The following is a 134,407-nucleotide window of genomic DNA, read 5'->3' as shown; positions in this document are numbered from 1 at the left end:
GTCACCTCTGTACACAAAGGCAGGAAACGTTACACAGTGAGCCACATTTTTCTGGTGCCTAAGCTTACTCACTTTTATCAATGCATAATTAACCTTTGAAGATATATTGTTCGTTTTATTTAAATTGTTCTTCTGGAAAACATTCTTTTATATATTCTCCTAGAATAGCTAGAAGGGGTATTCTTTCTGCTTCGTTCACTGCTCTGCTCCCAGGTTTGGAACAGTGCTTTGACAGAGGTGCTTAATAAATACTTGCTGAATCCATTCACCTCACAATGATCTTCTTCAGGAAGTCTTCCCTCTGTGCTGCTCGTCTGCATCTGGAAGCATCTGGGCTACTTCTATTATATACTTCACGATGTAACATCTCAGTCTACCCACTAGACTCAAAATTCTATGGGCAGAAATGAAACCTCCCTATATTTGTATCTCCAGCACTAGGTTTGGGGCTGGTCTCAGCCTATATCAATAACCAATGTGGCTGGACCATCCTGTGTGGTTATTTTGAGTACAAGATGCCCTTTAGCAATAGCCATCAGGAAATTTTGAAAAGATAAGGGGTTATTACTTATAAGACCTGGAAATCATAGAGCAACCTGTGAAGTCAGAGAGAGAAGTCAGAACACCTGTGAAGTCAGCACACCTGTGAAGTCAGAAGCATACCTGTGACAGAGAGAGAGGGCACAAATGAACCTGGGTTCTGCTTTTATTGGGGTGGGACAGATTCCTGCAATTTTAATAAATATTTTGGAATAATTTTTGATTATGGAAAAGTTGCAAAGATAGCATGGAGCAGGAATTTAAATCAAGGGAAGAGAAAAAAAAACCAAACAAATAGTCCACATGGTCAGTTATTGAAGTCAATCAAGATTTCTAAAACAAAGAAACGTGGCTCTTTATCTAGTGTGTGGCTGGTAATATGTTTATCTGAGATGGTGATCCTTGGATGATGCCTTGGTGACCAAATCTTAAGTAAGGGGACTTCCCTGGCAATCCAGTGGTTAAGACTCTGCACTTCCACTGTAGGGGCATGGGTTCAACTCCTGATTGGGGAATGAAGATCCTGCATGCTGAGTGGCAACAGGCAAAAAAAAAAAAAAAAAAAAGAGTCAAGCTCTTGCATCACAAAATAGAAAAAAAAAAAAAAAAGATCAGGGCTTACAATACATACCAGTACAAAATAAATGGTTGATAAATGTTTTTGAAAAAATGTGTACCAGTGAATGCTTGGTACTAGTTTAATACTGTTACCGAGAACCTGGTCTTTATACAGTCGTACATACCATCAGGACATTAACAACTCCTAACAGACACTGCTTCTATAAGCCTCTTATCCTCATCCATCAGAAGGCAGACAGAATGAAAACCACAATCACAGAAAACTAGTCAAACTGATCACATGGACCACAGCCTTGTTGAACTCAATGAAACTATAAACCATGCCATGTAGGGCCACCCAAGATGGTCGGGTCATGGTGGAGGGTTCTAACAAAACGTGGTCCACTGGAGAAGGGAATGGTAAACCACTTCAGTATTCTTGCCCTGAGAACACCATGAACAGTATGAAAAGGCAAAAAGATATGACACTGAAAGATGAACTCCCAAGGTTGGTAGGTGTCCAATATGCTCCTAGAAAAGAGTGGAGAAATAACTCCAGAAAGAATGAAGAGATGGAGCCAAAGTGAAAACAATGCCCAGTTGTGGATGTGATTGGTGATGGAAGAAAAGTTTGATGCTGTAAAGAACACTATTGCATAGGAACCTGGAATGTTAGGTCCATGAATCAAGGTAAATCAGAAGTGATCAAACAGGAGATGGTAAGAATGAACATTAACATTTTAGGAATCAGTGAACTAAAATAGACTGGACTGGGTGAATTTAATTCAGATGACCATTTTATCTACTGCTGTGGGCAAAAATACCTTAGAAGAAAAGGAGTAGTCCTCATAGCCAACAAAAGAGTCTGAAATGCAGTACTTGGGTGCAGTCTCAAAAATGACAGAATGATCTCTGTTCGTTTCCAAGGCAAGCCATTCAATATCACAGTAACCCAAATCTATGCCCCCAACCAGTAATGCTGGAGAAGCTGAAGCTGAACAGCTCTATGAAGACCTACAAGACCTTCTAGAACTAACACCCCCAAAATATGTCCTTTTCATCATAGGGGACTGGAGTAGAAAAGTAGGAAGTCAAGAGATACCTGGAGTAACAGGCAAATTTGGCCTTGGAGTACAAAATAAAGCAGGGAAAAGGCTAACGGAGTTTTGCCAAGAGAACACACTAGTCATAGCAAACACCCTTTCAACAACACAAGAGAAGACAGACTCAGCAGACTCACACATGGACATCACCAGATGGTCAATTCCGAAATCAGATTGATTATATTCTTTGCAGCCAAAGATGGAGAAGCTCAGGAAAAAACAAAACCAGCTCAGATCATGAACTCCTTGTTGCCAAATTCAGACTTAAATCGAAGAAAGTAGGGAAAACCATGAGACCATTCAGGTATGACCTAATTCAAATCCCTTACGATTATACAGTGAAAGTGACAAATAGATTCAAGGGATTAGGTCTGATATACAGAGTGCCTGAAGAACTACGGACAGAGGTTTGTGAGGCTGTACTCAAGGCCATTCCCAAGAAAAAGAGATGCAAAAAGGCAAAATGGTTGTCTGAGAAGGCCTTACAAATAGCTGAAAACAGAAGAGAAGCGAAAGCAAAGGAGAAAAGGAAAGATACACCCATTTGAATGCAGAGTTCCAAAGAATCACAGGGAAAGATAAGAAAGCTTTCCTCAGTGATCAAGGCAAAGAAACAGAGAAAAACAATAGAATAGGAAAGACTAGAGATCTCTTCAAGAAAATTAGAGATACCAAGGGACTATTTCATGCAAACATGGGCACAATAAAGGACAGAAATTGTATGGACCTAACAGAAGCAGAAGATATTAAGAAGAGGTGGCAAGAATACACAGAAGAACTATACAAAAAAGATCTTCATGACCCAGATAATCATGATGCTCTGACCACTCACCCAGAGCCAGACATCCTGGAATGTGAAGTCAAAGGGCCATGGGAAGCAGGACTATGAACAAAGCTAGAGGAGGTGATGGATTTCCAGTTGAGCTGTTTCAAATCCTAAAAGATAATGCTGTGAAAGTGCTGCACTCAATATGCCAGCAAATTTGGAAAACTCAGCAGTGGCCACAGGACTGGAAAAGGTCAGTTTTCATTCCAATCCCTAAGAAAGGCAATGCCAAAGAATGCTCAAACTACCGCACAATTGCACTCATCTCACATGCTAGTAAAGTAATGCTCAAAATTCTCCAAGCCAGGCTTCAACAGTACATGAGCCATGAACTTCCAGATGTTCAAGCTGATTTTAGAAAAGGCAGAGGAACTAGAGATCAAATTGCCAACATCTGCTGGATCATCAAAAAAGGAAGAGAGTTCCAGAAAAACATCTATTTCTGCTTTATTGATTATGCCAAAGCCTTTGACTGTGTGGATCACAAAAAACTGTAGAAAATTCTTCAGGAGATGGGACTACCAGAGCACCTGACCTTCCTCCTGAGAAATCTGTATACAGGTCAGGAAGCAACAGTTAGAACCGGACATGGAACAACAGACTGGTTCCAAATTGGGAAAGGAGTACGTCAAGGCTGTATATTGTCACCCTGCTTATTTAACTTATATACAGAGTACATCATGTGAAATGCCAGGTTGGATGAAGCACATTCTGGAATCAAGACTGCCAGGAGAAATATCAATAACCTCAGATATGCAGATGATACCACCCTTATGGCAGAAAGTGAAGAGGAGCTAAAAAGCCTCTTGATGAAAGTGAAAGAGGAAAGTGAAAAAGTTGGCTTAAACTCAACATTCAAAAAAGGAAGATCATGGTATCCAGTCCCATCACTTCATGGCAAACAGATGGGGAATCAGTGCAAACAGTGACAGACTTTATTTTCTTGGGCTCTAAAATCACTGCAGATGATGACTGCAGCCTTGAAATTCAAAGACACTTGCTCCTTGAAAGAAAGCATATGACTAACCTAGACAGCATATTAAAAAGCACAGACATTACTTTGCCAACAAAGGTCTGTCTAGTCAAAGCTATGGTATTTCCAGTGGTCATGTATGGATGTGAGAGTTGGACTGTAAAGAAAGCTGAGCATTGAAGAATTGATGCTTTTGAACTGCGGTGTTGGAGAAGACTGTTGAGAGTCCCTTGGACAGCAAGGAGATCCAACCAGTCCATCCTAAAGGAAATCAGTCCTGGGTGTTCATTGAAAGGACTGATGCTGAAGCTAAAACTCCAATACTCTGGCCACCTGATGCGAAGAACTGACTCCTTGGAAAAGACCCTGATGCTGGGAAAGATTAAAGGCAGGAGGAGAAGGGGATGACAGAGGATGAGATGGTTGGATAGCATCAGTGATTCAATGGACATGAGTCTGAGTAAGTGCCGGTAGTTGGTGATGGACAAGGAAGCCTGGTGTGCTGCAGTCCATGGGTCGCAAAGAGTTGGACGTGACTGAGTGACTGAACTGAACTGAAGAGGTACGACTATCCCCATATCACTAAATGCAGAGATGGGAAAGTCTCAGTAAAGGTTTAGAAATTCTGGTTACTCAAAGAGAGAGAAGCCAGAGCCCTTTGTGGGAGTGATATTTGCTCATTACAAGTTACGACAGGTTTGGGCAGTGGAACCAGAAACTTCTTCAGTTTCATCATACTTGCTAACAGGTATTTTTAGGCTCCCAGAGACACAGAAGAAAGAAATCATTTGAGAAATTTGGGGATTTCCGTTACAACAAAGAGAGTGAGAATTTCTTAAAAATTTTAAGAGTCTTGCTTTTTTTTTTTTCTCCTTCCCCTTATGAATAGTTTCTAAATTAACTTACAAATATAGGAACTCATATCATCTGACTTTCTCAAGTTAGCTAGTCTTAAATATATACTTCAATAGTCCTATATAGATTTTTTTAGGAGGTGTAGTTTATGCTTTAGTTGTCATAATCTATGAAAAACTAAGGTATATGCTCATGTTTACTATGATCTCATGAATTTATTCTTGTACATAGTAAAAATATTACAGGAAAGGGGGGAAAAGATTTTGTCAAAGCTGTTCTGCTTTTGATAGTCTCATATGAATTGGATAAGATTTGAAAATGGCTAGGATAATAGAAGAATACTAGGACAGCAGACAGTTGCATGCCTCCCACTCATCTGGAAAAATATATATAATTTCTCTTTTTTTGGCTATACCATGTGGCTTTTGGGATCTTAGTTCCCTGACCTGGGATTGAACCTTGGCCCACAGCAGTGAAAAGTACCAAGTCCAAACAACTGGACTTTCAGGAAATTCCCCAAAAGTAATTTTTTGAAGAAGACAGTCCTTTAACAATCATTTTACCTACTAAGCTGGTAAAGAGTCCACCTGCAATATGGAAGACCTGAGTTTGATCCCTGGGTTGGGAAGATCCCATGGAGAAGGGAAAGGCTACCCACTCCAGTATTCTGGCCTGGAGAATTCCATGGACCATATAGTCCATGGGGTAGCAAATAGTCAGACATGTCTAAGCGACTTTCGCTCACTCACTCAGTGTCTTATTAAAGAACCAGTCACTCAAGATTTGTGGTTAATTCATTCAATAAATATTGATTGAAGATGTGCAAGTTGTCAGACATGCTTTGAGATTAACGATACATACAGTGAACTCTCAGTGCCTGAAATTAATGATTTGGTTTTCAAATAAACTGGTTTTGCTTAAGGGGAAGAAAAGTGGTCCTGTGTGACTGGAACACATGAAGATAAGGCTGGGAGATCCTGGGATGACACTGTGAAGGGATTTGCCTCAACATGGTAAAGTGATTGAATATGACATGGAAAAAAACTTTAAGAAAAAGGAGAAAGTTCATGAGTAGCATGCTTTATTCTTTGTGGTGAAACTCCTGCAGGCCTTAGGTGAATGGACTCCAGATAGTAGTGGGGATTAAGGACAGGTTGTTTCTTTTAAGAAATGCTAGCCAGAAGAACTATACTAGAAAGAACTTAATGACCCAGATAACCATCCTGGTGTGGTCTCTCATCTAGAGCCAGAAATCCTGGAGTGTGATGTCAAGTGGGCCTTAGTAAGCATTACTTCAAACAAAGCTAGAAGAGGTGGCAAAATTCTACCTGAGCTATTTAAAATCCTAAAAGATGGTGCTGTTAAAGTGCAGCACTCAGTATGTCAGCAAATTTGGAAAACTCAGCAGTGGCCACAGGACTGGAAGGTCAGTTTTCATTCCAATCCCTAAGAAAGGCAATGCCAAAAAATGTCCGAACTACTACACGATTGCACTCATTTCACATACTAGCCAAGTGAAAGTGAAGTCGCGTCCGACTCTTTGCGACCCCATGGACTGTAGCCTACCAGGCTCCTCCCTCCATGGGATTCTCCAGGCAAGAGTACTGGAGTGGGTTGCCATTTCCTTCTCCAGGGGATCTTCCTGACCCAGGGATCAAACCCAGGTCTCCCGAATTCCAGGCAGACGCTTAAACCTCTGAGCTACCAGGGAAGCCCACACACTAGCAAGGTTATGCTCAAAATCCTTCAAGCTAGGCTTCAGCAGCATGTGAACTGAGAACTTCCAGATATACAAGCTAGGTTTCAAAATGACAGAGAAACTAGAGATCAAATTGCCAACATTCATTGGATCAGGGATAAAGTAAGAAAGCTCCAGAAAAACATTTACTTCTGCTTCACTGACTACGCTAAAGCCATTGACTGTGTGGATCACAACAAACTTGTGGAAAATTCTTAGAGATGGGAGTACCAGACCATCTTACCTATCTTCTGAGAAACCCGTATACAGGTCAAGAAGCAATTGTTAGAAACAGACATGGAATAATGGACTAGTTCCAAATTGGGAAAGGGTATGTCAAGGCTTATCTGATAGCTCAGTTAGTAAAGAATCTGCCTGCAAAGCAGGAGACCCTGGTTCGATTCCTGGGTCAGGAATATCCACTGGAGAAGGGATAGGCTACCCACTCCAGTGTTCTTGGGCTTCCTTTGTGGCTCAGCTGGTAAGGAATCTGCCTGCAATGTGGGAGACCTGCATTTGATCCCTGGGTTGGGAAGATCCCCTGAAGAAGGGAAAGGCTACCACTCCAGTATTCTGGCCTAGAGAATTCCATGGACTGTATAGTCCACGGGGTCGCAAATAGTCAGACAGGACTGAGCAACCTTCACTGTATAATAAATCCTGCTTATTTAACCTCTTTGGAGAATGGTGCACTATAATGCCAGCAAATTTGGAAAACTTAGAAGTGGCCACAGGACTGGAAAAGGTCAGTTTTCATTCCAATCCCTAAGAAAGGCATTGAAAAAGAATGCTCAAACTATGCATAGTTGCACTCAGCTCACACATTAGTAAAGTAATGCTCAAAATTCTCCAAGCCAGGCTTCAACAGTACATGAGCCATGAACTTCCAGATGTTCAAGCTGGTTTTAGAAAAGGCAGAGGAACCAGAGATCAAATTGCCAACATCTGTTAGATCATCAAAACAGAAAGAGAATCAGAAAAACTTCTACTCTGCCTTATTGATTATGCCAAAGGCTTTGACTGTGTGGATCACAACAAACTGTGGAAAATTCTTCAGGAAATGGGACTACCAGGCCACCTAACCTGCCTCAGGAAGCAACAGTTAGAACTGGACATGGAACAACAGACTGGTTCCAAATTGGGAAAGGAGTACGTCAAGGCTGTATATTGTCACACTGCTTATTTAACTTATATACAGAGTACATCATGCGAAATGCCAGGTTGGATGAAGCACATTCTGGAATCAAGACTGCCAGGAGAAATATCAATAACCTCAGATATGCAGATGATACCACCCTTATGGCAGAAAGCAAAGAATTTAAAAGCCTCTCGAGGAAAGTGAAAGAAGAGTATGAAAAAGTTGGCTTAAAACTCAACATTCAAAAAAGGAAGATCATGGTATCCAGTCCCATCACTTCATGGCAAACAGATGGGGAATCAGTGCAAACAGTGACAGACTTTATTTTCTTGGGCTCTAAAATCACTGCAGATGATGACTGCAGCCTTGAAATTGAAAGATGCTTCCTCCTTGAAAGAAAGCATATGACTAACCTAGACAGCATTTTAAAAAGCAGAGACATTACTTTGCCAACAAAGGTCTGTCTAGTCAAAGCTATGGTATTTCCAGTAGACATGTATGGATGTGAGATTTGGACTATAAAGAAAGCTGAGCATTGAAGAATTGATGCTTTTGAACTGTGGTGTTGGAGAAGACTGTTGAGAGTCCCTTGGACAGCAAGGAGATCCAACCAGCCCATCCTAAAGGAAATCAGTCTTGAATATTCATTGGAAGAACTGATGCTGAAGCTGAAACTCCAATACTTTGGCCACCTGATGTGAACAGCTGACTCATCGGAAAAGACCCTGATGCTGGGAATGATTGAGGGCAGGAGGAGAAGGGGATGACAGAGGATGAGATGGTTGGATGGCATCAGTGACTCAATGGACACGAGTCTGAGTAAGCGCCGGTAGTTGGTGATGGACAGGGAGGCCTGGTGTGCTGCAGTCCATGGGGTCACAAAGAGTCAGGCACAACTGGGCGACTGAACTAAACTGAACTGGTGCAGAGTACAGCATGCAAAATGCCAGGCTGGATGAAGCACAAGCAGAAATCCAGGTTGCTAGGAGAAATATCAACAATTTCAGACTTGCTGATACCACTTTAATGGCAAAAAGTGAAGAGGAACTAAAGAGCCTCTTGATGAAGGTGGAAGAGGAGAGTGAAAAAGCTGGCTTGAAACTTAGAACTTGAAAAACTAAGATCATGGCATCCAGTCCCATCACTTCATGGCAAATAGATGGGGAAAAAGCAGAAGCAGTGATATATGTCATTTTCTTGGGCTCCAAAATCACTGCAGATGGTAACTGCAGCCATGAAATTAAGAGAAGCTTGCTCATTGAAAGGAAAACTATGACAAACCTAGACAGCATATTGAAAAACAGAGACATTACTTTGCCATCAAAGGTCCATATAGTCAAAGCTATAGTTTTCTAGTAGTCATGTATGGATGCGAGAGTTGGACCATAAAGAAGGCTGAGCACTGAAGAATTGATGCTTTTGAATTGTGGTGCTGAAGTAGACTCTTGAGAGTCTTTTGGACTACAAGGCTATCAAACCAGTCAATCCTAAAAGAAATCAACCCTTAAAGTTCATTGGAAGGACTCTTGCTAAAGCTGAAGCTCCAATACTTTGGCCAGCTGATGTGAAGAGCTGATTCATTGGAAAATACCCTGATGCTGGGAAAGATTGAAGGCAAAAGGAGAAGAGGGCAGTAGAAGATAAGATGGTTTGATAGCATCATTGACAAAGGACATGAATTTGAGCAAACTCCAGGAGATAGTGCAGAACAGAGGGGCCTGGTATGCTACAGTCCATGGGGTGACAGAATTGGACACGACCTAGTGACTGAACAACAACCTAAGGTAGTGGATTTTAGATGGAGAAAAAGATTTGGTGGCCAATTGAATGAATGAAATAAGAGGAAATAACTGAAGATGAAAAGGAGTTCATTTCCTGCTTAAGAGGCTCAGTGCCTATGAATCATGAATTGAGCCAGGAAATAGCAGTATAATTTTGAGTTTGGTTTTAGATACAACAGTTTAATGATTAGTTTAAGATGCTCTAGGAGGATTTCCCTGGTGGTTCCGTGGTTAAGAATCCACCTGCCAATGCAGGGAACATGGGTTCCATCCCTGATTCAGGAACTAAGATCCCACATGCCTTGGGGCAACTAAGCCCACGTGCTACAACTACTGAAGCCCTCCTGCCCTAGAGCCTGTGCCCCACATCAAGAGAAGCCACCGCAATCAGAAGCCCATGCGTTGCAATGAAGAGCAGCTGTAGCTAGAGAAAGCCTACGTGCAGTGATGAAGACGCTGCACAGCCAAAATTAAATTTAAGAAAAAAAAATTTTAAGATGCTTCTAGGAAACCTAGGCCTTCTAGGTAGGTAGTTGGAAACTGACTTAGGTGACATCAGTGCACTGAGGGGGGCGAGGGGGGGTGCGAGAGCTCATTATTGAAATAGGTGAGGTCACCAAGGGAGTAAATGACCCTGTGACACCAAGCACAAAAAGAAAAAAGATTGATTTGGGCAGATAAACTGTCAATGAACATTCATCTCTATGAGAGAAATTTCAGAAGTGTGGTACAAATGGAAGTTTGAACTGAAAGTAGTAGGTTTATATTTCAGATTCCCGGATGACAGAGAGAGAGAAGGACATGAATACAGAATGGGAAGATGTTCACATTGATGGGTTAGGACAGAATTCAGTCTTAGGGAGAATTTGAAGACTAATTAGCAGAGGAAGTAAGTGATGAAACAAGGTCTTGGTGGAGGAGGAGGAAATGAATAGGAGCAAAAATGTATTTCATTTCCAGAAATTTTTTGAGTTTCTCGGTTTCAGTCATGTAATTTCTGAACCTGTGCTTAGATTGGGCCTACTGAAACCACATACCTCATCTCAGATGGGACTGGATCTCAGCCAAACCTCAGACTGGGACTTGAACCCAAGACTTGGAGTCCTCACCACTGGACTGCCAGGGAATTCCCATGAACCCATCGTCTTTTAATTAAAATCTCACATATAGTCTCATTAGTTAATGAAGCTTAGGTTCTTCATGTCTCAAAGAGCAGAGTGATAAGTAAGAAGTAGATTTATTGAGAGCAATACACATTCCATAGACAATGTGGGTCATTTCAGAAGCTGAGAGGCCCTCAAGTATGGGTGGTTAGGTTTTGTGGGCTGAGTAATTTAATAGGCTAGCGAATGGGAGGATTATTCCAACTATTTGGGGGAATAGGTGGGGATTTCCAGGAAATTAGAAATTCACTGCTCATTTTTTGGCCTTTTATGGTTAAGAATTGGACACAACTGAGCAACTGAACTAAACTAAACTGATGTTTGGACTGTCTTGGGATCTGTGGGCACGGCATTTAGTATACACTAATGCATTACCCACTCCAATGTTCTTGCCTGGAGAATCCCAGGGATGGGGGAGCCTGGTGGGCTGCTGTCTATGGGGTCGCACAGAGTCGGACACAACTGAAGCGACTTCGCAGCAGCAGCAACGCGTTACAGTGAGCATATAATGGGGTTCCTAGGTGGGAAGACTCTTGAGAGTCCCTTGGACTGCAAGGAGATCCAACCAGTCCATTCTGAAGGAGATCAGCCCTGGGTGTTCTTTGGAAGGAATGATGCTAAAGCTGAAATTCCAGTACTTTGGCCGCCTCATGCGAAGAGTTGACTCATTGGAAAAGACTCTGATGCTGGGAGGGATTGGGGGCAGGAGGAGAAGGGGATGACAGAGGATGAGATGGCTGGATGGCATCGCGGACTCGATGGGTGTGAGTTTGAGTGAACTCCGGGAGTTGGTGATGGACAGGGAGGCCTGGCGTGCTGCGATTCATGGGGTCGCAAAGAGTCGGACATGACTGAGTGACTGAACTGAACTGAACTGAGATGGCGCTGGTGGTAAAGAAAGAAAGAGAGAAAGTGAAGTCGCTCAGTCGTGTCCGACTCTTTGCAACCCCATGGACTGTAGCCTACCAGGTTCCTCCATCCATGGGATTTTCCAGGCAAGAGTACTGGAGTGGGTTGCCATTAGAATCTGCCTGCCAGTTCAGGAGATGGAAAAGATACGCAGGTTCGATCCCTGGGTCAGGAAGGTTGGAGAGAGCATGGCAGCCCACTCCAGTATTGTTGCCTGAAGAATCTTATAGACAGAAGAGCCTGTTGGGCTACAATCCATCCGGTTGCAAAGAGTTGGACAGTGACTGAAGTGACTTAGCATGCACAGGCATATAAGGAGGCTCAAAGTCTGCTGGAATTAGAATCTGCCACCATCTTGGGCTATAGTGGTTCTAACCAGTTTTCGTGTGTCCTTGAAGGAGGAAACAGACAGCTGGACTCCATCTTAGGCCAGGCTGCGAACATTAGGCTGCACACATGGTCACCCTCCCAATGGACTTTGAACTTTTTGCCCAGTGTCTATAGAAATGGCATACCAATGGAAAACCAGACCCCCTTGATAAAAGAGCCTCAGGACTTGTACTTGGACTCTCTGTTGCCTAAAAGAATATGCTAATTATCTCTGTAACAGAACAAAGTGGTAAATTCCATTATGTTTATCTGGATATGACCATAGACCTATTGATAAATATCCACTGTTTATCTAGGCTTATGACACATGAATCAAGGGTTAATTTTGATTGTATCTCTCTTTTACCTTGTCCAGACTAGTTTCAAGGAATTTGGGGAGGTGGGTTTGAGCAAGTACACTTAGGGTATATAAGGTTTTCACAAAATCTGGTCAGGGTCCTTGGCTAAGAGGAGACTCTGCCTTGGGCCTGCCGGTGTAATAAACTGCACTCCACTATCTGCATTGTCCTGAGTGAGTTTGTCTCCCGGAATGCATGGCTACAACATTTGGTGCACTGGCTGGGAAACTCCTCACTTTGAGGAGACAAGTCCCACTTGGGACTACTCTGAGGCCTTGTGGCTTGAATCTTCCAGACAGGGGGCAGTGCCTCGCCCTTCTGGAAGAATTCTGCTTCTCAATGCCCAGACCTTTCACGTTAGCAGGTAGTGGAGAGCAACAGGGGAACTGAGCACTCAGGTGAGGAGGAACCCACCTGGCAGGGTGGAAGAGGGGGCCTGATCAACCCCCTGGGAAGGACTAGAAGGGGCACGGCCCCACAGGACCCTGGAATAGGCAGGCAGCAGCGATTGCTTGGTACACAGGTTGACGAATATATTAGGGTTTAGGAAGGAAATTTGTGAAGGTCATTTAGGAGGTGTGTCCACGCCATTTTGGGAAAATTATTACCAAGCAATCGCCAGGGGATTTTTAGGATTAGAAACTTGGTCCTTGTGTGCTTGTATTCCACCCTCCCCCAGGAGGTGCCCTATCTGCCGTGAAACCCCCAATCCCTCAAACTAATTAGGGTAGAAAGGAAAAAAAAAAAAGTATATCAGTGAGTACGAATTGGCCTTTCCGGGAGAAGCCTGGGATGTGGGGTATCTAATTCATCTGCGTTTTTATCCTCATCCAATTAAGCCTGCCAGGACAAGAAAGACATCTAAAACATCAACAAAAAGGAAATCTTACAGGATCCAAAGGGGGAAGAACTTCCCCTGCCACCGTACTGAATGGTGATCCCACCAACCAATGCTCCTGTGGTGCTATGAGCTTCCCCACAGGGAACTGACCAGAGGCCAGTAAGCCTCCCAGAGCCTCCACTTTCACCAGTCCTACCAACAGCCCCGCAGGTTGTAGAGCTGCCACTCTGGAAAGCTCTGACCTTAGTTGAAGGGGCAACAGGCTACAACCCACCGGATTCAACCACTGCTGACATCATACGCCCCAAGATCTAGCCTCCACTCCCAGTAAGTACTACCGTACAAGGGGAGGGAGACATTGGAATCAAGCAGAGACTGCACTCTGCCAGAGAGCTGGAGGGAAAGGCACCACTATAGATGCCTCTTAGAGAAGTCCAACAACCTCCGGTGCAAGGGGAGGACGGTGATTACCATCAGGCTCCTACAGCTTATTACTACCAGCCTTTCTCATCAACTGACATACCAAATTGGCAAAAGCATATCCCCCTTCCTCAGAAGAGCCACGAGGTATGACTAGACTGATAGAAACCATCTCTCACACCCATCGACCAACATGGGATGATGTCATGCAATTATTGACATCGCTCTTTAGTACTGAGGACAGGCCCACCTTCTGGGAGGGCACTACGATTTATTTGCTCTCTCTCAATATCCGACATCCCCTCTCTCCACCCCATCCCCCGCTCCCTCTGCAAGATGAGTGGAGGTTGCTTGAGCCTCCGAAGGAAAAACCAGGTGGGCCGGAAGAACTTGAAAGGGAGCTAACTCAATTATTCCCCAAGGTCTGGGCAGAAGACAACCTCCCCCCCGCCGCCCCCACCCCAGGCTGGCTAAACATCAAGCCCCAGTGATAACAGAACTCAAGCCAGGCACCATTCTGATAAGAAAATGCCAATAACCACTACCGATAGAGGCCTGGGTTGGCATACTACCCCACATCAATAGATTGAAACAAGCAGGCATTCTAGTAGAGTGCCAGTCAGCTTGGAATATGCTGATCCTGCCAGTCAAAAAGGAAGAAGGACAGGACTATAGACCTGTTCAAGATCTCAGGCTAGTCAACCAGGCTACTGTGACTTTACACCCCACTGTTCCAAATCCCTACACCTTACTTAGTCTCCTCCCGCCGAGGACTAAAGTTTATACTCGCCTAGATCTCAAGGATGCCTTCTTCTGTACACGCCTCACCCCAGTGTCACAATCTTTGCCATTGAATGGGAAGACCCGCTTGAGGGCACCAAACAACAGCTCACCTGGACTCGTCTCCCACAAGGGTTTAAGAATTCCCCAGCCATCTTTGGGGAAGCCTTGGCTTCTGACTTGGACTCATTCCATTCAGAAAAGTATGGATGTTGACTCCTACAATCCATAGATGACCTGCTGCTGGCTGCCGAGACCAAGGAAAAATGCTGGAAGGGATGAAAGCACTGCTCCAGCTGCTGATGGAAGCAGGTTACCGGGTGTCAAAGAAGAAGGCACAGATCTGCAAGAGGAGGCAAGGTATCTGGGGTTTATTTTGAAGAAGGGCACAAGGTCATTAGACCAGTCCAGAAAAGAGGTGATCCTGAGAATCCCAACACCTAAGACTTGTCAGCAGGTCCAGGAGTTTTGGGGAGCTACTGCGTTTGGCAGAATTTGGATTCCAGGATATTCCCAAATGTCCCAGCCTTTATATGAACGCCTGACAGGGCCTGAGGAAAATCCACTAAATTGGACTGAAAAACAACAAAAAGCTTGTGATGAACTAAGGTTGGCAATTATATCAGCCCCCATTTTAGGGCTGCCAGACCTTGCCAAGCCATGTACTCTATATGTAATTGAAAAGGACAAAAGAGCAATGGGAGTGTTAATTCAGACTGTGGGTACGGGGGACAGACCTGTAGCCTATCTCTCAAGGCGGCTTGGCAATTTCGCCACCAGGTGGCCCGGATGCATGCAAGCAATTGCTGCAGTTGCCCTACTAGTATGAGAAGCTACCAAATTGACTTTAGGCCAAGATCAGGTGGTAAGAGTCTCACATGAGGTCAACACATTCTTATGAGGAGATCCCCACAAATGGCTATCAAACTCCCAGATTATTCAGTATCAAGGGCTGTTACGTGAAAACCCTAACCTCCAGTATTGAGCCTTGCCAGACTTTAAACCCAGCCACACTCCTTCCCCACATCCAAGGAGTGGTGGCTGTGTGGGCGCAGGAGGGCCGAGAGGAGCTACTCCACGTTCAAGGTCAGGAGGGACAGCGTTGAGGAGATACCCCTCGTCCAAGGTAAGGAGCATCTGCTGTGCTTTGCTGGAGCAGCCATGAAGAGATATCCCACACCCAAGGTAAGAGAAACCCAGGTAAGATGGTAGGTGTTGCCAGAGGCATGAGAGCACAGACACACAAGCCATAATCACAGAAAACTAGTCAATCTAATCACACTAGGACCACAGCCTTGTCTAACTCAATGAAACTAAGGCATGCTCGTGGGGCCACCCAAGATGGGCGGGACATGGTGGAGAGGTCTGACAGAATGTGGTCCACTGGAGATGGGAATGGCAAACTACTTCAGTATTCTTGCCTTGAGAACCCCATGAACAGTATGAAAGCTAAAATGATAGGATACTGAAAGAGAAACTCCCCAGGTTGGTAGGTGCCCAATATGCTACTGGAGGTGGGTGGAGAAATAACTTCAGAAAGAATGAAGGGATGGAGCCAAAGCAAAAACAATGCCCAGCTGTGGATGTGACTGGTGATAGAAGCAAGGTCCGATGCTATAAAGAGCAATATTGCATAGGAACCTGGAATGTCAGGTCCATGAATCAGGCAAATTGGAAGTGGTCAAACAGGAGATGGCAAGAGTGAACAATGACACTCTAGGAATCAGCGAACTAAAATGGACTGGAATGGGTAAATTTAAATCAGATGACCATTATATCTACTACTGCGGGCAGCAATCCCTTAGAAGAAATGGAGTAGCCATCATGGTCAACAAAAGAGTCTGAAATGCAGTACTTGGATGCAATCTCAAAAACGACAGAATGATCTCTGTTCGTCTCCAAGGCAAACCATTCAATATCACAGTAATCCAGGTCTATGCCCCAACCAGTAAAACTGAAGAAACTGAAGTTGAACAGTTCTATGAAGACCTACAAGACCTTTTGAAACTAACACCCCAAAAAGATGTCCTTTTCATTATAAGGGACTGGAATGCAAAAGTAGGAAGTCAAGAAACACCTAGTTCAGTTCAGTTCAGTCGCTCAGTCGTATCCGACTCTGCGACCCCATGAATCGCAGCACTCCAGGCCTCTCTGTCCATCACCATCTCCCGGAGTTCACTCAGACTCACGTCCATCGAGTCCGTGATGCCATCCAGACATCTCATCCTCTGTCGTCCCCTTCTCATTCTGCCCCCAATCCTCCCAGCATCAGAGTCTTTTCCAATGAGTCAACTCTTCGCATGAAGTGGCCAAAATACTGGAGCTTCAGCTTTAGCATCATTCCTTCCGAAGAAATCCCAGGGCTGATCTCCTTCAGAATGGACTGGTTGGATCTCCTTGCAGTCCAAGGGACTCTCAACAGTCTTCTCCAACACCACATTTCAAAAGCATCAATTCTTCGGTGCTCAGCTTTCTTCACAGTCCAACTCTCACAACCATACATGACTACTGGAAAAACCATAGCATTGACTAGACAGACCTTAGTTGGAAAAGTAATGTCTCTGCTTTTGAATATGCTATCTAGGTTGGTCATAACTTTCCTTCCAAAGAGCAAGCATCTTTTAATTTCATGGCTGCAGTCACCATCTGCAGTGATTTTGGAGCCCCCAAAAATAAAGTGTGACACTGTTTCCACTGTTTACCCATCTATTTCTCATGAAGTGATAGGAGCAGATGCCATGATCTTCGTTTTCTGAATGTTGAGCTTTAAGCCAACTTTAACGCTCTCCTCTTTCGCTTTCATCAAGAGGCTTTTTAGCTCCTCTTCACTTTCTGCCATAAGGGTGGTGTCATCTGCATATCTGAGGTTATTGATATTTCTCCCGGCAATCTTGATTCCAGCTTGTGTTTCTTCCATCCAGCGTTTCTCATGATGTACTCTGCGTATAAGTTAAATAAGCAAGGTGACAATATACAGCCTTGACGTACTCCTTTTCCGATTTGGAACCAGTCTGTTGTTCCATGTCAAGTTCTAACTGTTCCTTCCTGACCTGCATACTGGCCTCTCAAGAGGCAGGTCAGGTAGTCTGATAGTCCCATCTCTTTCAGAATTTTCCACAGTTTATTGTGATCCACACAGTCAAAGGCTTTGGCATAGTCAATAAAGCAGAAATAGATGTTTTTCTGGAACTCTCTTGCTTTTTCCATGATCCAGCAGATGTTGGCAATTTGATCTCTGGTTCCTCTGCCTTTTCTCAAACCAGCTTGAACATCAGGAAGTTCACGGTTCACATATTGCTGAAGCCTGGCTTGGAGAATTTTGAGCATTACTTTACTAGCATGTGAGATGAGTGCAACTGTGCAGTAGTTTGAGCATTCTTTGGCATTGACTTTTTGGGGGATTGGAATGAAAACTGACCTTTTCCAGTCCTGTGGCCACTGCTGAGTTTTCCAAACTTGCTGGCATATGGAGTGCAGCACTTTCACAGCATCATTTTTCAGGATTTGAAACAGCTCAACTGGAATTCCATCCCCTCCACTAGCTTTGTTCATAGTGATGCTTTCTGAGGCACACTTGACTTCACATTCCAAGATGTCTGACTCTAGATTAGTGATCACATCATCATGATTATCTTGGTCGTGAAGATCTTTTTTGTACAGTTCTTCCATGTATTCTTGACATCTCTTCTTAATATCTTCTGCTTCTGTTAGGTCCTTACCATTTCTGTCCTTTATTGAGCCCATCTTTGCATGAAATGTTCCCTTGGTATCTCTAATTTTCTTGAAGAGATCTCTAGTCTTTCCCATTCTGTTCTTTTTCTCTATTTCTTTGCATTGATCGCTGAAGAAAGCTTTCTTATCTCTTCTTGCTAGTCTTTGAAATTCTGCATTCAGATGCTTATATCTTTTCTTTTCTCCTTTGCTTTTCACTTCTCTTCTTTTCACAGCTATTCGTAAGTCCTCCACAGACAGCCATTTTGCTTTTGTGCATTTCTTTTCCATGGGGATGGTCTTGATCCCTGTCTCCTGTACAATGTCACGAACCTCATTCCATAGTTCATCAGGCACTCTATCTATCAGATCTAGTCCCTTAAATCTATTTCTCACTTCCACTGTATAATCATAAGGGATTTGATTTAGGCCATACTTGAATGGTCTAGCAGTTTTCTCTACTTTCTTCAATTTGAGTCTGAATTTGGTAATAAGGAGTTCATGATCTGAGCCACAGTCAGCTCCTGGTCTTGTTTTTGTTGACTGTATAGAGCTTCTTCATCTTTGTCTGCAAAGAATATAATCAATCAGATTTCGGTGTTGACCATCTGGTGATGTCCATGAGTAGTCTTCTCTTGTGTTGTTGGAAGAGGGTGTTTGCTATGACCAGTGCATACTCTTGGCAAAACTCTATTAGCCTCTGCCTTGCTTCATTCCGTATTCCAAGGCCAAATTTGCCTGTTACTCCAGGTGTTTCTTGACTTCCTACTTTTGCATTCCAGTCCCCTATGATGACAAGGACATCTTTTTTGGGTGTTAGTTCTAAAAGGTCTTGTAGGTCTTCATAAAACCGTTCAACTTCAGTTTCTTCAGTTTTACTGGTTGGGGCATAGACTTGAATAACTGTGATATTGAATGGTTTGCCTTGGAGACGAACAGAGATCATTCTGTCATTTTTGAGATTGCATCCAAGTACTGCATTTCAGACTCTTTTGTTGACCATGATGGCTACTCCATTTCTTCTAAGGGATCGCTGCCCGCAGTAGTAGATATAATGGTCATCTGATTTAAATTTACCCATTCCAGTCCATTTTAGTTTGCTGATTCCTAGAATGTCGACGTTCACCCTTTCCATCTCTTCTTTGACCACTGCCGATTTGCCTTGATTCATGGACCTGACATTCCGGGTTCCTATGCAATATTGCTCTTTACAGCATCGGACCTTGCTTCTATCACCAGTCACATCCACAGCTGGGCATTGTTTTTGCTTTGGCTCCATCCCTTCATTCTTTCTGGAGTTATTTCTCCACTGAGCTCCAGTAGATTATCGGGCACCTAATGACCTGGGAAGTTCCTCTTTTGGTATCCTATCATTTTGTCTTTTCATACTGTTCATGGGGTTCTCAAGGCAAGAATACTGAAGCGGCTTGCCATTCCCTTCTCCAGTGGACCACATTCTGTCAGACCTCTCCACCATGACCTGCCCATCTTGGGTTGCCCTGCAGGCATGGCTTGGTTTCATTGTTAGACAAGGTTGCGGTCCTAGTGTGATTAGACTGACTAGTTTTCTGTGAGTATGGTTTCAGTGTGTCTGTGCTCTCATGCCTCTGGCAACACCTACCATCTTACCTGGGTTTCTCTTACCTTGGGCGTGGGATATCTCTTCACGGCTGCTCCAGCAAAGCACAGCCACTGCTCATTACCTTGGACCAGGGGTATCTCCTTACCACCGCTGTTCCTGACCTTCAACGTGAGATAGCTCCTCTAGGCCCTCCTGTGCCAGCGCAGCCACCGCTCCTCGGTAGCTTCTCCCGGCTGCTGGCCCTGGCCTTGGGCGTGGGTGGCTCCTCCCAGCTGCCCCTGACCTCAGACGCAGGGTGTCTCCTCCCGGCCACCGCCCCTGACCTCGGACGCAGGGTAGCTCCTCGGCCGTTCCTGCATCACCGCAGCGTGGCACTCTAGGCCGCTGCCCCGATCTCGGACGTGGGGTAGCTCCTCTCCGCCGTGCTTAGTGAGCCGGCTCGCAGCCGCCTGCGCTTAGTGCACAACAGGCAAATTTGGCCTTGGAATATGGAATGAAGCAGGGCAGAGGCTAATAGAGTTTTGCCAGAGAATGCACTGGTCATAGCAAACACCCTCTTCCAGCAACACAAGAGAAGACTCTACTCATGGACATCACCAGATGGTCAACACCGAAATCTGATTGATTATATTCTTTGCAGACAAAGATGGAGAAGCTCTATACAGTCAACAAAAACAAGACTGGGAGCTGATTGTGGCTCAGATCATGAACTCCTTATTGTCAAATTCAGACTCAAATTGAAAAAAGTAGAGAAAACTGCTAGACCATTCAAGTATGACCTAAATCAAATCCTTTATGATTATACAGTGGAAGTGAGAAATAGATTTAAGGGACTAGATCTGATAGATAGAGTGCCTGATGAACTATGGAATGAGGTTCATGACATTGTACAGGAGACAGGGATCAAGACCATCCCCATGGAAAAGAAATGCACAAAAGTAAAATGGCTGTCTGTGGAGGACTTACGAATAGCTGTGAAAAGAAGAGAAGTGAAAAGCAAAGGAGAAAAGAAAAGATATAAGCATCTGAATGCAGAGTTCCAAAGAATAGCAAGAAGAGAAAAGAAAGCCTTCCTCAGTAATCAATGCAAAGAAATAGAGGAAAAGAACAGAATGGGAAAGACTAGAGATCTCTTCAAGAAAATTAGAGATACCAAGGGAACATTTCATGCAAAGATGGGCTCAATAAAGGACAGAAATGGTAAGGACCTAACAGAAGCAGAAGATATTAAGGAGAGATGGCAAGAATACACAGAAGAACTGTACAGAAAAGAGTTCACGACCAAGAAAATCTTGATGGTGTGATCACACACCTAGAGCCAGACATCCTGGAATGTGAAGTTAAGTGGGCCTTAGAAAGCATCACTATGAACAAAGCTAGTGGAGGGGATGGATTTTCAGTTGAGCTGTTTCAAATCCTGGAAGATGATGCTGTGAAAGTGCTGCACTCCATATGCCAGCAAATTTGGAAAACTCAGCAGTGGCCACAGGACTGGAAAAGGTCAGTTTTCATTCCAATCCCCCAAAAAGTCAATGCCAAAGAATGCTCAAACTACTGCACAGTTGCACTCATCTCACATGCTAGTAAAATAATGCTCAAAATTCTCCAAGCCAGGCTTCAGCAATATGTGAACCATGAACTTCCAGATGTTCAAGCTGGTTTTAGAAAGGTCATAGGAACCAGAGATCACATTGCCAACATCCCCTGGATCATCAAAAAAGCAAGAGAGTTCCAGGAAAACATCTATTTCTGCTTTATCAACTATGCCAAAGCCTTTGACTGTGTGGATCACAATAAACTGTGGAGAATTCTGAAAGAGATGGGAATACCAGACCATCTGACCTGCCTCTCGAGAGGCCAGTATGCAGGTCAGGAAGGAACAGTTAGAACTTGACATGGAACAACAGACTGGTTCGGAAAAGGAGTACCTCAAGGCTGTATATTGTCACCCTGCTTATTTAACTTATACGCAGAGTACATCATGAGAAACGCTGGGCTTGAAGAACCACAACCTGGAATCAAGATTGCCAGGAGAAATATCAATAACCTCAGATATGCAGATGACACCACCCTTATGGCAGAAAGTGAAGAGGAGCTAAAAAGCCTCTTGATGAAAGTGAAAGAGGAAAGTGAAAAAGTTGGCTTAAACTCAACATTCAGAAAACGAAGATCATGGCATCCAGTCCCATCACTTCATGAGAAATAGATGGGGAAACAGTGGAAACAGTGTCACACTTTATTTTGGGGGGCTCCAAAATCACTGCAGATGGTGACTGCAGCCATGAAATTAAAAGACGCTTGCTCTTTGGAAGGAAAGTTATGACCAACCTAGATAGCATATTCAAAAGCAGAGATATTACTTTGCCAACAAAGGTCCGTCTAGTCAAGGCTATGGTTTTTCCAGTGGTTATGTATGGATGTGAGAGTTGGACTGTGAAGAAAGCTGAGCACCGAAGAATTAATGCTTTTGAACTGTGGTGTTGGAGAAGACTGTTGAGAGTCCCTTGGACTGCAAGGAGATCCAACCAGTCCATTCTGAAGGAGATCAGCCCTGGGATTTCTTTGGAAGGAATGATGCTAAAGCTGAAGCTCCAGTATTTTGGCCACTTCATGCGAAGAGTTGACTCATTGGAAAAGACTCTATTGCTGGAAGGGATTGGGGGCAGGAGGAGAAGGGGACGACAGAGGATGAGATGGCTGGATGGCATCACCGACTCGATGCATATGAGTTTGAGTGAACTCTGGGAGTTGGTGATGGACAGGGAGGCCTGGCGTGCTGCGATTCATGGGGTTGCAAAGAGTCGGACGGGCCTGAGCGACTGAACTGAACTGAACTGACACTCCTTCCTGTTGGAGAGGGTGGATCTTCTCGTGACTGTGGGGAAGTCTTGGAAGACATCCACACTAGCAGACCCAGCCTCCGAGAGCAACTGATTCCAGACCCTGATTCGGTCCTATATACTGATGGCACTAACCTGATATAACAAGGACAGTGGCTGTCGGGTTATGATATAGTCACAGAAAAGACTGTCATTGAAGCTGGCTCCTTGCCACAACACTGGTCTGCTCAACCAGCTGAGTTATGGGCCTTGATTCAAACACTCCAGCTGTCAAAAGACAAGAGAGTAAACATCTTCACCTACTCCAGGTATGCTTTCGCCACACTACATGTACACAGGCTCTGTATCAGGAAAGAGGCCTCTTGACAGCTGGTGGAAAAGATATCAAAAATAAGGAAGAAATTCTGACCCTATTAGATGCTGTCTGGGAACCAGAAAAGGTTGTAGTCGTACACTGCTGAGGACATTAAAAAGAGGATACCCCCCAGGTTTGGGGAAACAGACTGGCAGAAAAGACTGCTAAACAAGAAGCTGAGGGCATGGGGATAACATGTGAGGCCCCTATTAAAGCGCTGGTATTGGCAGAACTGCCTGAGCTAGCATTGGACTCTCCAAAATACACTGAAGCCCCAAACCAACTAGCCAAAGAGGAAGGGGCTATTAAGACTGAAAAGGGATGGTGGGAATTGCCAAGTGACAAATTATTGGTACCAGAGGAGCTGGCACCCACTCTGGTAAGCCAAACATACCAAGCAACCCACTTACACCATGATAAACTGGAAGAGCTAATTTGAAAATATTTTTTGGTTCCCTGCCTCTCTTCACTATGCAGAACAGAATCTCAGAACTGCACTGCCTGCTTACAAGTCAATGCTGCCTCTTGGCACAGACAGAAACCTCCAAGGATTCAACTAAAAGGCACGCTGCCCTTTGAACACCTGGAAGTGGACTTCACTGAAATGAAACCTTACCAACACTACCGTTGCCTGCTGATCGTGGTATGTACGTTCTTGGGATGGGTAGAAACATTTCCTACCTGGACTGAAAGGGCATCAGAAGTAGCCCGGTGCTTGCTTAGGGAGATAGTCTCCAGGTTTGGATTTCCTACCAGCATTGGATCGGACAATGGCCCGGCTTTCAGAGCTGATTTAGTACAACAAGTAAGTAAAACTTTAAACATCAAATGGAAACTACACACTGCATAGAGACCCCAGAGTTCTGGGATGGTAGAATGGACCAACCGGACACTTAAAGAGACACTCTCCAAGTGGATCATAGAGACTGACTGCTCCTGGGTGGACTTGCTTCTGATGGCTCTGCTCAGACTCAGGATGACCCCACGGTCCCATGGCTACTCTCCATATGAAATTGTATGTGGGAGACACCCTCCCATAATAAAACAGATGTCAACAAATTTGCCTCAGGTAAGGGGGGATGGGATTTCACGGCAGATGGAGCAGTTAGGTAATTAGTCAGGTAACTAAGTTTGTACAAGAAAGAGTGCCATTCCCCTTGGGGGAACAGATTCATGAGTTTACACCTGGTGACCAAGTATGGGTCAAAGATTGGAAACATGATTCACTAGCCCCTTGGTGATAGGGTCCTTATACAGTTATTCTAACTATCCCTGCTGCAGTTAAAGTTGCAAGTATTGCCTCTTGGATCCATCATACGAGGGTGAAGAGAGCATACCACGCAGACCCAGAAAACGCTGAGTGGACTATGCAGAGGGACCCCACTGACCCTTGAGAGACTAAGACCATCCTTAAGAAGAAGAAAGAAAAGAAGATCCCAGACGAGCCCCTTCAGGATGAAGTCGCACAATCAACTCCTGCTGCTTGGCCTCATCAACATGAGTTTGAATTTAATTTCCGTTTCAACTCAGGACAATGTTTTCATCTCATGGGCACATTCCTACGCAGACTTCCACAACACTTCCAACTGCTGGGTATGTAGGGCTGTGCCTCTGTCGGTGATGGATGGACTCCCTTTGTGGGTGTCACCGCTCTGCCAAGGAGATTTTAAACCACTTTGCTCTTTTCTGGGATGACAAAAAGAGACTTTCCTCTCTCTTGTCAATCATAACCTCTCCTTGCTCTCTTGGTGTAAGCTACAGCTACAGTCAATAGACTCGGGTCGTAGGGTTACATTTGATATAAATGCCAGTGTAACAAAAGCCTAACCTACAACAAGCCCCAGTAAATCTACCTTATTTACATGCTAGGTGGACAAGATCCGTGTTTCAATGGTAGGAGTATATTGCTGCCTTATTTGTACCCTCTATAGGGACAACAGATATCATGATTAAAGTAGAGGCCTTGACAAATTTCACAAAACGGGCCCTCCTAGATAGAACAAAAGCCATCCAAGCCTTAAATGAAGAGCAAATCCAAATGAGAAAAGCAGTAATTCACAATAGAATGGCTTTGGACATACTCACAGCTCCTCAAGGGGGGACCTGTGCTGTAATTGAGGTGGAATGCTGTGCATACATTCCTGACATTGGCAATGTATCGACTGCTTTAGATGACGTGAAAACCAGGGAAAAGCAATGTCAAATGGAAACATTCCCTTCTGGACTTCAGCCCTATCTTGGGTGAAAGGCGATTGGTGGAAAACTATATTTACCACTGTTATAGTTGCCTTGATAGTTCTGCTTTGTGGACCCTGAATTTTACAATGTATTATGAACTTTGTAACCCGAAGGTTGATGTCATTCTCCCAAACTGGTGGTCAGAGAGCCAGGGTGCAATATATCCCTATGAATGATGCTCATAATATGAGTTAAGAGCATCAAGAGGGGGGAATGAAGGAGGAAACAGACAGCGCTGGACTCCATCTTAGGCCAGGCTGCGAACATTAGGCTGCACACATGGTCACCTTCCCAATGGACTTTGAACTTTGTGCCCAGTGTCTATAGAAATGCCGTACCAATGGAAAACCAGACCCCCCGGATAAAAGAGCCTCAGGACTTTTACTTGGACTCTCTGTTGCCTAAAAGAATAGGCTAATTATTTCTGTAACAGAACAAAGTCGTAAATTCCATTATGTTTATCTGGATGTTATATGACCATGCTGCTGCTAAGTTGCTTCAGTGGTGTCTGACTCTGTGCGACCCCATAGACGGCAGCCCACCAGGCTCCCCCATCCCTGGGATTCTCCAGGCAAGAACACTGGAGTGGGTTGCCATTTCCTTCTCCAATGCATGAAAGTGAAAAGTGATAGTGAAGTCGCTCGGTCATGCCCAACTCTTAGTGACCCCATGGACTGCAGCCTACCAGGCTCCTCCATCCATGGGATTTTCCAGACTAGTTTCAAGGAATTTGGGGAGGTGGGTTTGAGCAAGTACACTTAGGGTATATGAGGTTTTCACAAAAACTGGCCGGGGTCCTTGGCTAAGAGGAGACTCTGCTTTGGGCCCACTGGTGTAGTAAACTGCACTCCACTATTGGAAACAGTGTCAAACTTTATTTTGGGGGGCTCCAAAATCACTGCAGATGGTGACTGCAGCCATGAAATTAAAAGACGCTTACTCCTTGAAAGGAAAGTTATGACCAACCTAGACAGCATATTCAAAAGCAGAGACATTACTTTGCCAACAAAGGTCTGTCTAGTCAAGGTTATGGTTTTTCCAGTGGTCATATATGGATGCGAGAGTTGGACTGTGAAGAAAGCTGAGCGCCAAAGAATTGATGCTTTTGAACTGTGGTGCTGGAGAAGACTCTTGAGAGTCCTTTGGACTGCAAGGAGATCCAACCAGTCCATTCTAAAGGAGATCAGCCCTGGGTGTTCTTTAGAAGGACTGATGCTAAAGCTGAAACTGCAATACTCTGGCCACCTCATGCGAAGAGTTGACTCATTGGAAAAGACTCTGATGCTGGGAGGGATTGGGGGCAGGAGGAGAAGGGGACGACAGAGGATGAAACGGCTGGATGGCATCACTGACTCGATGGACGTGAGTTTGAGTGAACTCTGGGAGTTGGTGATGGACAGGGAGGCCTGGCGTGCTGTGATTCATGGGGTTATAAAGAGTTGGACATGACTGAGCGACTGAACTGAACTGAACTGATCTGCATTGATTGTCCTTCTGAGTGAGTTTGTTTCCTGGAATGCATGGCTACAACATCCTCAACAGCTATGTCATTCTTTTAAAGATTGTATCTTCTCATACACACACACACACACACACACACACACACACACACACACACACACACATAGACCTCATTTCAATATTATCCAGGGGTTCTTTCTGTTGCCCAAGGCAAGCCCCATACCCAGTGAGGCCAAAGGAACTGAAACATCGGGAGTTTGGAGTAAAGAAAGGTTTGCTGCAGAGTCATGCAACAAAAACCTCAAACTCTTGGTTTTGGGGGAGAAGTGTTCATAGGTACAATTTGAGGTTAGGGCTCCTGGGTGATTTATTTCTGATTGGATGGTGGCTCCAGGGATCTTGTGCTCAGCCTAAAGTTACCATCCTCCACCTGAGTGGAGATTTTAGTTCTTCAGAAGAGCTCAAAGATATTATTATATATATCCCTTCAGGGGGAAACCAGACCTGCCCCAAGGCTTCACCGTTCTTTCTGGACTGCTCCTCCTTTGCTCCTGCATTCCCTCACTTTGCTGCTTAGTAACTGCTGTTTGAATCTGCCCTTTAGTACTCAGAGAAGGTCTGCTGCTGCTACTGCTGCTGCTGCTGCTGCTAAGTCACCTCAGTCGTGTCTGACTCTGTGCGACCCCATAGACAGCAGCCCACCAGGGTCCCCCGTCCCTGGGATTCTCCAGGCAAGAACACTGGAGAGGGTTGCCATTTCCTTCTCCAATGCATGAAAGTGAAAAGTGAGAGTGAAGTCGCTCAGTTGTGTCTGACTCTTAGCGACCCCATGGACTGAGGCCCACCAGGCTCCTCCATCCATGGGATTTTCCAGGCAAGAGTACTGGAGTGGGCTGCCATTACCTTCTCCCAGAGAAGGTCTAGGAGGCCTAAACCTTTTTTCCTAAGAACTACAACAAAGAAAAGAAACAAGGGACATAGAAAGGATTTGTATCCTGCTTGGTTTCATCATCATTTCCAAATTGAAGGTTTCAATTGTTCTTAGTCTATAAGGTTAAACTGGTTAATATTTTTAAAGTACTTGAAACAGTGTCAGGGTTATAGTCAGATGCATAAGAAATACTACTTTATTGTTATAATAATAATTATCAGTATTTTGTTATAATTTTATTATACTGGGGCTTCCCTGGTAACTCATGGGTAAAGAATCTGCCTCCTAATGCAGGAGACATGGGTTTAATCCCTGGATTGGGAAGATCCCTTGGAAAAGGAAATGGCAGCCACTCCAGTATTCTTGCCTGGGGAATCTCATGGACAGAGGAGCCTGGTAGGCTACATGGTCCATGGAGTTGCAAAAGAGTCGGACACAACTTAACAGCTAAACAACAATAAGTTATTATTACTAGCTTTGTTATTATAGCAGATAGCAGATAGGTTAGGGAGTCCCCAGAGAAAGAGAACCAAGTGTTGACTAAAAAAGATGCACAGCATGAGAGTTATGAGTCAAGCTTTGGTGGGGGGGGCGGGGGGCAAAATGAGGACTACAGCCCAGGAGACAGCACCTCAGACAGCTCAGAGAAACTGTTCCAAAGAGCTAGTGGGGGAAGGTCAATATGTATGATTTTGGTGAAGAGGGAGTTCAAGGTAATCAAGCCCTTATTTTATAAAAGGTTTTCTGCAATCACAAGGAGTGGATGTCACCATGAAAGGATTTAGTGCTTTTCTAGATAAGGTGAGATGAAAGACTTGGATATGAAATCAGCTCCTGAAAATATCTAACTATGGATCACAGAAAAAGCAAGAGAGTTCTAGAAAAACATCTATTTCTGCTTTATTGACTATGCCAAAGCCTTTGACTGTGTGGATCACTATCAACTGTGGGAAATTCAGAAAGAGATGGGAATACCAGACCACCTAACCTGCCTCTTGAGAAATCTATATGCAGGTCAGGAAGCAACAGTTAGAACTGGACATGGAACAACAGACTGGTTCCAAATAGGAAAAGGAGTACGTCAAGGCTGTATATTGTCACCCTGCTTATTTAACTTATATGCAGAGAACATCATGAGAAACTCTGGACTGGAAGAAACACAAGCTGGAATCAAGATTGCTGGGAGAAACATCAATAATCTCAGATATGCAGATGACACCACCCTTATGGCAGAAAGTGAAGAGGAACTAAAAAGCCTCTTGATGAAAGTGAAAGAGGAGAGTGAAAAAGTTGGCTTAAACTCAACATTCAGAAAACGAAGATCATGGCATCCAGTCCCATCACTTCATGAGAAATAGATGGGGAAACAGTGGAAACAGTGTCAGACTTTCTATTTGGGGGCTCCAAAATCACTGCAGATGGTGACTGCAGCCATGAAATTAAAAGACACTTACTCCTTGGAAGAAAAGTTATGACCAACCTAGACAGCATATTCAAAAGCAGAGACATTACTTTGCCGACTAAGGTCCGTCTAGTCAAGGCTATGGTTTTTCCTGTGGTCATGTATGGATGTGAGAGTTGGGCTATGAAGAAGGCTGAGCACCGAAGAATTGATGCATTTGAACTGTGGTGTTGGAGAAGACTCTTGAGAGTCCTTTGGACTGCAAGGAGATCCAACCAGTCCATTCTAAAGGAGATCAGCCCTGGGATTTCTTTGGAAGGAGTGATGCTAAAGCTGAAGCTCCAGTACTTTGGCCACCCCATGCTAAGAGTTGACTCATTGGAAAAGACTCTGATGCTGGGAGGGATTGGGGGCAGGAGGAGAAGGGGATGACAGAGGATGAGATGGCTGGATGGCATCATGGACTCGATGGACATGAGTCTGAGTGAAGTCCGGGAGATGGTGATGGACAGGGAGGCCTGGCGTGCTGTGATTCATGGGGTCGCAAAGAGTCAGACACGACTGAGCAACTGAACTGATTACTGATCACTGATCTAAAAACCTATCCCACCAGTTTGCCTGGAGGACAGAATGCCTCACTCTCCACTCTGAACTCCCTTCAGAGCATGTCAAAGGTCAAGAGCTGCAACAGCACAGGGTTCAGTCTCTGCAGAGGCAGACAGCAAATGCTATTAGAAAGTGCCGATTTGCGATTGAGACAGGAATGGCTTTCTTGACAGAAGAGAAGCCATTTCAGCCTAAGCCATATTTTTAAAAACTTAGTTTAGGCTCTGCTGAGGCTTCATCAGGACTTCCCAGGTGGTGGATCTTCATTGCTGAATGCAGGTTTTCTCTGGTTGCAGTGCATGGGCTTCTAACAGCAGTGGTTTCTCTTGTGGAGTATTGGCTCTAGGGCTCAGGCTTCAGTAGTTGAGGTGCCTGGGCTTAGTTGTCCTGGGGTGTATGGAATCTTCCCAGACCAGGGATGGATCCTATGTCCCCTGAATTGGCAGGCGGAGTCTTAACCACTGGACCACCAGGGAAGTCCTAAATGTAATTTAATGGTGAAGTGTTTAGGGATGATGTACACTGATCTCTGCAACTTATTTTAAAATCCAAAAAAATGGATTAATGAATGGAAATTGGCATAACTGTTTGAATAGATATTTGAAAAAAGCAAGTAAGGCAATATGTTAATAGTACTGTAGAATTTTAGGAACTAGATAAGAAGGTGGAGGATATATATTGTACTTTCAACAAGAAAAGCTTCAACTTTAAAAAAAATAATAATTAAAATCTGAAAAAACAATCGTCTGGAAAAATATGCATCCTGTTGTTAACAACGGTTACCCCTTGAAATTGGAAACAGGGCTTTGGAGGGAAGGAAGTCTTTAACTTCTTACCTTATTCAGTTATTGTTTTTATTTTTATGAGCATGAGTTGTTTTGGAACAATAAATTTAAAGGTCAATTTGTGGGAATTTGCTGATAGAATAATAAACATCTAAAAAATAGATAAGTCAAAAATGAAGGTCAGTATGCAAAGCATACAAACAAAAAAGTAAGATGAAACATTCACAGAGAAAAGAAACTGTACCAGAGCTATAGGAGATTTTGTCTTCTTTGACCTACTAAAAACATAATACTTTTATAATAAGAAAACCAAACTGAGATTTACCTAAAAACAAAAAGATATTAAAATTCATAGAAATAGGGACTTCCCCGGTGGTCTGGTCTAGTGGTTAAGAATCTTTAGAATTCATCTTTCAAGATAACGATGACCATATATGCAAGACAGCAAAAGAGACACAGATGTAAACAAGAGACTGTTGGACTCTGTGGGAGAAGGCGAGGGTGGGATGATTTGAGAGAATAGCATTGAAACACGCATATTACCATATGTGAAATAGATCGCCAGTCCGGGTTCAATGCATGAGACAGGGCCAGTGCACTGGGATGACTCTGAGGGATGGCATGGGGAGGGAGGTGGGAGAGGGGTTCAGGATGGGGAACACATGTACACCCATGGCTGAGTCATGTGAATGTATGGCAAAAAACACTACAATACTGTAAAGTAAGTAGCCTCCAATTAAAATAAATTAATTCATTAAAAAAAAGAAAGAGTTCCTCTTTCAGTGAAGGGGATATGGGTTCAATCCCTGCTCGGAAGCCAAGATCCTGCATGCTACTGTCAACTACAAATCGGCACTTACCAAGAACATTGCCAATGACTGAACAATGGTGTTTGCCATCTGCCTCTATGGAGATAGAACCCCATGCAGCTATAACTGTTGACCTTCAACAACCCCCATGGGAGCTCAGGGAGGAGTGAGGCACTCTGTGCTCCAGGGAATCTTGTGAGACAGGTCTTTAGGTAGTTGGATGTTTTTAGGAACAGATTTTATGATCTCAATCCTTGCATCTCCTCATATCTAGTTCAGTTCAGTTCAGTTCACTCGCTCAGTCCGAATCTTTGCAACCCCATGGACTGCAGCACACACCCCTGCAGCATACCAGGCTTCCCTGTCCATCACCAACCCTGGGAGTTTGCTCAAACTCTTGTCCCTCAAGTTCATGATGCCATCCAACCATCTCATCCTCTATATCCCCTTTTCTTCCTGCCTTTAACCTTTACCAGCATCAGAGTCTTTTCTAATGAGTCAGTTCTTTGCATCAGGTAGTCAGATTTTGGAGCTTCAGCTTCAGCATCAGTCTTTCCAGTGAATACCCAGGATTGAGTTCCTTAGGATTGATTGGTTGGATCTCCTTGCAGTGCAAGGGACTCTCAAGAGTCTTTTCCAACACCACAACTCAAAAGCATCAATTCTTCAGTGCTCAGCCTTCTTTATGGTCCAACTCTCACATCCACACATGACTACTAGAAAAACTATAGCTTTGACTATATGCACCTTTGTTGGCAAGGTAATGTCTCTGCTTTTTAATATGCTATCTAGGTTTGTCATAACTTTTCTTCCAAGAAGCAAGCATCTTTTAATTTCATGGCTGCAGTCACCATCTGCAGTGATTTTATAATCAGATTGATTATATTCTTTGCAGCCAAAGATGGAGAAGCTCTATACAGTCAGCAAAAACAAGACCAGGAGCTGACTATGGCTCATATCATGAACTCCTTATTGCCAAATTCAGGCTTAAATTGAAGAAAGTAGGGAAAACCACAAGACCATTCAGGTATGACCTAAATCAAATCCCTTACGATTACACAGTGGAAGTGACAAGTAGATTCAAGGGATTAGGTCTGATAGACAGAGTGCCTAAAGAACTATGAAGGGAGGTTCGTGACATTGTACAGGAGGTGGTGATCAAACCAACCCCCTTAAAAAAAAGTAATGCAAAAAGGCAAAATGGATTGTATGAGAAGGCCATACAAATAGCTGAGAAAAGAAGTGAAGTGAAAGGCAAAGGAGAAAAGGAAAGATATATCCATCTAAATGCAGAATTCCAAAGAACTGACTTGATTAATGATTAAGAAAATGCAGAAACAAAGGAAAAGCAGTTGAGCAAGAAAAGCAAGAATACTGGAGTGCAGACTTCCCTGGTGGTCAAGTGGCTATGACTCTGCACTCCCAATGCAGGAGGCCTGGGTTCGATCCCTGGTCAGGGAACTAAATCCCATAAGCCACAAGATCCCACATTTCGAGACAAACACCTGGTGCATCCAAAAAAAAAAAAAAAAGGGAATACTAGAGTGGGTTGCCATTTCCTCCTCCAGGGCATCTTCCCAACCCAGGAATTGAACCCACATCTCCTGGGGCCCATTCGGGAAGCCTGAGCCTCAGTATACTCTCACTGTAACACATCAACAAGCTAAAGTGACACACCCACCAGGGCCCTGACAGTTCTGAGGCCGAGTGAAAAGGAAAGCATTAGTCGCTCAGTCGTGTCTGACTTTGTTGTTGTTGTTGTGTTAGTCGCTCAGTCTTGTCCAACCCTTGGCAACCCCACGAGCTGTAGCCCTTCAGGCTCCTTTGTCCATGGAATTCTCCAGGCAACAAAGAAACCATTTACCACGGATTGGGACTTGAACCCACGTGCTGGGACTCAAACCCAGCCAAGACCCTGCTTGGAACTTGAACCCACATGGCTGATACTCAGACCCAGCCTGAACTCACAGTACCTGGTTTCAGGACCTAATGAAGCTCAGGTTCTTAATGTCTCATCGCAGAAAGAATTCTGTGAGAGACAAACTGATAGGTAAGAAGTGGATTTATTCAGATACAGAGAGAAGTACACTCCACAGAGAAAGTGTGGGCTATCACAGAGGATGAATGTGGCCCTGAAGTTCGGCGTGGTTGGTTTTTATAGGCTGAGTAATTCCATATGCTAACAAGTGGGAGGATTATTCCAACTATTTTGGGGACTTGAACCCATGTGGCTGGGACAGAGGATGAGATGTTTGGATGGCATTACCAACTCGATGGACATGAGTTTGGGCAAGCTTTGGGAATTGGTGATAGACAGGGAAGCCTGGCATGCTGCAGTCTATGGGGTCGCAAAGAGTTGGACATGACTGAGCAACTGAATTGAACTGATTTTTGGGAAGGGGTAGATATTTCCAGGATTTATAGCATCACTTACTCTATGGATGTGAGTCTGAGTGAACTCCGGGAGTTGGTGATGGACAGGGAGGGCTGCTGCGATTCATGGGGTCGCAAAGAGTTGGACACGACTGAGCAACTGAAATGAACCCACTCCCTGTTCTTAACAATCCCTTGGAAGTCTCCTGGCACCTCTGGGTGTGTCATTCCACTTGCTGATCAAGGATCAAGGTCTACTCTCCCATCTTGGTCCCATTCTTGGTTTATTTTGTGTCCTTGGGCTATGTCATTCTTTCAAAAGTTGTGCCCTACCCTTCCCTCCTGTTACAAGAATATTGGAGTGGGTAGCCATTTCCTTCTCCAGGGGATCATCCTGAACCAGGGATAGAACCCAGGTCTCTTGCATTGTAGGCTGATTCTTTTCTGTCTGAGCCACAAGGCTTTCCCTGAGGGCAACTATCACAGATCAAAAAGTGGGTGGTGGCCCAATTCCTGGAAATCTCTGCCTCTTCCCTGAAATAGTTGGAATAATCCTCCATTTATTAGGCTTCCCTAGTGGCTCAGACAGTAAAGCGTCTGCCTACAATGTAGGAGACCCGGGTTCGATCCCTGGATTGGGAAGATCCTCTGGAGAAGGAAATGGCAACCCACTCCAGTACTCTTGCCTGGAAAATCCCATGGACGGAGGAGCCTGGTAGGCTACATTCTATGGGGTCACAAAGAGTCGGACGTGACTGAGCGACTTCACCTCGCTTCCATTTATTAGCCTATGAAATTATCCAGCCCATAAAAACTAACCATGGGACTTCCCTGGTGGTCCAGTGGTTAAGACTCTGAGCTCCCAGAGTCAGAGAGGGCATGGGTTCGATCCTTGGTTAGGGAACTAAGATCCCACATGATGCATGTCCAATAAATAAATAAAACATTAAAAAAAAAAAAAAAAAAACCCTAACCATACCGGGGCTTCCCTAAAGGCTCTGTGCCAGTGCAGGAGACACGGGTTCAAACCCTCACCTGGGAAGCTCCCATATGCCAAGAGGTCACTAAGCCCACATATTACAGCTGAAGCCCACACTATAGAGCTGTTCTCTACAGAGAAGCCACTGCAGTGAGAAGCCCGAGCACTGCAACGAGGGAGAAACCCCATTCGCCACCACTAGAGAAAGCCTGCGTGCAGCAAGGACGACCCAGTGCAGACAAAAATAAAATGAAATAATAAAATTATTGGAAAAAAAAACTAACCACACCATATTTGGCACCACTCTCGATGTCTAAGATGGCTCACACTCTATGAGTGTGTTTCTCTAAATAAATACACTTCTTACTTGTCACTTTGTGATGAAATGTCAAGACCTTGAGCTTGGATTTCCCTAGTGGTTCAGTGGATAAGAATCTGCCCGCCAGCGAGGGGACTCAGGTTCAATCCCTGGTCTGGGAAGATTCCACAAGCCTTGGAACAACTAAGCCCATGTGCCGCAACTACTGAGCCCACTTGCTGCAACTACTGAAGCCCTGGAAATTAGAGCCTGTGCTCCACAAGGGAGGCCACCACGATGAAAAGCCACAACCAACAGTCCCAACTTTCCGCAGCTATAGAAAAGTCAGCACAGCCAATACATAAATAAATATTTTAAAAAGGAAAAAAAAAAAGAGAGAGAGAACCTAAACTTCAGTAAGTACTGAAGCCTGGTGTGTGATCTCAGTTAAAAGACCATGGGTTTTGCCCTGGTTTGTGTCCCAATCTGAGATGCATGGTTTCGGGTCCTCCTGAAAGGCTATAGATAAATAGATATACAGATATATAGAACAAGCTGATGCATATCCTGGAGTTGTTTTATCAACACCAGGACCCTCCTTGAATAGAAACTGCTAACCAGACTTGCTGGAACCAGAAAGTTGAGGAATGAGGTTCCAGAAATATTATCTTGTTACCTCACTATCACAGCTTCCCAGGTGGCGCTAGTGGTAAAGAATCCACCTGCCAGTGCAGGACATGGAAGAGATGCAAGTTTGATCCCTGGGTTGGGAAAATCCCCAGGAATAGGAAATGGCAACCCACTCCAGTATTCTTGCCTGGAAAATTCTATGGACAGAGGAGCCTGGCAAGCTACAGCCTATGGGGTTGCAAAGTGTCAGACATGACTGAGTACATGGAATAAGTATGTAACATGTGGTCTCTACCTCATTGCCACCAACAATTAGAAGAATGTCCACAAGCTGATCACACATCCTGCAACCTTCATCCTAGTGTTGCCTTTAAAAACCATTGCCAACAGGGAGTACCTGGTCTCCTTGCCTGATGTCCTGCAAAATAATAGTCTATAGTTTCCTTCACTATAACCCAGAGTCAGTAGATTGGCTTTGGGCATATTGGGTGAGTGAAACTGAGTTCTGTTCAGTAACAAAATGGGTTAAGTGTTTGTTCTCAAAATCTGTAATTTGGACAAAAGATTTAGGCAAGTTTTAGGCCCATGTCTGAATCATTCATCTATGTTTTTTATGCTGCTGCTTCTGCTAAGTCACTTCAGTCGTGTCCAACTCTGTGTGACCCCATAGACGGCAGCCCACCAGGCTCCCCCGTCCCTAGGATTCTCCATGCAAGAACACTGGAGTGGGTTGCCATTTCCTTCTCCAGTGCAGGAAAGTGAAAAGTGAGAGTGAAGTCGCTCAGTCATGTCCGACTCCTAGCGACCCCATGGACTGCAGCCTACCATGGACTAAATCCGTCCATGGGATTTTCCAGGCAAGAGGACTGGAGTGGGGTGCCATTGCCTTCTCTTTTTATAAACATTTTCTGAATGCCTACTCTAACAGAAACCTGATGGGCATGAAGAAGGTTTGAAGGCATATAGAGAGTAGAAGTGAAATTGAAAGTGTTAGTCACTCAGTTGTGTTTGACTCTTTGAGACCCCATGGACTGCAGCCTGCCAGGCTCCTTTGTCCATGGAATTTTCCAAGCCAGAATACTTGAGTGGGTAGCCATGCCCTTGTTGAGGGGATCTTCCAGACCCATGGATAGAACCCGGGACTCCTGTGTTGCAGGCAGTAGACCCTGCCCCCCAACCCCCAAAAAAGGTACTGTCTTGTTCAAAAGACAAACACACATGTGAGAATTACAATAAAATCATGATACACTATTGAGTAACATAAAACCATGGAATCTCACATTTATGCAAGATCTTAACCATTGTTTGATTCAACCTCATGAGGTGGCTAATGTCAAATCAGGAACAGAGAATTTGCAAGCAGAAGAGATCGCTGACTGAGGGTCAGAGTGATTTCTGAGGTTCCAGCCCAGGAGATGATGAGAACAGCGTTACCACTGATACAGGCACAGAAGGTAAAACAGGGAGGTGATGCGGGCGCTACGATGACATCTGTTCTAGACATTGCATGTGAAGGAACAACAGGATGTTACGTTGACTATTCTCCGTTTGCTCCCAGATTCATTTCCATATCTTTTGCCGACCCCATAAATGTCTTTCTTCCCCCGGACTCTTGTAGCTTCTGCCTGACTGGCTGCGTCTGTTCCGATAGTATCTGCATCTCTAGCCCATGACTGCAGCTCCTTTGGGCAGGTCCCCCTTCGCAGCTTCCCTTCTCACCAGATTCTGAGAACACCATTTCCTTGAAGATGTTGTTAAACACCTCCTTTCTTCTTAGATATTTCCTTAGAGATATTATAATATTATAATATGCTATGGAAAAAAACGGAAAAGGAGAAGAGCAGAGGGCAGAGATCTAGACTATGTGATCTGGACCACCTAGAGAGGACAGGAGAATACCACCCAAAAAAGGAAGTTATCAAAGACATTTGAAGGGAATTCCTTGGTGGTCCAGTGGTTAGGACTCTGGTTCAATCCCTGGGTGGGGAACTAGGATCTCACAAATCTGTGGCACTTGGCAAAGGAAAAAAAAATACTTCAGAATTATCAAGGAAGTATTCTGTTACGAACATCAAAGTAAGACAACATTTCAAGAAGGAGGTTATTTGGGAATTCCCTGGCGGTTCAGTCGTTAGGACTCGTTGCTTACACTGTCATGGGCCCATGTTAGATCCCTGGCTAGGAAACTAAGATCTCACATGGTACAGCCGAAGAAGGGGGTTATTGACGATATTACCAAATGGTGCAGAAAGGTTAAGGTGAAGACGAATAAGAAAACACTCCTGGATGTGTCAAGATTCATTATTTCAGTGATGTTTTATTGTTTCAGAGGGCAGTTTTAGTAGCAGCAAGGATAGAAAGCAGATTGTCAAAGGTTAAAAAGAGAATCCAATGTAAGAATTGGTAAGGGGGACTTCCCTGGTGGTCCAGTGGATATGAATCTGCCTGCCTATGCAGGAGACATAGGTTTGATCCCTGGTCCAGGAAGATCCCACATGCCTCAGGGCATTTAGGCCCGTGTGCCACAAGCACTGAGCCCACACTTCCGGGACTGACAAGGGAAGCCACTGCAATGAGAAGTCTGCACACCACAGCTAGAGAGTAGCTCCCACTCGCCACAACTAAAGAAAGTCCAAGCGTAGCAACGAAGACGCAGCACAGCCAAATATAAATAAATAAATGAAAGTGAAATTTTAAAAAGAATTGGCAAGGGATTTGAATTGACATTTCATCAAAGAAGACATACAAATAACTAACAAAGATCTGAGACAATGCTAACATCGTTAGTCATTAGGGAAATGCAAAGTACAAATCAAAAGTGTACCAAGTGACCATAATTAAAACAAGAGACCATGCGGAGTGTTGGAGAGAATGAAAGAAAACTGGAACCCTCTTGCATAGCTCCCGGGAAAGGAAAACTTGTATGCCCATTTTGGAAAATGGTTTGGGACTTTTTTCAAATGTCAAAGTAAACTTACCACGTAAGTCAGCAAGCCCATGCCTTTATATTTACCCAAGAGAAATGAAAACATAAGTCCACCTGAAGACATGTATATGCATTGTTCATAGCAGCATTACAAATAATTAGATGCAATCCTAAAAACAAAGCAAAACAACTACTTAGACCCAATCCAGAAATGATTCAAATGTCCATGCATGCATATGTGCTGTCATTTCAGTCGTGTCTCACTCTTTGGAACCCTGGAGACTCTAACCCACCAGGCTCCTCTGTCTATGGGATTCTCCAGGCAAGAATACTGGAGTCAATTGCCATTGCCTCCAGCAGGTGAGCTTTCCAACCCAGGGATCAAACCTGAATCTCTTTTGTCTCCTGCATTTTCAGGGGGTTTCTTTACCACAAGCACCACCTGGGAAGCCCTTCAAATGTTCAGTGAATGGATGAACAAAACATGGTCCTGGAATACAATTGAATACTATTCAGAATGGCAAACAAGTCCAGGATAACTTTTTTTTTTTTGCTGCTCTGCGTGGCTTGCAGAATCTTAGTTCCCCGATCAGGCAGTTTCCTGCACCCTCTCATTGAAAGTTCAGGAGTCCTACCTGCTGGATCACCAGGGAATCCCCAAGAGAATTTTAGAGTAATGAAACTATTACAAATGCTAATTCTGGATTACCATAATGGTTGAACAACTCATAAATTTACTTAAATAATTGTTGGCCTAAAATGGCTCAATTTTATGGTATGTAAATTATCCTTCTATAAAGCTCCTGTGGTCATGTATGGATGTGAGCGTTGGACTGTGAAGAAGGCTGAGCACCGAAGAACTGATTGTTTTGAACTGTGGTGTTGGAGAAGACTTTTGAGAGTCCCTTGGACTGTAAGGAGATCCAACCAATCCATTCTGAAGATTAGCCCTGGAATTTCTTTGGAAGGAATGATGCTAAAGCTGAAACTCCAGTACTTTGGCCACCTCATGAGAAGAGTTGACTCACTGGAAAAGACTCTGATGCTGGGAGGGATTGGGGGCAGGAGGAGAAGGGGACGACAGAGGATGAGATGGCTGGATGGCATCACTGACTCGATGGACGTGAGTCTGAATGAACTCCGGGAGTTGGTGATGGACAGGGAGGCCTGGCGTGCTGCAATTGATGGGGTTGCAAAGAGTCGGACATGACTGAGCGACTGAATTGAACTAAAAGCTGTTTTTTTAAAAAATAATGTTAACTAGATAATATTCTAGGAAATCGAGGCAAAAGAATTAGGGCAATAAATGGATACAGAAACCAAAACATTGTTCCATGATTGCTCAACAGACATTGGCTTTGACTCATAACTTTTTTTAAAAATGTGTTCATTCTTATCTTTTTAAATTAAACATTTTATTTATTTATTTATTTTGGGGGCACACCACATGGCTTGTGGGGTCTGAATTCCCCCATCAGGGATTGAACCCAAACCTCAGCAATGAAAGAGTGGAGTCTTAACCACTGGGCCCCCAAGGAATTCCCAAGACCTATAACTGTTTATTTAATATTATTAGAGAGAAATTTGTCTTAATATAAAATAATGTTTCATTTTTTAAAAAAGGAATATTCATAGCTTATCCAGAAGAACTTCTCAGAATTAATTAGCAGCAAATCTGCACATAGTGAAGTGAAAATAAAGCCAAGAAGAATAACTTACCTATCCAATTTAGATCAGTATGAGGTGGGATGGGAGACATGAAAAAAACTAGCCCTATCTCATCTCAGTTGAGGACCCAAAGAGGATATCAGCTTAGGGAGGAATAGAACTGTCTACATCGCAGGGGAGGGAACTCAGAATATAGCTTTTAGATTTTTTTTTTTTTTGGGTCACAGGAGGCATGTGGAATTTTAGTTCCCCAACCAGGGATCAAACCCATGCCCTTTGTATTGGAAGAACATAGTTTTAACCACTGGAGCACCAAGGAAGTCCTAGAAATTTGTTTTGTTTTGTTATACATACAGTTTACAGTGAAGCAATAGAGCAAAACCTGCAGCTAGTTTGTACTTGATGATAGAAAAGAAAGACAAAAGAAAATGGATTTTCTTTTTCATGAGTTTCCCTCTATTCACACATAATGCTAATCATTATTAACTCGTTCCCTTTGTACCCTCTTGGGAGTCTTACCATAGTTATCTCCTAACCCTCTTGGCCTGAAATGTCAGAGGCAACAGTTATATTGCCTTCTACTGTGACATTTACATTTTTTACTTATTTTTTATTTTTAAATATTTATTTATTTGGCTATTTTTTTATTTTTTAAATATTTATTTATTTATCAGGTCATAGTTGTGGCGTGTAGGCTTAGTTGCCCTGCGGCATGTGGGATCTTAACTCCCTGATCAGGGATCAAAACTTCATCCCCTGCATTGGAAGGTGGATTCTTTTTTTTTTTTTTTTGGTGGATAATTACTTTTTAGTAATAAGTGGATTTATTTAGAGAGGAACACACTCCACAGAGGGCTTCGATGGTAGCTCAGCTAGTTAAGAATCTTCCTGCAATGCAGGAGACCCTGATTTGCTTCCTGGGTCAGGAAGATTCCCTGGAGGAGGACATGGCAACCCATTCCAGTATTCTTGCCTAGAGAATCTCCATGGAAAGAGGAGCCTGGCTGGCTACAGTCCATGGGGTTGCAAAGAGTTGGGCATGACTGAGTAACTAAGCACACACACACACACTCCACAGGAAGAGTATGGCCATCGCAGGCGAGAGTGGCTGGAAGGTGAATTCTTAACCACTGGACCACCAGGGAAGTCCAACATTTGCACTTTAGATAAACTGTCAGTAACTCTGAAATTTGGTGCCCATAATTTGGCATCACTGGGATTTATACTGTTCCTTAACATTGGTTATAGTGGCTATAATGAATTTAGAACCTTGCCAAAGCTTTGTAGCAAACTATCAGAGTACTCCTGACAGTATTCTTAAAGACAGGCTGTGCATGATAGAAAATTCTTCCTATTTAATTATGCATGTAACATGCAGTAAGTTAGATAATCAGGGCTTACAGATTGTCAAATACATACATTGAGTGCCCATTACTTTGGCTGTATGGAGGAGAAAACCAGAAAACAATCCAAAAAAAAAAAAATTGTGGAGATCAGAAAGTTCCAAAGACGTGGGAATCAGGAAATGGACACAACTTTCAAACAGAAGGGTAGGATTAAATTTTGCAAATAGATTCTGCAAAGTATATCATGGTGGGCTTGATAATGATCTTGGGAAATTGTTGGAACCTCTAGTTAAATGGATGGCTCATGAGAACTTAAATGGGGGAGTGTAGGAGCCAGGATACAGAGAGAAAGAGAAAGAAGAAGGGTAATACATACTATTTTGGAACAAATCTGAAACTCACAAAAATTGACCATGTACCAGGCAACAAAGGAAGTCTACGAATTCCAGGCTGTCAACATCATATAGAATATGTTCTTTTGCTTTGGTCAAATTATTATTTGTAGACTAAAGAATCTATTCATTGATTTAAACAGAAAAGGATTCAGCTGGTTCATCCATGAACAATCAGGAGGACTGAACAAAAAGAGACTTTAAGTTAAATTTGCAAGGAAGTGCTCCCCAACTCTGAGCTGAACTGAGCTCCAAGGGAGTTGTGGATTCTGATTCTGCCACGGTGGGCCAGGGAAGAGCAGATCAGGACGTCTCCTACAGTCAAGAAACCACTTCCAGCAATGCTGGCTTCAGAACCACATCACATCTCCACATGTCTCATTAGCAAAAAAGCGGGGTGCCCTTTCCCCAGCTTCTTATTCCATGTCACTGCCAGATTAAAATGTTCTGTGAATTCACCTGACTAAGAGAATCTAAACTACACCCGGAACCCTAGTTTCAGGGATGTGCTGGTTATCCGTGGGTGCCTCTCAGCTCCAAATTCATCCGCTCAGAACCAACTCTGTATTAATGGACTTTCTCTTTCGTAGTGAGTGTGATCCTAAACCTTGCCAGTAGAGGGCGGTGGAGGTCTATTGCAGGGAGGAAGGGGGCGCTTCCTGAGTCCAGCGTGTGATTTTCGCTGTTTTCTTCCACGTCCTGCGTGGTGGGTTAGTGTACCAGTGTGTGGAGATACAGTGCTACTCTGCCCCAGCCATGCACGCCCAGAGAACCCAGGTTACCACCTTAGCTTCGGTCTGGAACCGAGCCCCAAGTCTCAGTGAACGTGGGATGCAGTAAAATTAGTACTTGAAGCTTATAGTTTTGGGATATTAATGAAAAACAATAAACACTAAAAATAAAACTTGATCTAAGTATTACATTTGAGAAACTAGCTGAAGAAGCAACGAAGAAGGGAATTCCTTGGTGGTCCAGGAGTTAGCACTCTGTGCTTCCACTGCCGAGGTCCCTGGGCAGAGAACTAAAATGCCCCACTGGTGTGTCCTGAAGGAAAAAAAAAAAGAGCAAGGTAGTAAATTAAGAGAATAAGAGGAAAGGAAATTGCAAAGATAAAGGCACAAATCAATGAAATATAAGACCACACAAAAATAGAGAGAATGAGCCAAAGCATAAGGGAAAAAAATATTTAGCAAAAAGTTGAGACAGTACAAAGTAACATACAAAATGACACAAACAAAGAGTAAATAACAATAAACATGACAGAGATTTAGAGACCTAGCTGCTGCTGCTGCTAAGTCGCTTCAGTCATGTCCGGCTCTGTGCAACCCCATAGATGGCAGCCCACCAGGCTCCCCTGTCCCTGGGATTCTCCAGGCAAGAACGCTGGAGTGGGTTGCCATTTCCTCCTCCAATGCATGAAAGTGAAAAGTGAAAGTGAAGTCGCTCAGTCGTGTCCAACTCTTTGTGACCCTTCTGCATTGCAGACAGATTCTTTACCGTCTGAGCCACACAGGGAATGCTAAGGGTAGGGATATAGTTATGAATAAGATAGGCCAGTCTCCTGCCTTTATGATGTCTATATTGCAGAGATGTGTGTGTGTGCTAGGCACTGTCATGTCCGACCCTTTGCGACCCTGTAGCCCACCAGGCTCCTTTGTCCATGGGATTTTCCAGGCAAGAATACTAGAGTGGGTTGCCATTCTTTTCTCCAGGGGATCTTCCCAATGCAGGGATTGAATCCACGTCTCCTGCATTGCAGGCAGATTCTTTACCACCCGAGCCACCAGGGAAGCCCCACTTATGTGATAACTATGTGTATTTGTTTATATATACATGATATATTTGCATTCACAAAAAAATAAGCAGTGGGCCATGTTATGTTTTGGCTCTTGGAATTCTATCAGAAGCAATGAAATTTCTTAATAATTTGCTTTAGTTATTATTTTGCAAAAATAAATAAAAGCTGTCTTGGCTTTCTTTTTTAGAAAAAAAAAAAAAACGGAAGGCATGAGGTCACTTACAATAGACTTGTGTTTTATGAGCGCACAATGTTTATCTTGAAAGGAAGAAGCAGGGGACAAAATTAAAGTATGTTTTCTGACAACAAGCAAGCTTTTCAAGCCTAAAGCTGAAAAGTACAAGTATTTCATAATGTTAACATTTTTATCTTTTTACCTTGAGTAAAGCAAGGACTAAGCTAAATATAGACATATCAGGAGTTATTTCAACTTTGCTTAAATCAACTAAAGCTCTCTGTTTAGGGTCATTTTCTTATCAAGCTCAAAGTATGCCTTCCAAGTACACCATATCCATATTCGAGGTTTATAGTTTGCAAGCCCAGGGCAAGAGGCTCTTCATTGTGTAGGACTGTTTACTTTGGTTGTTCATTTTTCATCAAGACTGAGCAAAAGGTGACTCAGAGATAGATGGTGTTTAGGTGCCCAACACTTAAAGCATTCTTGTCTCCTGAGTTTCAAACTCATTGAGAATATAGTGTAAGATACAGACAGATGGAGATGGATCATTGGCTTTAGCGCTGATACAGTTAATTGAAGAATGTTGTTCACCTCTTCGAACCAGAGAGCAGCTAATAATTTCTCTCTGAATGAAACACACTTTCTAGGCCCAGGCCCAGGCTGGGCCCTAGGTGCTCCTATGGTTGGCAGATAGTGGATGAGAACTGTCTCGGCAGACAAGCTCAATTCCTTGCAACCTCACCAGTCAGGTATTTCCCTCCTCTCCTGGGATGAGGGGTGGAAAGAGACACCAGGGGTGTTAATAAAATGTTGAAAGAGAAAACTGTGTGTCCTGATAGGAAATATTGTTGTTGCAAACCCCTTGAGACTTAAGTCCTCTGGTTTTATCCAGTCAACCCTAAAGGAAATCAACCCTGAATATTTATTGGAAGGACTGATGCTGAAGTTGAAGCTCCAATACTTTGGCCACCTGATGCAAAGAGCTGACTCATTGGAAGAGACCCTGATGCTGGGAAAGATTGAAGGCAGGAGGAGAAGGGGACAACAGAGGATGAGATGGTTGCACAGCATCAGTGGACATGAGTGAGCAAACTGCGTAAGGTGGTGAAGGACAGGGAAACCTGGCGTGCTGCATTCCATGGGGGTGAAAAGAACTGGACACGACTGAGGGACTGAACAGCAGCAACACTGTCCACAGGCTTCCCAGGTGGCTCAGTGGTGAAGAATCCGCCTGGCAACGCATGAGCCACAGGAGACTCGGGTTCAATTTCTGGGTCGGGAAGATCCCCTGGAGTAGGAAATGGCAACCTACTCCAGTATTCTTGCCTGGGAAATACCAGGGACAGAGGAATGTGGTGGGTTACAGTCTGTGGGGTTGCAAGGAGTCAGACACGACTGAGCATGCACGCATGGATAATCTCCACACCCCCTCTTCTACCTGAAGGCCCTCTTAAAAATCATCTGGGGCCAAAGTAGAAATAACTGACCTCCTTTGTATGGGTTCCCATCCAATACATGGCACAACGTCTGCTGTAACAACGTTTTTTTTGTTTTTTTTTTAAATAGTATTTAGTGGTTTCTGTGTTTATCTTCCCAACTAGACTCTCTCTGGGAACAGTGGCCAGATCTAGTTCATTTCCAACTGTTTTTTTGGCCCTGCCTGAACAACAACAACAAGGGGGCCTGGGAGATCTTAGTTTTCTGACCAGGGACGTAGACCTAGGCTACTGCAGTGGAAGGAAGGAGTCCTAATCACCGGACAGCCAGGGAATTCCCTCTAGTTCATTTTGGAATACCTGACATCAAGCACCCTGCCAGACACTGGACACTAAATACATATTTAATAAATAGGTGAATGAATGGATTTCATTTTTAGCACATTTAGTGGTGTTGGAGAAGGCTCTTGAGAGTCCCTTGGACTGCAAGGAGATCCAACCAGTCCATCCTAAAGGAGATCTGTCCTAGGTGTTCATTGGAAGGACTGATGTTGAAGCTGACACTTCAATACTTCGGCCACCTAATGTGAAGAGCTGACTCATTGGAAAAGACCCTGATGCTGGGAAAGATTGAGGGCAGGAGGAGAAGGGGACGCGACAGAGAATGAGATGGTTGGATGGCATCACCAACTCGATGGACATGGGTTTGGGTGGACTCCGGGAGTTGGTGATGGACAGGGAGGCCTGGCCTGCAGTTCATGGGGTCACAGAGTCGGACACAACTGAGCGACTGAACTGAACTAAGTCCTCCAAATTCCTCTTTCAACAATATGGTTAGATAGCGGGAGGGGAAAAGAGATCTATAACAGCGTCTCCTCCTAGCGTTGTGAAAAACCATGATTTGCCAATCATTGTAAATGCAGGAAGGGTTTTGTGCATAAAAACACTGGTGCCAGTGCAGCACTGTCTGGGACACGGCCTCCTTACAGCACTGTCCAGTCGCCGGCACAACTCAGTTTCAAGGATCCCTGCCAGGCCAGAAGAGCGCACCGCGCACGCGCAGTCACGGGGGCTCGCGCTTGTCCTCCGCCCCTCCGCCCTCCAGGTGGCGCTGCCGGCCCGTTCGCCGCCGCCGCCGCCGCCGCCGCCGCCGTCGCCGCCGTCACTAGCCCTGCTAGACTGGGGCGGCGCCGGCTGCCTTGGGGGCCGCGCGACCGCCTTCGCCGCTAGGAGGGCGTGGGTTCCTGGCTCCCGGAAGCGGCGGCCGCGGCGTGGAGCCGAGCGGGCGTCGGTCCCCGGAGCGGCAATGCGCGGCGGCCGGAGGCTGTGACCTGAGCGCGGCGGCCCTGCGGGGGCCGCGGAATGGCGGCTCTTTGAGGCGGCAGCGGCGGCGTCTCCGACTCCCCGGGCGCGGCGCGGCGTGGCGGCGGCCGGGGTGATGCTGCTCAAGCTCTTGCAGAGACAGACCTATACCTGCCTGTCCCACAGGTATGGGCTCTACGTCTGTTTCGTGGGCGTCGTTGTCACCATCGTCTCCGCCTTCCAGTTCGGAGAGGTGAGTAGCGGTGCGGGAGCCCTTGCCAGGGCTCCCTGGACTGGCAAGACCGCGCGGTGTCCCGGCCCCGGCGCGCTGCACTCTTGCCTCCCCATCCTCCCTGCAGACACAGAGATGAGCCCAGCGCCTGCCCTTCCCTCGGGGGCGCCGCCAACTCAGACAGCTCCTGTCCGGGCTGCGGCTTCAGCATCTGGGGTCCAGATCTCGCCTCCCGACGGTTTGGGAGATCCGCGCTCCTTCTGCGGAATCCTTTTCCCTCCAGGTGCCTTCAGCAGGGTCCCCGAGTCATTTGACTTTCTCCCTAAGGCCTTGTTGTGCACGCAGCCCCCCTCCCGGGACCCAGAGTTCCTAAATTTCACCGAATTCTCAGTCCTTGCCCCTCCTGCGGCTTCCTCCTCTAGTGTCTCCCTTGTAACCTTTTCCCTTTACAGAGGCGCTTTATATTCTTAATCCCGTTTCTTCCCGGATGTCAAAACTTTGTCCAAGAGGGGTGTTTTCTTGGCCCGAGAATTTGCTATGGGCAGAGTGTACTGGCCCCATATTTAAAGGACTTACATGTGAAAGGTTTTGTTGTTTTTGTTTTTTTTCCTTACATTTTTGCTCTCTTATTAGAGGCTGTACTGGTAGGTGTACATACACTGGTGTGGGAGCGCCCCTGACAGCTCCTGCTCTTCTCTATAATGAGATAGCTGAGGCCAGGGCCCCTTCATGTGACCGTGACGCCCTTAACCATCTTGGACTCCAGCGCCCGATCTCTTGGGAACCAGCACAAGCCTTCAGGTCATGGGATATGCTAATAACTTAGATTCCGGATCACACTAGCCCAACCTTTCCTAATCTGCTCATAGTTGATAATGCTTAGAGTAACTCGGGATGACTGTAAACCCCAGAGGGTCCAAGCAACAGGTTTGGCAGATGGAAACACCCAGGTTTAATAGCTTTTGTGCCCCTCTGGATATGGACTTTAAACATTTTCTTGAGTGAAACAGCCCTTTGGTTGAGGTTGCATAGTTATTTCACAATTGACCATCCAATATGGTATTCTTCGTAGTAAACAAATGTGTAGGAGACTAGGAGTAGGTGAGAACTGAAAGTGTACCTGGATGTGATTTTAGAGAACACCTCATTTTAAAATGTGGCCGTAGCAACTGGAAGACAGTTGTGTTTTCAGGTTGTTATAAATCCATCTCTTTGTTTTAATATATATATGTATTTTGGGGGGTGAGTGGGTGGGTAAGAGGTTGCAAAACGTTATAAAATGAACAGAGTGCTGTTCAGAAATCCCACATTATACATTTGCTATGTACACAGAATATATATACATTTCCAGCATGAAGTCGACTCATGATGGATTCTGGGCTCCATAAGAGAGGGCGCTGTCTTTAACCACTGTGACCAGGTGCTGTGTCAGGTAATGCCAGAGTATACAGTCTAAATATTTGTCTGATGAATGAATAAATTATATGGGACAATTTTCAAGTTTCCAGTTTTAGTAGTTCTTGGTCTAGGGGCTGATGAAAATAAGTCTTATTAAGTAAGGATTGAGAAAGCGACCCAGACCTCTAAGGGTGAAATATGTACTTAATATTATACCACCTGCTGTTCCTATTTTGTTCATGTATTACACTTTAATACAGTGATGATATGTGTACCTGGTTATGTCCTATTGCTGATAGAAGATTTGTAAGGCAAGTGCAGAGAAAAAGAGAGCGAGTTGGGCAGTCAGGCAAGAAAAGGAAATTTATTAGCAGGAAAAGAGAGGGTGACTGGCACTTAAGGAAAACCAGCATTCTCCCTTTCTGACAGAGTCCTTATACCCCACCAATGAAAAAGTCTGAGGGATGGTCACGTAGCCGGAGGTCTGGAATCTGGTGGTCTTGCAGCTTTGAGAAGATAAGCGCCAGTGAGATAACGGGATGCCATTTGGGCAGTTTGGTTAGTCCCACAGATCACTGTGATTTTATCCTTTGTTTGCAAGGTCGACATAAAGAGCCATCTTATCAATGAGACCCCATGTAGGCCCTATCATTCCAGCCTTTTGATTTAGGATAAGGGCTGAAGGTCAGTCATCTGTAACTGCTTCCTGCGGGACAGGGGCTTCCTGGGGGTAAGGTAAGAAAAGGCTGGAATGCGGGTCAAGGGGATTTCTGTGGGGTCGTAGTTCGTGGATAGTTGGTGAAGGCTTGTAAGTGGTCCTGAAGAAATTTTGAAAAAAGATGCATTAAACATGGGCTGAAAGTTAGAATAAGGGTAAGTAGGAGAGGGCCTAGAAAAGGTAGGACCCAGGGCATCCAATTCCGATTGCTTACCCAGTTTTCCCATGAATTACTGAAGTGTTGGCATATTCTCGAGGCCCTGTTTGTCAGATTTCTTGCTGCTTCTTTTACAACGCCTGATTTATTGGTGGAGAAACAGCAGGCTTCCTCCAAAAATAGGCATAGTGAGTGAAGTCACTCAGTCATGTCTGACTCTTTGTGACCCCATGGACTATAGCCTACTAGGCTCCTCTGTCCATGGGATTTTCCAGGCATTAGTACTGGAGTGGATTGCCATTTTCTTCTCCAAAGGATCTTCCCGACTCAGGGATCGAACCCAGGTCTCCCACTTTGTAGACAGACGCTTTACCGTCTGAGCCTCCAGGGAAGTCCAAAAATAGGCATAGGCCTCGTTTTTCTGCTGTGAGGAGGTCTAATCCTCTTCTGTTTTGGAGGACCATGGCTACCAGGGAATCTAGCTGGTTTTGGATAGTGATAAGGCTGTTAACTATTTCTTCTAGGCTGTCAGTGAGGTCTTTAGAAAGGCTTTGATAGTAATTAAAAGAGGTTGTGTGTCCTGCAGTCCCTGTCCCAATCCCAGCGGCTATTCCTAAACCAATTAATAGAGGAATGAATTGAATTGCCCGTCTGGGTCAGTTATGAGTTAGTGGGATAGGAAGGGTCTTATTGTTAGGAGCAATAGAAATATCTGGGGCCAGATATACCAGGGTGCATGTTCCTGTCCAGTTAGTGGGAAGACGTAAGTAGTGGTTCGACATAAGAAAAATATCCCAGGAGTAAGAAGACAACAGCTGAAATCAATAGCAAAAGGGAGTCTTTCTGGGCAATTGTTAGTAGTCTCCGAAACTGACAGTGAATTCACCAGTGTAGCCCCTACAAGAGGAGTATTTACACCGGATGCAGAAGGGAGAGAAAGTAAGCGAATGTCTGCAGTTCCTGAGACTTGATAGACAGATCAGTCTGAAGGGAAGGAGAGATGTGAAGTGTGATTACAGAGGTGTGGCAGTATAGTTCCTAGTTGGGGGGTAAGAATTGTTCATAGAGTTTTGTCTGGAAAAATAGAAAGGAGCCTGTTACAGACGAATGTCAGAAGTGGTGGGTGTTAAGGAGCAGTAACCAGGCTAGATCAGAGCAGTAACCAGGCTAGATCAAAATCAGAATTTTGAGAGAGGGTCTCTCCCAAGAATAGGAGTGGGGCATTTTGGGAGTATGAGAAAAGAATGGGAAAATGGATTATCTTGAAGTGTGCAAGGTAGAGGCTCGGTTATTTGTGGTGTAGATATTAAACTGTCAACCCCCGTAACAGAGACCTGAGAGACCTTGGTTTTTCCGGAATAGGCAGGCATAGGAGACTAAGTGGACCCCATGTCAATGAGAAAGGAGATTGGCTTACCTGCCACTGTTTACGAGTTACCCTGGGCTCTGTAGAGGTGATGAGAGTCGGGGCCTGGGGCCCTTCAGTCTAAAGTGGAGAGTCCGAGAAGGCTGGGCAGAGCTGGGTCAGAGGACTCCTGCTCAGAACCAGGAGGGGATGTCTGGATCCCTGGAGGGGGATTTGGGCAGTCGACCTTCCAGTGTCCCTTTATGCCACAGCTGGGACATGGACCTGGAGGGGGCCTTGGCTTTAGGAATGAGTGGGCCCAGTGGCCTTCTTTGCCACATTTGAAGCAGGGCCCAGGTGGCTTCCTTTCTTTGTTGGTTGATGGAGGCTTGGAGCCATGTAGGGCAGTGGCTAAAAGGTGGTATTTGGCCTGATCTTGTTGGGGCTTCTCTAGCTTTGCCTGTTCTTCCGATTATTGAAAATCTTAAAGGCTAAATTTAAAAGGTCTTGTTGAGGGGTTTGAGGGCCTTCTGCCTTTTTTAGTTTCTTTCAGATATCTGGGGATGACTGAGAGATAAAATGGGTGTTAAGGACAATGGTGCCCCTTGCTGAAGTGGGATCTAATTTTGTATATTTTTGTAGCGCTTCCATTAACCTGGCTAGAAATTGTGCTGGGTTTTCATCTAGCCCTTGAGTTACTTCCTGGAGCTGATCAAAGGTGATGGCTTTATGCCCTGCCTTTTGAAGGCACACAATGAGGCAAGCAACCGTGTGATTACGGGCTGCTTGTCCAGGTCTCCCTGCCTGACAGTCCCAGTTGGGATCTTCTGGGGGAACAGATGTCGCCCCTACAGGCCTAGGGGCCTCCACCTGTCCTGTGTATCTCATCAGCATGACCCTGAGAGGCTTGCCATACTCTTCTGGGAGAGGGGTGGAGGGAAGTATGATGCAAATATCATGCCAGGTTAAGTCATAAGACTGGGTAGGAAGCTTGAATTCTTTTAGATAATTATCCGGGCCTGAGGAGAAAGAGCCAAGACGCTTTTCAATCTGAGATAGGTTGGTGATCTGAGATAGGTTGGTGAGGGAAAATGGGACGTGAACCCGAACAAAGCTTTCTGCTCCAGCTACTTCCCTTAAAGGGAAGAGTGGGGAGGCAAGGGAAGGAGTGGGGTCCTGCGGTAAAGTTTCCTATTTTAAAGTTGTTCAGACTGGGTAGTGGGAGGGGATCTAGGGAGGTCGGGGTAAAGCCTTGGGACCCTCAGGGTAGAGGATGGGGCTGAGGTCTCAGAGCTTATCTCAGGCCCAGGCTAGGGAGTGAGGTTGGCAGCTATGGCTTGAGAAAGAGGGAAGGAGGAGGGGAAGTAAGGTGGAGGTTGTGGAACTGGATCTGGAGCGGCTGCAAGGGGATTGGGAGTGATAGGGGGTGGGCTGTGGTCGGAAGGGTTGAAGGAAGAAAAAGAAAAGTCTGAACAGGGATCGGGAGACATTGTATTAGGACACCAGAGTGGGCTAGGTGTATTTGAGAAGCAGGACAGAATTCACAGAGGGTCGAGAGCGAAGAGCAAAGCAAGACTGAACATAAGGGATTTCTAACCACTTGCCATTGCGGCAGCAGAAGTTACCGAGGTCCCATAGAGTATTATAATCAAGAGTTCCGTTTCTGGCCATTGGGACCTGTTATCAAATCTGTATTCTGGCCAGTGTTAGAATAGTAAATAAGTCTTTTTGGTCTTGTCTCCCCTTGGAAGCCCGAAGCTTTTAGGTTTCGGAGTAGGCATCCTAGAGGAGTAGATTTTGAGGGGGGGATTGAGAATTTCCCATTGCGGCCGAATAGGGAGGTTAGACAAGGCCAAGAGAAAGCAAGGAGAAAGGTCGGAGAGAAAAGGCGTCCCCCTTCTCAGGACTTTTCTGAGAGTAATAATAGTCTGCTTTGAAGTGGGCGTCCCCTATTTCAAAGTCAGATGGGGTGCAAGGCCGAGGGCACGAGGGCTGTGGGGATCCTCCAGCCTAGCGCTGGGGCTTGGAAAAGAGGCGAGAGAGAGGATCCAAGGGAATGGGATTTCACTCACCCTTGTAACCGATGGATGAAATGTGGGCCGGTGCGTGTATAGTCCGTCCAGCAAGGCAAGTGGAGAGTCCCGTCCAGGAGCTCCTCTCAGTTTCTCGGCAAGGTCCAAGGGAGGGGACCACCCAGTTGCAGTGGATCTTCCCTCCTGGGTTCCGGCACCAGAATGTAAGGTGAGTGCAGAGAAACAGAGAGCAAGCCGAGCAGTCAGGTAAGAAAAGGAAATTTATTAGCGGGAAAAGAGAGGGTGACCTGCTCTTAAGGAGAACCAGCGTGCTCCCTTTCTGACAGAGTCTTTCTTATACCCCACCAATGAAAAAGTCTCTGAAGGGATGGTCACATATCCAGAGGTCTGGGATCTGGTGGTCTTGCAGCTTTGAGAAGATAAGCGCCAGTGAGATAATAGGATGCCATTTGGGCAATTTGGTCAGTCTCACAGATCATCGTTTTTTGGCTGTTAGTTCTAAAAGGTCTTGTAAGTCTTCATAGAACCGTTCAACTTCAGCTTCTTCAGCGTTACTGGTCGGGGCATAGACTTGGATTACCATGATATTGAATGGTTTGCCTTGGAAATGAACAGAGATCATTCTGTCGTTTTTGAGATTGCATCCAAGTACTGCATTTTGGACTCTTGTTGACTATGATGGCTACTCCTGAACTGAACTGAACTGAACACAGATCATTGTGATTTTATTCTTTGTTTGCAAGGTCGACATAACTAGCCATCTTATCAATGAGACCCCATGTGGGCCCTATCAAGATTATTTTGGCCTGAGTACTTTCAAGTTTTAAATTTTGTGTGTTCCACACCTGGTTATTTATTTACCAAAAGAAAGTCTAGAAATGGCCACAGATCTTAAAGTTTGGAACTCTTAAGCTTGTGTCTATAGTTTCTCAAATAGCCTGTGCTATCGCTTGTATGATCTTCAAAAGGATACTTAACCTTTCCAATCTTCAGCTTCCTCATCTTTAAAAAGGAGGCAGAATTACTTTCTTCATAGAGTTCATGCATGCGTGCTAGGTTGCTTCAGTCATGTCTGACTCTTTGTGACCCCATGGACTGTAGCCTGCCAGGCTCCTCTGTCCACGGGATTCTCCAAGCATGAATACTGCCTGGAGTGGGTTCCCATGCCCTCTTCCAGGGATCTCCCTGACCGAGGATCGAACCCCTGTCTCTTCCTTGTCCTGCATTGGCAGGCAGGTCAGGTTCTTTACCACTAGCGCCACCTGGGAATAGTGAGGATCAAATAAGTCATGTCTGCAAAAGACCTTTCAGTTCCTGGCACATGTCAGGCTCTCATTAAGTGGTAGAACTACAGCTGCTGTTTTTATTGTCACCAACTATCTTAGGCCCTTAGTACTTAATTTGAAACAGATCTTTGAAGTAGAATACACTCGTAATACAGTTAATGGTGGTGGTGGTTTAGTCTCTGAGTCATGACTCTGTGACCCCTTGGACTGTAGCCCACCAGGCTCCTCTGTCCATAGGATTTCCCAAGCAAGGAGAGTGGTGTTGGTTACCATTTCCTTCTGCAGGAGATAGTCCCAACCTAGGGATCAAAACCACCTCTCCTGCTTGGCAGATTCTTTACCACTGAGCCACCTAGAAAGCCAGTACAGTTAATATTACCAACTTAATAATGAAACTCCAGTACTCTGGCCACCTCATGCGAAGAGCTGACTCATTGGAAACGACTCTGATGCTGGGAGGGATTGGGGGCAGGAGGAGAAGGGGACGACAGAGGATGAGATGGCTGGATGGCATCACTGACTCGATGGACATGAGTCCAGTGTTCTTGCCTGGAGAATCCTAGGGACAGGGGACCCTGGTGGGCTGCCATCTCTGGGGTCGCACGGAGTCGGGCATGACTGAAGCGACTTAGCAGCAGCAGGGGGCATGTGGGATCTTAGTTCCCCGGCCAGGGATCAAACCTGTGCCTCCTGCAGCGGAAGTGCAGAGTCTTAACCACCGGACCACCGGGGAAGTCCCTGTGTAGACTTTAACACTTGCTTTTGAAGTAAAAGATGTTATTTCAGGGTCATCATTATTATTTAGTACATTTTATATGCAAATCCACAATCCCATACCTGAAAATTCTGCTGAATTACCTCAGTATCTTTTAGAATGAAACGTGTGAGTATTCACAGTCAGTGAGGAAAATAAAGACTATAAATAACTTCAAGTCAGTTTAGGTCAGGTTTTGCCACCAAATGAGGTCAGGTCAGGTTTTGCTGCCAAATAAAGATCTACAGTGTTGAGAGCTCTTTGGATTTTCAGATTGTGAATAAAGGGTTGTAGATCACCTCTGGGTATGTGAGTATCAGTGTGCATGCATGTGTATAGAATATATCACTTCCTTTACGTGTCTGAGGGAGTGATGTATTCCTAAGTGTGGAAACAAAGAAGTATCTGAAAATGAACTTCAGTGAGCAAGTCAGACAAGTTCAGATAGAATCTGCCCGTGTGGGGCAATAACTTTTCCCTGGCCTCTCTCCTCTTTTGCTCACCTGCCTTCTTATCATTTTGAATTAGTGAGATACTGTTGAGTGAAAAAGAAGACTGAAAACTGGGTCCAACTCCAGTTTCTTATACTGGCTTAGTTTCAAGAAAGAAATTAGTTATGTTTGTATTTGATTAGCTCCCTCATTAAACAGATACATTTTGATTGTGTTCTTTGCCAAAGGCAAGAAGTAGGGGAAGTTACAGGAACCTGGCCTGAGAACTGGGAGGCAGCCTCTGGCCTGCTTCTAGCTCCACCATAAACTGACCCTCAGTGATATTGCTTTGTGTAGATTCCTTTTGGGGGTGGAGAAGACTTTCGTTATTAAAAACGGTTTAAAATTTCTAGACTGGATTTCTGACACCCGCATTTTTTCTTTAGTGTTCTGTGAATTTACACTTACTGGATGTTTCACATGGGGAAGCATGAATTATAATGTAATGGAGTTTGAGCTACAGAAAAAATGCCAGTGGCTGCATTGAGCCTTTTTTTTGGCCATGCCACAAGGGTTGCAGGATCTTAGTTCCCTGACCAGGGATTGAATCTGTGCTTGGCAGCGAAACAGAATCCTAACACTGGATGGCCAAGGAATTCCCATACTGAGCCTCTTTAAATGGTATCTTTTGGAGTGGGGGTGTGGTTTGGAAGAGATACATACTCTTGCTGTCAGAGCAGAGACCTTGTCATTTTTCCCTGCTGTATTCTTAGCACCTCAAATGTGCTCGGTTCCCAGTAGGTGCCAAATAAATGCTTGATGGGTGAATGAATGAATTGAGGTGACCTTAACCAACATCTCTTGAAGCTCATTTCCAGTAAAGGTAAGTTTTCTATTCTGATGCAGCTAGTCTGTACTTGCCTGATTCTCAGACATGATTGATCAAGTTGTACCCTACATGGTGGAAGATACTGTCAGATATGAAGAATTTTGTACAGCTCATCCTTGGCCATCTTTGTCAGGTTGAGATGAGGCCATGATACACCTATGAGTAACAATACAAGAGAGCAGGTAATTGAAAGCCTGAGTAGGTACACAACAATGGCTTAGAAAATCAGAGAAGGGGAAGAGAATTATGGGTCGAAACATTCTAGGGGAAGTTGAGACTGTTACAAGGAGGTGGGAGCCTTTTCTTCTTGAATTGTTAGGGGTTTAAAATTGTCACTGTTATTAGGCAGCAGCACTTGGTTGCAAGTGAGAGAATCCCACCTCAGACCTGGGTTAGGAAAAAATTATAAAAAAAAAATTTTTGTGATTGAAAAATAGAGGGTGAAACTTCTGGCAGGATCAGATCGAGGTGCTCGAATGTTATCATCAGCACTCTTTGTTCCTGCTCTGCAGGGTTTAGTGAGTCTAGTTCTGACAGGCCTTCCCCGTATGGGAGCCAAGGTTGCTGGCAGCAACTCCAGCAGCTAGTCTTCCAATTTAGTAACCTTCCTCATCAGTGCCAGCTAGACCCAGGACGGCCTGCCTAGCCGGGGAATGTGTCCCCTTGTGCCCTTGTTAACCACCTGGATCGTCTCTGGAGCTCCGGTTATAGGTGGGACTGTCAGTTTCAACTAAACCAGGTGAAGTGAGAGGGGCTCCCCAGAGGGAAATTAGGAGGCTGCTATCAAAAAAGGGCCAGAGCAGCTGATGTCCTAGACTGGCTGAGACAAAGCCCATGCCCTTTCCCTGGCCTTGACATGGACACATTGACCCTGTGAATGTGAGGGCCTTTAGCCCTTTGCCTTGTTCTGGAAGATGTGAAAGTGGGTGTTTCCGTTTTTCATTCTTAATGTCATGTTGTTAAATTACCATGTTTTTCGTTTTTAATATCATGTTGTTATTATCTGTGAAACTTGTATTCTTGGGTGGGCATATTAATGTGGAGCTCTGTTAAACACAGTGCAAGTGTGCCCTCATCATCTTGTAGTAACGATTCAATATATATTTTTAATGGGCAATAGTTGTATTCAGCTTGACTTACTCTTGAGGTCTAAATAGTGTTGACCTTATTAATGAAATTAAGTAGGAAATTAAGAGAGAAAAACTTAACCCAACCTTTTTGCAGCATCCGTCACCCCCTGCATATAGAAATGCTCACTCCCTCGTTCTTCAAGAAGACCACCCCCCTCCACCCCGCCTCCCGGCCCCCCCTCCCCCCACCTCCCATTCTCCTCCACTCACTGTTCTTTCTCAGGCTTTAATGCTGGGTCTCCCCAGGCTTTGCTCCTTGGCTGTCTTCTCTTGGGCGGGGTTGTCATGTTTCAGACCCCCACCTGATGCTTGAGACTCTGTTACCAAGTTCAGGCTTGCTCTGCTCACCACACGATAGGCCAGTGAATCTGAGAGACAAGCTGTTGAGGCACGGAATACGACTTAATTTGGAAAGCCGGCCGACTGAGAAGATGGCAGATGCAAAATAACTATCTTGTTGGGGTCTGGTTGCGGGTTCTTTCACGGAGCCAGAGAGAGAGAAGCAATGGGGAACTGAAGTCAAAAGGCAGAATAGAGAGGGAGATGCAGCGAGGAAGTGAAGTGGAAAGGGTCTTCAGTCTTGCAAAACATCTCAAGGAAGGGCCAGGCTATGGAAAGGGATGTGTTAATCTCTTCTTTTTTTGTGGCCATTCACAGGTGGGTGGGGTCAGATTTATCTCTTTATGAGTTGAACAAAGGCACTTTAACAGCCAGGCCTAGGGGCAGGGTCCTTTGAGACAGGCCTTTATGATTATAATAACAGCAGCAACCAAAAGCAAGTCAAAGAAACACTTTCCAACATGGAGTCAGAGTTGGCTTCTTCCGCAGCAGCTCCACATCTCCAGTGCCTTGCTACCAGGCCTGGTTGCATGCTTCCAGGAAGAACTTGCTCCAAGACCTCAACAAACCTTTCCAGGAATTGACCTCAGTTGGATCATAGAGCCACCCCTAACAGATACCTTGGGAGAAGGAAGAGATTGCTTTTTGACCCATCTGATTCCTCCTGTGAAGTGGGGGCCCATCTCCTGAAGATCTGTGATGAGAAGGTGGAATTCCACTGGGAAAGAATAGTTCTGTGTCGCTGGGGGCTCCTGACTGTGACTGTCGTGTTGGTGAGCACAGCCAGTGGGTATCTTTATCGCCCACTTGCCCTTTGCTGTAGGGTTAGCTCTGCCCCTGCCCCTGGATGAGACCTCTGGTGGGCCTAACTCAGCCTGCTCTTCTCTCACTCTTAAGTAAGAAAAAGTCCTGTGGTTGCTTCAGGTGACAAAACATAGTGTTAGGTCAGCATTAAAAGCCTGCAGTCACATGTCCAGACAGACCTTTGAGCCTGTTGAAGCTTCTTGCCTCCCTGGCCCAGGCCTGCTCCAGGTAGAAAGCCAATGACTGAAGAAGGCAGTTTGGCCATGGTGGGTTGTTTCTCTCTTTCTGTCCAGGAACCTGTTTCTGGGTTAGAGGACTGGGATGAAGGACAGGAAATGAGGGCCGGAAAGCCTTTCCTAAACAGGTGGTGTTGCTTTGGGATTTGCTGATGTCAAAGCTCATTCTCTTCCAAGTGCTTTCAAAGGCGTACTTTAGAGACCCCACCCTGAGCACGGTCACTTGCTTTTATTCTGCTGAGAGCTAATGTCCTTTTCTTTGGGCTCGTTGCTTGCTCCTTCCTCAGCCCCAGGAGTCTGGCAACACTGTGGCCTTATCTCAGAGCCTGCTGCTCTAGTGGACCGCAGATCTGGTCTAAAGTGACCCTCCGCAGTACTCTCTTGTACACGGCTCATGTCTCTTGCACAAGAGACCTTCATCCTTTGTAAGAGAGGAAAGATACCTTTTTCCTCTCCTTTCCTCAGTTCTCAGTCCTGTAACAAAAGGCAGATCAGCAAGAGAAAGCATACACATTTATTTTAGGTAAGGTTTACATGACACTGCAGCCTTCATAAGGAAATGAAGACTGAAGAAGCAGTTAAACCCGACTGATGTAATGCTAGGTTTGATGAAGAGTAGAGAGTAGCGGTGGCGAAGGCAATGGCACCCCACTCCTTGCCTGGAAAATCCCATGGATGGAGGAGCCTGATAGGCTGCAGTCCATGGGGTCGCTAAGAGTCGGATACGACTGAGCGACCTCACTTTCACTTTTCACTTTCATGCATTGGAGAAGGAAATGGCAACCCACTCCAGTGTTCTTGCCTGGAGAATCCCAGGGACGGGGGAGCCTGGTGGGCTGCCGTCTATGGGGTCGCACAGAGTCGGACATGACTGACGTGACTTAGCAGCAGCAGCAGCAGAGAGTAGTGGGAAAATGCGATAGGACAAAAAAGGGTATGAGCTCTGAGATACGTGGACTGTTACTCAGATTCCTTGCAGCATCCATCTGTCTTTGGAGATAAGAGTTTCTCCTTCCTGTGTAGAGAGGGTCCCTCTCAAGGAAAGTTTTATGATCTGCTTCAGGGGAAGGTCATAAAATCCTTTTTATCTGCTGTTTCTCAGCTTCCTTCAGCTTGAAGTACTCAGTTAGCCAAGGTGCCATACTTTGAGGTAGCCCTTTCTGATCTCTGAGGGGGCTTCCCTGATAGCTCAGTTGGTAAAGAATCTGCCTGCAATGCGGGAAACCTGGGTTCGATCCCTGGGTTGGGAAGATGCCCTGGAGAAGGGAAAGGCTACCCACTCTGGTATTCTGGCCTGGAGAATTCCATGGACTGTATGGTTTGTGGGGTCGCACTGAGTCGGACACGACTGAGCAGCTTTCACTTTCTGATCTCAGTCAGATGTGAGGCAAATGTTGCAGCCACACAGCTGCATGAACTGGAGGTGGCCACCTTTGGTGACCCTAATTGAGCCTATGGGAAAGAGGTTTCTATGCCTGTTCGTTAGATGAGGTGGAGCAGGATTAACAGAATGCCAGCAGCTTCTGAAAGCTGTCCTCTGAATCTTGCTGCCGTGATTCGGATGACTTTTCAACCACCTCCTTAGGGAACTTTGAATCTTGGTCCTGCACATCACTTGGGAATATGGTATCTGGTATTCTGGTGCCTTAGAAGAAACATGTTTAGATGTACAACTTCTCAGTGTGAGTATCAATTGACTGAACTTGCCCAGGAGATGAAACTTATTTGCCGTCTCTGCACTCAGCGTTCTGGACTCAAAGATGTTATCTTTTCTTATTTTGGAATCCCTGTGCCCCAGCAAAGCACTTAAATCATTTAGTTAGGAAGATTTCTGTTGTAGCACAGTGCCAGGCCCCTGGGCATAGAGCAATGAACAAAGCCCCCAGGTTCCTGCAGACAAGGAGTTTATATCCTGGTTGTGCAGTAAGACATTAAATGTGATTTATTTACAATTGTGAAAAATGCTAGAAGGGGAGAGTGTTGTGAGAGAGACCCTCAGGAGAACCTACCCTGTAGTGGCTGGGTCAGGAGAGGCTTTCTTGATGTCATTGGAACTCAGAAGGGTCAGAATTACGGAGGCAGAGGACCGAGGCGAGCAAGTATGCTCTAGGCCATTGGTTCTCAGCTGGGAGTGATGTTGCTGCCTCACCCTGACCCTCTGAGGCATTTGGCAAAGTCTGGAGGTATTTTGGGTTGTCCTGACCAGGACATTTAGCAAGTAGAGGCTAGAGATGTTGCTAACGCTCTACAATGCACAGGGCAGCCTCCCCCAACCCTCCCCTCACCCCAAGCAAAGATGGTCCAGCCCCAAACATTGGTTGTGCCCCGCCTTGGAAACAGCGCAAAGGTCTTGAAGTTAGCGAAGGCCCATGAAGCTGGAGAGCAAGAGGAAGTGTGATCTAGGTTGGTGCAGTGGGTGGTGCCCTATTGCCAGCCCTTGGTAGATACCATTCAAGGTTACTTACTGTGCGCTGGCATCTAAGGAGTGGAGGCCAGGGATGCTGCCTGGGATCCTGCCCAGCATCCTGTAATGGACAGGACAACCCCCACAGCAAAGAGTTGTCAGGCCCTAAATGTCGTAGTGCTGAAGCTGGGAGAGCCTGAGTTAGAGGGAACAAGAATGGCTGCAGGGCAGTCAGTCAGGGGCCTTGGACTAGGCTGGTGGAGGGCAGACAGAGAGGAATGGACGGATTTGAGAGATTTGGGAGGCAGAATCATCTGGCCTTTATGTTTCATTATGTGCCAGACACTCCACTGGTATCTTGGGATATAACTAAGCAAGACAGACAAGTTCATTTGTCCTCCCACACCCTAACTATAGGTACTCGGTGAATATTGATTGGATGAATATTTACAAGTATTTATTTTTGCTCGCTGATTGTGATGGAGCCTGTGAGGAAAGGTGGTTTAAAAGTGATGCCTCAAGTATACGAGGCATCTTGCATAGGGCCTGGTGCAGGGTGCTCAGTCAATGCTAATTAAATGCCAAGTGCCACATCCTAGCGCAGTTGTTCCCTTGACTGCAATGCTCTCAGTAAGACAGCAGGGGACCTACCTTCTGAGCTGACGTCCAAGGTCACACTGAAGAGTATATTAATCTCTTCTTAGAGACAGAGTAGAGAAGTTCAAGTGATCTCTTTACCCGAGTATGCTTTATGGTGGGTGATATGGAACCATAGGGGGCAAGTGTCATATTAGTCTAATACAGTCTGTACTTTACAGTAACAGATGGTATTCTAGTTCCTTATGAAATGTAACAAACAAGTGTAGCTGTGATCGGTTAGGTATATTCATAATATATCTTTTTAAGTCCTTGCCATCTTTAGATGGCTTCAGTCTCGTGATCCACATGCAGTATCTTTAGCAGGTGATTAGTCAGCCTGTGTGTGATTCATACATACACTAAATGAAGCAAGGGAAAAAATGATCTTTCAGAAATGTTACATCTAAGTCACCCCTGGGCTGGGGGAGGGTGTGATTCTGTGATCAGACAAAACGAATTCTGTGATCGGACTAAAAACTGTGTTGCGCCCTTTAAAATTGCTTCCTAAAATTGTTTCTTCTTTTAGGTTTTAGTTTCTCCCCCCTTCATTACCTCTTTCCATTAACTTCATTTCTGTTTCTTGACTAATTCTAAACTGGATAAAGTTTCATTACCAAATTTTCCTGAGTCCATTCACTCAGCAGAGATCAGTGGAGGTACTCACCCTGGGCTCGGTACTGTACTGCCTAAAGGCACAAAGATGGTTACTTTTATTTTTTGCTGTTGAGGAACTAACTGTCCAGTCAGGCCAAACAAACAAACTTAAGATGCATTGTGATAAATTTAAGTCGAAGAGCTAGGCCTGGATGTCAGGGGAAGTTTTTCATCTGAGCTTGATTGTGAAGGAGATGGCTGAGGGAAGAAAGGGGAGCCCCCTTGTTACTCCCCAGCCCCCTTGTAAGTGAAGGAAGCCCTGGGTGTGAAGGTGTGGGGTGAGATGTAACTCTCACCTTCTAGAACAGAAGTGGTTCTTGTGGTGACCCAAGGACGAAAGAGCAGATAAAACCAAGGAGGGTCTTGGAATGCAGGAATGGAAAAACCAGACCCTTATCATCCTTCCCTCCCCCATGTGGTAATTACTAATGGATTTCAGGTTCTCCTGAGCAGTGTAACCTGTCTCCCCTCCTACCCCATAGGGAGAAGATATTTGCCTTACTCTTCCACCCCCCACCTAGTATATGTGCCTCATCCAATCAGCAAATGACCCGCAAGATCCCTATCCTACTCCTTGTACCTGGGTATAAAAGTGGACTAAGGACCCCTGTTCAACGTCAGTTCTTGCTTGAGCTGGCCCACTGTTCTAACAGCATCTCCCACTCTAATAAACTTTATTTCCCTCCTCTTCTGTCTCATGTCTGGAAATTCTTTTCCAACCTGCTCCTGGACCACGACAGTTCTGAAGGGCCAGAGTGTACCCAGGAGTGATGTTGGAGAGGCAGGCGGTGGCTGGTTTAGGACTTGCCTGTAGAGTGACTCCAAAGAATTTGGATTCCTCCCGAAGAAAATGGAGACCATTCAAACGGTTTTAAGCAAGAGAGCCATGAGTCAGATCTGTGTTTAGAACGGTTGTTCTGGGGTAACACAGATGGTGAATTGCAGGCAGGCCGAGAGCTGGGAGCTGGAAACTGTGGGGTGTAATAGGGATCCCAGAGATCCTGCCACACTGGGTGTGCTGGGTGTGGTGTGCAGAGTCAGCAGGCTTTGCATGTTGACTTTTAAAATTATTTATTTATTTTTGGCCGTACTGGGTCTTTGTAGCTGCGCACAAACTCTTCTCTAGTTGAGGTGAGCAGGGGCTACTCCATTGCGGTGCATGGGCTTCTTGTTGTGGTGGCGTCTCTTATTGAGGAGCACAGGCTCTAGGGCCAGCGGGCTCTGGTGTTTGTGGCACACAGGCTCAGTTGCCCCAAGGCATGTGGGATTGAACCTCTGTCCCCTGTGTTGGCAGGTGGATTATTTACCACCGGACCAAGAGGGAGATCCCAGTCCCTGGCTTAAAATGAAAATTATTCCTTCTCTGGGATGTGCAGATCGGAGGGGAGTTGGCTCCTCTGGGTTGGACTTGGTTGGCTCTGCTCGACGTATCTTGCATCCTCCTGGGACCAGCGGGCCAGCCTGGGCATGTTCTTCTCAGGGCAGTGGGAAAGCACAAAAACCAGGCAGATACTCCCAAACCTACCTGAGATTGAGACGCAGAATGGGGCATTCACCGTCTTTTGTTCCTTAAACACATCAGATTTGTGTCCCTCTTAGGAGCTTGGCACTGTTGTCAGCCTGTGGAGCTCTGTCCACAGACCCCCCTGTTCCACATGTCTCAGCTCAGCAACTCCTTCCTGGATGGGTCTTCCCCACCACCCAGCCTAGAGCAGCCTCTTTTCCTAGGTCACTGCTGTTTATAGTCCCATATTCTTCTTTTTTAAAATAGTACTTAGTTCCAGCCTGAAAATGTTTATGTGTGTATTTAATATCTCATCTCTCTCTCACCCCTCTTTAGTATGTAAGCTCTGTGGGAGTGGGGTTTCTGTCTTATTCACCATTGTATCCTCAGTCCCTGGAATAGAGCCTGGCACTAAGAGGTGGAATGCAGAGAGATTCTTTTTTCCTAGTATCTAAACATGGAAAGGTGCCCTGAGTGATCAGTGTCAAAAGTGAACCTTAGCGGAAAATATATAGGTTTAGTTGATATTAGTTGATATGTAATATATTAGGGTTCCTCAGAGAAATGAACCCAGTAGGATGTATGTATATATGTATGTGCATGCTTGTGGGCATGTGTGTGTGTGTATGGAAATAGACTTATTATATGGAATTGACTCACAGGATTGTGGAGGCTGATAGCTCTCCAGGATCTGCATTAGCAAAACTGGAGACCCAGGAGAGCCAGGGATGTAGCTCCAGTCCAAGTCCAAAAGACCCAGGAACCAGAGAAGCCAGTGGTGTAGTTCCTACCTGAAAGCTGGCTGCACAGATACCCAGGGAGAGCTGATGTTTCAGTTTAAGTTCGAAGGCAGGAAGACTGTGTTATGGCTCAGTGCACTCAGATCAGAGGATAGTCTCTCATACTCAGCTTTTTCGTTCTATTTAGGCCATCAACTGATTAGATGAGGTTCATCTACATTAGGAAGGAGGGCAAGCTGCTTTACTAGTCTAATTTCACCTGGAAATACCCTAGTTGAAGAAGTTTCCTTCTATTCCTAATTTGCTGAGGTTTTTATTTATTTTAAATAAAAAATGGGTTTTGAATTTTGTCAAATACTCTTCCTATATCTATTGATAGGATCATAAGATTTTTCTTCTTTTGCCTGTGAATATGATGGATTACGTTAATTGATTTTCAAATGTTGAACCAGCATTCAAAAACGTGTATCCAGAATAAATCCCACTTGGTTATATGATTCTTTTCCTGCATTGTTAGATTTTATTTCATAACAGATTTTCAAATCTATATTCTTGAAAGTTATCAGTTTGTTGTTTTCCTTATAGAATGGGTTAGAAGGTATTCACTCTGGTTCTGTTTTTCTGGAAGAAATTGTAGAGAATTGGTGTCATTTCTTCCTTAAATGTTTGGTAGAATTCACCAGTGAACCCATCTGGGCCTGTTGCCTTCTGATTTGGAATGTTATTATTTATTGATTCAAATTATGTAATAAATAGAGGCTATTCAGATTATATATTTCTCCTTGTTTGAGCTTTGGTAGATTGTATCTTTTAAGTATTTGGTCCATTTCATCTAAGTTATCAAATCTGTGATCATAGAATTGTTCATAATGTTGCTTTATTACTCCTTTGGGAGGAGTATTGTAGTGATTTCCAAAATCGTGTGGTAAAATACAAACAACAAAATTTGTGTTTTAATGATTTTTAAAATTATTTATTTGGCTGCACGGGGTCTTAGTTATAGTAGATCTAGTTCCCTGAGCAGGGATCACACAAGCTACCTGTATTGGGAGTCTGGAGTCTTAGCCACTGAACCACCAGGGAAGTCCCATTTTAATAATTTTTAAGTGTATCAACAGCTCCAGGGCATTAATTACATTTACTTTGTTGAGTAATTGTTACCACTGTCTGTTTGCAAAAGGTATCCCTCACCCCAAGTAGTAACTCTGTATTCTCCCCTTGGGCCCTGGTAACCTTTAGTCACCTCCTGTCTTTATGGATTTGCCTATTCTGGACATTTCATATAATGGGTATTTCATGCAGTATCTGTCTTTTTTTGTTCTGGAGTTTCTGCTTGTTTTTCAGTGTTTCTGAGGGGAGGAGAGATTGGAGTTGCCACTCTCCTATTTTGCTGAGGTTCTGTTCCAGGATGATAGTTTTGGTTGTTGTTTTCCACATAATATTTTATCAAACATTTTACCATTTAACTGGTCTGTATGTTTCTTAATGGAAGACCTTTTGTTTTGGTTGTTGCTGTGTGTCAGAATTTGGAATGATGCCACATAATATCCGCTCATTGACTGAATTAAGTTACTAATTTTTAGCAGTTTAAAACCTGCATAATTTTTAATAGCTTTGTAATATTTGTGTGACTGTACCTTAATTTACTTACCCAATTACCTATTTAATTTAATTTTTAAAACTATCTTCAGGTTTTATTTATACAAGTAATAGTGATTGTCATATTTATACAGCAGTCTTTGGGTACACCTGTGTTTTTTTTCCTGGCATGTATTTCTAGAAGTGGAATTAGCCAGAACAAAAGATACGAGCGTTTCTTGGTCCTTTGAATCATATTGCTAATTTCCCCTCAGGAAAGGGTTTTTTAAAATGACTTTACAGCTATTTAAAAATATATAACATTCTTCTTGACTAATTTATGACTTCTCTGCAAAGCAAACTCATAAAAAGAGAACTCTGCTTGGTTAATTTTAAAAAATGTTTTTATCCAAGTAGCAGTATGAGATTAAAATTCAGTTGTCGGTGGAGGTAAGTTGCAATAAGCACCACAAGCAGATATTTTGTAAAACTTGTCTCATTTTACTAAACTTTTTTAGGACAATTAAATTTTACCAGAATAAAGAGGTAAAACTTAGTTTGACTAATTTTGACTTCTTGTTATAATGGAAATATTTACCAGGTTCAGCTACACTTTTATGTTTACTTTGGGTATATTTTTCACATGATATATTGTAATTGTTTAATATTTGTCTCCCTAATAGGCTGTGAGACCCTTGAAGGACTAAATATGTTCAGTGTTCTTTCATTGTCTTAATACCTTATATTTCCTTTAGTACTTTGTAGTTATTAGAATAGATGAATTTATATCAGCTCACTTGATTTTTTTATAACAACACCTTTTGGGATAAGGGATTATTGTTTTAATTTTACATTTGAAACTTACAGGGCTGTAAGTGTCTTGTCTAAAATCACAAAACTGGAGGCTGAGGTCCAGGCCTCCTTTTGTGACCAGAACTTAATCTTTAAGGAATGAATAGCTGCAATGCTGTCCAAGAGAACTTTGTGCCCTGTGGAAATAGTCAGTAATTGTGAGCTGTCCAGTACAGTAGCCATTGACTACCTGTGGCTGGTGGGCACCTGAAGTATGTCTAGTGTGACTAATGTGCTGAGTTTTAAATTCAACTTAGTCTTAACTTAAATAACTGTGCGTGGCCAGCGGGGATACCAGTTTTTGGACAGTGCAGGTCTAAACTCCTAGGTAGAGTAACTGTTTGCCAGGACATGCTAGCAGGGCACTGGGTTTAAAGTCCCCCCTGAACAATTCTGTGATCCTGTAACCTCTGAACTATAAGACAAGTGAACCTGCATATATGTCCCCAGGAAGTTGGTTTGAATACTCCTGAAACCATCTTTGGTATTTTTCCCCCCCTTTTACTTTTATTCAAGTGCAGTTGAAGAGATTATTTTTTGCTATTTAGATAAAACTTTTTATAATAAAGTGTACTGTCAAAGGTTTAACATTCTTAATTCTGTGTTTTATTTACTTTTTAAATAGTGGATCTTCTTATTTATTTGACTGTGTCCGGGCTTTGTTGTGGCATGCAGGATCTTCCTGCAGCACCTGGACTCTATTTGAGGTGCACGGGCCAAGTCCCATGGTATATGGGATCTTAGTTCTCCAACCAGAGATCAAAGCCACGTCCCCTGCATTCCAGGAAGGATTCTTAACCATTGGACCACCTGGGACACGCAAAGACTTAATTCTGTGTTTTAATACAAGTTCCTTTATTATTTTGTCTCCTTTCCCCTCAGTGGCAGCCCTTTCTCTTTGCTTCTTTTTTTTTTTTTTCTGTTCTTAGTTCCCTGACCAGGGAGTTGAACCCAGCCCCTTGGCAGTGAAAGCTAAGTCCTGACCATTGGACTACCAGGGAGTTCCCTCTCTTTGCTCCTTTAGTCCCTTAAAAATCTCAGCCTTCTCTCCCAGGAAAAGGAGAGAGATTTTGTTAAGCTATTATGTTGAACCCTGTCCTTGATTATTCCTTTTCTCCAACAGTAATCTGTTTTCACCTGTGTTCATTTAAAAGCTGAACAGTAAATATTCATAAATCATTTCATGCAAGTCAATGATTAATCCTTAACAGGATGTCTGCTCCCTGAGAACAGAGCCCTGGTTCCCATTTTGTGCCTTTTAAAATGATCAACAAATGTGTGTTGTGTGTCTAATTATGTGAAGAATTCACAAAAGGTAGAAGTGGTTTAGGAAAGTATCTTTGAATTTAATTAATGTTTGAGTAAATAGTGGTCATGCATCTTGGGTTTGGATCATTTCCAGTATGTGAAAAAGGGAAACTACTCCAGTTATTAAAACCACTCCAGTTATTTTAATAACCATTCAGTGCCTAATATTAAATGGGTTAATCTCTTGTTTTAGCCACTTTGTGTTGAGAAATGAGATGAATTGACTGTATCCTCCCAAAATCTGCAAGCTGAAACTTTATTCCCAGTGTGATGGTATTAGGAGGTGAGGACTTTGGTGATTAAGTCATGAGGGTGGAGCCCCTATGTGTGGGATTAGTGCCCTTTTAAAACAAGCCCTAGAGAGCTCCCTTGCCCCTTCCAACATGTGAGGTGACAGAGCATGAAGACGGCCATCCATGGACCAGGAAGCAGGCCCTCACCAAACAACAATCTGCCAGCACCTTAACCTTGGTCTTCCCAGTCTCCAGAACCGTGAGAAATTGTTGTTGCTTATGAGCCACCCAGTCTGTAGTATTCTGTCAGAGAAGCTCTAATGGACTGAGGCAGGAAAATGAGCATGTTTCATCAAATGTGATTAGAAAACGCTGCTGGGTGATGAGCAGATTTGACTTTCTGATTGGTATCACAGGAGAAGGTGGATTAGTGGAAAAAAAAAAATAGAACTTAGAATATCTCTTAGGTTATCTTGGCCTCTCATTTAGCGCCTCTTAATGCAAAGTATATTTGGTTCTCAGAAACTGTGAAGAGCTTGTAATTTAGGAATATTATAAACTTCTGATGTGATTATCAGTGTATGAAGATCTCTGTCAGAGTTGCTTAGAGTTCTTGCTGCTTGAGATTGGAAAGTCTCAGCATCTTGAGTTTTATAAGATCGGATGTCACATTTCTACACTTCAGACGCTGAGGAGGGGACACGTGTTTTAATGGAGAGAGTTTTGCAGCCTTGTGTGCTGTCCTGTCTGCACTTCCAGCCTTTAGCTTTTACCTTGACTCTCTGACACTGGATCTGAAAGCAGGAGGTTCTGATGGGAAACCATGGAGCGGTAAGCTGTTCTAAGGTGTTTTGCCTTATAAAACTAGTAGCTATAATCACTCATTCTAGAAAGGTTTATTGATTTTGTGCCAGGCACTGTGCAGGGTTGTGGGACTAAAAACAAGAGAGAGATCCAGTTCCAGGATTTGAGTTGCTCACAGAGGTGTAGACAGACATTTAAACAAGTGAACAGCTTATACTGTATGTGGCATGTAAACGCTGTCTCTAAGAGACCTGCGAGCAGTTGGCAGGGGTATTGTACAGCTCTGTTGGATTTGCATGTTTCATCAAAACAGTCTTGTGGACTAGGTGCTGTTGATATCCTCATTCTACAGAAGAAACAGTTGAAAGTGGAGAAGTGCCCTGGATTTTATTATTAAATGCCAGATTTAAACTCATGTCTTCTGATTGTAAATCTTAGGATCCTTGCACTGAATACCAGTTCCCTTCTTAATAATTACTTTCCTCCTCCCCTTTAAAAAAAAAAGGTTTATTTTTATGTATTTATTTGGGTGCACTGAGCCTTAGTTGCTGCATTTGGGATCTTTAATCATGGCATGTGGGATCTAGTTCCCTTGACCAGGGATCGAACCAGTTCCTCTGTATTGGGAGCTCAGAGTCTCAGCCACTGGACCACCGGGGAGGTCCCCCTTCTTCCTTTCCTTAACTGGGAACCCCCCAAAGGATTACAGAGCTCTCACTTCATTCTCTGTGATCCTACCGCACACGTGCATTCAGTCCTCTTCCGGGACCATCAAAGTCATCAGCCAAAGTGTGCACCAGTTTTAAAACTGAAGGAAGTTTTACCAACTGAAAATTCTAGCATTTGTGGGCAAAAACCAGCTAAAGGACTATTAGACATTCTACAAATGTTAAGGAGAAACACAACTTTTATTATGTGACTTGTGGTGGTTTATAAACATGCTAGGGAAACAGTTTTGGGCCATTGGGTTAGGGATGGTAAACATACCAGTTTCAACTGGTAAAATGACCACATTCATGGTGTATTTGACAAAGCTGGCTCTGTGTAAATAAGCATCGGTGGGGCAGCCGGGTGACAGCTCGCAACGCTGAGAGAGCCTGGGCCAAGCTAAATGGGAACATGGGCTACAGACTTGGGTTGATTAAATCTCAGCACCACCGCACACACTGCTGCTTGGCCTGGAGCGTCTCTTTGGGTCATCGTAGTCCCTGCCTCACAGTTGGTACCTTGTTCCAGGGATTCGAGAGGGAGGGCGTGCTGGCACGACAGAGCTTGTGAGTGTGTGTGTGTGTGTGTGCCCTTTCTCCTCTGTGGTCAGCACACAGACTCACCTTGGCTGCCATTTTGTAAAACTAACCAGCAATTGATCTTGAATACCTTGGATGCCATGATTATTAAAATGGAGTCTTAAAAGTGAAAACACTTTGAATTAGTAGAATAAACTACCTTTAGATGATTTTTAGATAAATTATTAATAATACATTGTTTATGTGTTATCTCAGAGCTCATGTAGTATTTCAGAGCTCATGCAGTATTTTAATAAGTAGCATTTTAGTTTATTGTGTCTTAAATTTTTACCAATGAACTACCGCTAGTGACAGAGAAACATACTCTGAGAAGAATAAGGTAGGGGTGTGTGTGTGTCTGTGTGGACTAGCTCAAAATGGCAAGTAGAACCTTTTTTGAAGGTCAGTGTTATATCTTATATTTTTATCACATGAGTTTCCCATAAAATTTTTGCATTACTACCAATATAATGTTTCAAATGTCTTGCCATTATAAAAATGTTGTTCAGGAAGTTACGCTTGCTTACCCTTGTTTTCTAGCAAAATAGATGGCCTTTCATATCTATGTGCCTGTCATTGGTTTGGTGCTGTTTGATATCAAAGGTGGAACCCATATCTCCTCCTCTGGGAATTGCAAGTCCAGGTGGACAGGCCAGTTGTCCACTGGGCATAGCACACTCCCTATACCTTTTATTTGCCCACATCATGGGAGAATCCCCATCCTGCTCTAGCAGCACAGTGGATTGATGAAATAGATTGAGTATTTAGTTCCCAGTTAAGGAAGTTGAGGCCCACACATTTGTAGTTTACCCAGCATTTCACAGCTCCCAAGCCAGAGAGCAGGGAGGTTCTCTTAGGAGTTTCCCAAGTTCTCAGATCCAGCCTTCTCTTACGTCACTTCTGCAGTAGCTAGGTAATATTTACTAAGAAGAAAATGGTATATAATGTGCTGGAAATGAGTTTATAGTTAACAGAATTGTAAGTCATTTTCTACCCTCAAGCAGTTTGGCCTGTCAAGATGCTAACATGGGATGAAAGGCAAATAGCAATAAAAAAGCTAAATGACGCAAGGCCAGAGGTTTTACAAGGCAATGGGCAACCGATTTCCAAATAAGTGATAGAGCTAGAAGTTATTCAGAGTTCTGAGAAGGAAGCATTCAGATTGGGCTAAGAATATGGAAAGGCTTTGTGCCAGAACAGAGGATTGATTTTACAGTAGTCAGTGCTTCTCTTACCTATTTGTCTTTTGGTTACTGCTAATAATTGCTGAAAACTATCTAATTCCACATGTAAGCCTTTTTTTTTTTTTTGGCTTCCTTGTTGTTTGGAAGGTGTTCATATTTTTACAGTTTACCCTAGAGCAAACAATTTTATAATTGCACAAATTTCTACTCTTGATAGTATTAAGAAAATAATTTGACACTAACCCTTAGATGAATTTTATTTGATTTACAAGTTTCCTTTTTTCATTCCTCATAGAGCATAATACTCATTGATCTAAAAAAGTTTGGAAAGATTTTCATAATAACATTTAGTTGACAGGAATAGCAGAAAGGGAAATGGTTATGATGGAAGAGAATCAAGGACATGATGGACTTAGGACCAAGGACAGAAGACCCAGAGAGGAGGTGAGGACAGGAAGAGCCAGTGTCCTTATGAAGCTGACATGTGGGCATACGAGGACACTGTGATAGCCACACAGTTGGGTGCCTCCTTAAGTCTAGACTTTTAGGAACGGCAGGGATTTCGAAGACAGTTTGGTCAAGCCTCCTTCATTATATAGATGAAGGAATAGCCAAAAAGGCTAAATAACTTGCTCAAAGTCACTCATGTGCTTCCCAGGGCATGCTAGTGGTAAAAAACCCTGCCTGCCAATGCAGGAGATGAAAGAGTCACAGGCTTGATCCCTGGGTTGGGAAGATCCCCTGGAGGAGGGCATGGCAACCCATTCCAGTCTTCTTTGCCTAGAGAGCCCCATGGACAGAGGAGCCTGGGGTGCTGTGGTTCCTAGGGTTGCAAAGAGTTGGACGCGACTGAAGCAACTTCGCACACATGCATGCAAAGGTCACTCAAAGTGACAGAGCTGGGATGAAAACCCGCATCCCAAATAAGAAGCCAGCATTCCTTCCATCTCCCCCAAGGTCCAAGAGTGGAGAACTCTGCACTAGAAGAGAGTTCCTAAATGTGTTAGAGAAGGACCCTTCGCTGTTGCTGTTCTTTCCAACACACTAGAGTGGTTTGGAGATGGTGAGATTAGTTTATCTGATGAAGGATGGCACGTTGTGTTCACATCAGCACATCGGCATCGCCCAGACATTGGTGAAGCTCGTGCTCTCCGCTGTTTTCTCCCCACCTTCGGTGGCCCTACTAACTGAGGACAATTATATTGAGTTTTATTTTTTCGTGGCTTAATTTACAAGAAAAATAGATATACTGGTTGTCCTTTTGCAAGCTACGTAGGAATATTGATGGAGAATTGCTTCCTTTTGAGCTCATAAGCTGATACAGATACATACAATTGTGTTACTGAGTATAGATACATAGTCTGTTATATATTTAGCAAAGCAGATGGCATTTCCCAGCTATGTGCCCGTCATTGGTTCGGTGCTGTTCAGTATCAAAGGCAGAGCCCATTTCTCCTCCTCTGGGAGTCAGCAAGTCCATGTGGACAGGCCGGTTGTGTGCACTTACAGCCTCAAGTGTACCACGCCTGAAGTGGGGCTCCCGAATCCCGCCAGCTCTCATGCCCTCGGTACTTCATACCTCTGTACTTGCTCCTCCCATGTCATAAGTGGCCCTAGTCTGTGTTCAATTACTCATTCTAGAAACGCTGAAAACCTAGCGATCGCCTTCTCCTTCACTCCCCTCTCCCTCTACCGTTCCTTGTTTCCCAGATGAACAGTGACAGACTTCCGTTTATCCTTTAAGACTCTGCTAACGTTGCTTCTTCAGGGCCGTCTTTCCCGGTGTCTTCCTGGAAAGAGTCAGGTGCTCCTTCAGTGCAGCTCTAGCCTGCAATAGAATTCTTTATTAAAAATAATCAGCTGTAGTTCCTTGAACTCAGGTAACTTAGCTTAATTCTCTTTATAAATATGGTACCAGGCACATTGACCGAACACCCTTTAAAATTAGTTGTTTTATTTATTTTTTGATTTTTTATTCTTCTAAAAAATTTTTTTTGGCTGTGCTGTGCAGCATTCAGAATGCTAGTTCCCACATCTGGGGTTGAACCTATGCTCCCTGCGGTGGCAGTGCGGAGCCTTGACTGCTAGACTGCCAGGGAAGTCTCTAAAATCAGTTGTTTTTTTAAATCAGTGCTTTGAGTGGGAGAGTTATTAATTTGTGGTGTTTATGAAACATCCCAGTGAAGTGAGGTTGTAAAGGTAGGCAGAGGCCAGGTCTTGAAAAGTCTGAATGCCACGAAAAGAAGCTAGTAGCAGTTGCAGCTCATTTAGGTCCACAGGGCCTTCAGTGTAGCCAGCTGTTGTCATGTGACTGCATTCTGGCCAATTAAAAGGGAAGGGGTAGGGGCAGCTTCTGAAAGTCTCCTTAAAAGAGGGGCTTGTCTTCCCTCGCTCTCGTCTTCTGTTGGCTGCAGTGAAGTGACTGGGGCTCTCACAGTCATCTTAGTGTATCAGGGCCACATCCTAGGGTTGGTAGAGCAGGACCCCAGAAGAAGCCTTGGCAAGAACGAAGGCCTTCCCGGAAGAGAAGCAGAATGAAAGGGCACGTTAAAAGGTCAGATAGATGGGATTGAGCTGGCACAGGAGACTGAGAAGGAGCCACCAGAATGATGAGTGGAAAACCAAGAAAGTGGTTCAAGAAGGAGGCACGGGGTGACACTGCCAGTGGAGTAAAATCGCAAGCAGGAGATTGTCACTGGGTTTGAGAGTGTGGAAGCCTTGGTAGGGCCAGTGAAGAGGCGAGAGCGGAAGTGGGGTTGGGGTGGCTGGAGGGTGGGTAGGATATGTCTTTCTGAAGATCAGTTCAGTTCAATTCAGTTCAGTTCAGTCGCTCAGTCATGTCCGACTCTTTGCGACCCCATGAATTGCAGCACGCCAAGCCTCCCTGTCCATCACCAACTCCCGGAGTTCACTCAGACTCACGTCCATCAAGTCAGTGATGCCATCCAGCCATCTCATCCTCGGTCGTCCCCTTCTCCTGCCCCCAATACCTCCCAGCATCAAAGTCTTTTCCAATGAGTCAACTCTTCACATGAGGTGGCCAAAGTACTGGAGTTTCAGCTTTAGCATCATTCCTTCCAAAGAAATCCCAGGGCTGAGCTCCTTCAGAATGGACTGGTTGGATCTCCTTGCAGTCCAAGGGACTCTCAAGAGTCTTCTCCAACACCACAGTTCAAAAGCATCAATTCTCTGGCGCTCAGCCTTCTTCACAGTCCAACTCTCACATCCATACATGACTACTGGAAAAACCACAGCCTTGACTAGATGGACCTTAGTTGGCAAAGTAATGTCTCTGCTTTTGAATATGCTATCTAGGTTGGTCATAACTTTTCTTCCAAGGAGTAAGCATCTTTTAATTTCATGGCTGCAGTCACCATCTGGAGTGATTTTGGGGAGCCCCCCAAAATAAAGTCTGACACTGTTCCACTGTTTCCCCATCTATTTGCCATGAAGTGATGGGACCAGATGCCATGATCTTCGTTTTCTGAATGTTGAGCTTTAAGCCAACTTTTTCACTCTCCTCTTTTACTTTCATCAAGAGGCTTTTTAGTTCCTCTTCACTTTCTGCCATAAGGGTGGTGTCATCTGCATATCTGAGGTTATTGATATTTCTCCTGGCAATCTTGATTCCAGCTTGTGTTTCTTCCAGTCCAGCGCTTCTCATGATGCACTCTGCATAGAAGTTAAATAAGCAGGGTGACAATATAGAGCTTTGATGTACTCCTTTTCCTATTTGGAACCAGTCTGTTGTTCCATGTCCAGTTCTAACTGTTGCTTCCTGGCCTGCATACAGATTTCTCAAGAGGCAGGTCAGGTAGTCTGATAGTCCCATCTCTTTCAGAATTTTCCACAGATTATTGTGATCCACACAGTCAAAGGCTTTGGCATAGTCAATAAAGCAGAAATAGATGTTTTTCTGGAACTCTTTTGCTTTTTTCCATGATCCAGCGGATGTTGGCAATTTGATCCCTGGTTCCTCTGCCTTTTCTAAAACCAGCTTGAACATCAGGAAGTTCATGGTTTACTTATTGCTGAAGCGTGGCTTGGAGAATTTTGAGCATTACTTTGCTAGCGTGTGAGATGAGTGCACTTGTGCGGTAGTTTGAGCATTCTTTGGCATTGCCTTTCTTAGGGATTGGAATGAAAACTGACCTTTTCCAGACCTGTGGCCACTGCTGTTTTCCAAATTTGCTGGCATATTGAGTGCAGCACTTTCACAGCATCATCTTCCAGGATTTGAAATAGCTCAACTGGAATTCCATCACCTCCACTAGCTTTGTTCGTAGTGATGCTTTCTAAGGCCCACTTGACTTCACATTCCAGGATGTCTGGCTCTAGATGAGTGATCACACCGTCGTGATTATCTGGGTCGTGAAGATCTTTTTTGTACAGTTCTTCTGTGTATTCTTGCCATCTCTTCTTAATATCTTCTGCTTCTGTTAGGTCCATACCATTTCTGTCCTTTATCGAGCCCATCTTTGCATGAAATGTTCCCTTGGTATCTCTAATTTTCTTGAAGAGATCTGAAGATAGCTGCCCTTAAAGAGACGGAAAGTTCAGAGTAGCATGTCTAAGATGGAGGGGGTGGGAGGGGAGGGAACATTTCCCTGAGATGCTGGAATATGCTGATATGCTAATGGGAATAGTCCTATTGAAAGGGAAAGAGAAAGGAGGCAAGGTCTTGAGCAGATGAGTTGATGAGATCCAGACAGAGATTGGGTGTTTGCAAGGAAGGGGGACACTTTCTCTGTGGTAAAGGGAGTGAAGAAGAAACTGGGGCATCTGTGTAGGTAGGTTTATAGATTTGGGGTGCACACATGAGGGAGCTCTTATCTAAAGCTTTCCATCTTCTCCTGAAATGTTGAGCAAGGTCAGCCGAATCCTCCACAGGTTGTGAGGTCACCACCCCCCGTATCTTGTTCATCTCTTCTGTTGTAACTCCTGTTCTGTGCTTCGTAAAGTTCCCCGTGTTTTGGATGGATCATGTAGCTGCCTTGAAGTCCTCCAGTGCCCCCGTTTCCCACGGCAGTTCCCCTTCAGGGCCCGGCTCCCTTCCCAGCCCCGTCTCTCTTTAGGTACTGCCTGTGCTCCAGCCAAAGCCACCGGAACAGTTGCCCTCAGACAACCCCCATTGCTGCCTCTCAACCTTTGAACATGCCCTCCTGGCACTGACCTTTTCTCCCTACCTGGTGAACTTGTTCTCCAAGACCCAGTCCTCATATCACAATGCACTAAATCCCTTTGACTCTCCTCCCCCTTCCACAGGCCAGAAGCTGTAGCTTTTATTTACATAATTATATAACTATCCTTTTGAATATTTTTTTTAGTTTTATTTTTTGGCCTTTCCACACGGTATGTGGGCTCTTAGTCCCCCATCCAGGAATCGAACCCATGGACCCCCTGCATTGGAAGCACAGTCTTAGCCACTGGACCACCAGGGCAGTCCCTAACTATCCTTGTATCATTCATTTGGATGGAGCACAGTGTAGGGCAGGCACTGAGTGAATGGATGAATTTTGATTGCTTTACCTGTTTCTTTCACAATGCTTTATTTAAAAAATTTTATTGAAATATAGTTGATTTACAATGTTAATTTCTTTGTACAGCAAAGTAATTCAGTTATACATATGTATACATATACATTTTTCTTCTAAACATTCTTTTCCGTTTTGGTTTATCATAGATATTGACTATAGTTCCCTGTACTATACAGTAAAACTTTGCTGTTTACCTGTTCTATTTATATCCTCTAACCCTAATTCCCACTCCATCTCTCTCCCACCCTCTCCCTGGTATATATATATATAACTGCATTTTTCTTATGCATCTGTTAATGGATATTAGGTTATTTCCAGTCTTGGCTATCGTAAATAGTGCTGTTGTGAACATAACTGTGCATGTATATTTTTGAATTATATTTTTGTCTGGATATGTGCCCAGGAGTGGGATTGCTGGATCATATGGCAGTTCTATTTTTAGTTTTTTGAGGAACTTCCTTGTTTTTTGAGGAATCTACTCTTTTCCATAGTGGCTGCACCAACTTACATTCCCACCAGCAGTGTAGGAGGGTTCACCTTTCTCCACACTCTCCCAAGCATTTATTTGTAGACTTCTTAATGATGGCCATTCTGACTGTGTGAGCTGGTATCTCATTGTAGTTTTAATTTGCATTTTTCTAATAATTAGCAGCGTTGAACATCTTTTCATTTGCCTGTCGGCCATCTGTATGTCTTCTTTGGAGGAATGTCTATTTAGTTCTGCCTATTTTTCAATTGGATTGTTTGTTTTTTGTTGTTGAGTTGCATGAACTGTTTATATATTTTGGCAATTAAACCCTTGTTGGTCACATCATTGTAGATACTTACTCCCTGTCCATAGGTTATCTTTTTGTTTATGGTTTTCTTTGCTATGCAGAAACTTGTAAGTTTGATTAGGTCCCAATTGTTTATTTTTACTTTTATTTCTATTGCCTTGGGAGTCCTTTAGCAATCCTTAATGAAATTAAGATGAAATGAAAGTTATATACTCTCAATATTTGATGCAGAGTAAACATTGTTTCTTTTTCTTTCTTTCCCTAGGTGGTTCTGGAATGGAGCCGGGATCAATACCATGTTTTGTTTGATTCCTACAGAGACAACATTGCTGGGAAGTCCTTTCAGAATCGGTGAGAAGAGACCACTTTTGGAGAGTAGCTTATTTGGGCTCAAATGATAAGTTGTGAAATCACCCATGCTTTATATGGAACAGTTGAAGGGGTCTTTCCAAGTTGTAGATAGGATTTAGCTTGTCACACGTGAAGGAACCTTGTAATCCATCCTTACGTTTCTAGGGATGACAAATTTGATTCTCAAAGAGCAATCCTGCCTTGCTGAGTATTGGGTACTTTAAGTTACATGAGCTCACTCTGTCCTTGACCCAGTTCTGTGAGATAAAGATAATTCCATCCCTCTAGGATGAGAAAGCCAGATGGCTACTCTGTAGCCAGTTCCAAGCCCCAGCCAGTGTTTTGCTGGTCACTGTGTTAATAACCAGGGCCTCTGTTGTGGCATCCACCAGGACCCTCACACGCCCCTGTGGTCACCACACCTTGCTGCCTCGCTATGGGGAGGAGCAAAGAACCTCACACGTGGGGTCTTTTTCTCATTAAGGCCAAGCTTGGTGCAGCCACTCCTGAATGCTGCCTTCACCCTTCCTCTTCCTTGGAGATTTTTTCCTGCCTCAGGAGGCAGACCTCAGGGTGCAAGCAATCTTTTCCAACATCCTCCTTCCTTCTTGCAGCTAAAATGAATCACACAGGCTCTTTTCCTGTTTTGCCTGTAAAACTGTTACATTGTTTTATATCATTAAAGCAATATATGTCTGTGGTTGAAAACAGTTCAAGCAGTACAGAAAAGTTAAAAAGTAAAGCCTATTTCTGTCTCATTCTGACCCAGAGCAACCATGGCAAATGAATTTTTGTTTTGGATTCTTCTAGTGTCTGTCCTTTTAACCTAAAAAAAAAGAACAGAAAACAGATTGTGTCCTTTTTGACTTACTTTATGCAGTATCTGTTGACTCCTTTCCATTGTAATGGTACAAGGATAGTCACTGTAGGGCATGGAGCAGGCGGTGACCAAAAACAAACATGGGGTAGCCAGTAAAGCTAGTTAACCTCTTAGAAGACAATTATCTAACTATCAAAGACTGTAATCAGAAATTTCCCTGGATCCTGACTGTTTATTTTCCTTGGAGAATAGACTCTATGAGTCCTCCTCTTTACCTTCACTGAACCAGAAAACCTAGTAAAAGTATAACTAGTAATTGCTGTTGATTGGTGTACCTCGAACATTTTCTGGGAGTGCCTCTAGACTACATCAGCAATTTACATGAAGCTCTTGTTTCTGTTTAGAATTACTGCTTGGCGCCTCCATCCACTTGTTATGAGCACCTATGTGGTTCCTATCAAATTAGTTTTTTTAAAAAGCTATGCCAGTTAATCTTAGATGTATGCACTATTATAGTCCTGAACATCCAGCGAGGAAGGGCTGTGGGATTCCTTGAGTTCACTTAAAGCTTTACCCTTTAGTCCTTAAAGCATCCCGTGTATGAATGGCATCCCTGAATTTGCTTCTTCAATTAAGGTTGAATCTTTGAGCCCTACTCTGTTTTAGATGCTGAGATCTGACTCTCTACTGTAAAGCATTTTGCAGTTACATAGGGGAGATAGCTTATAAACAAGTACCTGAGGAAGTAGGGAAACTCTAGATCTTTCTCTTAGGAGCTCTTAAAACAGCAGTTTCCAAAGACCCAGGGGATGGGGGGCAGTGGGGGAGGAGGACAGTGGAACCAAAGCTACTTTTATGACAACACTGAGGTGTTATTTGCCTTTTTTATTGCGTTGACATTTGCACTCATCCTGTGAAAGCCATGGTGGGTAAAATTGCAACACCATTACAGCATATCTGCAGGAGTCAGAAAAATGCTGAGTTTGCTTAAGAGTGTTCCTGAAATGTCAATCTGATTATATCTTGACCCTGTGAGTACACATTTTCTTAATGTTGTGTGTGATGCAACGGAAAGCACACTTCAAGCACCACATGGTTACTGTCTTGAGGAAAAGCCCTCATGCAGTTGTTTTGAGTTGCAACCTGAACTTGGTTTATTTCATGGATCACCATTGTTATTACTTGAAAGGACAGATGACAGTGTCAGTACTCAGGCTTGGTTATATTTGGCAGGTATTTTCTTTGCCGTGAACAAAGCAATCCTGTGTTTGAAGGGAAAGAAACAAAGTCATTATTGCCAATGATAAAATTTGAGCTTTCAAGTGAAAATTAGAATTTAAGAAAACTTGTTTCCACCCCTGTGAGCCTAACATTTCACAATATTATATAAAGACTTCTTTGATTAGATTTGCAGCATTATCCAAGAAAATCACATTTGTTAATATAATGTAAGAAAATATGTCACCATCTGGCTGAGTTGCGTAACTCAGTAAGCTTTTGTTTTCCAGATATCAATGTATTGATGTTGTAGAATTTTACACAGATAAAAAAGCCATTCAGTGTGCAAGAAAGACCAATGGATATTAATGTAAAAGCACAAAAAGTTCATTAATATGGTTTCAGATTATACACTGCAGCCGATTTTTAAGAAACTACCTCATACTTTGGTGTGGTATCAAATAATATCAACCACTATTTGAAAAGGCTATTAAAATACCCCTTCCCTTTCCAACTGCATATCTGTAAGCCTGAGTTTTCTTCAACCCAAACAACATCTGGGAACAGATTGAATACTGAAGATGGAGACACTTCCTTGCTTCTCCTAAGTCATTAAAGAGATGTGGAGAAATGTAAAGCAATGCCTCTCACTGAATTTTTGCCTTGTTTTTTGAAAATACTACTGTTTTCATTTAAAACAGCATGTGAAGGGATTTACTGTTGTTTTAAAATGAATTAATATTTTTTGAATGTCTGCCTAAGTTTTGAAAGTGGCAAGTGTGGATATTTACAACCTATAAACAACCTTTGGGGCTCCTTAAGAATTTTTAGGAGTGTGAAGTGTCTGGACCCTAAAAAGTTTGAAAATCACTCATTAACATAGCAGTTCTCAAGCTTCAGTGTGCAGCAGATTTCTACAGAGGGCTTGACAAAATGGACTTTCTCCCCACCTCCAGAGTTTATGCATCTGTGTGTCTCAGGGGTATAGAGAATTTTCACGTCTTAAAAAGTTCACTGGTGATACTGAAACTGCTGGTTTGGTGACCACACTACGAGAGCTGTTGCAGTAACGGATTCGTAATGAGCCATCATTTTCCTGCTTCTCCAGTTTTTATTTTAAGACAACGCTGATTGTCCTAAGCAAAGCTGAAAATGGCTCGTTTTTTACCCCAGCATTTGTGAGTACTCAGCCTACTCTGTCTGATGCTGCGCTGCATGCTGGTTGTGCCTCTCAGCCTTGACAGAGTCTCAAAACTTTTAGAAGGAAAATTAGCTCACGCAATCTAGGCACTGAGGTCAGCTCTCTTAATCATGTTTTCTTTCTAAAGAGTATGTGTGTGTTCTCTATTTATTCTTATAATTTCGTTGTTGTTTAGTTGCTAACTCTCTGTGACCCCCAAGAACTGTAGCCCACAATGCTCCTCTGTCCGTGGGATTTCCCAGGCAAGAATACTGGAGTAGGTTGCCATTTCCTTCTCCAGGGGATCTTCCTGACCCAGAGCTCAAACCTGAGTCTCCTGTATTGCAGGCGGATTCTCTACTGCTGAGGAACTAGGGAAGCCCCTCCTAATTTTAGGGCATTAAAATGTAGTTTGATTTTTATGCAGGGATATTTCAAAATTACCTAATTTTGATGATGACAAGAAAAGGTAATATTACATGGATGTTGATGGTTGGATAGCTCACCAATTCAGGGAACATGAGCTTGGGAAACTCTGGCAGATAGTGAGGGACAGGGAGGCCTAGTGTGCTGCAGTCCATGGAATTGCAAAGAGTCAGACATGATTTAGCGACTGAAGAAAAACACCCTAACATCATATGTTCTAGTACGTTTTAAAATAGCCATAATTTTTATAGGAAGTTTTCAGTGTTTTGCTAGTGTTTCTGCATGTCTTCTTAATGTTGTCCCTGAATGAAAAAAAAAAATCCCATTCTGTATCCCAGTATCAAGTGAATATATAAATTATGTACTGCTACTAATTGTGAGGTATTAAATTAGGGGCTCAGTTTTGTCATCTCTAAAATGCAGATATTAGATTAAGTGTAAAATCTCTTCCAGCTTTGGTTCTCAGATGCTATTTATGTTCTAAGTTTTCTTCTCTGCTTTATTGAATGTAGAACCAAGGGACTATTAAGTGCCTTCATATTCCTTTAAACTAAAGTGATTAAAATAAGAGTGGTATCACTGTCACCACGGGTTTGGTTTGAATCATAGATCACTTACTTAGTCTTCAGCTCTAAGATGAAGGCTTCCTTCTCATCTGGAGACTAAGATAGTGGTCTGCGGTTAGAATGAAAGCCTCAGACTCACTGTGACCATGTCTAAGAAGTAGAAAAACAACTGACTCACTGGCCAGGGGGCAGATCACAGGATCTTCTTAGGGTTGTCAGTTTAACACCAGAGAGTTAGGTTGATCATGTAATACAGTCTTACTAGAAGAGCCAGGACATAAATGCATTATATCTTTAATGTTGCTTTCCTTGGTTGAGCTTATAGAGATAATCTCTTGACTATTAAAACAACCTGTAATAGCAGATAGTTACTTGTACAGGAAAACTTTGGAATGTGCATATTTCTCCTTCCTTTTTAAAAGCCTTTCTAAAATATGTCACTTAAGTGGGATTTTTGTTGTTGTTAATTTTTTGTCTCTACGTAGACCACCTGTGACCTAACTTACATGTGGGTAATGTGAAGCATTTTTTTTTTAATAGAAGAGACAACTGTTTATGTTGAGGGAATGAACTGATAGTTATTTAGACAATAAATACATATTAAACCCCACTGTGTCTCAGGCACTATTCCTAGGCACATAGTGTTGAACAGGAGGAACTCATTGACCTCACACAGAAGTGATTTTTAGTGGGGGAGGCTTTTATTTATTTATTTATTTTAATTAAAAAAAATGTGAACTGTAATCTACATATAAGTCAGTAGTTATCAAAGTGAGTTTCTGGACCAGCAGCATTGGCATTACCTGGGAACTTGTTAGGAATGCAGTTTCTGGGGCCCCCAATCCAGACCTAGTCAATGAGAGACTCTGTAGATGGAGCCTGGCCACCTGTCCAGCAAGTCCTGTAGGTGCTTCTGATGTCTGCTGACATTTGGAACCAACCATATAGAAACATGCAGAAGAAAATCAAGAGAAGGTAGTGTTTGCATATCATGACGGTAGGGAGAGAGAGCCTGAGAGTGAATGGGAGAGAGAGGAAGGAATTAATGAAGATGGGCACAGAGCACATGACACCATTTCTGCCTTAGAGCTGCTCAGTGAGAAAAATAGCACAACCGGTGTGCTAAGGACTCCTTAGAGAATGGAGTACAGTGGAAGTTGCCTGTTAAACGTACGTTTTCTTTGTGAGAGGAGAGGGGAGAGGGCATTTGGGGAATGAGGAAGTAGTTAAAAGAAGCAGGAAAGAAAGGATATTCTAAGCAGAGGAAGTGTGTTCAAAGGCACAGAGGCCTGCAAGCTCTCACCCTGTTGGGTAAGGGCATATAGCTGGCATGTCCAGAGCACGAGGTATGGATTATGAAGTTTAGATTTCATTCTGCAGGCAGAGGCACCTTGACAGGAGGACTCGTAGATGTTCAGCTGTCACTTGTGCCTGAGTCTGAGGTGATTGATTCCACATTTTTTCCCCACGAAACTCTGGGTCCCCTGGTACCTTTCTGACTCTAGTCTCTTCTTAGATTCTTCCCTTTGCTCCTGTTTGTCTCTGTCACACTGGCCTCTCATTCTTTAACCATGCCAGATAAGCAGCTGCCTCAGGGCATTTGCGCAGGGCATTTCCCTTCTCTGGGCTCTACCTGCCCAGTTGCCCACATGGCAGCTTCCTCACTTCCTTTATCTCTTTGCTGAAATGCCAACCTTTCCAGTAAGGCCATCTCTGATCTCCCTATTTAAAACTGACTCCCTCCCACCACACACAAGACCTAGACACACTGTATATCCCCCTTTTCGGCTCCATAGCATTGAACATCATCTGACTTCATTTATTTGGTTTATTACCTGTCTTCACCTTTCTAGAATGTAGGCTTCGTGAAGGCATGCATTTCAGTCTGTGCTGAGTCCCCAGCACTTAGAACAGTGCCTGGCACGGCATATAGTCGCACTCGGGAAATAGTTATTCAATCAGTGGATAAATGCTTCTTTCATCCAGTCATCTCATCTTCTTTTAAGCTAGAAGTGATTATCACTGTATTTTCTTCCTTCCATAATTTGAATGATTTATTCCCCAAACTGCATTATTTCCCCCTGAGATTATTAACCTGTGGCCAAAACAAAGATTGTTAAGCGTTTTAGTGTTTGGAGCCCTTTGTGCGCTGGGGGCCCGATCCTGTGCCTGACCTGTGAGGAAGACAAAAAGGAGGGTAAGCTTGGGTCCTTGGCCTAAAAATAAAACAACTTCCCTCACACCCCCTAAAAAAATAACCCTGAAAGTGTAGTGTTCCTTGGAAAAGATCAAACCTGAGACAGAATCATCCAAAATATGTCTTATGTTACTATGAGCTCTGTAGTGTAGTTCCAGAGCAGGCTCTGAAAGATGGGTAGGATCTTGGTAAGCTGATGAAGGAAAGGAGGAAAAAACTTTTAGCAGGGATTAAATCTGAGATGGAGCTTAGACAGGACAGTCAGGAATTAAAAGCCTGCCTGACATCTGGGCTTCCCTGGTGGCTCAGATGGTAAAGAATCCGCCTGCAATGTGGGAGACCTGGGTTCGATCCCTGGGTTGGGAAGATCCCCTGGAGAAGGGAACAGCTACCCATTCCAGTATTCTTGCCTGGAGAATTCCATGGACAGAGGAGCCTGGCAGGCTACAGTCCCTGGGGTCGCAAAGAGTCGGACATGACTGAGTGACTTTCACTTCACTGACTCCTTAGGTCAGGGGTATGATACATAGTAAGGGGGAAATCGAGCAGGTTTGGGAAGGTCTTCTATGCTAGTGTCTCAAGTAAGTCGTCAAGCTCTTATCTGCCAGGCACAAATCCTAGTCCACAGGGTACTTTAGGGAACAAAGCAGGTGTGATTCCTGCTGCCCTGGAGCTTACTTTCTAGGGGAGGCACACATGAATTACCAGTATATGTAATGTGTCAATTATTTGATCTGTTAGGAGACTACTGCTATAAAAAAGAAAAATAAGAGTCCAGCAAACAAGATTGGGAGGGGCCCGGCTTGGTGGCAACAAAGAATGGGAAGTCTGTAGCATTAAATAGGTAGGTCTTCGTTGTGGAAAGTGAAAGTTGCTCAGTTGTGTCCGACTCTTTTCGACCCCATGGCTTGTACAGTCCATGGAATTCTCCAGGCCAGAATATGGGAGTGGGTAGCCTTTCCCTTCTCCAGGGGATCTTCCCAACCCAGGAATCGAACCCAGGTCTCCTGCATTGCAGGCAGATTCTTTACCAGCTGAACCACAAGAGAAGCCCCGACATTGTGGACTGCTGGCTGACTTCTGGGGGGTCATTTTGTTTACGCTTCTAATTTCTTTTCTGTGTTTGGTTGCATTTGTATCCCAGCTTCCTCATTTGCTAAACTGAGAATATAGCACTTTGACCATCCAAGACCTCCTCTACAGTCTTGAAATGGAAAGGACAGCAGCCTCTATACAGGGTGGTTGTGATGATCAGATGATGCAGAACTACATCAAGCGTCTAGCAGAACGCAGCTCACAGAGAAGGTCCTCAGTAGATATCACTGCCCCAGCCCCAGTTTCAGAACATGCAAGTCTGTGATATGCACCGTGGCTGGATTTCCTTTTGTTGATGTTCTTCCCTAACCTCTGAGCTTAATCCCTGTATGCTCTTCTTATTCCCAACTCTATTGGAAAAATGCATATAAGCCAGAGGACTTATGGGTTTCCCTAGGCTCTGTCTGCCCATGCCGATCGACGTGGTTTACACCTGGGTGAATGGCACAGATCTTGAACTGCTGAAAGAGCTGCAGCAAGTCAGAGAACAGATGGAGGAGGAGCAGAAAGCAATGAGGTAAAACTGATTGGATTGTTAGAGAACAAAACACAGCACCGCACGTTCTGTAGTTATAAGTAACAGTACATTTCAGAAGGTAAGATGATGCTCACATTGCTGTTCAAACAAGAATCTGCATCTCAAGTTCATACCGTTAGAGGATTCTGGCAGTCATGCATCCGACCCTTGTTTCTTGGTGCCCAAGAGGACTTGGCCACTTTGGCGAGATCCTGGCCTCACCCTGCCAGGTGGCCACTGTCTCATGAACGTGGTGCTCTAGGTCTCTGAGGGCCTAAAGGTGGAGGAGCCACCACCCAAAGGAGCCCTGGTCTTCCCCCTCATTTAGCCTGAGTCCCAGGCGTGATAGTTTCATGAAGTAAGGTTTTGTTATGCAAGACAGCTAGATTAGTCCCTTGAAAATAAAACAGACCTTTGATAAAGGTAGTAAAAAGTATATTTTTTACCCTTTTTAATATCAAACAGTACACTATGGAATTAGAAACCTGGGTAGTTGTTTTAATGGAATTTTGATTATTTTATTGACTTTATCTGGGAAAAGTACAGTGGGTTTCTGGAGAACCTTCTGAACCAGAGGTGTGGCTGATGTAATTTCCCCTTTGATTCCTCAGGAGTATTTACTGGGAGTTCTCCTATTCATTTCTTTGTAAATGCTATGGGTGCACCCCAGTTGCAGGTCTTTGGCCCTGTTATACTGCAACCCATTTGTCTGTCTCTCTCTCTGTTCTCTCTGTGCATGAAAATTACTTTGATAGCCTCATACCAGTTTTACTAGTAAAATGCAAAAGCTTATAGTTTAAGTAAATTTTCCTGGTTACTATGGATGGGACATGATAATATTTGTTGATCGTATCTTATTAAAATGTAGAATTTATTATGCATAAATATACACAGTACAGTACTTCTTAACCTACTGGTTGGTCCTTGTGGAGTAACCAGGAAAATCAATGTTGTTAAGTTCCCTCATATTCTCATGTAAGGCTAACGCTTGTCCATGCGTGTGTGATGAAATCTGTTTCCTTTCACTAGAGAAATCCTTGGGAAGAACACAACAGAACCAACCAAGAAGAGGTAAGCATTTTGATGTTCCTCTCAGGAGTGAAAATCAAAGGAGTGAAGTGAAATGTCCAGGTTTTTCTCCCTTGCTTTTGTTGGCCGCACAGTATTTTTTGCTTGCTCTGTTGCTCCTGTTCAGTCACTCTTCTGCAGTCACTCTTCCCTAAATTAAGTGCATACGTCAGATGAGAACACAAAGGCAGAGCTGACTGAGAGCTCTGATTATTCTTGTTGTAGGTAACCAAAGCATTATCGTTTCTAGATGCATTAGGTAACATTTCTCTTGTTTGCCCTTTCTATTCATCTGTCTTGATGTGCTATTCTCTTGGTCCATTCAAATCTAACTTAAACCTAGTGTTTTCATTTATAGAATCTATGCTCATTGTTTAATTATGTGTTCAATGTATATTTCCTTATCTTTAAAAGCCAACATAATCATATGTCTTATATCTAAGGATTTGGGAAGGAGATTTAACCCAATGACAAGAATTAGATTATTTCTCTTCATTGGAATTGTACCTGAGACTAAATAGGCCCTTAACACAAGACTGTCTCATGAACAAGCGGAAATCTGGTAACTGCCATTTGCCCACTGAACCATCAGACTTAAAATAGAAGAGTTATTCATAGAAGTGATCCAGAAGTGCCTTCTGAATCATCTCTTAATGTTAATTATGCATATTTATTTATAAATATCTATTGCTAATACTGTTATTTTTAAATGACTTTTAAATTAAAGCTGTGATGCAACATTACAGAAAGGTCAAGAGGAAAGAAAAGAACAAGTTCACATAATTCTGTGGCCCTCCACAATTATGATCATTTTCTTATTTCGTTTTCATGCACATTTTTATAGTAAACAATTTCTAATCTATATGGTTTTCTATTTTTTGTTTAATGTAATCATACATATTTCTGTTTCCTTACTACTTCTTACTTATCCATTTTAATAGTTATATAATATTCCATCAGTTCAGTTCAGTTCAGTCGCTCAGTCGTGTCTGACTCTTTGCTATCCCATGAATTGCAGCACGCCAGGCCTCCCTGTCTATCACCAACTCCTGGAGTTCACTCAAACTCACGTCCATCTAGTCGGTGATGCCATCCAGCCATCTCATCCTCTGTCGTCCCCTTTTCCTTCTGCCCACAATCCCTCCCAGCATCAGAGTCTTTTCCAATGAGTCAACTCTTCACATGAGGTGGCCAAAGTATTGGAGTTTTAGCTTTAGCATCAGTCCTTCCAAAGAAATCCCAGGACTGATGTCCTTTAGAATGGACTGGTTGGATCTCCTTGCAGTTCAAGGGACTCTCAAGAGTCTTCTCCAACACCACAGTTCAAAAGCATCAGTTCTTCAGCGCTCAGCTTTCTTCACAGTCCAACTCTCACATCCATACATGACTACTGGAAAAACCATAGCCTTGACTAGATGGACCTTGGTTGGCAAAGTAATGTCTCTGCTTTTGAATATGCTATCTAGTAAGTAAGCAAGTAAGTAAGTGAAGTCGCTCAGTCGTGTCTGACTCTTTGCGACCCTGTGGACTGTAGCCTGCCATGCTTCTCCGTCCATGGGATTCTCCAGGCAAGAATACTGGAGTGGGTTACCATTTCCTTCTCCAGGGGATCTTTCCGACCCAGGGATTGAACCCGGGTCTCCCGCATTGGAGGCAGATGCTTTAACCTCTGAGCCACCAGGGAAGACGAATATGCTATCTAGGTTGGTCATAACTTTCCTTCCAAGGAGTAAGCGTCTTTTAATTTCATGGCTGCAGTCACCATCTTCAGTGATGTTGGAGCCCAGAAAAATAAAGTCTGACACTGTTTCCACTGTTTCCCCATCTATTTCCCATGAAGTGATGGGACCAGATGCCATGATCTTCGTTTTCTGAATGTTGAGCTTTAAGCCAACTTTTTCACTCTCCTCTTTCACTTTCATCAAGAGGCTTTTTAGGTCTTCTTCACTTTCTGCCATAAGGGTGGTGTCATCTGCATATCTGAAGTTATTGATATTTCTCCCGGCAATCTTGATTCCAGCTTGTGCTTCTTCCAGCCCAGCATTTCTCGTGATGTATTCTGCATAGAAGTTAAATAAGCAGGGTGACAGTATACAGCCTTGACGTACTCCTTTTCGTATTTCGAACCAGTCCATTGTTCCATGTCTAGTTCTAACTATTGCTTCCTGACCTGCATATAGGTTTCTCAAGAGGCAGGCCAGGTGGTCTGGTATTCCCATCTCTTTCAGAATTCTGCACAGTTTATTGTGATCCACACAGTCAAAGGCTTTGGCATAGTCAATAAAGCAGAAATAGATGTTTTTCTGGAACTCTCTTGCTTTTTCCATGATCCAGCGGATGTTGGCAATTTGATCTCTGGTTCCTCTGCCTTTTCTAAAACCAGCTTGAACATCTGGAAGTTCATGGTTCACGTATTGCTGAAGCCTGGCTTTGAGAATTTTGAGTATTACTTTACTAGCATGTGAGATAAAGTATACTATAATTTGCTAAATGTTAGGAATTACTGTATTTTTGTTATTGATGCTATATGTGGGTCTGTGGCATTTTCTGTGTGGGGGTTTGTTTGCTTTTCCTATTTTTGTTTCTCTTCTACTTGAACTACATTCTTGAACGTAAACTACTTAGGAAGAAGCATGTGTGTGTTTTCATGGGTCTCATGGAAGTGTTGGGGGTGTGTGTGTGTGTGTTAGTCACTCAGTCTTGTCTGACTCTTTGTGACCCTGTGGACTGTAGCCCGCTAGGCTGCTCTGTCCATGGAGTTCTCCAGGCAAGAACACTGGAGTGGGTTGCCGTTCCCTTCTCCAGGGTATCTTTCTGACTCAGGGATCAAAGCTAGGTCTCCTGCATTGCAGGCAGATTCTTTACTATCTGAGCCACCAGGGAAGCCCACAGGTGTACATAATATATGTGTGTGTATTAGCAAATTGCTTTTGCAAAGAGGAAATGAGGAATTCATCTCGAGGGACACTGCAGAGTTTGACAAGGGTAGGCATGCTACACTTGGATGAACGCTGCCTCGGGTGCTAATTTAATAAGCTAAAGGCCATCGTTTTCTTTGCATTTCTTTGACACTGATGAAGTTGCACAATTTCATGTATTGTTTATTAACTGGCCATAGCTCCTACCTTCTGAATTCTCTGTGTCCATTGACTGTTATTCTAGGTATTTCTTATGTTTAGGCAGGAATATTCCATGTAAATTCATCACACCTTGTCACATTTGCTTTTGTTTGCATTGTGTCCTGTTATATTCAGTGTACTCAATTGTATTCCAGTTGGAATTGGTAAACTGTATCAGATAAGATGACATTGTTAACCAGAATTTATCTACTTCTTATGTAATAATGGGTTTTACTGGAGTTACAGATAATGTTGAAAACAATAATAATGAAATGCTTAACTTCTTGTACACCTTTGAGTTAGTAAATTTGGGGGCAGTCTTATTTTATTAATAGGAGTTTGAAAGCTCTATCTTTTGAGTTGTACTTGTTTAATAATTTTCTACCATACTTGCTAACTTACTAAATTTTTATATTCTTGAAATAGAATTCCTTGTTTATTGAGCATTTATGATTTTTAAATAAAACACAGAAGAAACATCTGTAAAATTTAGTAGGAACCAGTGGGCTTCTCAGCGTTGTTTACCTTTTTCAAGTACGTAGTTGTGAGTACCTTCCTGTCTTTCCAGTGAGAAGCCTCTGGAGTGTTTGCTGACGCACTGCATTAAGGTGCCAATGCTTGTCCTGGACCCAGCCCTGCCCACCAACATCACACTGAAGGACCTGCCGTCTCTTTATCCTTCTTTTCATTCTGCCAGTGACGTATTCAACGTTGCAAAACCAAAAAACCCTTCCACTAACGTCTCAGTTGTTGTTTTCGACACTACCAAGAACGGTAAGATCTTCTTGTGGGTATTTTAAAGTCTTGATATCATTGGATGCTGGGATAACAAAAGTTTGAATGGAACAGAATTGATTAAGTTTTTTTTAAATGCCTGATAAACTAAAAATATAACAAGGGAAGCAGGAGAGCTGCCACTGTATTTCAGAAAGGGGTTATATATATTTCAGCCTATGTAACACACATGCCAGCCTGAATGCTGAGGTCAGGTCCTGAAACCTGAAACTCACGTTTACTGTATTCTCTTGGCTCTGAGTTATTCTGGAGGCTTTTTTTTTTTTTTTAAAGCATATAATTCCTCAGCAAGGTTGTCTTCTGCAGCTTGTACTGACCATGCTTGGAGCATTCTTGCTGAATGTTCTGAAACGTCTGGTTATGCCGTTGATTTGGCCAGACAATACCATTAAATTTGTAATTCTTGGCATAAAACCTGCACCCACATCCTTAGAGATCCCGTCCTCCCGTCTGGCCACTGAGCTGCTGAGCCCCACGCCTGTGTCTCTTTTAGTAATCCTTCCTCTTGTCCCTCATCCTTCCTCAGTACTGAGCTGCTCTCCCTGGAACCTCTGTTTTCACTTGTGTAAGATGAAAGCTGTCTCATTCCCTTTACAGTTCTGTTCTCAAGTTCTCATTCTTTAAAGGTTGTACCTCCCAGCTTAAATCTTTGGAACTGTCTTTGACCTGTTCTTACTCTAATCAGTAACCAGCTGCATCCTATTGAGCTGCTTTTTTTTTGCAAGACTCTTATCTTTCATACTTAATCAGATTTCCTCTAATTTCTTCACTCAGTTCCAGTAATAGAGTCCTGTCTGCTCTGTCTACCCCTAAAGTTCTTCTCAGATCTGTCCAGCACATAATTGATAAAATCAGTATTTTCCATGCTGTTTACAGTTGCTCTCTCTTTGGAAAGAATAATAGTAGTATGTATTTGTTTTTTACATGGATACAAACCCTCTTGCTGGTGGTACAGACTGAGGTTTAATTGCCTTGGTCCTGCCCGTCATCCCTTGCTTCCCAGCCCTCCTTGCATCTCCTCGCAACTGTCAAGCATCTTCACACACAGATATGGGGTTGCCTGTCCCATTCTTCTTCCTCTCCCAGCCTGTCTCCTGTTCTTCGTGTGTGTGTGTGTGTGTGTGTGTGTGTTTGGCTGTGCCACATGGCTTGTGGGATCTTTGTTCCCTGACCAGGGATCGAACCCTGGCCCTCGGCACTGAAAGCACAGAGTCCTAACCATTGGACCACCAGGGAATTCCTGCCATCTACAGTTCTTTCCAGCCCCATGAGGATCCTGGACTAGTACATTCACAATGATTTTATTTTTCTGTATCCCTATAGTACTTGTAATCTAACTCACAACTTAGTTTTTGACTGCTTAGGAGTTTATGGGGTTCTCATCTAATTTCTTCAGAGCAGAAACCTCCTCACCAGTTTGTGTACTGAACAATGTCTAACATAGTGCTCATTTCCTGGGACTTACTATTTGTGATTTGAAAGGTCCAAGTACAGATATCTCCCCCTTCACATTACCAACCTGTTTCTGAATGATTTTGTATAGAAACTTGTTTTTTAAATTTATGCTACATTTTTAAATATATAGGGAAAGTAAAAGGATAATTTTTGACAAATTTAACAAGTTACCTGATTTATTGTTTGCCTGAGTTTAGCTTTCAGTTCAGTTCAGTTATGTCCAACTCTTTGTGACCCCATGGACTGTAGCACCCCAGGCTTCCCTGTCTATCACCAACTCTCAGAGCATACTCAAACTCATGTCCATTGAGTCAGTGATGCCATCCAACCATCTCATCCTCTGTCGGCTCCTTCTCCTCCTGCCTTCAGTCTTTCCCAGCATCAGGGTCTTTTCCAATGAGTCAGTTCTTCACATCAGGTGACCAGAGTATTGGAGTTTCAGCTTCAGCATCAGTCCTTCCAGTGAATATTCAAGACTGATTTCCTTTAGGATAGACTTGTTGGATCTCCTTGCAGTCCAAGGGACTCTCAAGAGTCTTCTCCAATACTACAGTTCAAAAGCATCAATTCTTCAGCACACAGCTTTTTTTATAGTCCAACTCTCACATCCATACATGACTACTGGAAAAACCATAGCTTTGACTAGACGGACCTTTGTTGGCAAAGTAATGTTGCTGCTTTTCAATATGCTGTCTAGGTTGATCATGGCTTTCCTTCCAATGAACAAGCGTCTTTTAATTTCATGGCTGCAGTCACCACCTGCAGTGATTTTGGAGCCCAAAAAATAGTCTCTCACTGTTTCTGTTTTTTCCCCATTTGTTTGCCATGAAGTGATTGGACTGGATGCCATAATCTTAGTTTTCCTAATATTGAGTTTTAAGCCAACTTTTTCACTCTCCTCTTTCACTTTCATCAAAAGGCTCTTTAGTTCTTTGCTTTCTGCCGTAAGGGTGGTATCATGTGCATATCTGAGGTTATTAATATTTCTCCTAGCAATCTTGATTCTAGCTTGTGCTTCATCCAGCCCGGCATTTCTCATGATGTACTCTGCATATAAGTTAAATAAACAGGGTGACAGTTTGCAGCCTTGACATACTCCTTTCCCAATTTGGAACTGGTCTGTTGTTCCATATCCAGTTCTAACTGTTGCTTCTTGACCCGCATACAGATTTCTCAGAAGGCAGGTCAGGTGATCTGGTATTCCCATCTCTTTAAGAATTTTCCACAGTCTGTTGTGATCCGCACAGTTTTTTGGAGTAGTCAATAAAGCAGAAGTAGATGTTTTTTTTTGTACCTTGCTTGCTTTTTCAGTGATCCAGTGGATATTGGCAATTTACTCTTACAACACTTCACCAGAAGAGAAAAAGGAATGATATTATGTTAGCAATTATAACTCAGTTATAAAGTCTATGGAGAGAATCTTGGGTTTTCTTCTACTCATTTTATGACATGTCAAAGATGTAAAAGATTGTAAAGTTTGGGGTTTCTCTGACAGTCCAGTGATTAAGACTCCACACTTCCAATGCAGGGGGTGTGGGTTTGATCACTGGTCAGGGAACAGATCCCATATGTGGCCAAAAAAAAGGGTTGTCATGTGTGATATAGGCAAGATTCATAGTAAGTAGTAGTTTCTTAAACACTGGTTTTTAATTTCTACTTGGGTTTTTATTTGACTGTCTTGCTTATCACATTGACTCATTTAGTAAATATTTGTTGAGCCACTACTCTGACTTGGTGGTTGTTTTAGGGAAACAACAGAATAAAAAAGGGCACATTCCTGCCTTCATGTAGCTTCCATTTTTAGTAGGCCACAGACTCACTCCTTTATCATGCTTAGGTATCTAGATCACGGATGGCAGAATTGTTCTGTAAAGGACCAGGTAGTAAATAGTTTATGCTTTGTGAGCCAAGAGGCAAAATGCCAGATATCATGTAGGTATTTGTATAAACATTCAGCTGTTTAAAAATGTTAACATTGTTTTTAGATTGGGGCCATGCTGAATCCAGTAATGGCTAGATTTTGGACCATGGACTGCCAAACCCTGATCTAGATTAAGAAATTTTAGCCATGTTTGGCATTTTAAAGATAATCTCATTTAACCTCTTTCCAGTTAATCATTGAGATCTGTTGGGTTTTGTTTTTTTTTTTTTTTTTCTTTGAAATGTGTCATTTCTGCCCTCTCCTGATCACCCTACCACTTCTGTTGTGTCCTTGACTGCCAATTGGACAGGACTTCAGCAGGCCAGTCCAGCCCTGCAGCCAAGACCCGCATCTCCTCAGCAAAATGGGTTTTCTAGTCAAGCTTATCTCCTTTGATGTTTAGGAAATGAATTTCCTCCTGTGACAATTGATTCTGCCTCTGGGCTACATTGATTTTTTTTTTTTTTTTTTTATTCTTTTCGTACATTGATTTTTATGAGGAACTACGAAGTGCTTCCTTATAGCTTTCTCATACCGGTTCAGCTTGTACCCTTGGGGTCCTGTGGAGCTAATCCCTGTCCTGTGTAGCATTTCTTCTTCCTTTAGCTGTCTCTTAGGTACTTGACTGCACCCTAGTTTGCTCCTCACAGAATGAACTTTTAGTTTCTATTACCTTTAAAGTGTTTCAGCTGGAGTTGAACACTATTCCAATGTGGTTCAGTCTTCAAAGAGATCGGGACTATTTCTTCAGTGTTTATCAAGTGCATAATGTATGCCAGATGCAGAAGTGAACAGATGGACAGAAATCTCTGCCCTCATCAAATTCACCTCTTGGTGCAGGGATCAGACAACTGATGCAGCGTACAGGTTAAACCCTACAGTTTGAGGATGAATGCTGTAGAGACAGATAGGACAGGGGAAACTGGAGGGGGAGCGCAGATTCCCTGAGAAGGTGATTTTTGATGAAAATTTGAAGGAGGTGAGAAAGCCTGCCACATGAGTATGTGGGCAAGCAGTGCTTCTCCATATATTCCCTACATACAAGGAAAATGGAATAGCCAGTGGAAAGCCCCTGAGGCAGGAGTCTGTCTGTCATGTTCAAAGAAGAGCAGGGAGGCCAGTGAGGCTAGGATAGAGTGAACAAGGAGGAGAGAGCAAGAGATGAGCCCAGAGAAGTAACAGGCACCAAATGGTACATGTTAGCCATGACAGGCTTTTGCTTTTAAATCAGAGTGTGTTGAGGAATCAATCATTGAAGGGTTTTGTGATCTGACTTATGTTCCAGAAGAATCAGTCTGGCTGCTATAGTGGGAATAGACTGAGGAGGGGCAAAGGTTGTAATACTTGAGGTAAGAAGGAAAGGGGCTTGGATCAGTGTGGTGGTGAGAAGTGGTTAGATTCAGAATATTTTGAAGGTCAACTCAATAGGGTTTCCTGATGGGTTGGTGTTGGGGAATATCACCCTTCTTCTTCTAAGCCCTCTCCTGTTTAGAAGCACAACGTTAGGAGGAAATTCAGTATGGCCTTAGCATTACTGACTCATCCTGAACTCACTGTTGAGTAAAACTCCTCTAAGTCTTTTTAAAAAAACTTACATTTACTAGCTCTAACTAGTTAGTTACTAACTAACCACTACCTATTTTATTTATTTTTAAATTTTGATTTTTATTCAAAGATTCCTTTTAATTTATACTTGGTTTTGCTTTGTTGCCCAGTTAAAGATCTTACCTTTATTTGTAGGAGACTTTATTTTGCTAGATTTGACTGATGGTTCTAAACAGTCAAGGACTTTGGGGAACCCTTGGTCTGTTACCCAGGGTAATAGCTTCTCTGTGCCCACACATTTCACAAGCATCACTTCTGTATCTTCCAAAACCTTGATGGCTTGTTGAACAAGACAGAACCTATAGCAGACCTCCAAAACCCCTCTCTGGGTTGACTGTAACTTTTAAAATTTTATACTCTCTGGTCAGAATTGGTTATAACCTGCCTAACTTGAGATCTAGTCTCTTTTAGACCCATAAAGATGACATGAGGTGTTGTTTAGCTGCCTTCCTGAGATTATGAACAAATACATATTGTGCAACTCTTCTAATTGTCTGATCGACCAGTATTGTTGTTCAGTTGCTAAGTCATGTTTGACTATTTGTGACCCTATGGACTGCAGCACGCCAGGCTTCCCTGTCCATCATCAACTCCTGGAGGTTGCTCAAACTCATGTCCATTGAGTCGGTGATGCCATCCAACTGTCTCATCCTCTGTCGCCTTCTACTCATCCTGCCTTCGATCTTTCCCAGCATCAGGGTCTTTTCCAATGAGTCGGCTCTTTGCATCAGGTGGCCAGAGTATTAGAGCTTCAGCTTCAGTATGAGTCCTTCCAGTGAATATTCAGGGTTGATTTCTTTTAGGATTGACTGGTTTTTATCTCCTTGCAGTCGAAGGGACTCTCAAGAGTCTTCTCCAGCACCACAATTTGAAAGCATCAATTCTGTGGTGGTCAGCCTTTTTTATGATTCAACACTCACATCCATACATGACTACTGGAAAAACCATAGCTTTGACTATATGGACCTTTGTCAGCAAAGTGATATCTCTACTTTTTAATACGCTGTCTAGGTTTGTTATAGCTTTCCTTTCAAAGAGCAAGCATCTTTTAATTTCACGGCTGCAGTCACCATCCACAGTGATTTTGGAGCCCATGAAAATAAAATCTGTCACTGTTTCCACTCTTCCTCCGTGTGTTTGCCATCTACCAGTATAGAATCCACCTTATCAACGGGGAGAGACAGATGCGTACAGAGTGAGGTGTATATCTGCTAAATTTATCCATAATGAACTCATGTTGTTAGCACTCAGTGCTTCCATTAAAGATAAACAGTATATTGTGAATATTCCTATTCCTGTTCTCCAGTACTCACCAACTATATTTTTATGGTACGTTTGAGACTCTTGCCCAGGGTTGACATCCATCTTGGAGGCTATAATTTGTAGACCCTGCTTCCTGTGTCTGTTTTGAGAATGAGAATTCCAGCCTTCTGGTCTCTCCTGCTTTCCGCGATCTCCAGATGTCAGCAGGTGTGCTGACTACATTTGTCACCGTCACTTGACACCTGTCTCCTGGTAGGCATGTGCCATCACTTTCCTTGCTTGTGCATGCTTAGTTGCTCAGTCATGTATGACTCTTGGCGACCCCATGGACTGTAGCCTGCTAGGCTCCTCTGTCCAGGGGATTTCTGAGGCAAGAATACTGGAATGGGTTGCCATTTCCTATTCCAGGGGATTGTCCCAATCCAGGGATTGAACCCAGGTCTCCTGTGTTAGCAGGTGGATTCTTTACCACTGCACCACCTGGGAAGCCTATCACCCTCTCTCCTGCTGCTGCTGCTGCTGCTGCTGCTGCTGCTGCTGCTGCTGCTGCTGCTAAGTCGCTTCAGTCGTGTCCAACTCTGTGTGACCCCATAGATGGCAGCCCACCAGGCTCCCCTGTCCCTGGGATTTTCAAGCAAGAACACTGGGGTGGGTTGCCATTTCCTTCTCCAATGCATGACAGTGAAAAGTGAAAGTGAAGTCACTCAGTCATGTCCGACTCTTAGCGACCCCATGGACTGCAGCCCACCAGGCTCCTCTGTCCATGGGATTTTCCAGGCAGGAGTACTGGAGTGGCTGCCATTGCCTTCTATCACCCTCAGTTCAGTTGCTCAGTCGTGTCCGACTCTCTTCGACCCCATGAACCGCAGCACGCCAGGCCTCCCTGTCTATCACCAACTCCTGGAGTTCACTCAGACTCACGTCCATCGAGTCAGTGATGCTATCCAGCCATCTCATCCTTTGTTGTCCCCTTCTCCTCCTGCCCCCAATCCCTCCCAGCATCAGAGTCTTTTCCAATGAGTCAGCTCTTCTCATGAGGTTGCCAAAGTACTGGAGTTTCACCTTCAGCATCATTCCTTCCAAAGAAATCCCAGGGCTGATCTCCTTCAGAATGGACTGGTTGGATCTCCTTGCAGTCCAAGGGACTCTCAAGAGTCTTCTCCAACACCACAGTTCAAAAGCATCAATTCTTCGGCACTCAGCTTTCTTCACAGTCCAACTCTTACATCCATACACGACCACTGGAAAAACCATAGCCTTGACTAGACGGACCTTTGTTGGCAAAGTAATGTCTCCGCTTTTCAACATGCTGTCTAGATTGGTCATAACTTTCCTTCCAAGGAGTAAGCGTCTTTTTTTTTTTTTTTTTTGGAGTAAGCGTCTTTTAATTTCATGGCTGCAGGCACCATCTGCAGTGATTTTGGAGCCCCCAAAAATAAAGTCTGACACTGTTTCCACTGTTTCTCCATCTATTTCCCATGAAGTGATGGGACCGGATGCCATGATCTTCGTTTTCTGAATGTTGAGCTTTAAGCCAACTTTTTCCCTCTCCACTTTGACTTTCATCAAGAGGCTTTTTAGTTCCTCTTCACTTTCTGCCATACCCTACCCCCAAGTTAATCTGCTCTAATCGCATTACCTGATGAGTCCCAGGAGTTCACTGTGACTCGGGGAATCCCCAGGACCTACAGTGGCTCCCACCGTCCATCTATCAATAAATGCCACTGGCCTGGCTTTCAAGGGCCCCTTCTGGTTGCCCTCTTTTCCTCGTACCCACCGCTCCCAAATGTTTTACTCTGGTCAAACAATTTTATTTCTTAAATGCAACTTGTTGATGTTTGATGTTTGGTCCTACCTCTCTGATTCCTATCAATCTTTCATTTCTGTTTCCTCTGCACACAGGAGCCTCTCCTTCAGTACTGCAGAATTACAGTGGGTTACTGTAGTTCCCCTTTTGTTGGATGGGTTAATTTTGTCTCCCCCAGCTACCTTTTCTTTGAGACCATGTATTATACTGGTTTCAGTTCAGTTCAGTCGCTCAGTCGTGTCCAACTCTTTGCAACCCCATGGACTGCAGCTTCCCTGTCCATCACCAACTCCCAGAGCCTACTCAAACTCATGTCCATTAAGTTAGTGATGCCATCCAACCATGTCATCCTCTGTCATCCCCTTCTCCTCCTGCCCTCAACCTTTCCCAGCATCAGGGCTTTTCAAATGAGTCAGCTCTTCACATCAGGTGTCCAAAGTACTGGAGTTTCAGCTTCAGCATCAGTCCTTCCAGTGAATATTCAGGACTGATTTTCTTTAGGATGGACTGGTTGGATCTCCTTGCAGTCCAAGGGAGTCTTCACCACTACAGTTCAAAAGCATCGATTCTTCGGCGATCAGCTTTCTTTATGGTCCAGCTCCCACACCCATCCATGACCACTGGAAAATTTGACAGCTCTCAAAATGCCTTGTACAGTGTCCTGCCAGACATCATGGTTACATATTCATTAAAATCATGCTTGTTTATTGTATTTTTTGTTGCAGTTGAAGATGCCCAGGCTGGAATGTTTAAAGGAAACAGCAGACAGACAGTTTGGAGGGGCTATTTGGTATGTTACTTCAAATTAGCTGTATTTTTGCAATCCATTAGAATAAAAGTGTGAGAAATAAAGCTGTTTTACTTAGAGAGGCTTTTTAATGTCTACTTTTCCTCTAAGCCTAGCTTTCCAGTACTAGTATTGATTTAAATAATCATACCATTCTTGTTTTGAAGTGTGTGTGATGCAATAATAGATCTTTCCTAGTTTTCTCAGCTGTAAGTTTTCACCAGCGTTATGATCTGGAAAGTGAGCTGTGTTTTTCCTGTTCTTATTTTAGACAACAGATAAGGAAGTCCCTGGGCTAGTGCTAATGCAAGATTTGGCTTTCCTGAGTGGATTTCCACCGACATTCAAGGAAACAAATCAACTAAAAGCAAAATTGCCAGAAAATCTTTCTTCTAAAATAAAACTGGTAAGAGCTTAGAAAATAGAGCAATTAGTATAGCACATGCCTCTTCTTGGCAGCCCCTTCCGTTATATTAATAGTACAGCTGACAACAAGAAGCAGAGAGGGGGAATTCCCTAGTGGTCCAGTGGTTAGGACTCTGTGCTTTTACTGTTGAGGGTCCAGGTTCAATCCCTGCTTGGGGAACTAAAATTCGATAAACTGAGTGGCGTGGCCAAAAAATAAATCAAAAAACCCAAATGAAGCAAAGAGATTCTCCATTCTGTCACATATGCTGTCATGAAGACAGCTTTTTATTTGTAGAAAGAAGATTCTGGGTTTTTTTACTCTCAGTTTTACTCTGAGTTACAGATTTTAGGAGTCTGACTTGGATTGTAGGTTTCCCGGGCAGCATAAGGATTCATTTGTTTAACAAAGGCGCGTCTGTGTGGGTCAGGTGCTGTTACAGCTGCTGAGAATGTAGCAGCGGAGGGAAGTCCTGGTGGTGTGGAAGGAGAGGGTGGGGGAGACCCAGCACGTGTTTGTAGGTACACAGGCCCCAACCTGTGGACTTAGGTAGCGCTTCCACTCACATAGGGGAATGCTGCAGATGCTCGGGAATTTGATAATGGGAGCCCTTCATTCCTTAATAGCTAGCTGAGCCACAAACGTACATAGTATTTATACATGTTAACTCTCACACTTGAACAGCAAGCCCATCTGTTAGAATTGACTTTGGAGGCTGTGACGTGTTAACCTTTCTTGTCCTTGGAGTCATGTGTCTGACTGATGTAGGGCACAGGTTGTGTGGGTATACCGTCCTTTCGACCTTCTGTCAGGACGCCTGCTGTTCTGTCAGCAGTAGCCTGGGTTGTTCGGTATGAATACTTCCTCCCTCAGGATGGAGGGCATACAGGTCTTGGTTCAGAATTTGCCAGGCTCCACTCTTCCTGATTTTACAAAGAAATGTTCTCTAAATTCTGCCACTGTTTTTAGCTTCTTGCGTCTTCCCTCTGTCTCCTGTTGATGTCATTTAACAATGGGGAGGTGAAGGGATGGAGGTGGAGGTAGTGGCGGGGAGAGCTGTGACTAGGGGGTTATTGAGTTTACGTCTGGACCGTATTTTCTATCTGCCTGTCCAAGTTCCCTTTCTTTCCTTTCCCCTTAAGTGTTTTCACTGTTTTAAGATACTTTGTATTACCTTTGTAAATACCTTGGTAATATGAATGACATTTCTGTCTTTTCTTCATATTATCCCCCATAATTTTCTTTCTGGTACCTGGAAATACGGTAATGCCCAGCCCAATAAGGGTTGAATTATTTCTTAATCTGTAGTTTTTTCTTAAAATAAATAATTACATTCCTCCTTCCCCTGAATTATTTTTAGTATGGATTTGGGCAGATAAAACCATAGATCAGCATTTATTCGGCTTCTTGGCTTCCTAGCTGTTAGTTGTACAGGTGTAGACTTAGTGTCTGTACTTTTGACCAGCAAATCTGCTGCTGGGTGGGCGTGGCCTGCCAAAAGATCCAAGTTGTGGTCACCTCTTTGGTAGGCTAGTTTGGGGCAGTGCGGAGTGGTGAGTGCCAGGAGAGGCAGGGAGGAGCAGGACTTGAACTAGGCAGTAGAACCCCAGGCTCTGTCCACAGGGACGCCCCCTCCTCCGCCAGTCACCTGGCTGGAGGTTGACCTGGAGTCCCCAGACCTGTTGTTGTGGAGGCTGGCACCTCCTGGGGGATCCAGCCAAGTATTCACAGTATTTATTGCAGCTCATTGTCACAGTGCCAGCACCTGTGATTGGCTTCAGGAATAAGGGCTTCTGATTTTTGGAGGCTCAAGAGAAAATGAGAAAGAGGAAGCACAGAAAGATGGTGGTGTCAGCATTCAAGCCTGGTCCTCCAAGGCACTGTCTTTCCTTGGGTCCTACTTCCTGGTTCTGTTACGGGCACCCTGAGAATGAAGTTTCCAACCACTGGGTTCCCAGTTTAGCATTGATTAAACACCTGCTATGTGCCAGGGACTGCCAAGGATAACCGAGTAAAACCAGCCCAGCCACTGCTGCCACAGCCCAACAAGACATTCAGGTTCCACAAGGGCCTTGGCAGTGGTGCCAGTGATGAGAATGGTTCCAGAACCATCTGAGAAACCCTCAGCCTGACCCGGTGACTTATTAGCTCCTGGAGGACATGGCAGGAAAAATGAAAGGGGAAGTGGATGTGAACCAGTGGAGATGGATATAGTGACATTAACCACACTCAGAGCTTTATGGGAGAAGTAAGATTTGGGGAAGGAAACTGAAAGCTCAGTTTAGGGTAATACACTGGAGGTGCCCTGTGGCACGTGGGAGGAAGGGCTGCAACGTTGGTTCCTGTTCAGGACCTGAACGGCTGAACCACTGTGCCTTCCCAGGACCCTCCAAGTGGCTTTTGCTAAGGCTCGTGACCTCCAAAGCCACCTAGGGCTCAGGTCTGTCCCAGAGACCCTGGGTGGGCTGCGAGCATGTCAGGACAGGTACTGCCTGCCCATCTTGTACCCTAGTGATCATCTCTGGGCCTGGCATTTAGGGGGCCTTGTTGAGAGAATGAGCAAGAAGCAAGACTCTGACACCCGCCGTATACAGTGTCCTGGGATGTAAAGGGAACCGTTTTAGTGGAGTCATTATTCAAAGGAGTCTTAGTTTATTGATGTCATGATTTTATACATCCAGCAACTTGGCCTTCATCATCTTGTTTAGTGAAAAACAAGGTAAGATTCCCTTCTTACCCCCATCAGGGGAAGTGGGAGTTAGTTGAAAATGGTTTTGTTTGCAAAGTGATAGATTCGAATTCATGAAGACTCTTCTGTAGACTATAATCTTACAAATCAAGCAGTCTTCTCTATTGAAAACTTTCTAGTTTGAGATACTGGGTTGGCCAAAAATTTTGTTTGGGTTTCTCTATAATATCGTAGGGCTTCCCTGGTGGGCTCAGATGGTAAAGAATCTTTCTGCCTGCAGTGAGGGAGACCCAGGTTTGACTCCTGGGTGGGTAAGATCCCCAGGAGAAGGGAATGGCTACCCATTCCAGTATTCTTGCCTGAAGAATCCTATCATCTTAACAGAAAAATCCAAATGAACTTTTTACCCAATATCTTGAGATGTGAGTCCTTTTGTGATCTGATTAATTACCCTCTAATTTGCTGTAGAATTTTTTTTTTTTTAATGTGATGGACACAGAATTCAACTTTTGAGAAATCAGGTTATGGTCTTTTTAAAGGCTGCAGTCCATGGGGTCACTAAGAGTCGGACATGACTGAGCAACTTCACTTTCACTGTTCACTTTCATGCGTTTGAGAAGGAAATGGCAACCCACTCCAGTGTTCTTGCCTGGAGAATCCCAGGGACGGGGGAGCCTGGTGGGCTGCCGTCTATGGGGTCGCACAGAGTCAGCCACGACTGAAGCGACTTAGCAGCAGCAGCAGCATATATCCATGGTCTTTATTTTCAGCTTCCTCTAAATCATTTTCTTTTTGGATGTTTTCATTCATGGTGAATTTTTCACTTGTTTTTTTTGGTTTTGTTTTTGTTCACTTCAACATATGTTAGAACAGGCAGAAGATCTTCCCCAAGCTGTCAAGCGCATTCTCACATTTGGTTGAATTAAGTGATGCTGGTTGCTGAGTGGGTGTGCAGAAATGGAGGACATGCACTTGTCCTCAGGCTGTTTTGAAGGCAATATATATGTATATGTAGTGGTCAAGTAGCAAAACAGAATAGTATGAGGTTAGCTATCAAGGATGAGCTGGCATTTTAGAGACAAGAAAGAAAGATCTGCATGGATCAGTGACAAGTTTCCAAAAGGAAGGAGGCTACATGGGATCCTCGAAGGCTGATCAGTTATTGATAATTTGTTTCTGCGGAAGGACAGTGTGGGCAGGGTGGGAACAGCATTCTGTCTGACTTGGACTCTGACCCCTCAAACCTCTGTTCAAGGCATGACACGTTCAAGGTCATAGTAAATTGTATTAATATTTGTACTAATGCCCCTTTTCCAGTGATTTCCCTGAAGCCATCTTGTGTACCTTTTAACGCATACACAATTTTGTTTGTTTTGCAAACAAAACCATTTTCAGGCACCCTTTATTTTGGTTCTGTTCCTCATGTGAGCATTTTGGTAGATTAAACATAGGCACCTCTGAAACTGATACAAGTTTTAGAAAACCACCAGGACATATTAAGACCTAGTTGCTTGAGTTCTGAAATTACTAAAAAGAGCTAATTTGTTTTTCAGTTGCATTAGCTGGCACATTTTTTTCCCTAACCTCACACTACCATCTAAAGGTGTATCGGTCACATCATTCTAGATAATGTTATTGTAACAAACATCCTAAAGTCCCAGTGGCTTAAAAAATAGCAAAACTTCATTTCTCAGTCATGTTACATGTCTGGCTATGGGTCTGCAGGGGGTGGGTGTAGAACCTGTTCTGTCTTGTAATTTAAAGAATTAAGACTGACTTGTAATTTCAAGTAAGAAGTTATATATGGAACCAGTTGACCCACAGATTCCCAAGCTAAGAACTCCAGCCTGAGGCACTCACCACACTGCGGTTTCCTAACCACCTCCTGTCTCTTCCCTGAAGAGTAATTAAGGCGTCTGGGATTAGGGTGCCATCTAGCGGCTAACACAGGATCCTTTCCGCCACTCAAGACAGTTGACAGAAAATTTTTTTCGTACATACAAACGTTCCTTTAAGCTCTTTAGTTTTCATCTCTTTTCCAATTTTCCATCTCTTAGACAAATCCCTGTGAAACTTCAAAGTAGTTTTCTAGAATAAAAGCAGCTTGAGTAGAAGAGATTAATAAAAGGTACTTTCACTTTCATAATTAGGCTTCCCTTGTGGCTCAGCTGATAAAGAATCCACCTGCAATGCAGGAGACCTGGGTTCGATCCCTGGGTTGGGAAGATCCCCTGGAGAAGGGAAAGGCTACCCACACCAGTATTCTGACCTGGAGAATTCCATGGACTATATATAGTCCATGGGGTCACAAGGAGTTGGACAGAACTGAGCGACTTTCACTTTCCCAATAAATTTAAAATTAAATTAGGATATTAAAGTATGATATCTATATATCCTAGAATAGTGATTTTTGCACTCCAGAACCCTCCAGGTTCTGTTAGTATCTCTGTGGGAGAGGAGTCTGGGGGAGGACAGGGAGACTGTTAGGTACTTGGAACAGACAGAGGACGCTTGCCCTGCGTGGCCTGCCTCCCATCCTCTCCTACAGAGTGAGGCAGAACAGTGACAGTGGTAGAAACAGGTCTGCGGTGAGTGCTTTGTGTATACCAGATACTGTTAGGTAAGAGAAATTGATCAGTAAAGAGGGCAGCACGCACACAAACACACACACACCCACACACAATTTGCAGTGAGAGTTAGTGCCTACATAATACAAAGGGGAAGAGATATAAATGCAGTTCTGACTCTGACCTCTACTTTTGGCCTACATAAACTCAGAAAACTTTGCAGAAGGACCTAAATATAGTCATGTAGCATATGCAAAAGCTTTTTCTGTTTTGTTTTTTATTTATTTTTAAAATTTGGCTGCACCTTAGTTGTGGCACCTGAGATCTAGTTCCTTGACCAGGGATCCAACCTGGGCCCCTGCATTGGGAGCGTAGAGTCTTAGCCACTGGACCACCAGTGAAGTCCCTTGCTTTCATAAATTAAGAAGGCTAAAAATTAAGAAAGAAATTGACCCTATTAGGAAAGCCAGTTCACCAGTAGGGTGTTGCTGTCCTAGATGAGTGGTTTTCAACCCTCTCCCTGCTTTTTCAGTTCTGAAAGCCTCTCTTCACAGGAAATTGTATGATACAGAATTAAAGCAACAACAACAAAAACTTATCAAGGGTGGTGTGGACTCTGGACTAGGTAGGGAAGCGTGCTTGTAAAATGTGTTGATGTGTGTGATGTTCCCTCTTGGACTTATGGTTGCTTTGAAAACACTGCCCCTCAAGGTGGTTTTCCTGTGCAAGCACTTCAGGAAGCCCTGCCAGGACTAGGTGTGGGCCCGAGCGCCGCGAGACACCTGCCGACACAGTTTCCGCGCCGTCGCCTGGCGGGACTGTCCCCAGGGTAGGCAGATGGGCGGCATTCTAGACCAGAGGCCACAGCCTGGTGACAGGTGTGTTTTGTTCGTATGCATGACACTCCAAACTCTATGAGCCACCATTGAAAACTGGGAGGTTTCATGTGGTACTAGGGATTCCGGCCTCTCCAGAGATCCGGCTGCCTTTGTCCCTGTTGACTAATGGTTGCATTTTCAGATGGGGCCTGAGATGTCCCATTTGTCACAGCCCCCAGCTCTCTCTTGTTTCTAAATAGCTGGTCTGTTGCATTCATTTGGGAAATGTGTCTGGCCCGTGTAGGTTTTCTTTCCACGATACTGGCTTGCTGTTTCTGGTATGTATATGAAACTTTTAATCTTTTACATATATGTAATATATATTTACGGAGACGGCACTGGCGACCCACTCCAGGACTCTTGCCTGGAAAACCCCATGGATGGAGGAGCCTGGTAGGCTGCAGTCCACGGGGTCTCGAAGAGTTGGACACCACTGAGCAACTTCAGACACAACTGAGCAAATTCCCTTTCACTTTTCGCTTTCATGCATTGGAGAAGGAAATGGCAACCCACTCCAGTGTTCTTGCCTGGAGAATCCCAGGGACGGTGGAGCCTGGTGGGCTGCCGTTTATGGGGTCGCACAGAGTCGGAGACGACTGAAGCGACTTAGTAAAGGCAGCGATATATATTTAATGGGTACAATAAATAGCACATAGTATAGTTGTACACAATATGTAGTATATATAACATGTTATTTACATTTAAGATCAAGGATCAACTGGGAATTTAAAGATGTCTTCTTTGTTGTTCAGTTTTCCCACATGTAACTCTCCTATTTTATAGTTGCAGTTGTATTCAGAGGCCAGTGTAGCACTTCTAAAGTTGAATAATCCCAAAGATTTCCAAGAACTGAATAAGCAGACGAAGAAGAATATGACCATCAATGGAAAGGAACTGACCATAAGTCCTGCATATTTATTATGGGATCTGAGTGCCATCAGCCAGGTAAGGAAGGCAGAGATTCTTTTAGAACCCAAACTGAGGGTTTTGATTATTAAAGATTTCTAAGTCATGGTATTAGAAGAGGGCTTCCCAGGTGGCTCATGGTAAAGAATCCGCCTGCCAATGCAGGAGATGTGGGTTCGATCCCTGAGTTGGGAAGATCCCCTGGAGGAGGAAATGAACAACCCACTCCAGTATTCTTACCTGGAGAATTCCATGGACAGAGCAGCCTGGTGGGCTACAGTCCATGGGGTTACGGAGAGCTGGACATGAGTGAGCACACACGCACCTGTTAGAAGGAGGAGGACTTGCAGAGGAGTGACTTGATTCCCAGTCACTGCCATTGGTTAATACTAATTGAAATGACCCACATTCAGAGCCAAGGACCTTTTCTTTAAAAAGGTGTGTGAAAGAAATGCTGTTTTTGTGTTGTTGTTTTAAATATGCTGAGTGTTTTCCTTTTTTTTTTTTTTTTAAGTTTAAAAGCTGGGTGCAGTCTTTGAAAGTTTGCTGGAGTTCCCTGAGCACAGAAGGGACAGTCAGGAAGGGCAGTGTGACTTAGGGATATTTTATATTTTTCTGTGCCCCATGCTTTCCTCAGTCTAAGCAAGATGAAGATGTTTCTGCCAGCCGTTTTGAAGATAATGAAGAGCTGAGGTACTCGCTGCGATCTATTGAGAGGCACGCGCCGTGGGTTCGGAACATTTTCATTGTCACCAACGGGCAGATTCCATCCTGGCTGAACCTCGATAATCCCCGAGTGACAATAGTCACACACCAGGTAGAGACTTGCCATGGGTCACAAGGCTGCAGTTTCCTGTTCCATCTTCTCCTTTCCTTTTTCTGGTCCCTCATTTCATCCCCCGACTCTCCTCTCCTCCACTTCCACCTTCCTTTAATCCTTCCATTCACCTCCCTCCCTAATTTCTCTCCAAAAACAAAATAAAACTCCCTTCTCATTCCCCTTCTTCTGTCTTGTTTTGTGTCTGTTAAAAGGATGTTTTTCGAAATCTGAGCCACTTACCCACCTTCAGTTCACCTGCTATTGAAAGTCACATCCATCGCATCGAAGGGCTATCCCAGAAGTTCATTTACCTGAATGATGATGTCATGTTCGGGAAGGATGTCTGGCCAGATGATTTCTACAGTCATTCCAAAGGTCAGAAGGTGAGTAGCTAAGAGGTGCCTGGTCTAGGAGTGGAGAGGCTGTTGTTGAATCACGACGCCGGGATTCTTGGCCCCAGAGGAGAAGAATTCAATCCGGGGCCAGAGACGAGGCTTGATCACTCAGAGCTTTTGTGTAATAAAGTTTTATTAAAGTATAAAGGAGATAGAGAAAGCTTCTGACGTAGGCATCAGAAGGGGGCAGAAAGAGTGCCCCCCTGCTAGTCTTCAGCTGGATGTTGTATAGTCACTAGAAGCCTGTTAATGAAAGAAAGGAATGTCTTAAAATTCAGAATGGCACCAGGCCCCTCACCTGTAAGATGCATTTTGGGATAATCTTGGCACCAGATGGTTTATCCTGGGCCATAAAATGATTAATTTGAATCTTGAAGAAGGGCAGATCACCACACAAATAGTTTCATTTACATAGATTAGAGGAACAATATCTGAGTATAACATACTGGTTTGTCAAGTAGGTTCTGAGCCAAAAGGCGGAGGAACCGACTGGAAGACAGAGTTTGGGGTAAATGCATAGCACATTAGCATAGCTTAAGATAAACATTTCCATAAGAAAAAGGCATTGGTTATCTCTAGGTTTGAGAATAGTTAACTTCAGGTGAAACCAGGTGTTACGGCAACACAGAATTTTAAGAGAAACCTCCTTTTAAATTTGTATAGAGGAGGAAAAAATATCGCTAGTTTGTTTCCTCCTGCCGCTTAAGAGAGATAAAAATGTCTGACACTTGCAGGCTATTTCCTCCGTTTGGAGACCCCTGGCCTTCCTGCCTGTTAACCTCTCAGAGTCACTTAGAAGTTGTAGATGGGACATAGGGAAATCGGTGTATATATCATATTCAAATTTGTCCAAATGAGCAGTTCTGAGTGCTGAGCTCAGGAGAGGTAACGATCAGGGAGTAAGAAAAGTTCCTGTGGCAGGAACTTGGCTTCCTTATGTTCTTAACACCCAAACCCACCCTGTGTGTTTTCTGCTACTGCAACGCGGGAAAAGCAAAATCACTGGGAAACTGTTGTGCTCACCACGTCAGCAAAACACCCAAGACAAATTTAGCTCAACATAGTGCTTTAAAGGGAGAAGGCAATGGCACCCCACTCCAGTACTCTTGCCTGGAAAATCCCATGGACGGAGGAGCCTGGTAGGCTGCAGTCCATGGGGTCGCTAAGAGTCGGACATGACTGAGCGACTTCACTTTCATTTTTCACTTTCATGCATTGGAGAAGGAAATGGCAACCCACTCCAGTGTTCTTGCCTGGAGAATCCCAGGGACGGGGGAGCCTGGTGGGCTGCCATCTATGGGGTTGCACAGAGTCAGACACGACTGAAGCAACTTAGCAGCAGCAGCAGTGCTTTAAAGACATGGATGAAGTGTCACAAGGCAGCCGGTGTCACTCTGGCTTTGAGGGGCAGGATGGAAAAACTGGTCCTGAGCACAGATGTTCTAGGTGTCAGCTGTGTAGGCATTGTCATCCTGGGAGTGAGATGAGCTTGGAAGAGCAAGTAAGAGTTAACCAGATGAAGAAAGCCCTTCCAAGTAGCTGGACCGTGCAAAGATACAGAGATTTTAAAAGTTTTCAAAAATGTTAGGAAGCAACCATATAGCAGATCAGGGCTTCCCAAGTGACACAGTGGTTAAAAAAAAACCTGCCTGCCAATGCAGGAGACACAAGAGATGAGAGTTTGATCCCTGGCTTGGGAAGACCCCCTGGGGTAGGAAACGGCAACCCACTCCAGTATTCTTGCCTGGAAAATTCCATGGGCAGAGGAGCCTGTTGGGCTACAGTCCATGGGGTTGCAGAGAGTCTGATACGACTGAGCAGCTGAGCGCACACCACGCGTGTAGCCTGTCAGTTGTTTTTGAAAGCAGAGTTGTTCACAGCTCAAGATGCTCTGCTGATTAATTCATAACGACCTCACGTGTGGAGGTGAGGACATTGAGAGGTCATCCGCCCCCCTTTTCAGCCTTGTGATGAGACGATACATGAATCCACTCAGGAGTTGACAACAGCATCACAGAAAAGCGGTGACTTCTTGCGCACTTTCCACCTGCACGCTTTTGTACTTGGATTTAAGTCTGGTGTGTTGCTGCTTTATTTACCAATAGATTATTTATAAGACCATTTGTGAGACTAAAGCTGTAAGCTGAGTCCTTGTCTGCTGTCCTCCAGTAACAGAAAAGAGTGATTGTGCCTGCTGAGACCTGTCAGCTGGGCGGGACCAAGAAGCCACCACAGGATGGCCCTTTCTACAGGCTCCATTTGTGTTATTTTTCTTTTAAAGGAATCCTAGCTTAAGAATAATAAGTGTCAGAAGTCAGAAACCATTTTATTTTCTCTCTGGCTTTATCCTAGGTGTATTTGACATGGCCTGTGCCCAACTGTGCTGAGGGCTGCCCAGGATCCTGGATCAAAGACGGCTATTGTGACAAGGCTTGTAATAATTCGGCCTGTGATTGGGACGGTGGTGACTGCTCTGGTGAGGATGTGTTCAGGTGTAGCTTGTTTATGCTGTTGGAATTTTTTTCATTAGTCATCATTCTTGGACCCATGACCTAGTTTATTCATGTTTTCATTGTTGGGGGGCATTTTCCCATGTTGACCCTGCACTTGCAAATGCCCTTTATTATTCAAAAATATGAAAATCAGTCCTACCCTTAAATATGTGAGCACAGGAGCAAGAATCACTCACTCTCACTGGTTTTTGTAGGAGTTCATGGCCAGTGACTGTCAGCAGATTGCTCCAGGTCAGTGAACGACTAAAGAGATGTGGAAGAAATAAACGATCTCATCTCCTTAGCACCTCTTCTTCCTGTCTTGTACACTTATATTTGGACTTGTCGAGGAAATAAGTTTTTACATTTATTTATTGCCTTTCAGTTTATAAAGCATTTAAACTTAGAAAGCATCCTCCATCATCCACTTAAATTTCTCAGCCGCCAGAGGAAAAGAGAGTAGGTGTAGATACTGTCATCTCCCTAGTCCATGTGAGGAAGCAGGAGTGGAAAAGAGAAGAGTGCTGGAAGAGACAAGGCTTTGTGTTTCAGGCAGATCTGCACACTCTGCTGCAGGCAGAGAATGCAGCCGTGCCGGAGGGCCTGTGCAGCCCGGAGAGAGCCCGGCCTCCCGTAGAGCGGTAATACTCGGGCAGGGGGTTGGCGCCTGCATTGGGACGTGCTCTTGTCAGTCCTCACAGAGTCACAGGCTCAGAATCACCTGCTTCTCCGGACACATCTGCATGTGTCCTCGGGAGCACGTCCACCTGTGCTGGCAGGTTGCACAGCTCTAAGTGCCAAGGCCTGGTCATCACACATCCAGTTCACTGTCAGGTGACGCCCCCTTTTCAGGTTGTCTTTTTAAGGTACATAAAAGCTTCTATTGAAGAACGGGGTGAACCTTTCCTGGTAGAAATTCATGCATCAGTCTTGATTGAGAACTAGGAGCTGTTTTTTTCCCCGAGATTGTAAGCACCACAGGATTCTCTCCTCCTCCTCCTCCAGGTAACAGTGGTGCCAGCCGCTATATTGCAGGAGCTGGGGGCACCGGAAGTATCGGAGTCGGACAGCCCTGGCATTTTGGTGCTGGAATGACTGGCGTCTCTTACTGTAATCAAGGATGTGCAAACTCCTGGTTGGCCGATAAGTTCTGTGACCAAGCCTGCAATGTCTTATCCTGTGGGTTCGATGCTGGCGACTGTGGGCAAGGTATATTTACTGCCATAAAAACATATTTAGAGTAAGGGGATAACAATCCTTGATAAATAGAGGGGATTTGGATCACTTTTCTTATTTAATTATTCTCTAGGTAGCCCTTTCCCAGCCTGAAATCCAAACGAATTGTGAGTTACAAGAGAAGGACACAGATCTTTAGAAAGCCACAGACACTGAAGCTGCATCTATTCCTGTTATTGCTCTAGTCTGCTTTTTTTCTTAAACTAAGCAGATTTATCTTAGTTGAAAATATACAGTGAAGGTTTAATTGGGGAACAATAAAAAGAGACCAGTGGTTGATTAAATAAGCATGGTAGAATATTGGATCTTGTTGCTGGATTATTAATGAAGGTCCTTTTGGTCAGAAAGTTGTTTTTTTTTTTTTATAGAAGTTGACCATTGGAATTTGCTGTCCAGAATTGTGTCTTACCTTGGTAGTGAACCAGCCCCAGCATTCCATGTCAATGATAGTGATAGCTTCAGAAAGTACAAAAGAGCCCTAGACCAATAGCTTTTGTAATAGAATTTCTGATTATTTTAAAGTCACTCTTAGAAAGTGAAAACTAAAACCCTAAGAATTAAACGAAAAGGGGGAAAATGTGTAGTTTTTTTTTAAAGTCATTTTGTGTTTTTTCCTCTAGATCATTTTCATGAATTGTATAAAGTAACTCTTCTCCCAAACCAGACTCACTATGTTATTCCAAAAGGTGAATGCCTGCCTTATTTCAGCTTTGCAGAAATAGCCAAAAAGGGGATCGAAGGTGCATATAGTGACAACCCAATTATCCGACATGCTTCTATCGCCAATAAGTGGAAGACCATCCACCTCCTAATGCACAGTGGAATGAACGCGACCACAATACATTTTAATCTCACACTTCAAGGTAAAAATGATGAGGAGTTCAAAATCCAGATAGTAGTAGAGGTTGACACGAGGGAGGAGCCCAAACGGAATTCTACAACCCAGAAGGCTTACCATAGTTTGATGAGCTCCACAACACTTCATCCAGAGGCAGAAATCTTGTTTGAGGATATCCCCGAAGAAAAACGCTTCCCTAAGGTCAAAAGACATGATGTGAACACAACAAGAAGATTCCAAGTGGAGGTGGAAATTCCACAGGTCAATATTTCACTCCTTCCAAAAGAGACCCAGTTGAGCCTTAATAACTTGGATTTGCAACTAGAACGTGGAGACATCACCATGAAAGGATACAACCTGTCCAAGTCAGCCTTGCTGAGGTCCTTTCTGATGAACCCACAAAATGGAAAGTTAACAGTAAATCACCCTCTAACGACAGAGCAAAGAAATGGCGGTTTGGAGGCCCCATTGGCAAAACAGGTTCACAGAAGCAACTTGGGAACATCCGAAAGACTCCAGGAGTCGTCGCCTTTTCCAGCAGTGACAGTGAACAACCGTTCCCAGAGGCAGATTCCACCCCTGGGAGCAAGGCTTAGGGCAATAACCGTGACTCCAAAAGCAGGGGACAGAAATGTGTCAAGAGAAAAGCTCTCATCTCTGACTTTCCCACTGGAAAGCAAGGACACGCAGGAAAAGGTAATCACAGGGAAAGAACAAGAGAGAAAAACGGAGGGAAATGCCAACAGTTACCCTGGTGGCAATGAAGTAGTACCTGGAAGAAAACTGCAGCACTACACAGACAGTTACCTGGGCTTTTTGCCATGGGAGAAGAAAAAGTATTTCCAAGATCTGCTTGATGTAAGTTTCATGCACCCTTATTCCTTCCCATGCTCAGGAAAAAAGTAACCTTGTTAGTGGTGGTGATAAAGTAATAGCTACAGTTTATTCAGAACTTCCCTGTGCCCGCCACTGAACTCAGCTCACGTGGCTAAGTTGCTTCAGTTGTGTCCAACTCTTTGTGACCCCATGGACAGTAGCCAGCCAGACTCCTCTGTCCATGGGCTTCTCAGGCAAGAATTTTCCTCAGGCAAGAATACTGGAGTGGGTTGCCATTTCCTCCTCCAGGAATCTTCCCAATAATTCTAACAATAAAAGTACCTTGTAAGGATCTCGGCTGTTCTCCCCATTTTGCAGTTTCAGAAGCAGCCTTTGTGTGAGTGAGTAAGAGATCAGCCAGGGGCATACCCTGAGTTTCTAGCAGAGAGCTGTGATGGTATCTTATCTTCACTTGGCATGTTATTTCAAAAACCGCTTTTGCATACCTTGTGCAGTCAGATCGCGTACTTTTCCAATAACGGAAAGCCTGAGACACAGACAAATTCATTAGCTTTCCCTGTGTCACAACAGCAGAGGAGTGTGAGCTGATCCTCAGAGTTGGAGCTGTCCCTCCTTGACCACAGCCTTCACGGTGCCCGGGGATCCTTTGTGCATCTCAGGAGCGCCATCCCTCTGCTAACATCCAGGAGCTCAGGATGGTCAGTAGGGTCAGTGCTTTTAGAGACTCAAAGAGCAAGCTGGGAGGCCAGAACTGCGGCCGTGTGATAAGGATCCATGGAGGTGTCGAACCTTTGAAAAGTGGGGAGTAGTCAACAGACCGAGGTAAAAACCTTGTGGTCTAGGTTGGGTCATGAATAGAGCACAGCCTGAGCAGGCTGCAGGAGGGTGGTGAAGGGAATGCAGTTTCATTCCTTTCATTGACTCCAGGGTGTTTTTTTGTCCCTGACACGGTAGCATTTACTAGTGGTTGAGTCCTCACCACCACCACCCTCCTTTTTTCTGAACTGCAACACTATAAACTTGTGGTAAAAATTGAAGCAATGCAAAAAAAAAAAAAAAAAGGCAATAAAAAAGGAAAAAGTCTCCTCCTCCTCCCTTCCTTAATCTCCTTGAGACAGTCACTATGAATATGTAGCTTGGTGGGTATTCTTCAACTATTTTCCTATAGATATATAAACTATATAGTTTGTTTTGGAGTAGTGAAGTTATACATACATTGCTCTGCAATCACCTTTGATGTGGTAGTTCCAGTGTTTTGCAATTACAGATACCTAATGTTGCAGTAAATATTCTTGTACATATGTCTTACTCTTGGGGAAGCTTTATTTCTATAGGTAGAATTGCTGGGTTAAAGGGTCTAATGTGTATAAAATACGTCCTTTTATGTTGCACCCCTTCCTCCTTTGACAAGCAGTGTGCAAGCCTGCTTGTTTTTCCACAGACTAACCAACAGCAGCAAATATCAATCTATATTTTCATCAGTTTGAGAAGGAAAAATATTTCATCTTCTGTAAAGTGTGTTCAGGTTCTTTGCCAATATTCTTTGCCCATTCATTTTCACCTCTTAGTGGTTTTGACAGGGCTCTTTACATTTCATAATAGTAACACTTATATGGTGAAACCAATTTTGTATTCTAGCCTGTGTCTTCAAAACTCAGGTCCTTGCTGCTTTGATTTCACCAGTAGAAATAACTTCATATTGAAAGCACTCTCAAATGGACTATAAATCGATTTTCTAAATGTTGCATTGAAATGGGCTGTGAAATCTCACGGTCAGTTACTAGTCCCTGAAGAAAACCCTGTAAACAACTGTTGTCTGCAGTATTTTCACTGAACTCGACCAGGTGAGCCCTGGTCTTAGGATGCAGAAGGAGACCTGTTTAGTGCTCATTTCATTTTCCCCACGCGACAGTGACTAGTTATTGCCATGCTACCTGAAGTAGTACCCCCGTCTCTTGTTAACACAGGACACTTGTGCAGTAAATGTAACGCTGTGCTGGGTGGAATTCTCCTTTCAGGAAGAAGAGTCACTGAAGACACAACTGGCCTACTTTACTGACAGCAAGCACACCGGGAGGCAGCTAAAAGACACATTCGCCGATTCCCTCCGATACGTAAACAAAATTCTAAACAGCAAGTTTGGATTCACATCTCGGAAAGTCCCTGCACACATGCCTCACATGATCGACCGAATCGTGATGCAGGAACTGCAAGACATGTAAGTCTCGCTTATGTCTGAATTTTCTGCTTGTGCTCAGAGCCAGAGCAGCTTGAAGTTCACATCCTCGCCATGCTGCGTCTATGGCTCTGACACGTGATGACTAGTGTGTTGAAAGTGTTATCTCAGCAGGAGGGAAGGAAGATTCTGATGCCACAAGTGTCGGGTACCATACATATCGTAAGTATCCAGATCTCACAGTGTGTTACATTTGGACAGGTTCCCTGAAGAATTTGACAAGACGTCATTTCACAAAGTGCGCCACTCCGAGGACATGCAGTTTGCCTTCTCTTATTTTTATTATCTCATGAGTGCAGTTCAGCCGCTGAACATATCTCAAGTTTTTGATGAAGTTGACACAGACCAATCTGGTATCCTGTCTGACAGAGAAATCCGCACGCTGGCCACCAGAATTCACGACTTGCCTTTAAGTTTGCAGGTATTGTAATTTTATCCCCCCACCCCCAAATTTTGTGACATTTTAAATGAAACTTTTAAGTTTGATACTTTCTCTTTGCCCTGCATACTTCAGTGTAATGCAAGTACAAGTAAACGAGGGTGTTCACAACTAGTCCCTTTTTAATGCCAGGATTAAAATCAGTTTTGAAGTTTGTGTTTCATAGGATGACTTTTTTTTAAGACTTTTGTTAGGGATTGCTATGGTATTGTGTGGAGAAGAGGCAGACCATAACTGCATAGAAGATTCTCGTGATAGGTTCATTCAGGGGCTTCAGATGTGGCTGAGTGGAGCCCTCAGCCAGACCCGTGGTGCTGCAGAATCCCCTCTGCCTTGGCATCCTCTGGTCCCAGGAGTGGGACCCTCAGGAATAATGGGCACCAAGAGGATTCCAGCTGTAGCACACCCATCTGGTGATCCCCTGGCTCACCTGGTATCGGTGGGGCCTTCCGGTCCTGTAGGTTCCACTTTGAGGCAAAGATGAGTTGTTTGTATTGTCTTAGTCTCCTCTGTTTAGAATCTCACAGTCAAACTCTGAAGGTAGCACTTACACTTTGGTGACTTTAACATATTTTTAAAACCACAAGCATTACTTGTATGTAGAAGGTTTATCCTTTTATTTTTGCTTTGTTAGGATTTAACAGGTCTGGAACACATGTTAATAAATTGTTCGAAAATGCTTCCTGCTAATATCACTCAGCTAAACAACATCCCGCCAACTCAGGAAGCGTACTATGATCCGAATCTGGTGAGTGATGTGGGTTCATTTATGTAAAACAGAGAGTCCATCCTTATTGGGTGTTACTATCATTTCTGTACAGCACTTCAAAAACTAGACACTTGCTCTATGTTTATAGGTCTCTGGTAGAAATCAGTAGCACCACCAATAATCTAGAATAATTTATATTTTTCTTTGGAATATCTTTTTTTCCTCCCTAATGGATGTTAAGCTAATATTGAGATTAGTTGCTTATATTCTATAAACAGACAACCTTTTACTAAGGATGGCAGAAGGTAACCCTGGAGTATACTCATTACTCAGGAGAGCAATCCTGTTAAACATTAACCAAGGAAATAGTCAGGCTTCCCTGATAGCTCAATTGGTAAAGAGTCTGCCTGCAATGCAGGAGACCCCGGTTTGATTCCTAGGTCAGGAGGATCCCCTGGAGAAGAAAAAAGCTACCTACTCCAGTATTCTGGCCTACTCATCAAATTGAACCCCATCTTCCCTCAAAGCTAAGTTGCTTTGATGATGGAACTTTCTGGATCTTACCAGTAGGGGCAGTAGATGATCTGCACACAAATGTATTAGAGTGCCACTTGGCTGAAATGGTTGGAAGACTTTTTTGATTGTAAGATGCATCCCAGTTTCAAAGAAATGAAAATGTAAAAAAAAAAAAAAAAATGTGCATTTAGAATTGATGGAACAAGGATATGATACAGCCATTTATGTGGTGCTCACAGTTAATTTTACTCATACATATAGATATATATATATATAGATATATATAGATATATAGATATATATATACACACACACACACGGAAAAAAATGTTTACAAAATAGGTGGTGGGTTAAATTGTAGGTAGTTTTCTTTTAAAATCATATAGTCTTTTGTATCTGGCTTATTTTTTTTTTTTTTACTGGTAGTTCTTAATATGTTTTTTCACACTGCTACTGCTGCTGCTGAGTCACTTCAGTCATGTCCGGACTCTATGTGACCCAATAGATGGCAGCCCCCCAGGCTCCCCCGTCCCTAGGATTCTCCAGGCAAGAACACTGGAGTGAGTTGCCATTTCCTTCTCCAGTGCATGAAAGTGAAAAGTAAAAGTGAAGTCTCTCAGTCATGTCTGACTCTTTGCAACCCAATGGACCGCACCCCACCAGGCTCCTCCATCCATGGGATTTTCCAGGCAAGAGTACTGGAGTGGGGTGCCATTGTATTTTCATATTTTCTGTAATGAATAGATAACTTTCATAATCAAAATGTTTTTTCAAACCTAAGTAAGTAAAGTCACTCAGTCGTGTCTGACTTTTTGTGACCCCGTGGACTGCAGCCCACCAGGCTCCTCAGTCCATGGGATTCTCCAGGCAAGAATACTGGAGTGGGTTGCCATTTCCTTCTCCAGGGGATCTTCCCGACCCAGGGATCGAACCCGGGTCTCCCACATTGGAGGCAGATGCTTTAACCTCTGAGCCACCAGGGAAACCTAAGTAATTATTATTTAATTTTAAAAATTTTATTTGGCCACATAGCATGCAGGATCTTAGTTCCCCAACCAGGCATTGAACCTGTGTCCCCTGTGTTGGGAGCATGAGAATCTTAACCACTGGACCACCAGGGAAGTCCAAAATGTGTTTTTAAAAATTGACCACCTTGCGAATGTTCAAGCCCTATAATTATCTGGAGACAAGATGTTTGTAAATGAATGTAGAGAAGAGTAATGTAATCACTCTTCTAATCAGTTACAAGTAACTCTAGTAATCAGTTACAAGTCTGATTTCTGAAAGAAGGCAGTCATTCGTTTAGCACTCACTGCACACAGCAGGGATGGTGTTTCTCACTCGTGTTCTCAGGGCCCGGGAAAGCCCACCCATGAGGAGACATGTGAGGGGCACCTTGACAGCTGTTGGAATATGCAGACAAGCTATACGTATTGCTGGTTATGTGTTGGTCAGTCCAGCATATGACACGGGTTGGTGTATAGATATGTGTCACCGAAAGCCAGCTCTCTAAATATTCTAAACTGTGAAATCAATGAAACTGAGATAAGGTATAAGACCTGGTGTTAGCCTAAGGGAGTTTGCTGTAGTGGGGTCAACAGGCAAGAATCAGCAGCCAGAGTCTGAGACTAGCTCTGGTTGTGGGCCCTCGGGAGGCCTGGCTGATAACAGATCAGCAGCTTGTCTCGTGAGGCGCAGCAGCTTCTCTGGTATGTTAGGCCCACACAGTGAAAAGTGCTCTATAAAACCCAGACTGTTACACACGTTAGTAGTTCTCTACAAGTGTGTTCTTAAAGATTAAAAAGGCACATTTGTAATCATTGTAGGTGTTTTCCCTGCCTCCTGAGAGAACAGAATCACAGTTAAAAAAAAGAAATTAGATTGTGTAGACTAAAAGACATTCCTTCAAACTGTGATAATTTTTTTCTGTTTTCCCCAAATTTGGAATTACCCCCAACAAAGCTAATATAATCAACTCTGAATCATCTGGATGTCAGTATCCTGGTTTTAAAACACCCTTTATTGTGTGTCAGGATAACTGAAGTTCTCTCAAAGATCTGGGTACACCCTTTTCCCAGGAGGGGACAGTGAGCCGTGAGTTCCAGGCTGTCCTGATTTGTCCCTTCTGGTATCTTCTTGGTGGGCAATCCCAGAGCATTGATGAGAGGAGGAAGTGTGCTGGGCTCCTAAACCATGTCCCCTCAGCCTCTCCCCCGGACCAGGCTTCTCTGGTCTTCACTGTCCTCAGGACCACATTGAGATTGTGTTGACAGGTTGCCTTAGAGGCCACTGAAGTCACCCCAGGTCTAGCCTGCTTTGGCACTCACTCCAAACTTGTCTTTTCACTTTTCTTTCTTTCCCTCTCTAAAAACTTTGGCTTCCTAGTAAGACTGTACAATTGCCAATCCCCTGAACTTATATAGAACTTACAGAAGCATATTTTTTTTAAGGAAGATGATCTATGCAGTTATTCATCTTCCCTTTTATAGGCATGATGAAAGGTTATTGAGGGATTTTAGCATGTTGGGTTTTTTAATTTTTTTAAAGAAATACATACATTTTCATTTATTAGCAGAGTATTTTATTATTTTACCAAATAATCTGGCATAAGGTTTACAATCAGCAAATATCCTTTGAAAGCTAAGAATTTGGTAGGGGCTGCTTTGCTCACAGTTACAAGTCAGTCTTGAGGCTCATGCAAATAAGCTGTTTAGAGTACAAGCGCTAGTAATAGTGGCAGCATTAGGTGACATTACTTGAATGAACTCTTAGCCAGATGTTGACTTCATTTCTGTAATTACCTGTGATTACACACAGGATAAAGTATTTTCTAATTAGACTATAAGAATGATAGCTTAGCCTATGAGTATCGTTATAGACCAGTCCATTACAGTTTGTTAGAAATTTATTTTCTTTCTGAAAAAATTAAAATTTTATTTAAAAAATAGACAATTAGTGTGTGGGCCATAGTATGCCAATTTGATTTTTTTTTTAATATTGCATTAAAATACTCATCTTGATCACTGATTCATCTTGGTTTATCTTTTCATGCCCCCTTAAAACTTGCACTTTAGATGAATGCTTCCCTTGCCTCACCCCAGGCTTTGCCCTGATGTAATGTCTGTGTTTTCTCACAGCCACCAGTCACTAAAAGTCTAGTAACCAACTGTAAACCAGTAACTGATAAAATCCACAAAGCATATAAGGACAAAAACAAATACAGGTAAGTACTGTATACATTTTCTCTTTAAGAATAATGATGAGTGTGGTATTTTCATAATTTTACTATAGTTTATCTATTAAACATCCTTTAAAATTTATATGTGATTGTTCTCCTTAGTCATATGGAAAGATTAAGTCATCCTGAGAATGTTGGTTCTTTAAAGTTTTATAAAACTTTCTTACTGAAATTTTGTTTACATATTTACACTCATTATGTTTTGATAATTAGGTTTGAAATCATGGGAGAAGAAGAAATTGCTTTTAAGATGATTCGTACCAATGTTTCTCATGTAGTTGGCCAGTTGGATGATATAAGAAAAAACCCCAGGTACTGTTTTGTTTTGAATTTAGAACATTTTAGGTTCACAGCACAATTGAATAGAATGGAGAGAATTTCCATAACTTTGAAAATATCTTTAATCATGCAAGTAAACATGAACAAAAAGAGTCAGTAGTACTAGAGAGAAAGGAGTGCCTTAGTTTTCTTTGGAGCAGATGGAAACCTCTAATGGTGGGGGTAATGTTTGAATTAAGAGATAGGAGTTGTGAGTTGAGATCGGCACCCCCATGCACAGGGATTGGCATGGATATCTCTGAGTCCAGTAACATGACTGTTCAGCGAGGCTGAAGGATAACTGTGTTGTGCGGGAGGTGAGGCAACATGACTGGGACTCTTAGAAATTTCTATTTCTTTTATAGTTAAAAAGAAATATTTCTGTTACAGAAAATAGATTTCTATTTTTAGAAATAGGGGCTTCCGGAGAAATTGTTGTGATTAGACCTGTCTTTGCAATTCAAAGGAAAGTTCAAATTAGCTTCTGAGGAAAAAGGAATGCTACCATAGTTGTGAAAATTAATCCAGCAAACTACAGTCATTCTTTGGGGAATGAATGAAGTGTTCAGCTTTACATAGCCCTGAAAATTTCCACCCTCACCTCCAACAATTGCCCTAGTTTGATAAAATTGGTTAAAGTCTGCATTTTGAGTTTTGAATTTCAATGGGAAATAGAAGTAGTTTCTTGAGAAAAGACCATTGGTACGTGAAGTTGAATGTTTTCATCTGAGTCTTTTAAATGCTTTTGGAAGTTTTCAGTTGCACCTCATTTACATTACAATTTTAATTATACATGATCAGAAGTGTAAAATTTCCAGGCATTTTAAAGCCAGGGAATTTTTCCTTAAAACTTCATTCTCGTTTCTTTTGGGTGGGGTGGGGAGGAGGTGTAGAATTTTAAGAAAAATGAAAATGTTTAACACTTACATAGTATATTCATAAAATATTTTATTTCCTACAAAATAACATTTCCCACAAGCTCAGAAAACAATAAGTCATGATAATTAAGAACCACCCAGTTTGCAGCTTTTTGTATATGCTCTTCCCTCTGTTCAGAATACCCTGCTCTCATTTTGTAAAAACTAAGAGCCAGTTTTGATACTTGCTTTTTGCTTCCCCCATCCTGTTAATGTGCTCACTCAGTCATAGGTTATCTGTAGTAAAACCAAGTGAGAACTTAGTGTTAGAAAACACTTTCATGTCTTGTGCTAGTTTAAAAGTCACTGGGTGAGAAAATTCACAGACATCTTCATGTAACTTAAAGGATTCGGGTTTTGCTAAGAAGATCCAAGTCAAGACAGGCTTTTCCAGCATTGTCTACTAGGCTCAGATCCCTCCCATGGACCTGAACAGATTTTACCATTTTTAGCTCGTCTGTTTTACTTTTCTGAGGCTCACTTTAAAGTCAGGAGTGGAAAACTTGCCTTTTGACTGACTGGTGTTAAGGACAGGTTTATCACATTAACAGGGAATCTGGGATGGGCAGTCGTACCTGGGCTCTGCTGCCCTCCTTACGTCGCTCATCCAGGGTGGAGGCAGGCCTGCGCCACAGTTCTTACGTCCCTGCAGACACAGCCGTGTTCTGTCCCTCCCTGTGTATCATGTGTTGTCCCTCCCCTCCCCCCCCCCATTTCCACACCAGTGTCTGTGAAGAGGGGACTCACACTAGTCAGAAGCTGACTCTGGGTCAGGTGAGGTTGCCTCCCTTTGAGTCAGTTCACGGGGAGAAATACTGAGCAAAGTGCAAGCTCTCTTGGGAAACAGAAGGGAGTGTGTGCTGGGTGCCCCACATGGTCTGCTTTGGTCTATAGCCACACATTCTCTTTGTCTCACACCCATACTTTTCTTCTTTACATTTTCCCAACTGTTGGAAAAATTTTGAAGATACAGAAAGACTGAAAACAATAGTACAATAAACTCAGACTCTTAAATTTTTAGTGTTTTGTTTTCTCTGATCTCTCACTTCGTCTCTCTATACAGACTAACACACACATAGGTTTGGTTTTTCTTTTGTTTGCTGGACCATTTGAAAATTAGTTGCAGACAACGACACGCTAATTTACCCTCATTATCATAGCATAGGTCTTCTAAACAAAGTCATTCTTGTTTATACCGTAGGACTGTTCACACATATCCAAAAACCTCAACACCAACTAAATAATACCATCAAACAGATGGTCTATACTCAAATTTCCCGAGTTGCCTCCAAAGGCCCTTTTTAGCTGTTCTTTGTTTTTAGTTTAGGAAACAGTCAGGGCTCCTGCACTGTATCTGATGGACATAACTCTTTAATATCCTTTAATCGAAAGCATTCCCCAAGTTTAAAGAAGAGATAGGGCCATGAACTTTCACTTACTCATCACTCATCTTCAGTAAGAAGCAACTAGTTGATCTTGTTTCATCTGAACACACCCACTCCTTCACTACTACTTCCCGGTTATTTTAAAGTAAATTTCAGTCACTGTATCCTTTTTTTTTTTTTTGTAAAATTTTCAGTATATATCTCTAAAGGATTTTTTGAAAATAACCATAATACCATTATTTATTCCTTAACATGATAACCTATCTGGCCTTTGTACACATTTTTCCCCCATTGTCTTTTATAAGCATTTATGTTTTTAACTTTGTTGGCTTGAAATGGTATCAAGTACATTCATTACAATTATGTCTATAGGTTCCCCCATCTCTCTCTCTCTCTCTTTTTCTTTAATCCATATACATTTTTGCATGTGCATTGGTATAGAGCTGTCTGCCAGTGCAGGAAACGTAAGAGACATGGGTTTGATCCCTGGGCCAGGAAGATCCCCTGGAGGAAGGCATGGCAACCCACTCTAATATTCTTGCCTGGAGAATCCCATGGACAAAAGAGTCTGGCAGGCTGCAGTCCATGGGGTCACAAAGTCCAACACAACTGAAGCAACTTAAAATGCACACACATGAGGAAATCAGATTACATATTCTGTAGATTTCCTGAACCTTGGACATTTCTGATTATCTCCCCGTTATCTAATGTGTTCCTGTGTCTTTTGTATTTCCTGTTGGTGGCAGGATCTGAGGACTTTATTATACTTGATCAAATTGTAAAAACAAAATTTAAACATAATTCAAAAGTGGTGCTATCTCTACCGACTATTTTAATGGGCCGGTACTTATTACTGGCTCAACTTATTGACTTTTGCCTTGAAGGAACTTGAAACAAGTTGGGAAGCACCACTGTAATCTACTTTTTGCTGGAACTCATCATACAGCCTAGTTGGAGACGTGTCAATATTAAGAAGTCATCAACCTCATAAAATCTGTAGCTATAAGGAACCATCTCTATCTCAGCTACCTACATGACGGTTCTTAGTAATGTAACTCTGTCAGTTCAGAGAACTCAGTTGTAGGCACTTACTAGTTTTTTCCCTGGATGTTAACAGAATGCTTCAGTCAGTTAACACTAAACTGGGCATGTGCCAACCCCAAACAGCAATTAAAATAATGTACTCCTATAGCTAGAAGGCATATTCAAAATTATCTCTCATCCCTAGTTCTTCTGGTTTTACAGGAGAGAAATATCTAAGGAGAAATTTTACAGACTGTTATTCCCCCAGAGAATCATAATCAGTAAATGCCACAACTTGGGACATAAGTCCATTTAAAACATATTCCAAATCCACACTTCTTGTTTTGTTAGGTAAGGATCATCCTCATAAGAACCAATAACAACCCTGGGTCTCTGTTGTCTCCAGGAAGTTTGTCTGTCTGAATGACAACATTGACCACAACCATAAAGATGCCCAGACAGTGAAGGCTGTTCTCAGGGACTTCTACGAATCCATGTTCCCCATCCCATCCCAGTTTGAGCTGCCAAGGGAGTATCGAAACCGTTTCCTTCATATGCATGAGCTGCAGGAATGGTAAGTGTCCGTGTTTCATATACACGTATGTTTTTCTTTTTTAGAGTGATGAAGTTATTTTCTCTAATTTCTTTGTAAAAAGACATGTATAGTTTTTATTGATCTAACTGGCCCAGTACATCTGCTGAGCCTTATTCGTCATCATTGCCATCAGAGTGGCTTCCCTGTTTCCTGAGTACCTGCTGTACAGCCAACACTGTGCTGGGCAGTATATTTACTCTGTACAATGAAAAGTGCTACTCTGACTGCCACAGATGAGATGAGAGTTACAGGAATAGAAGTGAGTGATTTTCTCTCTGAGCTGGTTATTGATCCTCTTAAAGTAGGAAACACAGGAGGAAGAGCAGTACAGGGGAGGGTACCATTTTGAATATGTGGCTTGGGTTGGAGACACCCCCTACCAGACAGCTGTGAATGACTCTGGAATTCTCCCCTTTCTCAGCAGAGGCTGTTAGCATATCTTATAAGCCTTATGTTAAGCATTTATTTAATCTTCATAAAAAATTATTATTTCCAAATTACAGACGAGAAACCTGCCATACTTCCCCATGTCCCACACCCCCCCAACCCCACCCTACCTTTTTCCTTACTATCCTCTCACTAAGTCTGATTCCGTCCTCATTCCATCCTCTCTTATGTTGCTTGTTTCCTTCCATCCTCGCTGCCCTCATCCAGCCCTCATTCTTTCCTTTGCCTGGACTAACTGGACTGCCTGCCTCTGGTCACCTGCTTGTGACCTTCAAACAGCCACCCCGACTGTGACATGTGTGCACACACACATACGCTATATATCATCCCGCTTCCCATTAGAGCATTGTGTCCAACCCACAGTGTGTGGTTTTCCAGAACAACTGCGCTCCACACCCACCTGCTGTTTCTTGGCTGCGCATCGCTGTGTCCGCCAGGCCAGACTGGACTCGGCTCTGCAGGGCCTGGGTTGCCATTCTGCTCATGCTCCTCCGCTTTCTCAGCCACAGGCTTTCCTGCCCCACTTCAAGGCTGAAATGAAGCGTCACCATCTGTTTGATGCACTCCTCATTTCACTGTTTCTCTGCAAGACTGCTTTTGATAATAGGTATTTCTGTCCGCCTTGTGTGGTGGCTGGTTATCTGCACATCAGCACCTCCCCAGGTTCACACGTGCTTTAGAGCAGGGACCTCTCCTCATCACTTGTCTATCCACAGGAAGTGTTTACTGGGTGACTGCATGAATAAATGTGCTGTGCTTAGTCGCTCAGTCGGGTCTGATTCTTTGTGACCCCATGGACTGCAGCCCACCAGGCCCCTCTGTCCATGGGGATTCTCCAGGTAAGAATACTGGAGTGGGTTGCCATGCCCTCCTCCAGGGGATCTTCCCAACCCAGGGATTGAACCCAGGTCTTCCGCACTGCAGGCAGATTATTTACCGACTGAACCACCAGGGAAGCCCTAATTCAATATGACAGTCAAGTTGCACACACTCTACCATCAGTTTGAATAGCAGACGTGAAGATCTTAGCTCCAAAAACTTCTTTTAGGGTCAAGAAAGAGCAGTTCTAAGCTCAATTCCTATGAGACTTGAGACATGGCCCCCAGTTCTGCTTGCAGCTGCCAGGTGATGCTTCCACTAAGAGCTGAAGTGCAAGGGCTTCACTTGAGCTCTGTTAGAGGCATTTTAACAGTCCAGCAGTGTTGAGGGCGGAGGCTAGGTGCTCAAGCCACTGTGTGGTGGTGACCAGCCTTGCCAAGCTGGCCGGAACTATTACTGATTCAAATATTTACTATAACAATGAAAAATCTGAACTCACATGGGAAATGTATAATTATGTTAACGTCTTAGAATTGCCTTCAGACATTGTTTTTGTGTTCCACAACATTGTTTTTGTTAAGCTAGTATAGTTTGCTAAACTAGTAAATACTACATAGTTAGTTTTACTAGTTAATGATAGTAAAACCCTACACAGAACTACATATTTGCTTTCTTTTTTCTCTGAATAGGCGGGCGTATCGAGACAAGTTGAAGTTCTGGACTCACTGTGTGCTAGCAACATTGATTATGTTTACTGTATTCTCATTTTTTGCTGAACAGGTAAGTTTTATCAATTTTATGTGGATATCAATTTCTTGGCATCTAATTTTTTTTTAAAGAAAATGATATAAATTCATAACAAGAAAATGTTTATTTCTCCTATTGGCTTATAGCTCATATGTCAAATATTTCTTAATATTCAGGCAGCAGTCATAACTGCCTTTTTGAAATCTATCTTCTAAACATATTACCAATATTCTTTGTTCGCGGAGTTCAGTAAATAGAGCTTTTCAGTTTTAGCCTGAGGTCTACAAGTCAAACTATTTTAAACCCCCCAAAAAAACACCCAGAATCTGCATCTGATACTAATTTTTTATGGGTCTCCAATTTTCTTTCTTTTAATCTTTCTAAAAGAGACCACAGTGTCTTTATCTGCAGGCCTCCCCCAGTTCTGGCGATGCTGCCTGGCTTGTGCGCCAGGCCATCCTCTCCCATTTATGTTTCTTCTTTGAATTGCTGGCAGTTCTTCCCAAGGCAGGCGAGCACACAGCCTCCTTCATGGGACAGTCCGGAAGTAAGAGGGTGATTTGTGAGGTCAAAAGAGGAATAAGAGAATCCTCTTCAGGCCACAGCAGATGGAAATTCTCAGAAAGAAGAAAAAGGATTCAAGGAAGGGGGAATAGTGTCGGGCTGACCTGACCTGTGCCGGGCAGGTGAACCCACCTCAGCCTCCTTCCTGGTGATGCTGGAGTGAGGCTTATCTGGCAGTCACAGTGGGATGTTTTCACTGAGTTAACTTACACTGAGGAGGCAGCGGCGGCCTGAGAACTGAGAGCTTTAGGATAAACACTCCCAGGCTTCCTGCTGTGGATGGAAGGAAACTCAGGAAAGAAAGGTCTGGCAGGCAAGCAGTTTCACCTTTGTCCACCTCCCAGGGAATAGAAACATCACTCTTGATTCTGTCGCCATTGTTCTTGGCAAGTAAAAATCTTAGGAAGAAATCTTATGCTGTGCCTGCTTTTAGAACAGAGTCCAGTGAGGAGCCTGTGGGTCAGCTGTGTGCTGGCTGAAAGGAGCAGCTGGAGGCCATGGAAGGAACAAGAGGGTCTTTGCTTACTGTTGTTTATACCAGCAGGAGGAGGGGGAAAGGAAGAATAAATCCCCTCTCCTCCCTGGCACTTTCTTCTTTACCAGCTTGAATCAAATTCTTTACCTTCTACCATACTCACAAACAAGCCAAGGCTGCCCCTTCCTCTGCCCAGGAATCCAGCTCGTCCAGAACACTGTAGTCCATGCAGGCACCACCCAGCTCTCACCTCAAGATGGAGGATTAGAAATTCACCATAAAGAACACATTTTTCTCATTGAAACTTTCTTCTAACAGTGGTTAGGTTTTCTATTTCAGATGTATCTTGGATAAACTGTTTCTGTTAGAAGTATTTATTCCAAGTTCTATTTCCATACAAATCTTGAAATTATTTGTTCTAGTTCTGTGAAAAATGTGGCTGGTAGCTTGACAGGGATTGCATTGAATTTGTAAATTGCTTTGGGTAGTATACTCATTTTCACTATATTGATTCTTCCGATCCATGAACATGGTATATTTCTCCATCTATTAGTGTCCTCTTTGATTTATTTCATCAGTGTTTTATAGTTTTCTATATAAAGGTCTTTAGTTTCTTTAGGTAGATATATTCCTAAGTATTTTATTCTTTTCGTTGCAATGGTGAATGGAATTGTTTCCTTAATTTCTTTTTCTACTTTCTCATTATTCGTGTATAGGAATGCAAGGGATTTCTGTGTGTTGATTTTATATCCTGCAACTTTACTATATTCATTGATTAGCTCTAGTAATTTTCTGGTGGAGTCTTTAGGGTTTTCCATGTAGAGGATCATGTCATCTGCAAACAGTGAGAGTTTTACTTCTTCTTTTCCAATTTGGATTCCTTTTATTTCTTTTTCTGCTCTGATTGCTGTGGCCAAAACTTCCAGAACTATGTTGAATAGTAGCGGTGAAAGTGGACACCCTTGTCTTGTTCCTGACTTTAGGGGAAATGCTTTCAATTTTTCACCATTGAGGATAATGTTTGCTGTGGGTTTGTCATAGATAGCTTTTATTATGTTGAGGTATGTTCCTTCTATTCCTGCTTTCTGGAGAGTTTTTATCATAAATGGATGTTGAATTTTGTCAAAGGCCTTCTCTGCGTCTATTGAGATAATCATATGGTTTTTATTTTTCAATTTGTTAATGTGGTGAATTATATTGATTGATTTGCGGATATTGAAGAATCCTTGCATCCCTGGGATAAAGCCCACTTGGTCATGGTGTATGATCTTTTTAATGTGTTGTTGGATTCTGATTGCTAGAATTTTGTTGAGGATTTTTGCATCTATGTTCATCAGAGATATTGGCCTGTAGTTTTCTTTTTTTGTGACATCTTTGTCAGGTTTTGGTATTAGGGTGATGGTGGCCTCATAGAATGAGTTATTCCAAGTTCTAATCTACTAAATCATAGATGAACTTTTGCATTTCAGCCTATTCATAAACTTGAAAATACAAGTAATGCCCAATGACTGTTGATATGGTTACTAAGTACAGGAAAACAATGGTGATAGAATTCTTTAAAAAAAAAATTAAAATTCTAGCTTACACATGTTCAGTTCAGTCACTCAGTCGTGTCCGACTCTTTGTGACCCCATGAATTGTAGCACGCCAGACCTCCCTGTCCATCACCAACTCGTGGAATTCACTCAAACTCCTGTCCATCAAGTCAGTGATGCCATCCAGCCATCTCATCCTCTGTTGTCCCCTTCTTCTCCTGCCCCCAATCCTCCCAGCATCAGTCTTTTCCAATGAGTCAGCTCTTCGCATGAGGTGGCCAAAGTATTGGAGTTTTAGCTTTAGCATCAGTCCTTCCAGAGAACACCCAGGTCTGATCTCCTTTAGAATGGACTGGTTGGATCTCTATGCAGTCCAAGGGACTCTCAAGAGTCTTCTCCAACACCACAGTTCAAAAGCATCAGTTCTTTGGCGCTTAGCTTTCTTCACAGTCCAACTCTCACATCCATACATGACTACTGGAAAAACCATAGCCTTGACTAGATGGACCTTTGTTGGCAAAGTCATATCTCTGCTTGTGAATATGCTATCTAAGTTGATCATAACTTTCCTTCCAAGGAGTAAGTATCTTTTAATTTTATGGCTGCAATCCCCATCTGCAGTGATTTTGGAGCCCCCAAAAAATGAAGTCTGACACTGTTTCCACTGTTTCCCCATTTATTTCCCATGAAGTGATAACACGTGTAGTTGTTTTCAGACCCAGAGAGAGTATCTTGATGGGTGAAGAAGAGTCATTGTCCTTCAGTGGAAAGACTTGACAGACATCTTGAAAATAAATACATGTGGTAATTGTTATATAAAAATATGTAGTTTTTATAGGTCTTAAAGAAAAAGAAACTTGGGAAAAAATAATTTGAACCATATAAAAAGCCATCAGTTTTGTTTTGAGGGGAGGAATGATGGAGCCTTGTTTGCCGTCTGTTCTTTATAGGGCTAGGGAAAAGATTAAGGTCATATGACCCTCAGCAAGAAAGTTAAAGTTTGTCAACCTGGAGAATTACAATTTATCTTCTGTCTTTCATCTTTTAGTTAATTGCACTTAAGCGGAAGATATTTCCCAGGAGGAGGATACACAAAGAAGCGAGTCCTGATCGAATCAGGGTATAAAAGATCTCCATCAGAAAATCTACCTCAGCATTCACTGAGCATTTGAAAACTTGGCATCAGAGATGTCTTCACGATGTGATGCTCAGCCAGCTTAGCCTGCAGAAGGGAAAACATCCAGTACAGTACTTCTGGTGTGAACATAGCCTGCTGACCAAGAACTGCTTAACCCACACAGAGAAGACTTGCGTGTTGAGCAGCTCTGGTTTTATTTCTAAAACATTTGCTCATGGACCTGTCTGTCATTCTTGAAATGAAGTGGCTCATGGATGAGAGACAGAGGTTGCTATGGGAACTGATCAGCTAGCTAAATGAGATGCCTAAGCCTCCTTGAGTGCTGTTGCTAAGAGTCCCCAGTCTTTTGCATTCCAAAGCTTTTTGCTGTGGTTTTACCTTTTTTTTTGGGGGCGGGGGGGGGGGTGTTTCTTTTTTTCCATCTCTCATTTTTAAAGTAGCTACTAAGTTAACTAAGTTATTCTTCCTTTCAAAAACAATGAATTAGGATGTGTAACATGTTTTTATAGATATTATTTAAATAATGCAGCAGTAACACATCCTATTGACAATATCTAAATTACAAGTTTTATTAACATTGGAGACTATGTGATCGTAATCTACTTGCCATGACTTATGAACTCAATGGCAGACATCTGATATTTGTGCTTGTTTTCTTCAGCCCCTAAGAATACTGTGATTTTATGTGGAGACCTGATTACAAAGGGCTAGAGTTAAGTAGCAGAGCTACTTCCTAGATGTAATTATGTTTTGAAAATGTACATATTGAAAAAGAAGTGCCTCATTTTAGAAATGAGTAGTGCTAATGGTACTGGCACATAACAGTGGTGTATTTTTTAAAATACTCATCAGTATATTCCAGTAGCTGTCTCTCAATCAGCTTCATGTAATGCAGGGTCAGGAAACTTTTTCTTTAAAATGCCACAGAGAGTAAATATTTGCCGGCCACATGGGTCCGTGTTGCATATTCTTTGTTTAGTTTAGCTTTTGTTTTAATAATCTTTTTAAAATGTCAAAACCATGTCTAACTTGCAGCTGTACAAAAACAGGCCATAGGCCATGATACAGAAGTAGTATTCTTATGTGTAAGTAACCCTTGATGTTCAGCCGTGTTTTATGTCATTGTACTGTGGATTTATGAAGACCAGATTCCATGGGTCCTTTTTGAACTCTTGACAGGTATTTTAGATCATGATCTTAACAGTATTCTTTCAAAATGGCATACACATTTTGTAAAAAGAACGTGTAAATAACTTGTGTTTGTGCTGTGAGAGTTACGTATTTCAAAAACTGAAGTCTCATAAAAACTTAAATTTTATCTGATGCTTTAATTTTTAATCTTTGAGGATTGAGTTTATCTAGATTCAGCAATCACCTGAGTGCTTATATGGCATGTCAGGGGCTTCCCAGGTGGCTCAGTAATAAAGAATCCGCCGGCAATGCAGGAGACGCAGGTTTGATTCCTGGGTGGAAAGAACCCCTGGAGAAGAAAATGGCAACTCACTCCAGTATTCTTGCCTAGAAAAGCGCAGGGTCAGAGGAGCCTGGTGGGCTGTAGTCCATCAAGTTAGAAAAGAGTTGGACATGACTTAGCGACTAAACATTAAGTGGAAGTTACGTTTCCATGACGGAAATTAAGTGGGAAATAGTGTAAGGACAGGTTGATAGTATTACTACCTGGAGAATGTCATCATATGAGGGAAGATAAGTTCTAAATAGGATTTATACGGTAAAAAAACTTAGGGGTTATCTGGGTATCATTCTTAAAGTGAATAATTCTAGAAGAGTTCAAGAAATGAACACTTGGGTGTGATGGAGATTTCTGGTTAGGTGAACATAATCTACACTTTATTTGGAGCTTAATAGATAATGAGATGGATAACAGAATTACAATATAGAATCATTTATCTAATGATTCAGTAGAATCAGTAGAACAAAGGAACCTCAGAAGTCATGGGCAGTCACGTGTCTTCAAGAATTTTAACAAGAAAGGAAAACCATAGGGCAGTCTACCTCATAAGAATTCCAAATAAAACATTAGAAAATGCAGGTTGGCCAACACTTGAAAATCGGTGTAATTCATATCAGTAGGACCGAAAAAGGAAACTGCATGATAATCTTTTTTTTTAAGAAAGCACAGTAAAGCAGTTATCCTCCAATTAAAAATTAAAAAAAAATAAAGCATGGTCCATTGAGACTAAGAAATAATTGAGAGTCTAGGATAATAACTTACCAGTAGTTTTCAACATTTTTGCCAATTTGTTTGCTCTACTATTTTTCTTCATTGGTATATTTTAAAGTAAATCCTAGACTTCCTAGAGACAAGAAGACAGGGGAGGTGAAGGGCTTCTTATCAGTCTAATTGCTCCTCTTTCCCATTTGCCTTGATAACAGCTCTGTTTACTGAACACATTTTATGTGCTAAATGCACAAATCTAACAAGTTGCTTAAGGAAAAGAAGGGTACAGGAGACATACCCTGAAGAACCATGGCTCAGCACTGCCCATCCCTGCCCTTCTCTGCATGTCAGCATTTCTCCCCACCGTGGAGAAGTGGCAGTTCCTGGCCCCAATCTCCCCCAGAGGCAGGAAGCTTCCTCTCTGACTGAGGTAGTGAAAACCCTGGTGGAGATGAGTTACTGTGATTGGCTTACTCTAGGTTCTGTCCACACATCTGTGGCCAGAATATGCAGACTTTTACCAAAAGGAGGGGAGGGGTGTTGGGCTAATAAAAACACACCACTCCAGCTTCATGGAACAGAGATTGGGTTCATGTGAACAACCAGGTTTCTAGATTATTGAGTCAAGTTGAAGGCAAACTGCCATATTTGAAAGCAAGAATACAGTGGGCCTTATAATTTTTTCATTATTGAAAAGATTCAAAGAAATGTATGGAAAGCATCAATACAGAATACAGTAGCTGTCATGAAATAAGTGATCCAAAATGCCTCACAATTAGTCTCAAGTTCTTGATCTTCCTGCTGCCTTTTACTCCCCTGCCCTGGCCACACACATCTAATTTTCCAAAACATGTCGGGCACTTTTATGCCTCTGTTCCCTTATAGATGCTGTTCTTACAGTTTTACCCGTGCTTGTGCTCTCCTTACCTGTCGTACCTCCTTGTACGTCCAGGTTCCCTCACCAATAGCTGATCTACTAAGAAAGTTTCTATAAGACTAGCTATGACTATGACTAAAGGAATAAGGGATATAATGTTTAGGCTTTCAAATGACCTTGACAGGACTCTACAGCCCCACTGACTAAATAAGAGGGAGGGGGATCAAGATGGAGTAAGAAGATGTGGAGCTCACCTCCCCCCACAAATGCATGAAAAATACATCTATGTGTGGAACAATTCTCATGGAAAACAGAATTGGCAGAATAATTCCTATACACTAAGGAT

General features: G+C 43.4%; 1 protein-coding gene and 1 long non-coding RNA gene across 3 annotated transcripts; one reads left to right on the top strand and one right to left on the bottom strand.

The window, feature by feature from the left end:
• The first annotated feature begins 46,237 nt into the window (after positions 1–46,237).
• GNPTAB (N-acetylglucosamine-1-phosphate transferase subunits alpha and beta) lies at positions 46,238–132,323 on the top strand. The gene is made up of 21 exons (XM_069585154.1): positions 46,238–46,652; positions 77,916–78,001; positions 85,901–86,020; positions 87,050–87,091; positions 90,776–90,981; positions 99,779–99,843; positions 100,112–100,246; positions 107,164–107,325; positions 107,924–108,103; positions 108,319–108,489; positions 110,854–110,977; positions 111,999–112,202; positions 112,850–113,925; positions 115,923–116,122; positions 116,342–116,561; positions 117,214–117,327; positions 120,942–121,027; positions 121,256–121,354; positions 125,092–125,259; positions 127,236–127,326; positions 130,916–132,323. Exons 1-21 carry the CDS (start codon positions 46,536–46,538, stop codon positions 130,991–130,993), a joined length of 3,744 nt encoding a protein of 1,247 aa, XP_069441255.1. The 5' UTR covers positions 46,238–46,535; the 3' UTR covers positions 130,994–132,323.
• Positions 108,617–127,842, bottom strand: LOC138437598 (uncharacterized). Of its 2 annotated transcripts, XR_011256035.1 has the most exons (3): positions 126,128–127,842; positions 113,185–113,263; positions 108,617–108,744 (listed from the first exon to the last, which is right to left on the bottom strand). It is a non-coding gene; the product is annotated as an uncharacterized lncRNA (long non-coding RNA). The 2 variants fall into 2 exon arrangements; XR_011256034.1 differs by lacking the exon at positions 126,128–127,842 and having other exon boundaries at positions 113,185–113,272.
• Positions 132,324–134,407: the final 2,084 nt, after the last annotated feature.

Source organism: Ovis canadensis, chromosome 3, assembly GCF_042477335.2.
Source record: "Ovis canadensis isolate MfBH-ARS-UI-01 breed Bighorn chromosome 3, ARS-UI_OviCan_v2, whole genome shotgun sequence".
NCBI lineage: Eukaryota > Metazoa > Chordata > Mammalia > Artiodactyla > Bovidae > Ovis > Ovis canadensis.
Note: the sequence above shows the minus strand (reverse complement) of the source record. Positions and strands in the feature narration are given on the sequence as shown.

Bases quoted from the DNA above. Each gene is read 5' to 3' on its own strand.
- GNPTAB (XM_069585154.1), top strand. From the start codon at position 46,536: ATGCTGCTCAAGCTCTTGCAGAGACAGACCTATACCTGCCTGTCCCAC. The intron at 108,104-108,318 runs GTAGAGACTTGC...GTCTGTTAAAAG, and splicing joins TGACAATAGTCACACACCAG to GATGTTTTTCGAAATCTGAG. The intron at 116,562-117,213 runs GTATTGTAATTT...TTGCTTTGTTAG, and splicing joins ACTTGCCTTTAAGTTTGCAG to GATTTAACAGGTCTGGAACA.